The sequence below is a fragment of the Scardinius erythrophthalmus genome (genome assembly GCF_964197995.2).
Source record: "Scardinius erythrophthalmus genome assembly, chromosome: 23".
Taxonomy (NCBI): domain Eukaryota; kingdom Metazoa; phylum Chordata; class Actinopteri; order Cypriniformes; family Leuciscidae; genus Scardinius; species Scardinius erythrophthalmus.
In genome coordinates this window covers 16,477,858-16,622,036 of record NC_138243.1, presented here as the reverse complement: position 1 = coordinate 16,622,036, position 144,179 = coordinate 16,477,858, and the positions used below count along the sequence as shown (strand labels likewise).

General features: G+C 37.9%; 5 protein-coding genes across 6 annotated transcripts in view; 3 read left to right on the top strand and 2 right to left on the bottom strand.

Moving 5' to 3' along the window:
- The window catches only part of grm5a (glutamate receptor, metabotropic 5a), a gene marked incomplete at both ends in the record, with an annotated part of 32,866 nt that extends 15,831 nt beyond the window's left edge, over positions 1–17,035 (bottom strand). Inside the window, 2 exons of the mRNA XM_081354277.1 lie at positions 7,197–7,446; positions 16,351–17,035. Of these exons, the coding sequence (XP_081210403.1) occupies positions 7,197–7,446; positions 16,351–17,035 (935 nt within the window). The remainder of the gene's footprint in view (positions 1–7,196; positions 7,447–16,350) is intronic.
- A 3,470-nt stretch (positions 17,036–20,505) lies between these two features.
- kpna7 (karyopherin alpha 7 (importin alpha 8)) lies at positions 20,506–23,732 on the top strand. Of its 2 annotated transcripts, none has more exons than XM_081353709.1 (10): positions 20,506–20,760; positions 20,853–20,990; positions 21,066–21,151; positions 21,237–21,505; positions 21,674–21,756; positions 21,843–22,106; positions 22,183–22,416; positions 22,944–23,126; positions 23,227–23,373; positions 23,549–23,732. In XM_081353709.1, exons 1-10 carry the CDS (start codon positions 20,671–20,673, stop codon positions 23,636–23,638), a joined length of 1,584 nt encoding a protein of 527 aa, XP_081209835.1. In that variant the 5' UTR covers positions 20,506–20,670; the 3' UTR covers positions 23,639–23,732. The 2 variants fall into 2 exon arrangements, with proteins under 2 accessions (XP_081209835.1, XP_081209834.1); XM_081353708.1 differs by having other exon boundaries at positions 20,540–20,760; positions 21,674–21,842; positions 21,917–22,106; positions 23,549–23,687.
- A 4,451-nt stretch (positions 23,733–28,183) lies between these two features.
- On the bottom strand, positions 28,184–31,611 carry chordc1b (cysteine and histidine-rich domain (CHORD) containing 1b). The gene is made up of 11 exons (XM_081354966.1): positions 31,413–31,611; positions 30,920–30,969; positions 30,759–30,815; positions 30,456–30,613; positions 30,140–30,243; positions 29,995–30,053; positions 29,821–29,891; positions 29,195–29,300; positions 28,815–28,934; positions 28,670–28,732; positions 28,184–28,374 (listed from the first exon to the last, which is right to left on the bottom strand). Exons 1-11 carry the CDS (start codon positions 31,474–31,476, stop codon positions 28,210–28,212), a joined length of 1,017 nt encoding a protein of 338 aa, XP_081211092.1. The 5' UTR covers positions 31,477–31,611; the 3' UTR covers positions 28,184–28,209.
- A 453-nt stretch (positions 31,612–32,064) lies between these two features.
- On the top strand, positions 32,065–100,809 carry fat3b (FAT atypical cadherin 3b). Its single transcript, XM_081354965.1, has 31 exons — positions 32,065–32,177; positions 32,732–36,031; positions 49,292–49,609; positions 52,942–53,003; positions 57,374–57,688; positions 57,809–58,019; positions 58,581–58,652; positions 59,268–59,404; positions 63,628–63,903; positions 64,547–64,757; positions 64,984–69,078; positions 69,604–69,800; positions 69,981–70,134; positions 70,874–71,107; positions 71,466–71,858; positions 72,512–72,726; positions 72,974–73,111; positions 73,382–73,525; positions 74,694–74,891; positions 75,933–76,210; positions 77,505–78,046; positions 78,220–78,351; positions 78,920–79,077; positions 79,476–79,950; positions 80,041–80,194; positions 84,140–84,933; positions 87,094–87,195; positions 92,332–92,391; positions 95,542–95,580; positions 95,832–95,897; positions 98,581–100,809. Exons 2-31 carry the CDS (start codon positions 32,749–32,751, stop codon positions 99,126–99,128), a joined length of 14,001 nt encoding a protein of 4,666 aa, XP_081211091.1. The 5' UTR covers positions 32,065–32,177; positions 32,732–32,748; the 3' UTR covers positions 99,129–100,809.
- Positions 100,810–113,788: 12,979 nt separating this feature from the next.
- Positions 113,789–138,145, top strand: mtnr1bb (melatonin receptor 1Bb; the record flags this gene model as incomplete). Its single annotated transcript, XM_081355270.1, has 2 exons — positions 113,789–113,984; positions 137,298–138,145. The coding sequence occupies 2 exons, from the start codon at positions 113,789–113,791 to the stop codon at positions 138,143–138,145; spliced, it is 1,044 nt and encodes a 347-aa protein (XP_081211396.1).
- Positions 138,146–144,179: the final 6,034 nt, after the last annotated feature.

Genomic DNA, 144,179 nt, shown 5'->3' with positions numbered 1-144,179 from the left:
CACACACTTGTCGTATTTTAAAGGGTTAGTTCAACCAAAAATGAAAATTCTGTCATTAATTACTCACCCACAAATTAATTACAAACCAGTTTCGATCATCTTCGGAACACAAATGACGATCTTTTTGATAAAATATGAGAGATTTCTGTCCCTCCGTTGGCAGCTATGCAATGAACACTTTGATGCTTCAAAACGTTTATAAAGATATCGTAAAACTAATCCATATGAATTGAGTGGTATAGTAAAAATTTTCTGAAGAAACACGATCGCTTTATATGGTGACCAGATTGAATGTAGGCTTTTATTCACATATAAACATTGATCACTGAACATAAACAGAACTGCTTGACGCGTGAGAACAAACCTCATTGGTTCTTGCTGAAGCTCAAATGTGCTGCTTAACACACAAGAATGAACCTCATTGGTTCTCACACGTCAAGCTAACATGCTTGAGCTTCCGTTTATGACAACTGATGTGTGAGTTGATGAATGTTGATGAAAGCCTAAATTAAACCTGTTCATTATATATAGCGATTGTGTCTCTTCCAATGGAGGAACAGAAAGCTCTCAGATTTCATGAAAAAAGATCTTCATTTGTGTTCCAAAGATGAACGAAAGTCTTACGGGTTTGAAACGACATGAGGGTGAGCAATTAATAACAGAATTTATATTTCTGGGTGAGCTATCCCATTAAGTTTGGTGCTGTTGTCAACAGCATTTTGGTTGTTTTTTGCTATGTTTTGGCTATATCTTTGCATGAATATCAATTTCATGCATTTCAATTTGTCAAATGGCTTTAATATGTGTAGATGTGCTTTTTGTGATATTTGAGGATGGCTGCAGCAGCAGCATTCATTGAGTTAGGAAAGAAAGAAAAGATGAGGGACATTTGATCATAAGTTCGTCATCCCTTGGCTTTTGGTGAATTGAAGCCACTGAGTAGGGTTAACGAATGAAAGCCAATGAAGCAAACATGCATATGCAGGGCATTACGTGAATGAATGAAATCAGAAAGCAGCCAAGATACCAAAGAAAGAACGTGGAGATTTTGTAAAATGTCTTGAGGCACTTATCACTTTTGCAGCCACATAGAGATCAAGTAACTGGAACAGAGACACAGTGGCCAGATTCTCATTAAACCAAAAAAAAAACCCCAAAAAAACTCAACACTCGGCTACCTTCCCTGGTGTCTGACACCTCATCAAACAAACACACACACACATAAACTCGGTCATCCACTCATGCACACACAAACACACCTCACCCACGCATACACATGGACACACACACAGTCACTGGCACCCCCATAAACATGGCATCTTCTCTCAGCCCATCCAGGCTGTCTGGAATGCCCCGAGGCCCAGAATACCATGACACCATTTTCTGAAATAGATCCTCTTTAAATATTCTGAAATATAGGCCTTTACCACAGAACAAATCCCATTAAACTTCACCAAAACAAAGATTTTCCAGGCGCATGCAGGCAGTGGCGGATTTAGCAAATCGGGGGCCCAAGGCGAAGGTAGGCTATGGGCCCCTACCCATCCAATCTTTAAAAGAGAACGAAAAAAATATGTACCGACTGAATGGTGGATAGGGAGGTAAAGCTAATCTACGGGGAAGTAAAGGTTAGAGAGGAGAAAAAAACGTCCCCTTTAAACCCTGCATAGCCTACACTTCTTTACTCCTAAACAGAAACATGTTACAATGTTTACATGGTACAATTTATGGTAAGCTATGTGTTTTTTTTTTTTTTTTGCTTGGCAAATTTCACCATTTCGATTCAATTCTTGTGATTTGATTCAATATTGACTCATTTGGATAAATATTAGGTAACGTTTCACAAGACAGGCGTTACTTTTTCTCAAGAAAAAAAAAAACTATCAGCTGGTATTATTTAAGGTTAAAATAAGTAATTTACTGTAGTACACATATTTAGCCAAATACTCTCTATAGCTCTTTTTTTCTAGCCAATTAAATGGCTTTCCTGAGGTAAATGTTATGTGACGATTGTTCTCCAGCTGTTTTACCTCTTTTCGCGGTTGAAAAACACTTATTGATCGATATTATGAAAAAGGAATATACATTTCGGTAAGTTATACGGTATCTTTCAACATTGTTAATTCGTGTTTATTTACTATTAGGTAGAGATGATCAGTTCACGTGCCGCTATAGGAATCTGTCACGACACATTAAAACGGCAAAACGGTATTGTTTGAATTTCGTAATAGAATTGACAGAGCTGAATCTGAGAGCTGAGATTTTTATTAAATATCATGATTCATAAACTGCTCAGTTTTGTCTGTCGATCTCCGTGTCCTCTTTGCTTCACGATTTTTCTGTGCATTGGACGTTGTTGTTCCTGATCTGTATCCCCAACAGTAGCCATAAAAAAGTTTGTCATCTTTGGCAGCGTTCCCAAATACTTATCAGCGTCTTTTCACTTTTTTTTCTTTTATTTGAGCCGCTTGGGTAACTTCAAAACTTTAAATTTTCGCGTTTAGACTCGTCTTGCTCTGGGGATCAATTGCTCTATTTCCCAGTCCCCCGTTACTGCGTGTTGTTTATCTTTCGCGCCGCGCACTTTTTCGGACTTTTTGCTTTCCTCCCGCTTCCTCCTTTTTTCAGCACCGCTTGGGTAGCTAGCTTCGCTTCATTTTTACTCTGTCTACTACTCTGTACACTCTGTCTGTCAATCACTTCTTTTTCTCCGTCAGTTTTTTTGGCACAGCCGTGTCACATTCGCAGATGCGCAGTAAAAGTGAGATAATGGAATAGTCCAAGGTAGTGAGGCGGGGGGCCCCCTCCTGTCTTCGACACTAATGATTTATGCCATTTTTCGCAAATGGAGTTTTAGAAATATATAATTTGAAAAAAAAAAGAAAAAAATAAGTTAATAGGGCATTTTGGGGGCCCCTAGGTAGCTCGGGGCCCAAGGCAATTGCCGACCTTTGCCTAATGGTAAAGTCCGCCCCTGCATGCAGGTTGATATTATCCGATTACAAAGTTATTAAAGGAGCTGATCTCAAAACAATGGAGTTTTTTTATGATTTGAAAAACTATGGGCACTGAAAAAACGGCAAGGCAAATTATTGGATATTAAATCCGGATTAAATCAAAAATCAAAATTTCACAAAAATATTTCTTTAGAGAAGAAGAGAAAAATATTCAAAGCACATGCTTAAAAATCTTCTTTTCAAACCATTGGTGAAAATGAGAGCTAATTCTAATTATTAATAAATACTACAATAGCATATAAATAATGTTAAAATAACACTGGTATAAATTCATGTACTTTGTAGATTCAGTGTAATTAAAAATATCAGCTTCTCTCTTTTGAGGTCACCACAGTGGACCATCCACATATTTATTTTGCATATGTTTTACAATATTTAATAAAACCAATTCATTTAGCTGTTACCATTATTAGGTTGCCATTTCAGTTGCCATTTGAAGGTATGATATACAGTAATTATATATTTTTTCCCCATCATTTACATTTAGCAGAAGGTGTTCTTATCCAGTCCATTTAATGTAAACTCATCCTTAAAGGTGAAGCACTAAACAAAACTGCAAAGAATTAAGTTTTCCCAAACGCTCCCAACAGCCCCTGCATGTCTTCCATTGTTTGGATGAACTGGTAGTCCCACCCCAAAAATACACCATTGGTTGAGCCAGATATTGGTGATCCTCAATTGAACTTACCTATAGTCATCTTTGCATATAAAACTGGGATAGGATAAGGAATTTTAACTTTGAAAAAAAAGACACTTCATTTTTAATAGTCAGCGAATGCCTCAATACCAAACCGAAGAGCTCCTGAACAGAAGCAGAAATTGGAGGGATTATTCTTAGTTTAATATCTCAAAGACATAATACATTATTTCAGTCCTTAATATCCATAAGCGATTTATTAATGGAACAGCGAGAACTGAATTGGGGGTGAAGCTAAAAATAGATAATTTAGATGTCACACTCCAGGAGATTATAAATGGGAAGAATCATTTCTTACTTCATTTGACACTATGAATAGCACGTGCACATTTTTCAAGATGTCGATGCCAAGTCAAACTCTTAAAATACTCTTTTCACAGGATCTGCCATATACAATTATCTTTTTTATAAGTCATTGAATGGTAAATTAGCAATCTTTCACAAATAGCTGAAGCGTCTCTAATGTGTTTGTTAGGTAAAGTTGAAATGTAAGAGTGTTTAAGAGACAGTCTGTACTTGCTGAAACAGATACAGTGTTACAGAATTAGTTCAGTGTCACTGCACCTCTCAAGTCTTGATTACAGAGTCAATAAGCTCACTCAAGAGGAGATATTATCATTACACGAATCAAGTGCCTATCTCTAAAACAATCATAAATCACATACCTTGCTTCAGATGATTGTTCACTATAATGGTGATGATGATGGCAACATTTGTGGTGATAACAGACAGAAAGATGGGCCTTGCTTCCATGTTTTGATCCATCTTGATTTTGTCTCTCACACACACATACACAAGCAAAGAGATGCAGATGATGATCAACAGGCGTGGGTGGACATTCAAAAGGTAAACAGTCTCTTTGAGATACCAACAGAACTGCCTGATGCATGGTGTGGCCCTTTCTGACCCACAATATCTGTGGAAAAAGCACTAAATGAACAGAGGGTAACAGGCAGTGAAGAAGATACAGAAGAAAGGTGTCACCGGGGCTGGTTGGCACATGTGCTATATCTCATAACTACTATATGGTTTTGAATCAAACATCCAAATACATAAATGTATGTTTACTCTAGGACATATATTCACACATATGCATACTTTTATAAAATTGATTAATTATAACAAGTTTTTTTCGCTTTATATTATCTTTCTTTTACTTTTATATTAGCACTTTGTTTTACACATTTTTGTTCATTGAATAATTTTGTGCTTTATATTAATTTTACTTTATACATTTTTGTGGAGAAACATGGTGATGGAAAGATCGAAAGGTCTTGAATCGAAAATGGAAGATTTTTGTGTTCCCGAGAAACTTTGCGTTCGCTCACAAAATGTTTGTGTTCTCTCGAGAAACTTTGCGTTCGCTCACAAAATGTTTGCGTTCTCTCAGGAAACTTTGCGTTCGCTCACAAAATGTTTGTGTTCTCTCGGGAAACTTTGCTTTCGCTCACAAAATGTTTGTGTTCTCTCGGGAAACTTTGCTTTCGCTCACAAAATGTTTGTGTTCTCTCGGGAAACTTTGCGTTCGCTTACAAAATGTTTGCGCTCTCTCTGGAAACTTTGCATTCGCTCACTAAATGTTTGCGTTCTCTTGAGAAACTTTGCGTTCGCTCACAAAATGTTTGCGTTCTTTCGGGAAACTTTGCGTTCGCTCACAAAATGTTTGTGTTCTCTCGGGAAACTTTGCTTTCGCTCACAAAATGTTTGTGTTCTCTCGGGAAACTTTGCTTTCGCTCACAAAATGTTTGTGTTCTCTCGGGAAACTTTGCGTTCGCTTACAAAATGTTTGCGCTCTCTCTGGAAACTTTGCATTCGCTCACTAAATGTTTGCGTTCTCTCTGGAAACTTTGCGTTCGCTCACAAAATGTTTGCGTTCTCTTGAGAAACTTTGCGTTCGCTCGCAAAATGTTTGCGTTCTTTCGGGAAACTTTGCGTTCGCTCACAACATGTTTGCGTTCTCTTGAGAAACTTTGCGTTCGCTCACAAAATGTTTGCGTTCTTTCGGGAAACTTTGCGTTCGCTCACAAAATGTTTGCATTCTCTCGAGAAACTTTGCGTTTGCTCACAAAAATGTTTGCATTCTCTCGGGAAACTTTGCGTTCGCTCACAAAATGTTTGCGTTCTCTTGAGAAACTTTGCGTTCGCTCACAAAATGTTTGCGTTCTTTCGGGAAACTTTGCGTTCGCTCACAAAATGTTTGCATTCTCTCGAGAAACTTTGCGTTTGCTCACAAAAAGTTTGCGTTCTCTTGGGAAACTTTGCGTTCACTCACAAAATGTTTACATTCTCTTGGGAAAATTTGCGTTCGCTCACAAAATGTTTGCGTTCTCTCAAGAAACTTTACGTCCACTCACAAAATATTTGCGTTCTCTCGAGAAAACTCCCAAACTCTTTTGTGTTCTTTGCGAGCGAACGTGAAGTTTCTCGAGTGAACGCAAACGTTTTTGAGAGAACGCAAAAGTCCCTTTAGTGGCTCAGTAAAAAACATTAAATAGTCTGTTTTTAGTTTTGCATATATATACCCTTCAGTTCAAAAGTTTGTCAGTTTTTTTTAAATAAATTTATATTCTTATTCAGAAAGTATGCATTAATTGATCAAAAATTATTTAAGTTATTTATAATGTTATTTATATTTATAATTATTAAGTTATATATAATGCTAAGTTATTTATAATGTTACCAAAGATTTCTATTTCAAATAAATGCTGTTCATCAAATTCCATTTATCAAAGAAATCTTAAAAACAATGATCATGTTTCCACAACAAGATTAAGCAGCACAACTGTTTTCAACATTGATAATGAAAAGAAATGTTTCTTGAGCATCAAATCAGCATATTAGAATGATTTCTGAAGGATCATGTGACACTGAAGACTGGAGTAATGATGCTGAAAATTCAGCTTTGTCATCACAGAAATACATTACATTTTAAAACATTTAAATAGAAAATAGTTACTTTGAATTGTAATATTATTTCACAACATTATTGTTTTTACTGTATTTTTAACCAAATAAATGCAGCATTTGTGAGTATAAGAAAATGTACAGACCTCAAAATAGTAGTGTATTTGATATATCAAAAGCCCAAATGTAAATTAGATGGATTCTATTTTGAAAACTTATCCCATTTGATAACATGCCGCAACAAGCAGTAACAGTGGAAATGTTTAATAAGATTGGGTAGTCATTACAAAACAGAATGTAACATCCAAACACAAATCTACTCAAAAACAAATCTACTCTGAGACATTCTCTGGAGTAAAACATGTGGCAACTAGCCCTGGTCTCTCCTACGATCTTTCTCAAGTGAGTAAGCTTTTCTAATACACTTTGAGAAAAAAATAGATTTGTTTTCCAAAACTGCCGAGAGTGCTTGCCGCAGGCACAATTTCAGGAGTGTTTTCTGGCTGTTTCTTTGATAAGAAAGCATCTGTCAAGAAAATAAATCCATGTGTATAGAGAACACGTGTTTGGTTACTCACCTGCCAACCAACAGGAACTCTCCAACTAGGCGGCGGCGTCTCATGGCCATGAGGATGCCACGCACGGTCATGCCCTCGCAGAAGCACGCCACCACACGGGCTTTGGGCAGGTGGCTTCTGAGCTTATCGAGAAGACGGTCAAAACTCTGTTCTCCAGCATTGCTGTAAATCTTGTCAGAGTGGGCGATACAGATGCCCTCCTTTGCTGCCATGTCTTTGAAGGCCTCCATTCCACTCTCACCATAGTTCCCTGAAGATTGAGAAATTGAATGATAATTTATATAATTCTGTATTAGATTATATTACAGTAGTGGCCAAAAATGATGTCCAGAGGGGATATCTGTTTTTTAATGACCTACGAGTTCAATTAAACCATCAAAATGTGAGGAAAATTGGATAATTTTAAAACATTTTATATATGAGGGAGAACAAAACTAAACTTGGCTAAGGTATGTAACGGAGTAAATTATTTGGCAACCTACAGCTGTCACGTGGAGTTGAGGTGGAAGATGAAGGAAGTGAGTGAACAGATAGCTTGCCACTTAAAGATACTTTATTTAACACAACAAAACAAGGAAGAGTTATCCAAACAAGAGAAAATCCAGGCCAGAGAAAAAGGAACAGAACAAACTGTGAGCTTAAATACAAGAGATAACAAGCAACTCAACAAGAACCAGGTGTACCAATCTGTAACCATGACAACTAATGAGGGATAGGAACACAGGAAACTACAGGAAGGAAAACAAGGAAGGTAAACTAATACAGTTTTTCTCGATTGCTTAAACACATTTCTTGAAACTATGCCTCGTATTCTCAAAACTATAAACACAAATCCATAACGTCTCACCCGGTTCCCCAAACACCCTATTTTCAGGTCAAAATGAAGCTCTACTCTCAAAACCATTCACTCTTGCTGAAAAACCAAACTTTGCCCTCAGACAGGACACACAAGCCCTCAAAATCACACACACTACAACATAGGCTAGTCTAAGACACTGGTGCAATAAATTCAAAACAACATTTCCAAAACTGGTAAGTTATGTTGCTTGTGTTTCCCCCCTTACAAACCTTTTCACACGATGAACACAAAAGACACAACCAGTGGATACATTGGCACATTTTTATTCACACACACACACACACACACACATTTTTTTTCCTGTTTTACTCTCTTTTTTTACTCTTTTTTTTTTACTCTCTCTAAATTTTTTTTATATTTACTTACAGTAAGATGTGTGTGACCAACATATGACAGTAAAAGAGCACACACACAACCATATTCTAATATGGAATTCGAATTGTATTGGAATGGTAAAGAGTGTTGGGACGTAACAGGAGGGCCTCCACTCAAGGATACAATATGATGGACACGTCTAAGAATGTTCCACATATGGTTGAAATACCATCATTTTCCTAGAAAGATAACATTCTGGGAGTCAAGACTATAAAGGAGAAAGGATGCCCTCCCTTCGCTGTCACACTCTGCAGCCACACTGTCTGACTGTATGACTACTGGCCTTTTCTTGCAAGAAAATAAACCTCATCAAAGACTATTGGAAATGTTTGTCTCTTTTTCAGTGATAGAATTTTGTTTGCCACCACACCTCCCTGAAGGTTCTCGAGGCGACGGTAAAGCGACTCAAATTTGGCCTTACTTGTAGCCCAGCCTTCCTCATAGTCATACCATTGACAAAGACATGGGCAACTAGAGTGGCTTGAATTTCATCTGAGACTGCTTGTCTTCTTGTCCTTGACCTTCCTCCTCCTCATTCTTATCCCTCTTCCTTCATTTCTTTCTGGATCCATTGTTCCAAAACGCAATAAACTAATTTGGGCCCTTTTATATATCTATTGAAGGATCTGATTGATGTGTGTTCAATTTTGACTCTTAGTGTTTCCACCTGGGTAATTGTGTGCTAACTGAGCTAAAGCTGTGCTGACTTGAGTGAACAATATTGAATGCAAGTGCTTTCTAAATGACAACATGGTCTAAGCAATGAGAAATGAAGGGATTTGTGTGTAGAGTTTTGCAGTGACAGTTCAACAAATCTGACTCGTGTGTCAAAACAGGGAATAGTGTTTATAGTTTAGTAAAATGGGTGTGCTTTTTGATAAATGGCGTTATGGTTTTGAAATTTTAGTTCAAAAGCCTGGTTATAGTGTTTAAGCAATCGAGAAAATCTGTAATTAACTGGAACAAACACAGTGACAGAATAAAACCATGGATAGAAATAAAACAGAAGACAATTAAGCTAAACATGACAATAATGTGACAAATTGACTACAACATAATCAGTTATTAATATTTTGTTGCATGTGTTAATAATTTATTTGTATATCATTGCATGTTTTATTAGCACAATCTACCCAAAATTCTTGCAAAATCTGTAACGAAATTTGAATAATATATGAATAAAGGGTGAATATGTCAATTTTACTTGGCCGGACATCACTTTTTGCCATTATATTATATTATAATGTATTGTATTATATTGCATTGTTTTATATTGCATTGTTTTATATTATATTATATTATATTATATTATATTATATTATATTATATTATATTATATTATATTATATTATATTATATTATATTATATTATATTATATTATATTATTTTATATTATATTATATTAATATATAAAATGCATTTATTTATGTTGTGCTTATATTATACAAGTGTCTGGAAAATATGTTATTTATTATATTATATATAATTTTATATTAGCATTTTGATTAAACAATGATTCAATAAAATATTTATATAAAATAAGTAATTGTGTTTTTAAAAATAAAATAGCTTGAAATTGTACAGCTATAATGTAACTCTGTGACAGCAATAGATGTCACAAACATGTTGATTGGGGCACAAAACAATCTCAACCTGTCAAACTCATGCTGAAATGACTTGGTTAAAATCTTCAGGGGGAAATGAGTCATAGGTGCTACTCGCAGTTAAGAACAGCACAAGGTTTGACTGACATTCTCACATTTTATTCTCATCATTAGTTCTTCTGGTGTTTAGAAATAATATCCTACTTCTTCCTTATTACCAGAAAATGATGAATGGGCCAGTGGAGGAAAGTGTGAGATTGTTTCTCAATAGAATATTGAACACTATTTTGAGAGCTCATGGAAATGTAGATTTCTCATGAAATTACCCTTTCAAGCAGTTTGTTCTATTGAGCAAAAAAGTAATATAATGTCAGATTTACTGCAAAGACTCCAAAATAATCATCTATATTCTATAAAAGTGTCCATGTTCTGTGCTTTGCTTCCTGTATATATTTAGTAAAAAACATAAATAGATTTCACTTTTTCATGCTTAGAAAACTAATGAAAAACAGGCCATGGTGCCCCTCTTTCACAAAGCGTCAGGGGTAAACTCCCCCAATTTACATAAAAATCAGGTCACCTACTTTTGTGTGAGGAATGTTCCTAGTCTTCACGCATTTTATGAGGTGCGAATTTGATACAATTGCAGAGATGGCTTGATAAAAAGCAAACGTACAACTTAATTTCATCCCCCCCAAAAATTACTTTCACAATTTCTTCCAAATCAATGCATAAAAAAATCTTAATTATACACAAGAGTATGAGCACTGGTAATGAAGATTAAATAAAAATCAGTACATCAGCAGTGAGCGTAGTGGTTAAAGGGATAGTTCACTTTGAAAATAAATTTTGGTATGTTTTAGCTTACCTCAAGGGCATCCAAGATGTAGGTGTCTTTGTTTCTGCAGTAGTTTCAATTTGGATATTTTTAGGTCAAACCGTTCTTGTCTGTCAGTCATATAATGCAGGTCGATGGACACTGTCTCAAAACACAAGCACAGAGTCCAAATTAAAACAATTCCCCATCGTCCAAATTAAACAATTCTCCATCGTAAGTACACATTGATGGCCTAAGACACGAAACGAGCGGTTTGTGTGAGAAAACGAACAGTATTTATATCGTTTTTACCTCTTGTAACACAGCACACGTCCAAATGATCTGACGGCGCGGGCGGGTATAGACATATACACTAGATGTCGCTTGGCTATGGTTTTGTTCCAATGAACTGCGTAGCCAAGGCGACATCTAGTGTATACATCTATACCCGCCCGCGCCGTCAGATCATTTGGACGTGTGCTGTTTTCAAGAGATAGCAACGATATAAATACTGTTCGTTTTCTCACACAAACCGCTCGTTTCGTGTCTTAGGCCATCAATGTGTACTTATGATGGGGAATTATTTAATTTGGACGATGGGGAATTGTTTTAATTTGGACTGCTTGTGCTTGTGTTTTGAGACAGTGTCCATCGACCTGCATTATGACTGACAGACAAGAACGGTTTGACCTAAAAATATCCAAATTGAAACTACTGCAGAAACAAAGACACCTACATCTTGGATGCCCTTGAGGTAAGCTAAAACATATCAAAAATTAATTTCAAAGTGAACTATCCCTTTAACAGTCTGGACTTGTAACCTAAAGGTTGCAGGTTCAAAGTCACTGAGATGCCCTATCACCACTGCATCCCAAAGGAAAGCATCTAACCCCAGTTCGCTATTAGCATTCCACGCTGTGTTTGTCAAGGGGAAAACTGTCCATTGTTGTTCATCCTAACATGAAAGTTTCGAGGAACTGTACCAACTGTACAGGAACTGTACTGTTATGCAGTACATTTTAGTGTTCCCATTAATAATGTCTCAATATATTAATAATGTACATTGCCATTCAAATGCTTGGGGTGCAGCAAGATTAAATATATATATATATATATATATATATATATATATATATATATATATATATATATATATATATATATATATATATATTATTTTTTTTATTAAATTGATTAAAAGTAACAGTAGAGCCAATTATAATGTTTTGTTTTATTGTTATTAAATGCTATTTCAAATCAATGCTGTTCTTTTAAAATTTCTGTTCATAAATGAATCATGGTTTCCACAAAAATATTAAGCAGCATGACTGTTTTTGACATAAATGTTTTGAATAATAAATGTTTTTTGAGGAGCAAATTAGCATATTAGAATGATTTCTGAAATTATTTAGAATGATGTGACACTGAAGACTGGAGTAATGATGCTGAAAATTCAGCTTTGCCATCACAGGAATAAATTACATTATTACAACTGCAAATAAGTTATTTCAAATAATAATAATAATATTAGATGTAATAATATTTCACAATATTACTGTTTACTGTACTTAATAAATGCAGAAATGGTGAGCATAAGAGAATAAAGAGAGAATCTTAGCAACCCCAAACTTTTGAAAGTATAGTGTCTTGTCTGTATGATAAAATGTGAAATTGCTATTATTTTAACACTTTACCTAGCTTTAAATATTGTTTTGTAATCTTTTAACTAACAAATGCCAATTAATGACAAATTCCTCCAGGAAATTAAACAACAACAACCTTTGTGGTTTGCCTCACTATAAAAAATTCTAAAATGTTTGCTACAATTACAGAAATCAGTATGATAATATCGAAATTTGGAAAAAATAAAAACAAAACCAAGAGAATGATCTCTCAATCCCTCACTGAGCAATGACAGGTTATTTAGCACCAGCCATTCTGTTCACTTTAAAGCCATTGTGTAAATGATCATATAAGTGTGTCACCCATGTATAACTTCATGACTTTCAAATGCATCTCATCCTTCTGATGACTTAGATTTGAGAAATGCATTTCCAAATGCGCACGATTCCATCTCTAATCTCTCTCCCCAGGGAAGGACTTCTTCAAATCTTTCACTCCATTCCTCTCTGCCAGTTCTGTGAATTCATTCTCTTGCTGCGCTCAAACTTCACTAGAACCTTCTGTCTCAGATAAACATGGATATAATTAAAAAAAATCTGAGTTACATAATATCTTCCAGGCACTTCATCGATAAAGAGCAGTAATCAAGTGGTCTCAAAATCCAACTGATTGGTCATAAGAAGCGATAACAAATGTGGCTAAAATGACCTCTGCACACAGATATTGTGACGACGTCAACTGTCTCTTTCCCTCCTACAGAGAGACAGACATTGCAGACAAGACTTTAAACAGTGTGTTCACTCAAACAGGAAAATTCATTAAACGCCCACAGACAGTGAAAACAGAGCTAAAGATGTAAATGATCATCATGGTCGCCTTTCAGTTAATGATTTCTGTTTGTTCTGTGATCTGTCATGAGGCCAAAAAAAGGCCAAAACAAAAGCACAGCAGCAACACAATACGTGAGCGTGGCTATTAACCATTCATTCTGTGTACGCTGTGTGCAAACATCAAAGACACTCTTGAACATGATGAAACAATAGATAGACAAATCTGCAGGAAGGGATGATTCTGCTTGGCACATCATTTTGCACATCAATACAGTAAATCTCACTATTATGTACAAAGCTTTCATTACTGCAAAACACGTTTGTCGCAACCATCACCCGCTTTCTCAAAACCTTAAACACAAAACCAAATCTTCAAACTACATTCAGAGAACATCTGACTCCTCTGGCAAAATCAAACAATTGCCTCAAAAGCATTTTATCTGATAATGCTTACTGATCATACACACAGCGATATTATATAATATTATAAACGCTACAGATCATTCATTATACACTACATCAAAAAACTTACAGTAGAAAGGTGAACAAATTGGATACTGTATGCACTGCAAGTATAGTATAGTACTGAATATTGTATAGTAGGCCTATTGAATGTCTGTATATTCAGCACTTGCATACTGTAAAAATATAGTGACCCGACTGCAAAAGCCAAAAAGGTTAAAGAGGTGGTTGATTATGATTTCACTTTTTTTAACTCTACTTAGTGTGTAATGTTGCTGTTCGAGCATAAACAACATCTGCAAAGTTACAACGCTCAAAGTTCAAAGCAAAGGGAGACATTTTCTTTTACAGATATTGCATTTTAAGGACTAAAACGAACGGCTGGCAACGGAAATGTCATCTTTTGCCAGGCAAAGGGAAAAACCCTCTGGAATGCCAGATCAACATCCTGCTCTTTTTCGTCCTCATCCTCTTCCTCCTTGTTCACCACCTCTCACACATACTCTTCCTCCTCTCCCTCTTATATCGTTTCCATCCATTGTTTGTATAAACATTCAGTGCAACATTTGAGTCAATTTAGGCACTCTTGTATTATGTACAGTCGGTTTGGTCACATCATTAGAAACAAGTGTGAACAATTTTGAGTCGTAAACGATGACAACTGTGTTGTAGTTGCACAGTGCGAAATGTGTTTTAGTGAGTGAGAATGTGTTTAGAGTTTTGCAAAAAAAATGCAAATGGTGTCTTTACCTGAACTTGTTTAATGTTTTACAGAAAGAGTGATTTATTCATCAAATTGGTTTAGGCTATTTAGAATGTGGCTCAGAATAACGGTAACATACTTTTTAAAAGGGTTATTTTCATCTAAAACAAGGCAAACCACCTATTTTCCATTGGTGCTCAGTGATTGACAAGCTGGTTAAAAACCAGTCAAATCAAATGTGACTACAAACATATGGTCTATTTTATTAATATAGCCAACAAATGAGCCCAGAAATTACAAATGTCAAAGTATGATATAATTAAAAAAAGGAGCTACAGAATATGCAAGCAAATAAATCAACATCATGGAGCTTTTCACAGCTCCCTGTTCTGTATGTGGGTGAAAACTGTGGTGGGCTCCACATTTAACTACCTGCTGGCAATTAACACCTGTCTGTGAGATCACCAATCTTTCAGCCAATCTGCTTGATATATACAGTTTCTAATATACAGTAAAACTCAAATAAAAAGGATTAAAAGCTGTAGTGCTGGGCAACGATTAACCGTGATTAATATATGTGTGCACTGTGCATAATTATTTTGTATATATAAATAAACACACAAGCATGTATATATTTAAGAAATATTTGCATGTATATATATTTATACATAATTTATATTATATTTAAATAACACATTTTTCTTAAATATATAGGCCTACTTGCATATACATGTATTTATATATACAAAATAATTATACACATATACACATATGTGACGCTGGACCACAAAACCAGTCACATGGCTAAATTTTTTGAAATTGAGATTTATATATCTGAAAGCTGAATAAATAAGCATTCCATTGATGTATGGTTTGTTAGGATAGGACAATATTTGGCTGAGATACAACTATTGAAAATATTGAATCTGAGAGTGCAAAAAAAATCGAAACATTGAGAAAATCGCCTTTAAAGTTGTCCATTCATGTTCGCGATTGTGCTGCATTCACTCACAAATTTTTTTTTATTATATTTACGGTAGGAAATTTACAAAATATCTCCATGGAACATGATCTTTACTTAATATCCTCATGATTTTTGGCATAAAAGAAAAATCGATGATTTTGACCCATATAATGTATTGTTGGCTATTTCCACAAATATACCCGTGTGACATGTGACTGGTTTTGTGATCCAGGGTCACATATATTATGTAAATACAAACTTTTATTTTGGATTGTTGCCAGCACTACTATATAGTTATATTAAAATAAATATATAAAATTACAAGAACACCCAAAAGAATTACTAAAACTTTAACTAAAAATATGAAAACAAAACTAAATAAAAATAAAAACGAATTCAAAATATTTATAAAAACTACAATAGTATGATACTCCAAGATACAAAGTTTGACTTTGTGCAGTTTAAACGGTGTTAAATTTTTTCTAACCAAGTATAATTGAATAAAAAAAGTACTTAAAAATGATGGATCCTGACTATATGTGGCACATTCCGCATCTGAGACATACACACTTTATAAGGACTGTGATGTGTCATTTCCCTCTATGAAAAATAAAGAGATTTAGCTGTTTAGGCCTAGATAAAGGTGAACCACAACAGATAGAGTGATACATTATCACCTAAAAAAAAATCCCTCTGGAAATCTCTCACTTTGAGAATGTGGAAGATTTAGCACTTTAAATAATAGTGTTACGTGCTGGTGGAGATCTGTGTTCCTACTGGAAGACTTTTGTGAAATACTAATATGAGGACGAAAACTAAAAGAGTTTCAGTGCAGATTCAGTTCTTCTAAGAGGCACTGGAAAATCTCACGATAACCGTGGAGAAAAATGCTTCCCTAAGGAGAGAGATCACGTACCTTCAGTGTGAATGGCAGATACGTAGGTCCAGTTGTATCGTTTGACGATGTCCACCATCGCTCTGGCTTGCTGGGCGTCGGAGGGCACCACCCTCATGAAGTACTTGTACAAAGACTTATCGCTGAGATCCATACTGGTAGCCGAATACGCAATCTGGGGAATGTTGAACAGCTGAAGGAGATTCTGAACCTGGATGGCCACGGAACTGGACCCAGGCCCGATCAGCCCCACAATGGGCTTCTTCCCTTTCATGGGGGTCCCTCCATCTTCAGTTAAACACTTGGTCATGCCCTCCTCCTCCTCGGCCGAGACCAGGGTGTCACGGATAAACTCGATGCTCTGCTCCAGAGCCACGGCCGAATGCCAGCAGGAGTCTCTGATCTCGCAGCCCAGCGTGATGTTGGGTAGGATGTGTGGGTCCGCATTGATGCGGTCCAGGGTGTGCATCATGGCCTCCACCCGCTGGATGCCGTACTGCTCGCGTACGGCGCCGCACTTGCGCTCGTGAACCTTGTCGGCCGGCGGCTGATGATGGACGGAGAAGAGCGCCCCGATGATGATGTCGCCGGGGATGTGGGCCAAGACGCGTCGCTCGCTGGCCTGGGCCTTCGCTAAATTATCCGGCCGCGTAGGACCCAATCTGTCTCCGATCAGCACAAACAACAGTAAGTGTAAAATCCCCATTTCCTCGGCCCTCTCAGATCAGAGTGTAGAATGCGAGTAGGTTCCTCAGGGCATCTGAAAGAGTCACAAGAAGCAGAAATATTCAGAGCAATATCCCTAGAGATCATCAACCTCCCACTGAATCACAGAGGTGCATATTTGCGAGAGTCGTGATAAGGATGAGCTGTCGCCAGGGCAACGTCTTATTCTAAAGAGTGAGGATTTTTCTGCCTTCCTCTAAATATCTCGAGATCAGGAGGAAAACAAAGTTGAAACGCACAGGAAGAAGTTCGTGAAATGTGCTCATTCCAGTCAGATCTCAGCAATGGGATGCATCATTAACACCTGTTAGAAACAATAAGCATGCAAATCTTACAAGATGTATCGATTCAGATTCATGTATTCATAACCTCAGAGATTTTCCAAAACACTGAGACCCAGAAGATAATGATCTTATGCAGATTTGCAGCCACTGAATATTTATACTGCCTCTTTACCCTTAACCTCTTTTTCATTACTCTAAATGAATTATTAATTTGATTAAAAAGGAGTTAAATACAGAATTCCCCAGAATGATGGTTATAAGCCAGCCATTATATCATAATATATATGTATATACAGATCACATGGAGAAATACTAGGGATTTATACTATACTCTTTGTTTGCAACAGACTGATATAACCCCACTGTATGAACACAGAACCCCATGTACACTTAATCAGGTTGATTCTTCATGTTCAAAACACAGAGTTGGTATTGGGACATAGATGCACTATTTATGTTCTTCCATTACTACTGTATGTTTTGCGCTCTAACTTCAAAGGAACTACGATGCATTTTTAAACAGCCAGGACTGGACAGGATATCTTAAGTTTTCCAAAACGACAGAAAACACATAATTGTTGGGCAGACTTACAAAGTGCATTCCGTTAAATTGAATTCGTGACAAACCACCAACAGTAACTCAATAGTACAGGGAAATCCATACTGTATAGACAGTTTGCTAATGGTTGAACGGTTTCTTTTCTTTTCTTTGTTGTAGCTGTTGTACATTATTTTGTTCGTGTAATAGTTCGTTTAAAAGAGACGTTAAACATTAGCAAGATATTACTTAATTAATAGATTGATTAATTAAGGTGCTCAGACTCAAAAGTTACACGATCCAATCAGCATTCGCTGTTGTATGAGCTGTCCGTGGTGCTGAAATACATGGTGCTGATAATCCAGTGAATCTGAATCTATGTGTGGCAATGAAAATCACACTGTGGCGGAATACCACTTCATACGTTGTCAATGCCATAACACATAATCAAGAACTTACATGAAGAACTCACTAAGGAAGCACATGACCGTTCAAATCATCAGAAACATGACCATGAATTTAAGCGTGAGGCATTAGACATATATTGAAAAGTGTTAAATACCAACGCTAATGATTATGAAAACACCAGTGATAATGTAACTTACCGTTCGGTCGTTGTTTTGCTCGTGTTCTTCTCACAATCGGAGTGTCTCTGGGTGTATGAGCGCGTGCGATGCGCGTTCACTTCAGCAACAACTCTCGCGCGCGTCACGTGACATATATTTTTCTAAATATTTACATCTTGTTCTAACAGTCCATGAAGATGAAAACATACAGAAGTTACATACTCACAGTCACCTCTGTCTGTATAAGTAAAGTCTATATATATATATATATATATATATATATATATATATATATATATATATATATATATATATATTTTTTTTTTTTTTTTTGTCAGGTGATCTTTTATTTTGTATACCCATAAACTTCTCTGTTTTACAAACTATAGAGGTATTTACTGTCCATTGCAGTATTCGCTGTTTTTTAATTAAAAGTCATATTAAAAAAGCTGTAAAGGTTTAAGAATCTGGTCATTCCTTGACCGTTTTTATTAGATTTTTTTCTCTTAAATATTTCTTGCAGTGACTATAAGGACTGATGCAGAACTTTGACCACTTCCCTCAGTCATACGGGCACAGCGCCATCATCTGGTAACTCAAAAAATGATATAATTTATCATGTCAGTGCTGTTTATAACCTTTTGGTTTTACAACCCCACAACACAATCCCAACAGTTAGTCACTTTTACCATCAACACCAGACCAGAAATAACTCACAACTTACAGGGTATCATTAATATTATTCAGTTGCACACTTTTACAATGTGCTTTCCTTTCTCAGTTGCTGGCCCTAAGTTGTGGAATGGCTTACTTATGTCTATTAGATCCTCTAGCTCTGTAAACATGTTTAAAACCTTTCTCAAGACGTATTTGTTTGATGAGGTCTTTGCCACTTTGTAAGGACCATTAGGTTTGGATTAGATGCATTTGTGATGTTTGTTTATTATTGTATATATAGTATATATTTGTATATATTTATTTCTCTAATATGAGGTTTTTTTTTATCCTTATAAAATTTGTACTGCACTTTGGTACACTCTAGCGCTTTAAAAATACATTTAGATGTGATTTGATTCACTTTTAAACTAAACAATCCATACTATAAAAAAAATAAAAAAAAGACTAACCAAGTAGCTCGTTTTAATGTTTTAATTTTTTACATATTCATTTGAAGACTTGGTTGGGAATTATTGATGTAGATCACATTCAAAACTAGTCATGCTATACAGGCCTACAGAGCAATACAACCGTTAATTGTAAAATATGTAATACTTTCAAAGAATTTTTTCCAGAGCAAATCCAAGTGACACTATGAAGTTGAGGTATCAGATATTTTCTTATTAATAAAATGAAATGTATTTAAAGGTTTTATTAAAAATATATAGATGTATTTTAGGTAAAATGGATTTTACTATTTTTCATATTTGATGTACTTCAATAGAAATGGTTTATATATATATATGAAGAGTTCAGATGCAAAAACCTCTAAGTGCCATCTGAAATTTTCTTCTAGAATGATAATTTTTATCAAGCTCGTTTATTTAAGTTCAGTAATTTCATTTAAATGGCAATTAATAGGTAATTTTCATTGCCATTTAAGTGAAATTACTGAACTTAAATATACGAGCTTCATAAAAATGATAATTCTAGAAGAAAATTTCAGATGGCACTTAGAGGCTTTTGCATCTGAACTCTTCATACATATATATATATATATATGTACTGTATATATATGGCTGCAAGGGATTTTTAAGAAAGGACATTCATTCAAAAAGACAGCAGCACAAGCAGCTTTTCCGTGTCTTATATCACTATTGGCCTCTAGATGGCAATAACATACTTTTTTATTTCACAGGAACACGTTTCAAAAACTTCAAAATCATATTTTTTCTTAGGTTGTGGCATTAGTTGGTTATTGACTGACTTTTATAATTATTATACTGTAGTTGTGTGATCTAAAACGTGAAATAACATCTAATACACACCAAACAAAGGGTGAATCCTCTGATCTGAGGTGTGTCCCAAGGCTATAAATTAATATCACCTGATTCTAATTGTGCTTGTCTATTAAATGCTCTTTGCAGCTGGTTACATTTTTATTGCAGTTGAGTCTAGCGCTGAGAGATCTGTTTTGTACACAAACTCCTGCTGTCAGTTCTGTTTTAGCAGTTATTGTAACGTTTGATCTTAAAACCTCCTGTAGAAGTTTGTTAGGAGTGATTTGCCTATGGCTAGTGCATTGAGTGTCAAAATGCCTACTGAAAATCTGTCTGATAAACGCATGTCCAAGTTCAAAAATAAGGGCAAGGAGCCAACGGTGAGCTGTGCATCCATTCTGGCTATTTTTTCCACTTTCAACAGTTCTCCTTAATCTCTTGATAGATTCACTCACCCTATCTCTGCTTGCAGAAAATGCGTGACCGCAGAATTGCAGAATGTGTTGAGCTTCGAAAAGCTCAAAGGGTTGAAAGTATTCTGAAGAGGAGAAATATTTCATTGGGAAATGAGGAACCCCTGTCACCAGAGTTTAACACTGACAACGAACAGGTGTTTACTACTTCTACCTTCAATTAAAACACACGTTTTTACAATGTTTTATCTCACTGTTTTCATCTGGTTAAGGTCATATCTGCAACGATTCAAGAGATTGTTGCAAGTGTGAACGCTGACAGCCCAGAGATGCAGAGACAAGGTTGTCAAGCAGCTAGGTACAGTAACCAAATCTTATCTTGACTAGCAGTCATCTCAAATCATGTTACAGAGCATTACCAACCTTCAAATTGATCCCTACAGGAAGCTGCTTTCTCGGGAGAGGAACCCTCCCCTTAAGGAGATCGTTGAAGCAGGACTTCTGACTCGCTTTGTGGAGTTTCTAGGGAGGAACGATGACCCTATGCTGCAGTTTGAGGCTGCCTGGTCCCTTACTAATGTTGCATCTGGCACTTCTTGGCACACACAGCAAGTGGTAGAGCATGGAGCGGTACCAGCCTTCATTGCCCTGCTGGCTTCACCAATGCTGAACATCAGTGAACAGGCTGTCTGGGCTTTAGGCAACATTGCAGGTGAGGATACTTTGAACTTCAGGGGGCCTCTAAATCCTAAAAGAATATGGAGGTTGAACACTTGCACTGTAATGTTTGGTGAAACTTGGGTATTTTGTAGAAAACTGCTAGTTGTATTACTCTGAAGTTTTGGAACCATTTGCCCCAGTGTTCATTCTTCCATTTTAGGTGATGGTCCATCCTATCGAGACTCCTTGATCGACTGTGGCGTCATCCCTGCGTTGTTGGCACGACTCACACCAGATGCTCCTGTGAGTTTCTTCTGGACTCCCCACATCTCTGAAATGGCACATGTAAACAAACATGCAGAATGTAAACTACATAAAATGTTTTGCAGGTGGGATACCTTCGCAACCTTACATGGACCCTGTCGAACCTTTGTAGGAACAAGAATCCCTTCCCTCGTTTCAGTGCTGTCCAACAAATGCTCCCCTCCATAATCCAACTGCTCCACCACGGTGACAAATCCGTCCTATCTGATGCATGCTGGGCCATTTCGTACCTCACCGATGGACCCAATGAACGAATTGATGTGGTCATCAAGACAGGAATTCTTCCACGGTTGGTTGAGCTGTTGGGCTTTGAGGAACTCTCTGTGGTGGTAAGTACTCCAGTGTTTTTACCTTTTTGGTCTTGATGTTGGGCCACTTAAGAGGAGTTTCACCAATATTCTCTAGACACCAGCCCTACGGTCAATTGGGAACATTGTCAGCGGTTCAGACCTGCAGACGCAAGCGGCCATTGATGCAGGCGTGTTGAGTGCCTTGCCCCAGCTGATGCGACACCCTAAGTCCAGTGTTCAGAAGGAGGCAGCTTGGGCAGTGTCCAACATTGCAGCTGGACCCTGCCAACAGATTCAACAGCTCATCACGTGTGGATTGTTGGCTCCTCTGGTGGATCTCCTAAGGAATGTATGTCATAACTGATAACTGTCTTGCTTTTATGTTGAGTTTTCTGCCCCTGCAGAGTTGCCTATAAAACGTTCTGGCTTCAACGTGATTGCATGCTCCTAATGCTGGGCATAAAATGAGGCCAATTATACAAGTAGTCCCTCCTGAGACCCTTTGAAATGTGGTTTCATTTCCAGTTGGGAAAACTATACTGTAACATGCATTGTCAAATCTTTGAGGTAATTATATGGAAAGAGCAGACTTGTACAAGCAAATGGTTACAATGAATGTCTTGTGCAAGAACTTCTGTTTTCAATGTTTGTGGTTATATCATGATTTGACTTTGATAACAACCTTTTTGGGCTGCAGTGGTGGTCTGATTTTTGCATTAGTTTGCCAATATTTTGGGGTAAATTCTAAGTGGGATTCATAAATGGCTGTCTAATTTGGTGATAAAATGTCTTGCGTATTAAAATACAATGTACTTTTTCAGTGTTGGTTTGGCCAGTATTTGACACTTTGGGATACTCAAACTCTTTGTATTGCAGGGTGACTTCAAAACCCAGCGAGAGGCAGTATGGGCAGTGACTAACTACACAAGTGGTGGGACCGTAGACCAAGTTGTTCATCTGGTCAAGTGTGGTGCTTTAGAGGCCATCTTGAACTTGCTTCAAGTAAAAGACACCAAGACGGTCCTGGTCATCCTAGATGCTATAAATAACATTTTCTTGGTGAGTTCACTGTGTGGCTTCATAAAGAAATCTGCAAAACCCTCCAACTCCCAGTGCTTGGCATTGAGATGCTAAAATATCAACTGTGTACCTTCTGCAGGCTGCTGAGAAACTTGGTGAGGTGGATAAGCTTTGTTTGCTGGTGGAGGAGGTGGGAGGGCTGGATCGAATTGAGTTTCTTCAAAACCATGAGAACAATACTGTTTATAGAGCGGCTCAAGCTCTTATTGAGAAGTATTTCAGTGAGGTGGGTGTCGCTGAAAGTCATTTTTGTTAGCAAGTTTGTCAAATGTTTTCGTAATCCTTTTGTTTGCAAATGCACTTTGATCTGGGAAAACTAAAGACATTTTTCCATAAACCATTCACTATTTCTTTTTACCCTCTCTGACGTCTTCCCACGACGCTCTCCTTGACTCCCTCAGGATGGTGAAGATCAGTGCCTGACAACGGAAGCCACAGACACAAACTTTGTCTTTGGAGCATCTGAGGTCCAAAAAAGATTTGACTTTTGATATATCTTTTTAAAGCTTCAATTGAATAAAGGATTATTTTTGCAGCATGTTCTGGCCTATTTTTCTTGATTTGGGAGGCGGCAAGGCAGTTGGTGTTGTACAGTAGAAGTTTTCATGAAAGATCGTGCTTGCAAGGTAGCACAGTTTTAGATTTGTTTTTTTTGTAAATGCCACCAGAGCCACTTAACGTGCTAAGACATGACAAATGGCTTACAGTAAGTCTTATTTGGTGTTGGCAGTGGCTGTTAACTAGGGGTGGAATGGTACACGGAAGTCACGGTTCGGTTCAAGTTCGGTACAATGGAGGGAAAAGCAAAACAAATGTAGAGGGCAATTTTTTTTTTTTTTTGTGCATGTCTCAGGCTGTACCACCAAAGGAAAATGTCTAAAGTTTTTTTTTTTTAAATGGGTTTTATTAAAGACATAGAACCAGTTTATTTGTAGTGCATTGACAATAGATTTATATAATTAGCTTAATTAAAGACAAAGACCTTGATATGTTTGGTAATTGTACCTGAATGAATTTAAAATTAATTTGCAATATTTCAGATCAAAATATTTGTTTTCCTTAAGTTTAACACTAACTGTATTCTCATCTGAATTATAAATTTATTTCTGTATAAAGTAATACTACCATTAAAAAAAATTTGATTTTCTTTTTTAATCAATGTAGAATGTGTAACTTACTGTGTTAGGGAGACCGTTGTAGGTTACAGTTTGATAAAAGCACAATGTTGTGTTTTATTGCGAGTATACACAAATATAAGTAAACACTTTGCAGTTTGATGTCCTATGAACAAAATGACGGAGTACGTTTTTATGTTTCCACTGTTCGATCGTCCCTGCGCGCCCCCCTCCCCCCCTCTCTCTCACCCCCCCCCACCCACCCACCCATATTCCAGCATTGCAATCTTGACATCGCTACGGAGCTACAGATTAGGTGTCCCTAAAGAACCTGTGTATCTAAGGGGCTGTTTACACCTGGCCACTTCATGCGTTTTCTCAGATCGGATAGCTATCCGCATTCGAGATGGATTTGAATCCGATCGCTCAAACAACTTCAGGAGGAGGTCTGGGCCGCATTCCAGACGAAACTCATTTCGTTTCTTTACGTTTAATGATGATGACTGTGTGTTAAGCGTCTGCGATTTACTTTCACTTTGATTTGCGATAGTTTGCACATCTTACCAGGGCTGTTGCCGCTCTCTCCTATTGCGGTCTTTGATTTTGAAATTTTAGCAGATTATCAATAAAATGCAGCTCATATCTGTTGCTTTCGGCGACGTGCACTCCATTAAATCTGCATATAGCGCGGGAATTGAAGATCGGATTTAAATCCGTTTCGCAAAAACACATTTATGTGACCAGGTGTAAATGTAATCGCTTTGATAAATCAGATAGCTATCCGATCTGAGAAAACGCATGAAGTGGCCAGGTGTAAACAGCCCCTAACAGTAGTTCCGCATTACATTCATTAATTTGCACGCGAGTTTTATTTATTTTTATACCGTGTATTCTCCGTGTATATTCATGCACCGAGCCGTGACGCCCGTACCGTTTCGGTTCAATACGAATACATGTACCGTTCCACCCCTACTGTTAACCACTGTAATTTGGTTTTGTGCCATTACGGTGTAAACTAAGACCAGACACCAAGTATACACGTCTCCAGGATCACCTAAATTCATAAAATATAGATATTAACATGCTCGATAGTTTAGACAATGATTCAAATCAAACTTGAGCATCTTTTGTGTTTTTTTTGAAAAATGTACTCCCTTCCCAAAACAGATTCATCCCGTGTACAAATCCTGGACTATTGTATCAGGTGTCTTTAAATTGACAAATTGTATCTGTTTCATAGCAATTATAATTTTGAATACCAAGTAATCTTATAGAAGAGAAATGTGTGCTTTCAGCTTGACACATTAGCAAGTGTGAACTCCGAATAAACCAATATTAATGAATGCATCTTTAATGACTATTTGCTTCAGCCAGAAAAAGTGGAACGTGAAATGCTCCACTTACTAGGATTGGACACATTTTGGTCTGAATCAATATAACCTATTCAGAGTAACTGTTGGTTCTTTGTGGGAGAGCTTTCTTAAAGGGGGGGAGGGGGGGGGGGTGAAATGCTATTTCATGCATACTGAGTTTTTTACACTGGTAAAGAGTTGGATTCCCATGCTAAACATGGACAAAGTTTCAAAAACTAAGTTGTATGTTTGAAGGAGTATTTTTGTTCCAAAAATACTCCTTCCTGTTTGTCACAAGTTTCGGAAAGTTTTTTTCGAGCATGGCTCTGTCTTAGGTAAGATAGAGCGGAATTTCCTTATATGGGTCCTAAGGGCACTTCTTCGGTAAGATCGCGCGCGCGCGCACTCGTAGACTAGAGCAAGAGAGTGAAAGCAGTTCGCCATCAAAGCGCCCTGCCCGGCTTTTGGGAAGTCAATGTCACCAAAGAAGTGTTGTTTTTGGTTGCCAGGGCAAGACAACCCTGCACAGATTCCCAAAGAACCCAGCGTTAAGGAACCCGTGGATGGAGTTTGTTTTCCTGAGCATAAACGGAGTTGTGTAAGACTGTTGTTCCCTGCATTTCGACGATGATTGTTTTATAAACAAAGCCCAGATCGACGGATTTGCAGATCGTCTAATGCTTAAGGATCGAGCAGTCACAATGATAAAGGTTCGCGGTCGTGCGTTGGAACGGTGAGTAAAACTGTTGAACAAATGTCTCTGTGTGTTGTTAGCTAGGCGGGTAAGCACAGCTAAGCTTCGCCCACACGGCCCGCCCCCAGCCGCTCGTTTTTTTCCGGAAAGACTCGGTACAGCCTATCTTTGAATAGGGCTTGGGCGTCGTGACGTCATACTTGGCGTGGCGGCCATGTTGATGGCCTCGCGAATGTAAACATACAGCAAGTCGAACGAGGAGAAGCAGAGTTGGGAGAAAGAAAAAAGATGTTAAAATCCCGAAAAGGATGTGGAATTTACGGGGATACGTTAAAGTCGGCATGAAATCAAATTTGACAAATCTTCTTATATGTAATATTGTAGTGTTTATTATAAATGATTTATCTGAGTACTTCATTATTTTTTTAAAATTCATGTACCCTTATAATCTTTAATCAAATACATTACCCTTCCCTCCCCCCTCGAAACGACCTCTCTTCTCTTTCGGTCACGTGCCATGGCGAAAGGGTGCGGCCAGAGCCGATGAGGGTGCGGCTATCGAGATGCTCTCGAGGGTGAACTTGACTGATAACAGAGAATGTCTAATAAGGCTGATAACTTGACTTGACTCATCTTGGTTCGCGGGAATAATAAAATAAAATAAAAAATCCTTCATGGGAGGGTAACGGTGGGGAGTCCGGTGGAGAGAAATCCTCCACAACTGAACGTAAACTGACATTCAAATCTGCCTCGATTTTGTTTGCAACGCCAAACCTCCAACGATCCAATCAATTCCCCGAAGGACGAAATCAAGCCCCGCCCTACATTTTTTTCTAATTTCAGAAGCCGTTTTACTCGGATATGCGTCACAACAAGGAAATAATTACAATCTCAACTTCCGTTTCATGCCGACTTTAAATAGGGAAACCAGGGACCAGTAAGTTATGTGGACAAATTTTCCTGTAAAATATCCCGTATTTTAATAACTTACTATCATAACATTAATGTTAGCCCTTCCATCGGACCTGTCAGTCTCTGTACTGTTGTCCTGTTGCTACCCCCTTGCCCTTCCAGAAAAACAGATGTTTTCAAAGCATCGTTTTGCTTACTTGAAGTCAACCTTAGCGTGATATTGGCCTTTTTTTAGATAACAGCGTGGTTGTTGTGAGAGCACGATTTCACGCCAATCTGTAAGCAAAGTCACGTTAGACCTAGCTTCACAACTCGCTTAGTTAATGCTGCAGTTTTGCAGAGGGATAGCAACAGAAAGATGAATGTTGAAATCGTAATTTTTCGGGATATTTTATAGGTAAATACTAAAACGGGAAGACAGCGGGAAAAGAGCTCAAATACGTGAGAAACCCGGAAAAAACGGGAGGGTTGACAGCTACTAACTACACTTTTTTTTGCCGATTTTGTCCACATACTGGTCCCTTGCTTCCCTATTTAACGTATCTCCGTAAATTCCACATCCTTTTCGGGATTTTAACATCTTTTTTCTTTCTCCCAACTCTGCTTCTCCTCGTTGACTTGCTGTATGTTTACATTCGCGAGGCCATCAACATGGCCGCCACGCCAAGTATGACGTCACGACGCCCAAGCCCTATTAAAAATATAATAAAACAAAAGACTTTTTGGAGATATGAAGGATGCAATATTACTCTATAGGTACTCAAGATTAACAGGAGATTGAGTGAAAATGAGCATTTCACCCCCCCCTAAAAAAGAAAGAAAAAAAAAACCTCTAAACATGCTCTGTACAATAAATCTATAATTTGACCTTGGACAAAGATTTGAGAATTTACATAACATTCATGCTTCATTATGCATCAAACCATACAATCAGATAAAATGATTCCCACTCAGAGCTAAGAATGTTGGTCCTCTTACAGTCTCTTAATTTAATCATCACACTCATCCTCACTGTCAACATCTTTTTCTTTCTCTTTATCCTTTGGAGGAGGTGGAAGATCCAGCCGGGCCCATGACATTGGCTCTGCCTTCTTCAACAAAACCTCAATTTTGGTAGCCATCATGTTCACCAAACTTTTACTTGCATCGATCACCTTAGGTAAAAGCAAATAGACAATCTTAAAATTATTAAAGTCATGCTTTGTTTGTATTGTGGTGCTGAAGTTTATATGAAAGCAATGATTTGGAGTGGAAATTCCTTTAGGACCAGAACTACATGCTTTAGAATAAATATTGTGAAATTACAATACTTTTTCACATGCAGAGACAACTTTGGGAAACCTTTTTTTATTATTATTATATCCAGTAACACTATTGCCACAAAATGTATTCACTTCAAGCTTTAATTAAAAAAAGTATGATAAAAGTACTTTACAACTGAATACTCACCCCCCACAAACTGATCTGCTGTTCAAATTCTTTCTCTCCTTCAAATATAATGTGGATTTTGAGCTGCAAAAAAAATAAAATAATAATAATAGCCTTATTTGGAAGTATACAGAATTTTGCTAATAATTTTGCCTTGATGTCTTACCACAGTACTGTTCCCCTCCACCGAGCTCAGCTCTGGTATTGAATTTTTGGCATAAATTGAAATGATGACCTGACTTCCTGTTTGGTGCCAATCAAACCTGCATGGTACAACCTTTTTTCCCTGTACACACATAAAAAAAATGTCACCCTCCACTTCAAACAAGATTCACATGTAAACCTATTTAATAATTTGGTTTTCAACAAATTATGTTAATTTGAAAGTAGCATTTGGGCCTGCTAGAGCTGCACAGTGTTGTAATACTGTTTAATTGGAGTGTATGTAAAAATAGAGTATAATTGCCATCTACAAAATGCAGGGGGAAAAAATCCAATGCAAGTAATATAGTTCTTTGACATTTAAATCTCATGGTAGGCACTTACTGTATTTTTCATATTCCACTGATGCTTTCCTCGGGTACAGCCCTCCAGAGACAGAAACGTGTTGAAGTCTGAGGTTTTCCTCTTACAGCAGGTCCAATATTTCATCCTTTTATGAGGAAAGATAAAAAAAGACTTAGGGGCAGTTTACATGGCATGGTTTTCAACCAAAAACGGAAAACTTTTTATACCTTTTGGCCGTTCATTTACATGACAACTGCATTTTGGGGGCCTGAAAACGCAAACTTTTGAAATCGGGTTTCAAAGTGTACAAAACAATTACTTTTATCGTCTCCTTGTAAACAACAAAAACATGAATTTGTGAAAATGGTGACGTCATGCGCATTTCGTGTTCAGTCTATAGGCACGTAGTGTTTCTTTACAAAGTGACATCGCCAAATACTGGCCTGGCAACATAATATAGCGGTTTTAGTCGTTTTCGCGGATCCGTGTGTATGGGGATCGTTTTGACAACGTTGTCGCCTGTACGCAGAAAACGCTAAGGAAAAACAAGTACGTTGTTGTCGGGTAAACGTACCCTAAATTGCAGAATCCGCAGATATATCGGAGATTTCTACATCTACGCTTTTCTAGTAGTCATTTTCAGTTTTGATCGGATGCTAATTTACCCTTCATGGAAGATAGGTACACCAGCATGATACAAACACGTCTCGTCATCACTGGCTTGTCCGCTGAATGTCTTAAAAACAAAAGAATGAGAATCCATTGTTTATATGATGAACTAAAGAAACTTTATGTGCCATATGGTTTCTAATCGGAGAAGCAGAGAGTGCGAACAGTACCTTACTGCAGCCTCCATTCTTACAGGACGTCCCTATCTTAATTTCATCACTATCCTCCTCTATAAAACAAGAAAGAAAAGAAAATACATCAGATTAGAAGACAAATATAGACAGGAAGGGGAAAAGAGGCTCTGGCTTTTCTTACCTTTTATCTCCTGTGCATTTTCTTCAGTTATTTTTAGCTTTTCTAAAGCCTGTTTGAGCGAAGGAGAGATCTTCCGTTGCAGAATAGAGAAAGGCTCATCTGGACTACAAAAACAATTAAAAATGGATGTTTTCAGTCATTTATCCTTAAGAGGTTCTAACATCAATGTGAGTTTTGGCTGGGTGGACTGTTAATGAGAAGAACTTGTTCTCTATAGTAGATTTAATGCTGCATTACTTTATCTTCTGAACATCTGAACTAATGAGCTGGAAAATACAAATGGGGAAGACCCTGTACTTTCCAAGTGCGTTTTTACCTTGGTCGCTGAATAGACTCCAGAGGTTTTGGTGTTTGGGTGATGCATTCATCACATTTTTGCTTCACGTCATTCACGTTCTTGTCTGCAGAGAACTTTACCTCTGGTTTAACAGGCTCAGAGGGCTTCTCCTGATTATGAGGGCCTTTCGTGCAACCCTAAGAGATTCATAAATACAGACAAACATTTCAAGACTTAGCCATTTCAATATAATTAGATATTTATAATTTATATGAGCAATTACACAACTCTGTCTATGAAAATGATCATTCAGTCTCATCACAGACGAGTTGTAGCACTCACAGCAATACTGAGGAAATCTGAAAAGTCAGTTGTTCGTCTCTTGCAGCAAGACCAACCCTGGGAAGCAATGCAAGACACAATTTAATAGGTTTAACTCTGAGTAAAAGTGACATATTTTCCATAAATAGCCTAAGTAAACTGATCTTTTTGAATGTCCACACCTTTAATGCATCATGAAACACTGGCACTCCGGGGTGGTATGTGCATGAATCTATGGATAAGAAGAGATTGCTTCTGAAATGTGACGTCACAGGAATATAGTCACATGTCTATATTATGTTCACACAATGTGCAGCTTGCAGTTAGTTTGCTACTCCACCAACTGCTCAACTACAGAATTTTTCGTTAATACGTTTATATAACTCGCTTGTATTCTAGCCATCTATAAAACAATATTTAATTTACGAAGTCTGTGCTATTGATTGAACATCATTCAAACGTTAATGACCAGCTTCATTGTAGATGCTTCACTACATTAACATGCTAAATAACGTTCCAATAAAATTAATAGTTGTCCCTTTTTAGAGGCGGTCATGTTTTGTTAATAATATATGTATATGAATAAATGTTGTTAAACACAAGTGGTTTTCTTTCCAAATTTACCCTGCTATCAGTCATAGCAATGCAGCTATCGTTTGTTATCTAAAGTCTTACCATCCGAATTCTTGTCGGGGTCAAAACGTTGTCCACATCCTTTATTATAACACAGTACAGACATAATGTTTGACAAAAATGCAAAAGTATGTTGTACAACGTGGTCAAAAGGGAATGGTCCGAAGTCTTTACTAGCTAGCTGCTGCTGCTTCCCGTCGTGAGGTCCCTTCCGGAATCTTTCGTGGATTTCCGTAACTTGTCGTTCAGAGCTTCGGCTCCAATCGTGTATTTTCGGAATATTTCGGAACTGGAATTACGGGATGAGTGGGAGATGAAATGCACCGCCTAACGGAGTTTAAATAAAAAACACAGACAAGGCTGTGCATGAAAACGAACCTTGTTCAGTACTAGGCTATTTCACTCCGTCACATGAAATTATTGTTTTTGTTCATTTTGTTGCATACCATGAACATGTTATTTTTATATTAAAATAACAATAAATACGTTTTAGCGATATTTTAAAGAACATTAATTGTTGTGTGCGCTCTATGTAGCGTAAACACATTATTCTAATTATCTAATGTTTGTATTAGATAATGTTTAGATCCAATGGGACAGCAGCAACAACACCAACTCCCGTTTCGTTTGCGCATTCACGGTATAACGTGCGCTCGTGAGCGCGCTTTAGGAGGTGCGCGCTCCACTGATTACAGTCTACTGTGAGTGGCAGTGAGTCCTGTATGGCAAAGAAGTGAAGGATGTAGTTTCACAGAGCGGGCTCCTGGATGTTTGTAGCGAAGAGATTTCTTTCTCACTAAGCCAGAGGTAAGAGCTCATTCACATATTTTTTTATGCACTACATCGGAGAATAAGACTGCCCGCTCTCGGTAACAAACATATTTTACGACTCCACAGCGTTGAAAGTTTCCTTTGATTACAACCGTATTTTGAATGGAGAGTCGTGCGTGCATCTGAGAGGATATTTGTTTGACATGATCAAAGTTATTCACTTTAAATGCAATACAAATATAATGTCAAACTGTAGTTGTGTAATTTAGCAACATTTTCTCTTGTTGCACATTTCTTTCAAGACTGTTTTAATATTATTTACTGTGAGTGTGTTTCACATTTGTTTTGGATGATTAATCGTCATGTGTGCTCTTCGTTGCTATTATAAATCTTGCAGTGAGATTAGGCTACCATTTAACTCCAATGAGAACAGGGTCAGGTATTTATTATCATAATTTTTGTCCAAATAATTGAATCCAAACCAAGGGCTTCTGAATAAGTAACTGCCATCACATTTATTTGAGCATTAGGGATATGTCTTGATGAGATAAATGCCCTAGATTGAAATGGTTTATTTCTCTTATTTGCAGGGTAACTGGATGATGGCATGGCTATAAACAGCTGCCCAGGGGGCAGTATGAGGATCTGCCTCACCAGTTTCTTCTTATTGCTCCTTTACCTGCTTCTTTGTTTGGGGCAACTGCAGGAGCGAGGGTCCTCCTCCTTTCAGTTTACCGCCTCCATCTACAATGCCACCATTTATGAGAACTCTGCAGCGCGGTCATACATTAGGACTGAGGTTAAAATGGGGATTGCTCTATCTGAGTTGGGCCCTTTGGACATCAAATATTTAATTGAATCTGGAGACGATGAGGGTCTGTTTCAGGCTGAGGAATTTGTGCTGGGGGACTTTTGCTTTCTCCGCATACGGACTAACGGTGGGAGTGCTGCCATCCTAAACCGCGAAGTGCAGGATAATTATACATTAACAGTTAGGGCAACCGGCAAAGGCATGCTGGAGGCTTCTGTGATAGTTAATGTGCAAATTATGGATATGAACGACCTACGACCTTTGTTCTCTCCCACTTCTTATGCCATTGATATTCCAGAAAGTACTCCGTTGGGAGCAAGTGTGGCTCAGGTGACCGCCACTGACGCAGACATCGGCTCCAATGGCGAGTTTTACTATTTCTTCAAAGATGATGTGGAGGAGTTTGCTGTCCACCCAACCAGTGGGGTGGTATCACTCACAGCCAAGCCTAATGCAGATAGCAACCGCAGATTTGCCCTTGAAGTTTTAGCAGTGGATCGTGGAATGAAGGTTTATGGGAACAGTGGTATTAGCAGTACAGCCAAACTAGTGATCAGTGTTGTGCGTATCAATGAGTTTGCACCAGCGCTGAAAGCAATTGCACTTTACCCTGAAATATCAGACAAAGAGCCAGTATACGCCATTGTTACTGTTGAAGATTTGGACGAGGGACCCAATGGAGAAATTGAGTGGGTTGCAATTATTGCAGGTGATCCGCAGGAGCAGTTTGTCCTTGACAGAGCTCCTCTTGGAAATGAGTACAAGCTGAAGATGTCTGAAACGGTCAACTGGGATAAATTTCCTTACGGTTGCAATCTCACTTTTCAAGCCAAAGACAGAGGCACACCACCAAGGTTTTCCAACACTCAGACTATTCAGCTCTTGGTGAAAAAACCACAGTCTGTGAAGGTGAATTTTGAAAAGAAGATTTACAAAACCTCAATTATCGAGATTGCACCACCAGGGACCATAATAGAGACTGTGAGGATATCTCCAAGACCGCCGGTCATCAGTTACGCCCTAAGCCTGACCTCAGATTCTATTTATTTTATCATTAATCCACTCACTGGTGTCATCTCAACAGCGCAAGAGTTTACCACATTAAGCCAGGAGCTCCTTGAGTTGAAAGTGATGGAGATAGTGAGTGGCGTGACGGCAAAGGTGCAAATTACGGTTGAGGATGCTAACAACAACTCCCCAATGTTTACAAGCACGTCTTACGATGTTTCTGTCAATGAGAGCATCCCCATTGGCACTGTCATTCTCACTGTATCAGCGGTGGATGATGATAAAGGTGACAATGGGTGCATAACATACAGCATAGCCAGCCTTCAGCCCCTCCCGTTCATCATCAACCACAATACAGGAGAGCTGACAACATCCAAAGAACTGGATTTTGAATCATCTTTGGAGACATACGTGTTCGCCGTCAGAGCCTCAGACTGGGGCTCGCCTTATAGACGAGAAAGTGAAGTCAATGTCACGGTACAAGTGTTGAACATTAATGACAACCAACCCCTTTTTGAGCGCTTGTCATGTAAAGGTACGATAGGGCGTGATTTTCCTGTGGGCCAGACGATCATCACCATGTCTGCCATTGATATTGATGAGCTTGGGCTGGTTAAATATGAGATTATGTCTGGAAATGAGCAAGATGTCTTCAGTCTAAACCCAGACTCTGGGATGTTGTCATTAAGAAGACCCCTCACTGCAAAAATTGTAAAGAACGAACAGTTCACCTTGATAATAGTTGCGTCAGATTCCGAGCTGCTTTCCGAACCCACCTTTGTAAATATATCATTGGTCAGAGGCAGAATGGCAGCAAAGAGTTTTAATTGTCAAGACACAAAAGTTGCACAAAAGTTAGCTGAGAAACTTTTGAAAAGAGCCTCCGCCATTAGCAAATCCAAAGTGGATGAAGGCTACACAGATCTGTTCTCTGTCAACAGACAAACGCCTCAGTTTGAATCCTTTCCATCAGATATTGTAGTTCGAGAGGACATGCCTGTGGGAGCCAGTGTACTTCAAGTGAACACGAATGATGGTGACACTGGCTTCAATGGTCGTGTCCTGCATGTCATATCAGATGGGAACGTCGACAGCTGCTTCAATATTGACATGGAAAGTGGCCTAATTTACATTTATCAGCCGCTGGACCGTGAGCGATCAGATCGGTACCTCCTTAACATAACTGTATATGACTTGGGCCTTCCACAGAAATCCAGCTGGAGATTGCTGAGAGTTAACATTGATGATGTGAATGATAACAGCCCAAAATTCTCCCTCAAGAGCTATACCGCCTTTGTACCAGAGAACGCAGCCTTCGGCACAGAAGTGATCCAGGTCACAGCCTCAGATGCTGATCTCGGTCTGAACAGTGAAATCTCATACACCTTGTTAACAAACACCCCTATGTTTGCCATTAACAGTGAGACCGGCTCTGTTTATGTGTCTAGTCAGTTGGACAGGGAGTCCATCTCAGATTTCACCCTCAAAATTCAGGCTAGAGATAAGGCAGAAAGAGGGAATCAGATGTTCTCTGAGACAACCCTGAGAGTGTACCTCGAGGATATAAATGACTGTGCCCCTATGTTTATTCCCAGGAGTTACAGTTGCCGTGTGTTGGAGGACATTCCTATAGGTGCAGTTATAGCTTGGCTGCAAACGCAAGACCCAGACATTGGATCTGGTGGATGGGTGAAATACTCCTTGTCCAATGACTTCAATGGGACATTTAAGATCCATGCTGAAAGTGGCGCCATTAAGGTGGCCAAGGACCTGGACTATGAGAAGCAACAATTCTACAATCTCTCAGTGGTTGCTGAGGACTTGGGTTTTCCTGTGAAACTTCGATCTGAGTCTTATCTTGAAGTGGAAGTCATTGATGTCAATGAGAACCTCAATGAGCCATACTTCTCAGAATTTGCAGTGAGGGGAACTGTGAAGGAGAACTCTCGTCATGGAACAAGTGTCCTCCAGGTGACTGCTCAAGATGATGACAAGGGCAGAGATGGAGTGATCAGATACTCTATCAAAACTAGAAGTGGTCTTGGAAGGTTCTCCATTGATGATGAAACAGGTATCTATAATTTTATTCTTTATGTGCTTTTTGGTTGTGTTGTCTACCATGTTTTATCTCTTTTGATGACTAACCAGTCCTGAGTCGATGCTTGCATAATAAAACAAAACCTGTGAACATGGTTGTGAATTTATGCCCTAACATTTTACTGCAGTGTGCTGACTGAATGGTATTAAAAGGTCAATGTGACGTTATTTGTCTTGGCAATGAATTTGTGCTCTGAGTCTACAATTGCCTCTGAAATTTGCTGCCACTGGAGCAATAAAGGTAGGACTTAACCTCTGTGTGGTTTGAATCAGTGTTCTTCTGTGATTTCTAACACGGTCTGTGTTTCAAAATCTTTTATGTGAGATCTGATATTTGCAATATTGAAGAAGAAAAACTGCTCAGTTACTTGCACAACTTGTTGTGTGGTGCCTGCTTCACTATTAATTACAACTAATGACTATTGATTAGAGAACTACAACGGGCAGTGGGATGTAACTGTGGTTCCCCATTCACATGTCAGCTAATTAGGCTGAGCCTGTTAATCAGGCCCCTGTTTAAAGTAAGCGAGTGGTGCACAATTGTGCCAGAACCTCAAATGAGCATGGATTTTCCACAGAGAATTGAATGCCCTACCAGCAGCAAAAGACAAGTTGTAGGGGAAGCGGATACATGAGAACAAGAGTTGTCTTTTATCTTCAAAGTAAAACTTCTGGGACAAGGAAGGACAGTGGCATTGGCTCAGCACACCTGCCACATATCCGCCTACCAACATTTATTTAGCTGCCATGTTGCATGGTGTGTTATGAGTCCTTGACATTGTCACTAGATGTTTAAGATGATTGAAAATGGGCAGTTCATGCAATACACTTCCAAATGAGCAGAAATCAAACCCACTTGATCTTGGTCGCCAGACGAGATGTGTCGTGTTGAAGTTCATAGTTTGTATGTTGAGTGATTCCGATTTAGGAAGTCTCTTTGCGCAGATGCGAAAGTGAACTAAAAAGGCTGGTGGGATTTATGAAGGCCTTATCGGCAGAGCACTCTGCTGCTTTGAGCAGGCATTGGTATTCCTGCCCACACTTTGGGAAATAAATCAGAGTGCACTCTCACTCAGACGCCTGTCGAGAAACAAGTTCAGCTCTAATTTGCCTCTGAGATTTGGCCTCTTTTTCTCCAGAGTCAGGTTATGTCAAAATCTCTTAGACACCTGCGCAAAGGACCGATTGTGCTGCACATCCCCAAACACTGCACAAGACTGAAGTATTCTGTTTAGCTTTTTGAAAGATAACATATTTTTGGAGCGTATGGGAGTTGAGGATCTTTACCACAAGCCCACTTCCTCTTACAGACTTCTTGAACTTTGATTGTAATTCAGGGGAGATATCAAGGGTTTTCCTTTTAATGCCTGCTTGGCATACAAAGGAAACGTCTCTCTCACCGTAACAAAGATGCAAATCTTTGAATGAGAGGGAAAGGGAAAAGATTTATGTTGAAAGAGAAAAATGCTTTTTCAGCATGTTTAGTTGCGATGCTTGTGAACTCCTGATAATTGAAGATACCTTACATGAAAAGAAATGCACTTGATCTTGTTTGTAGGCATTAAGGATGACTTGATGGCTAAGTTCTGCCTGATTATGTTCTAAATTCTGACAAGTTATGAATATTTTATTGTTTACATCTTAAAATATGAACTATATTTTTTTTCAGGGAATTTGAAATTAAAATGGTGACAGCAAATGGTATGAATAATATGAAATTTCATCAAGGCTACCATCTTATTTGCAGCAAAACATCTGCTATCAAAATAAATAGCATGTGCGTCAATTTTTGCATAGCAATAGCATTGTTTTGCATTTGAAATTATTATTTCTGTAATTTGCGAGTACTAGCTATAGAGGATAATTAGGACCTCTTTAATACATAATCATCCTTTTAAGTCTGTTAGTTGAAGGACACGGCAGCGATTTTCTGCCTTCTAGCTCCATATGCAGCCCTTGATGTTTATAATACACACCTGTTGGTTTACTTTCATGAATAATGATGAATGCTAAAAGCAATGGCTTGTAAAGCAAAAGAAGCAGATGGATTTAGTGCTGTTTTCAATGACATGATATGTGGTTTGAGATTCACAATCAGCTGAAAGTCAATTGCATCGTGTCAAATCATTTGCATTGCTCTAGTCGCTTTTGCGACAGCAAATTAGCATCTCGTGTTCAAATGTTTTACAAAATCAGGCACTTAGTGTAAATCTGTGTCTCTTTAATTTGAGCTGGGACAGGCCTTGTGTTTTGTTGAATTTCTGATCCTCAGCATCAGAACCTGTGGGAATCCATCAAAACATTCTCAGCATCAAAGCTAGAGTCTTTGAATCAAAACTCTGGAAAATATGTCTGAGTCTATAGAGTGCTGATCCAGACAGCACTGAAACTTTGTGTCTTTTTTTTATGCCATCTGTCATATTTCTGACTCGACTGATGTTGTTTAACAGTGTATGAATGTATAGAAGCAGAGCGCTGTATACGCGTGAGCATTATTTGCTTGTGTGACATAAATTTTACAGCAGTTTGGCTGAAAGGTTTTTGAACATGATAAAAGTGTGGAATGTGAAATGATATCATATCAATGAACTTTCCACACTGTCACTCACTGAGGTTAAATAGTTATCTCATGTCAAGGGTTTTGTGAATACTTAAAAGCAAATTTCAAATACGTTTTTAACATCTTCGCAAATTTCAAAGGTTGTTTACTCCTAGAAAACGCTAGCTATTTTAGGACTATATGTTTCCTATATTCCCTGAGTTGCAAGACGTGGATGTAATAAGATGAATTTCAGGCTGAACTGCACCCCAATTTACTTGTATTGCAGTAACAAATCTAGCATGCTTAAAGGAAGAAACGGCTCATTAGTGAACCTTCTCTCCATCTATCAATTTAACTTTAGCTGGAAACATCTAGATGAATTGGCACATTTTTCATTCTTCTGTCTGGGATTAAATAGCTCAAAATGCTTATTTAAGTGTTGACTTTTGCTTATGACAACTTGTCATAAACAAATCTTTTAGCTTGGTAACCTGAGGGTTGTTCCATAAAGGCCGCTTAGAAAAGCGGGGATTAAACTCCAACACCTGACTTGAATTAACCAAACAAATAAGTTGAGGCTAAAGCGATTTCATAAGGTAATTAAAGTTCACGCAATCCCACTAATTTGATCCAGGTTTATATGGTCTAGATAATTGTGTGTGCAAGTGTTTCTTAAGCAGCCCTAGAGGTCGATCGCAGATCAAATCGATCCATCATCAAACAGCATATATTTTGTGCTGTTTTATGCGTTTGAGACAGGGTGTTTTCCTCAGTGCAAAACTTACATTTCACAGGTATATTCTCCATCCGTAAATGTTAGAAAGTCGTGCAAATATTTCCGTTTTGCTGCTAAACTTCACATTGAACGAGCGCTGCTGCACGCATGCTCGCCAAATAGGAGTGCAATAATTCTGATTAAAATATACATTTTGCTTGGAAAATTAATATGGGATATTTTATAACACCAGAAATATCTTCTAACTATAATAATTTATATTTTGGATGTTGGATAATTTGCGGTGAACTTAGCTCATTGCACTCATATTTTATTCTTGTAAAATAATAATAATAAAAATGAACAAGTAATTCAGGGAAGAACTTTTTCAAGAAACCAAATATAATTAAAGCTGCAAGCAGCATTTAGCGGGGTTCAAGCATTTAGGGTCTTTAAGCACATAAGGCAGTTTAGTGAGTTGTCTGAGTTTTTGTTTAGGATTTACAGGCTTTTGAGTGTTTTTTGCCATACCCATTTTCTAAATGATCCTGTTATGGCTACCCAATGGGTAAAGTTAAAGTTTTTTATATAATTAATAATCTAGAGCTTCCAGAGAATTGTACTGCACTGGTATATTTCCGATCGGGCGAAAACCTAGGACTAGTTTGCAAAAGTAGGTTTTTAACATAATCGCAAGTATTTAATGAACAAATTGATTGACAGTAGTAGTTCTTGAGGCAAAGTTGTTCAGTATGAGGAGATCTATCAAATGATATGCATCACGTGATTACATAGCCGTAAAACCTGTTAGCGTCAACTAGTGGCTGATTTTTCAAAATTCTTACAGACCTCTAGGGCCACGAATCGAACATGCCCACCGAGTTTCGTTCTGATCGGCCTCCGTTAAGAGTAAACTAACAGCTTTGAATTAAAATGGTGAGGTATCCTGTTGTAAACATCAACCATGCCTGTTGACAGTTCTCTTTTGTGGGAAGGGAATGAAAAGTTCTCAAATCCGCAGCACAGCCTCAGACATAACATTTATATCCATGATCTGCCATTTTCACTATTGTCCTTGCTTGCTTCTTCACAATACCTGCAGATCTTCTGATGATTCGGCTGTGCAGGTCCACATTAACACTGCCTGGCCTAGAACATGGACTGGAAAATGCAAATTTGGGGGGTATAAATATTAATGATCCTGACTCCAACGTCACAGTCGGTGTTATGGTGGGATTCACTCATTTTTCAGCGGTCTTTTGCAAACAAGAGATTTACACATGAAGGAGGAAACAATGGTGTTTGAGGCTCACGGTATGTCAGTTCCATGTCCAGAACTCTTATCATTCAACTATGCCAAGATAAATACAGTTTTCAATTGTATGGCACCTTTAAAATAGATGATTAGTAATATAATGCTTACTTGGAGTCTGAAATGGCTTTAACAAAAGAAGAAAAATATTCTTAGATTTCTGTTCATTCTAATCATGTACAAATAAAGTAGCACAATAAGATTACATTTATTTGAATGCATTAGTGAGTGTGTGATTGTGCTGTGTGTGCAGCGTGTCAATACTAAAAGTGAAGGTTTAGTTGATATCTTTGGTGATAATATCTGTAGTAATCATAAAAAAACAATTAAGAAATAAAGAATTAAAATTACAAATAATATTCTATTAAGATATGAGTTACAATAACATGATTTGCAATAGTAATAATATCAATAATATATGCACAATACACACAGATTAGACTATCAGGTCTGTGTTTTACAAAAACATTAGTATTGCAGCCAATGTGAGTCTGTGGGATTTATAAACAGACAAAATATTATTTGAAATGTTATTTTAATGATTTTATTAAGTTTAAACAATATTTCAAATGGAAAATATTGAAAAATTTCAAAAAAAAATGAAAAATAATATTTTAGTGAGCAGAATGAACCAATGAGTGTTCTTCTTCTGGTGGTTAAAATGTAAATGAAAACAATAATACTTAAACAATAATACTTAATACACTAACCATGCTTGAACACACACATGCACACACATTTTGTTGTAGATGTAGATATTTAAAATAAAAGATAGGTAACAAAATGATAATTGCAAATCTCCTCTGTATAATACCATTTTCAGATTTCAAATTAATTACTGAGAGGCAGAATTGTTCAAACTGAGAACTCAGTAAAAATGAAGTGATAAACTTTGACAAAACATGACTGTGTTATAATAGGTGATTTTCATGCAAGTAATTTTATATAGTCCAAAAACTAATGCAAAAGCACAGATGAAAATATTTTATTAAGTAGAATGTCCTGCTTCCATAGTAGAAGACCACTAATTGACTCACTTTCATTTGAAAGACTTTTTTATCCACCAGTAAAACAAAGCAGTTTCTCCATGTTCTTTCCATTAAGCATGCTTACACACACAGACACACACACAGACACAAACACATCCACACACACACACACACACACACACACACACACACACACACACACACACACACACACACACACACACACACACACACACACACACACACACACACAAAGACAAATATGTTTTCAATGTTTTTAGGATGTGATATTGTGAAAATATCTTCATCTCCTCATCTTGAACAACTTTGCCTCAAGAATCACTAATGTCAATCAAACCGTTCATAATCATAATAAAAAAATAAAATATATACAAATATCATAATAAAAAAAAAAACATCATAATAAAAAAGATTGCTTCTTAAAGCATTTGTTTATTTCCCAATACTGAAGCGAATTAAAAGATCATGCGTAATCCTGCTGCTCCCTCTAGTGGACAACAGTGGTATTATAGCTTACATTTTACAGTTGAAGTGTTTGAATGAATGAATGGGAATTTGTTTTTTTACTTATATCTCAGGAACCAAAAGGCGAAAAATTCTGAAACTCAGAGCATAGATAGTGCTTGAGGAGCCCTGTTGAATGAGACCATCAAGGTGTTTTTGGGCGATTGGGGCTGGGAGTTATGACTGTTATAAGGCATATCTGTTCGGGCTATTATCTCTGGAATGCCCAGGGCAAATAACACCACATTTGAATCGAAGCTAGCCAAGGACGCGCCCTTTCCAACGAGCTCTCACACAATGTTCGGGGTGGTCTGGGTCGGGAGTAATGGCCGTTCAAAATCGGGGGTCCCGCGGATTCGCGATGCGCGGGGGGCGCGCTCCCGAGGCCCGCGACGACACGTTTCGATCAAGAGCCCGGAGAGGTCCTCACCATCAAAATTTGAGCGCGCAACGACTTTCCGTTTTCGAGTTATGAATGAATTTGTATTCGGGGGCGTGGCTTAAATGCCGTTATACTTTCGTTTCATTTCATTCATTTACTTTCGTCCATTTCCATATCTCAGTGTAACACAATTGTCAATAGTAATACTCAATAGATGAGTTTTGACAAAATGTGATTGTAAATGTTAAAATAATGATTTTATAAAGTCTAAATATGAATTTTATAACAATATTAGGGAGTAGTATGATGAAATGACAGCAGGGGGCAGTAAAATACCACTTATTGGCTTAATATGTCATTATATTCATATAAAATCACCTTTTGAAGAAGTTAAACTTTTTTTCTGATAATTATTGATCTAGAGAGTTCAGAGAATTGTGCTGCACTGGTTTTGAACATTATGATATGAACATTATATGATAAAAGATAGAAGACACCATTTACAGCAAATACAGGCAATTTACCATAGGAAATATATGGTTTTAAAGCGTTTTAACAGTTATAGCGCCAACTATGGTCCGCTCTCCATAAAATTTTCCATGCTTCTTAAGCAGGTTATGACACATATGCTCATCAATTTTCGTGAAGTTCTGAGTTTTCGTTTAGGATTTATAGGCTTTTGAGTGCATTTTACCACGCCCATTTTCTAAATGACCCTGTTAGCCATGCGAAAAATGCAAAAGTTCAACTTTTTTTTGATAATTATTGACCTAGAGAGTCCATAGAATTGTCCTAGACTGGTTTGGTTCCGATCGGGCGAAAAACCTAGGACTAGTTCGCAAAAGTAGGTTTTTAACATAATTACGAATATTTAATGAACGGTTTGATTGACAGCAATGGTTCTTGAGGCAAAGTTGTTCAACAAGAGGAGATCTATCAAATGGTATCCATTTTGTGACAATAAGTGTAACACCACGTGATTACAGAGCCATAAATCTCGTTAGCGCCAACTAGTGGCCGATTTCTTTCAAAACTCTTACAGACCTCTAGGGCCATGAGTAGAACATGCCCACCGAGTTTCGTTCCGATCGGCCTCCGTTAACCTTGTCTAATAGGTGCTCAAACTTCATTGGCCGATGGCGGCCATGTTTTTTTAGATACGCCAATGTCCTCATACACATACATGACACCTTGGACCAAGACACGGCATACCAATTTTCAAGTCAATCGGACTAACGGTCAGGTGGTTAAAGCCTGTTTTATGTTTTTTTCATATTATAGCGCCACCATGTGGCAAATCGCCGCGATTTTTTTACTGTTACCTCATATTGAGGTCATACATATGTGTACCGAGTTTGGTGAAGATACCTCATTTACTTCTGGAGTTATAGCCATTTTAGTAAAATAGGCCCCTCCCACAACGTACGTTTTGGCGCCCCTTAGCGTCCGTGAATCGAAATTTCGACTTTTTTTCGATAATTATTGATCTTCAGTTTCTAGAGAACATTTCTGCACTGGTTTGGTTCCGATCGGGTGAAAAACCAGGGACTAGTTCGCAAAAGTAGGTTTTTGACAAAATTCAAAATGGCGGAAAATCTATCATGGCGGAAATGAAATCGGAGATATACGTTTTGTTCGTCAGGCGTCCAGCTTTCCAATGATATAAGACACTTGAGTCTACGACATACGGTCTAGGAGTTCTGAGCAGTTTCGCGCTTTTGGTTGCTATAGCGCCACCTATGGGCCAATCGGGGTCATAATTTGATAACCTCTCCTCGATTTTTGTACTACCATCTGGCAAAGTTTCAAGGTTCCAGCTCTTACGGTTTGGGCTGCACGATGCGTTTTACGGCAGAAGAAAAATAATAATAAAAATCAGGACAATTACAATAGGGTTTCAGCACTTCGTGCTTGAACCCCTAATAAAGATACAAAATGGGTATATGACCTATGCTATTTAATAAAGATGAGTTATACTTATTTAGAATGCTGAGCATTACAGCTTTAACAGCAATAAAAAAAAAAAAAAAATTGGAGAAAGCAAGAATACCCAGTTTTAAATGATTGGTTAGATTTAGTTTATGCACCATGGAGAGGATAGCATGAAATTAAGAGCAAAAGTATACATTTTGAAAAGATATGGGCATATCTAAAATCATATTCTATAAAAGAATTTTCTATAAAATAAAGGAATACATATTTCATGAATTATCATTTTTATAAACACCCCCCCCCCACCCTTCTAATTCTCGTTATTTATTTTATTTATTTACTTATTTAATATTGTTATTATTTGATATTAAAATAATATTACTTGAATAACTTATTAGGAATTACACTCACCTAAAGGATTATTAGGAACACCTGTTCAATTTCTCATTAATGCAATTATCTAATCAACCAATCACATGGCAGTTGCTTCAATGCATTTAGGGGTGTGGTCCTGGTCAAGACAATCTCCTGAACTCCAAACTGAATGTCAGAATGGGAAAGAAAGGTGATTTAAGCAATTTTGAGCGTGGCATGGTTGTTGGTGCCAGACGGGCCGGTCTGAGTATTTCACAATCTCCTCAGTTACTGGGATTTTCACGCACAACCATTTCCAGGGTTTACAAAGAATGGTGTGAAAAGGGAAAAACATCCAATATGCGGCAGTCCTGTGGGCGAAAATGCCTTGTTGATGCTAGAGGTCAGAGGAGAATGGGCCGACTGATTCAAGCTGATAGAAGAGCAACTTTGACTGAAATAACCACTCGTTACATCCGATGTATGCAGCAAAGCATTTGTGAAGCCACAACACGCACAACCTTGAGGCGGATGGGCTACAACAGCAGAAGACCCCACCGGGTACCACTCATCTCCACTACAAATAGGAAAAAGAGGCTACAGTTTGCATGAGCACACCAAAATTGGACAGTTGAAGACTGGATAAATGTTGCCTGGTCTGATGGGTCTCGATTTCTGTTGAGACATTCAGATGGTAGAGTCAGAATTTGGCGTAAACAGAATGAGAACATGGATCCATCAGGCCTTGTTACCACTGTGCAGGCTGGTGGTGGTGGTGGTGTAATGGTGTGGGGGATGTTTTCTTGGCACAGTTTAGGCCCCTTAGTGCCAATTGGGCATCGTTTAAATGCCACGGCCTACCTGAGCATTGTTTCTGACCATGTCCATCCCTTTATGACCACCATGTACCCATCCTCTGATGGCTACTTCCAGCAGGATAATGCACCATGTCACAAAGCTTGAATCATTTCAAATTAGTTTCTTTAACATGACAATTAATTCACTGTACTAAAATGTCCCCCACAGTCACCAGATCTTAACCCAATAGAGCATCTTTGGGATGTGGTGGAACGGGAGCTTCGTGCCCTGGATGTGCATCCCACAAATCTCCATCAACTGCAAGATGCTATCCTATCAATATGGGCCAACATTTCTAAAGAATGCTTTCAGCACCTTGTTGAATCAATGCCACGTAGAATTAAGGCAGTTCTGAAGGCGAAAGGGGGTCAAACACAGTATTTGTATGGTGTTCCTAATAATCCTTTAGGTGAGTGTATGTGTCATTATAAGAGTTTGATATAAATATATGAATGTTTAATTTTTATTAATATTTATTTATATATATATATATTTTTTTGTCTTTTATTCCTTTTTTCTCCGCTCCGCGTCTTGCCTAACAATGCCCCTTAGCTGTTCTAAATCCATTGTAAAACACGGCTTTGCGGGGCTTATTGCTTAATTTTAAACCTAAAAGTAGGCCTAAGTGTATTTTTATGTATTTATGTATTATGTATTTTTAACAACTTTAACATAAACATTTTATGTACAATATAATTGAACACGTTTGTATGTCTATATTGTCTCATTTATCATTGTAGATGTATACTGTATATTTATTTTTGGACGTGTAGTGGTTGATAAAGTAATAAAATAATGGTATGAGAGAGTGTCAGTGGTAATATCATTGTGTTCCTGATGGTCAGTGTTAGAGGAACGGTGTAACAACTCAGGCTTAGCCTGACAGTTAGCCTGGACCAGGTTAGTTTCCCAGCATACGTTGCCAGAGTAACTGAGTTTGAACTATTTTAAGTTTGCTTTATGAAACAGAATAAACCTACAATCTGACTAACCAAAATAAGCCTGGCTTGTATTCTAATATTGTTTTATGGAACAACCCTCTGCTGCAGATGTTACAGGGCTTGTCCTAAAAGTCTTTATATACATTATGTATGTCCTAAAAAGTTTTAATAATTTATTTCTGATGGTTTTGATTAGTCAACGGACTGAAGGGTGAATAAAAGGTTAATTTCAATTATTATTTTTACATGTAAATTATTAGAATATCTGGGACTCCATGCAGACATAATATATTAGGCAGAATTTGGAGTTGCATAACACACCCCTCTTACTATTTCTGGTATATGCTATGCTTTACTAAATTCAGGATGGGCTTAATTTATGACTCTCGTAAAATCTGCATGCAAACATGCAGAAATCATGATACAAGTTTTTCTTTTTCTTTTGTAAAATCAACTTAGATTCGCTGATGTTTTTCAGACACCATACTATTTTGAGTTTCTATTGATCCATACTATTTTGAGTTTCTATTGATTAAACCAATCTCTTTCTTTGTATTAACTCAAATGTTTAGTTTCAATGAACTCAATTTTAAGGCAACAAGTTTGCTTACTTTTTAAAGTTAAACCAACAATAATTTTTAATAAAACTGTTTTAAACTTGTTTTGAGAATGGCACACATTTCAGTACTCCAATATTGATATTTTGCATGAGATCTATTTTTTTTCTCGCACACACAAATATGCAAATTGTATGAAGTTATTAGTGAATGAGTCCAAAGTACTTTTTAAGATAATGTTCGTCTGCTCCATCTATATTTTATGTGGTCTTTTTCTCTGTTTAAAAGGTTGACTGAGAAGTTTTATAAGGGGAACTGGCTTTGTTTTCTTTGAAGGTGTGTATTGTGAATATAGCAGATTTCCTTTAGGCATACTGACCTGTCGCACTGTGTTAGCTCACTGACAAACCATTCAGTCAGCTTCAGATGTCCCTGTATCCTTTGTGTCTTTGTCCCCTTGGGTGTCCTACTTTTAAATGCTTTTAAGGTTTTAGTAAGTATATCAGGGACCTACTTGCTGTGTGAGTTCTGCTATTTTTCCAGCTCCCAGTGACTGTGAGGGTCAGAATCCCCTCGGCTGAATCACTTTGCGCATGAGTGGTTTTGTTCTGTGCCATGGTTGACCAATCGACTCATCGCATTGCATAGCACAGCCATGAAATGGGTCATTCTGTCAGTGATGCCCCTTCCTATCAGTGATCGTATTTTCATGTGCCCGTGATGCAATGTCGAAGTGCTCCTAATCATAGAATGGCAGAGCCAGCACTTTGGTCAGGAGTGATTAGATGTGCTATGCTGAAGACCTGAAGGTCATACAGTCTCTGAGTGGAGCGGTTGTACCCTGCGGTGGGATTCCCAGCCCATCTAAAGTTAGTGGTATGTCCAAGATGTCAGTTTGGATTGGACACCACCAGCCTCAAATCTGTCTCCTCAGCAAGCATGTCCCCTACAAAGTGTAACTGCATTACACCTAAAGTGTAAACAGACTGACACAATGTTATATAGAGAAGACCAGTAAATGACTTTATAAATTTTCTTTACACCTGCATACCTTAAAATCTAGGCTATTGAACTTTTTTGTAATTGCCCTGGAAAAAGAAACTCGCATTGATTTTTTTCCCCTTTTTTTTTTATAAAGAAACAAACAAACAAAACCCTTAAAATCGTATGTTTTACATTATATAAAAGGGCCTGTGAATTGATTAAAAAAAATATTTATTAAATTACAGCTAAATTAGGGAAATTAGTCAATTACATATATCAATATTTGCTGAGAAATTCTGAGGATAATTTAAAGCGTTGATAATTAAACATCTAAAGCACTTTTTTTTGAATGAATCACTAAATTAACACATTAAATTGAAAGCCCTTATATACTGCATAAATAATTTACATTTTTAATCTACAGGAAATTAAATTAAAGGAACTGCATTCACACAACATGGAGAAAGACTGTAAATCATAGTTACTGTCATACCTTTATGCTAGCCCCAGTGACCCTGATACCAGTGATTTCTGTGTAGCTCATTGCCAAATTGAATAATTTATTGCAGATACTTTTATATGCATCTAATATTTTCACAATTTAGTTGTAGGCAATGGACTGTAGTAAGAGAATGAAGCTCTTGCCAAATAAAAAAAAAAAAAAATCTCTGAATTGCTTTAGGTTGGTCTCAGGTATCGTTGACAGTTGAGTAAATTTCCCCAGAGAAAATCTGAAGAGAAATTACACTTTTAGGCAGAACACACCACACCAGCTCTGGAATTGAAACACTCTGCTGAACTGACTTTGGTTTCTGGGAGTGCCTCTAAAAACATTAATCTTTCAGTCTGACTCTAATCTCCTCAAAATGTTGGGCACATTACAGTTTAATAAAGTTTGACACCAAAGTTTGACTCATGGTAGGGTCGGATGCTTTTGATATGTAGCTGAATCACAAACCAAGTTATGGATAGCTTGAAAAATAAGTGAATGTTCCCAGCTCACTCAGGCTAGAGTACTGATAGCAGTTGATGTGCCATAAAAAGAATTTGTCATAAAAGCTCAAAAAACTGTGTGAAGTAGTTCTTGTTGAATTCATAAAAAAGGTGATCGATATTAAATATGTTTTTCCACTGTTCTTACAGGAATGATTTACACCACTGGCACCCTAGATTGCGAGACTCAGGATTCCTACTGGCTAACGGTATATGCGACAGACCGAGGTGTGGTGCCGCTCTCTGCCTCTATTGAGGTGTTTATCCAGGTGGAGGATGTGAATGATAATGCACCTTTGACCTCTGAATCCATCTACCACCCGTACGTCATGGAGAACTCTCCCAAAGATGTGCCTGTTGTCCGTATCCAAGCCCGGGACCCTGACGTTTCCGCTTCAGATAGCCGTCTCATGTATCGCATCACTGCCGGAAATCCTCAGAACTTCTTTTCCATAGATTCCAACACAGGTAAGGTAGATTCCATGGATTCCAACACAGGTTTTTTCCCTATGAAGAAACGAACAAAAAAAAATCCCATAAATTCGTATACTTTTCATTGTATAACTGGGGCTTCAAATTGACTCAATTTTAATTAAATGAATTATAGCTAAATTAAGTACATTAATCGCAGTTAATTGCATATATCAATGTTTGCAGAGAATCATATATCATTAGAATCATTATTTATAATATATACATTAATTATTTATTGTTTATTTGAAGTAATCACTAAATTAACACATTTAGTAATTAAGTGATCTATACAATTATCCTGCATATTATGCAAATTACATTTTATGTAATTTACATTTTTATTATAGAAATAAAAAATAGTAATATTTGTAAGATTATACTGCATAAATGTGCCATTTAATTTTTTTTAAATATAAACATAAAAATGTTGTATATTTGTTACAGCAAAAAAACTGTAATATTATGAAATATTATCATTTTAAAAAATGGTTTTAATCAGCATCATTAATCCAGTCTTTAGTGTAACATGATCCTTCAGAAATCATTCTAATATGCTGATTTGACTCACTTATTATCAATGTTGGAAACAGTTGTGCTGCTTAATATTTTTTTGGAACCTGTGATACTTTTTAGGATTCTTTAATGAATACAAAGTTTAAAAGAACAGCATTTATTCAAAATAGAAATCTTTTCTAACAATATAAATCTTTACTATCACTTTTTTTAATCAATTTAACACATCCTTACTAAATAAAAGTATTAATTTCTTTCAAAAAATAAAAAAAATAAAAATAATTACGGACCCCAAACTTTTGAAAGGTAGTGTATATTGTTACAATTTTTTTTTATTTTAAATACATGTGTTTTTTTGCTTGTTTTGATTTTTACATTTTATTCATCAAAGAATCCTGAAAATATTAAGCAGCACAACTGTTTCCAACATTGATAATATATCAGCATATTAGAATGATTTCTGAAGGATCTTGTGACACTGAAGACTGGAGTAATGATGCTGAAAATTCAGTTTTGCATCACAGAAATAAATTAAATTTAAATTGTAATAATATTTCACAATATTGCATTTTTTTCTGTATTTTTGGTCAAATAAATGCAGGCTTGATGAGCATAAAAGACTTCGTTCAAAAAAATGTTTTTTTTTTTTTTTTAACTTTTGACCAACACATACACGTGTGTATGCATTTATACATGCATGTATGTATGTATATCCGATTTACCTTTTATCTCATTTGCATTTTTAATCTACAGGAAATACTGCATGAAAAAAATCATTTGTTTCCTTCTGAATTTGCAAAAAAGAAACTTTGATCATATTTTCCTTTGAAATTTCATTACAGTGTCCACCAGTCCAAACCTCCTATTGCTTTCACAGATCCTTTCACAAGTACTACCAAACAAACTGAGCAAGCACAGGCTGTAATCTGCTTCAGTGTCAGAACATTCTAGTGTGAAGAGTTAACACACATGCAGAGTTCTTATCCCGTGGCGTGCTGGGTGCATTCTGCACTGCCGATTACACCCCGGTGCTGCTTTCCTTGTCATTTAAGAAGTGAGTCATGGGAGCTTATGTATGCAGCAGTAGTCGGTGAATTAATTAAACAAGGTTTGGTGCCAGCAGGAAAGCTTTTCATTCTACTATCGGCAAATCCCTTCAAGGCAGCATGTGGCAGCACATATTTACACTGGAATACTAGGTTTAAGCTCAATAAATCTAACTCAATATATATAATGAGATGTGAGTGAGTGTGTGCATGCATTGATATGTGGAGAGGAGAGAAGAAATGCTGTATTTCTCCATGACATACACTCTTTATGAAAGCGGGCCTTTGGACCAGTATGAGTGTTCAAGGATGAAATATACAAAGAAAAAAAAAACCTGGAAGGGAATGAAATTATAGTTGAATTAACCCAAAGGTATCAAACCCTTGAGTGTTTTATAGTTTGCCTCTGGACTGCAGTCATAGATTCTACTTTAGCTTCAGCCACTGCTGGGAAAAGCCGTTGTAATTGCTCCCCACTTATCTAGCTCTCTTTTTGTGATTGCCTGTTGAACTCAGCTTAAGTGTTCAGATAAATTGCATTGTGAGCTCTTTTATAAAAACAAATGTGCTGTGACTAAGCCAGCAACCAATTACTGCACCCTGAAAATAGACAGTGCATGTTTGATTATTAGTTAGAGCGCTTGCCTCTAATAGTCATATCTTTTACAATTTCTTTTAGTTACAAATGCCCTGCCAAGAATATCTTTACAGTATATTTAAATGGGAGGCTTAAGAGTAAAAATCATTTGCTCTTTCCTCACAGCCACTGGTTCCTCAACGTCTCTGTGAGTTCATAGCTTCTCTAATTTCTCTAATTGAGTCTCTCTGGATGGCACACATTAGGGAATACTGTGGATTCCAGCAGTGCGATTCAACCTGTGCCATCAGGAGTTCTTTGTTGCCATGGCTATTTCACTGAGAATCATTGGCTCAGAAATCATGTGCAATAGATTTATTTTAAGTAAAAATGGTGGCAGTGTTCTTTAAAATGCTGAAATTTGCAATACATTTGCGCATGGGTTATATATATTTTAATTTATCACTTTGTTCTGTGGAACACAAAAAAAGACATTCTCAGTAAATGGAGACTGAAGCTCTCGAGCTTCAAAAAGGATGAAAAAGCACATTGAAAAAAAAGTATTGAAGTTATCCATTCAGCTGATGTGTGCTACTGTATATTCCAAGCTCTGGATGTGAAACAGACTGAAAGTTAAGTTTTTGTACATTCTTCAAAATTTCAGAGTTTTTTTGATTCACAGAAGAAGGAAAGTCACACAGGCTTTGTACTATATGAGGGTGGGTAAATAAGCCCTCTTTTCTGCAGCTTGTCAATATGTCCACACAGCAGGAATTGTTGTCAAACCCATAGACCCACTTAAAATTATTTACCTTCAGACTCCATCAGATGTCTTGTGCCTTAAGGAAGCATTCATATTCAGGAATGTCTTCCTGCTCTCAATCTCTGCTGCTCTGTCTGTACTGAAGTGTTTTTAAAGCCTAGTTACAGCCACCGGGGTTGGGAAAATAATGCATTCACGAGATGCCATCTGTGGGTTTTACGTTAGACGCTTGTCTCTTGAGCTGCTTTTTTCCCCCTGAAATAAACAAACAATGTTGTGTGAATTTATGCACCCTTTCTGACATGTTATTAATCATTGTCGAGTGGAGCGGCTCTCCTCGTTGATCGTTGCAGCCCTTACATCGCACAATTGTCATGAAAGTCATTGTTTATTCAGTTTTGTCATTTAAAAAAAAAATGTTTTTCAGGACTCATCACTACCACATCAAGGAAACTGGATAGAGAGCAACAAGAACAGCACTTCCTAGAGGTACTGTATACATTTCCCATCTGACTGTACCTTAAAGAAGTAAAAATTCAAAAATAAAAAACTTTTTAATGCTGCGTTCTATTCAAACTTAAAATATGGGATGTTCCTACTTGATATTGGCATTTTAATGTATCTTAAAATGTAATTTATTACATTTTTAAGCAATGATGCTGAAAAGCTGAATTTTCAACATCACTACTCCAGTCTTTAGCGTCACATGATCCTTCAGAAATCATTATAACATGCTGATTTGCTGCTCAAGAAACATTTCTTATTATTACCAATGATGAAAACAGTTGTGCTGCTTAATATTTTGTTTAATAAATAGAAAGTAAATAATAAAAAAAACAGTGTTTATTTTATCATCAATCAAATTGTAGAGCATATCGCTTTTTTTAAGGATGGCAGTTGATTTGCAGGTCTAATAGAGATGATGATTTACTGTGTTTTAGACACCTGGCTCTAAGCGTTTGATAAACAGGATTTATTGACTGGTATTATATGAACTTTTACTCTCTGATGCATTTTAGTTCATTAAAAGGAAATGTTTATCCTTAACTGTTGTACCATCTCCCTGGGTGTCGCTTTGTTTGTATGCTTTCATACACACACCTCTGAAAAATCAGATACTTCCAAGTTGGAGGTCTGACTTCAAATGCTTTTTTGAAAGTACAGAACTGACAGAAGTTACAAATTCCAACTTTCTGTTTCTGAGTTGAATGGAACACTGCATTACTCAGAACATTACTCATTCCAGAACTCATGCAGTTATCAAATTTTTAGTTTGTGAGCTCCAATTGAGGGAAAGGTTTTAGTGGGAATTCACTGAAATAGTGATAATAGCAATCTAGCGCACATCATACTACTTTTATTATATTTTGCTGTGTTTTTTTGTGTGTGTGTGTGTGTGTGTGTGTGTGTGTGTGTGTGTGTGTGTGTGTGTGTGTGTGTGTGTGTGTGTGTGTGTGTGTGTGTGTGTGTGTGTGTGTGTGTGTGTGAGAGCTGCCATGAACTATCATTGTATGTAAAAGAGGATTATGTCTATTCATTAAAATGTCTTCTTTTTATACTGAACAAGTATATAAGAACATACAGGTTTAGAATTACATGACTGCTAGACAATTAAAAATAACTTTCCTTTTAGGAGCAAAACCTGCAGTTTGTCATTGATTCTCAAGGGCAGTTTTATCAGTTCATGAAATGTTAAAATCGTGTACTGAAACTGTGATAGAACTGCAGAGAAATTTAAAATGATTACTTTTCTTTTTTTATTATATTTTTTATGTTTTTTTTTTTTTTTTTACAATAACACAACAGTGGTACTGGTATCTCATAACAGCACGTACAGCCAAATATTAGCTTACAATCTTTGGATGTACATGTTCATACATATGCATATAAAATCATAACAAAAATAGAAATAATACTTAAAATACAACAGGGCATATCTGAGTAAATAAAAACCAGAGACATTTTATAGACCAAAAAAAAAAAACATTAAAAGGATACATTAGTCACTGAGCATCTTCAAGAAAGTTCCACAGAGAATCACTGAGCATCTTCAAGAAAGTTCCACAGAGAAGACCAAGTGCGTCAGAAAACATCAGATCTTTTATGCAGATCATATGCTAGTTTCTCTAGAAGTAGAAGAATAGCGGCATGACTCATCCACATATTGACTGAGGGTATCTGAGGAGTTGACCATAGTAGTAATATACATTTTCTTGCTAAATATAAACAAAAATTCAGTACACTTTCTTTGTCACCATCAAGGCACAGACCAGCTTTACAGTTCAGAAGATCTACACTTGGAGACAATGCAAACATCTTTCCAGTAATCTTTTGAATAATTTTTTTTTGGATCTCCTTCCAGTAACCTTTAATTTTATCACAATCCCAAAACACATGCATCGCTGTATCAGTGTCTGCCCTGCATTTGAAACATAATTGAGAATAATTGGGGAACATTTTATGAAGGTGAACTGGAGTTAGATAAGTCCTGTGAATAAATTTATAATTTTGTTTGTGGGCCAAAATTGAAAGTCCTTTTCCCATATCACCCTCAAAGAGTCAAAAGTTGAAGTACAAACATTAGACAGCAATGTATATAACTCAGAGATCTTCTTCTTAGTAAATGAAGAGAAAAGCTGCTTTTCCATTTCAGTAAGATTAAATCGTATATTGCCTTCTTTTAAGTGTGACTCTAAAAAGTGCCGTAATTGAAGAAATTGATAAAAATCATTACGGTTAGATTCCTGCCTTAATGACTGAAATGACCTCAATTGACCATTATCAAATAAATGACCAAACTCCAACACTCCTCTCAACCTCCAGGTCAGAAGACCAGTATTCTGTATGGGTGGGGGAAGATCAGGATTGAGTGCGATATAGGAGACTTGAGAGACAGCTTATTTGAAATAGCTAGATATTTCTTAACATCCTTCCAGTCCAAAAGAGTATTAGTCACAGTGAAAATATTAGTCAGAGATTAAATTTTTTGTATATTATGAATAAATGGCAAAGAGTAACAGTCTAGGAAAGCATCTTGAAGATTCAATCCCAGTCCAGCGTGAATCGGATCTATTAAGAAACCAATTTAACACGTGTTTAACTTGTGCAGACCAAAAATATAAATGAAAATTGGGGAGCGAAACCCCACATAATTCCCTTGGTTTCATCAAAACCGAAAGTTTGATTCTGAGTTTTTTATGATTCCAAACATACCTTGAAACCGAAGAATTAATCTTTTTAAAAAAAATCCGTAGCATGGCAAGTTTTGGAACAGAAAGTTCAATATATTGTTCAATATTCATTCTTATAACATTAATCCTGCCAAGAAAAGAATTTGGAAGCGTCGACCAATCTGATGGGTTCTGATTAATTTTTGTAATTAACTGGGGATAGTTGGCTTTAAACAAATATTTAAATCCAGAACGTGCTAAATGAAAGGGGGAATTTGAAACGGCTTCGCAGGGAGCATGCATATACAGAGCTTGAGATTTGTCCAAATTAATCTTATATCCTGAAAAATTACTGTATTTTTCAATTACAGCAAGAATTGCATCAGTAGAGGTCTCAGGATATTTAAGAGAGCAGAACATCGTCTGCATATACGATGTTCCTCTAGTCTGGACCTTTTGTGTATGTTAACAGCCAGTGGTTCAATAACCAAAGAGAATAGCAATGGCGAGAGTGGGCAGCCTTGACGACAGCCTCTGCTTACTGAAAATCTGTCAGACAACACTTTGTTAACTAGTGTTAACTTGAGCCATAGGATTAGAATATAAAAGTTTAAATGATTAATTTCCAATAGCTTCAAGTATTTTATTGATAATGATATACACACTGTCTTATTTATTTATCTATTTTAGGAACACATTTGTCTGTTGAACAAAATAGAGAGATGCTACCAGTGTCCTATTGAATTCATTGGAATATAAGGGGGAAGCAGTTGTAGTATCGAGTGAGGACTGGGTTTAAGGCAATGATGTTTCCATGTGATTTTTTCTTATAAAAATAAGGTGCAGTAGAGCAAACGTCTAGTCTACACCTGCATTATGAGTGACAGAAAGGATAAAGCCAGTGTATACTGACCAAGGACTCTTATTTAAATCCAAAACACGTGCAGATGTGCAAATTTTCATACAGTCTGGTGAGCAGCCCTTAAATTACTGATCCGGCAATGAGGGCAGTACAGTAGCGCTGATCAATGGGATGGGTGTGGCTCCCCGTGATCCCTGCTCTACATGGACAGAGTGGAATAAGGGCCATTGATTTCTATGTTCGCTAAATGATGATTCACTCTGCAGAAGGCTTCTAGTTTCAAAGTTCATATCTTACATCTAGCGCCTCAAGGTGCCTGCTTTGTGAGAGCAGCCCTGGCATCAGCGTCTCCAGTGTGTCAGCGCTGACTGTGGAGGGTCCCCATTAAAGATTTAGTCCATAGAGGCTTTCATGATCTGCTGCTTGTGAGTTTGCAGTGGTGTAATTTGCCCCTTGGCTCTTTTTGTGTCCAGTCTCTGATCAAGTTCTGGCAATATCCAGTGGAGCTCTATGTAGAAGAGTGAGATCAATTGCGTTCTTTTCTGAAGAATGCGCCTGAGTTTATCTTTTTTTCTATTTTATTTGAAAATAGATTTTGAGTAGAGGTTTTATTTTTTTATTTTTATTTTTTATGTATAGCCTTTTTATGAGCCTTTTGCTGCTCAAGAAACGTTTCATGAATGCATGAAGAGAAAATGAGTGAACGTACCCATTAAAAACTGTACATGCAGCTACCTTGACCTGTTAAAATTGGCACTGAAGTTAAAACTAACTTTATGTTCACAAACTGCATTTTCATCATAATTTGTTTATATTTGTTTATCTAGGTTACAGTTATGGATGGAGGAGGGACCTTTAGGCAGTCCACTGTCTGGGTGATAGTGCATGTTCAGGATGAGAATGACAATACGCCTGAATTCAAAGAGTCGGTGTACCGCATCATCCTTCTGGAGCGGGACCGCAACAAACGCGGTGACCCTGTCTACAGAGTCTTCGCCCATGATCGAGATGAAGGGTCCAATGCAGATCTCACATACAGCATTGTGGATGGAAATGATGATGGCAAGTTCATTATCGATGCTAAGACAGCCATGGTGTCTTCCAGGAAGATGGTCACGGCTGGCGGCTTTGATATTCTCACGGTAAGGTACCAGACAGATGGGTATTTCAGTTCACAAAAAAGTTACTTTTTTTTTATATGCAGCTTTAGCAGCATAAAGTTTTCAGCCTTTTCTACTTCATATTTTCTATGCCCTCCTCAGATAAAAGCCATTGACAATGGGACCCCTCAGAAGTGGTCGACCACCCGTTTGCATGTAGAATGGATTCGGAAGCCTGTGCCTTCGCCACTGGCCTTGCGATTTGCCGCAGCCGTTTACAACTTCACAGTGGGGGAAAACGCCAAAGTGTATGAATCAGTTGGAGAGGTCTCAGTTTGGCAGACAGCAACTCCTTTATGGTTCGACATCATTGGTGAGCATCAATAATGCAGCAGTTCCAGTCATAAATTAAGTCGGGTTGCAAACTTTAATGTCCGTGATATTACTGATGTTAATGTCTGCTTAGGATGAATCGCTTGTGTTGTTGCATTCCTCAGTTGCTTCGGATAAAACCGTGCTGATGAATAAATGTAAATGTAATTTAAAGGAGTATACCTATATGGTAAGCAATGCTGACAATAATTTACTCCATTTGCTCGTTGCTTACAACTCTTCTACATATTTATCATTTGCACCTATATTTTCTGCTCATAGTTGGACAACAGAAGATGCATGTATGGTAAAGTTAAAACTAAACTATGCAAAGAGGGTCATTTTGATTTAAACCCTCTCAGTATTTAGGATTTTGCTGAGCATTGCAGATGTAGTACCACGATGGGGGCATTGCTTGTGTTATTTAGTTGGAAAACTCCCAAATGAATAAGCGTTTAAAAAGTCATTTTTGAATGTGTTTAGCTTAATATGAGCTCTTGACATCCATGTCAATTTTTTGTTTTCTTTTTCTTTCCCTTCATCTGGATCTGTCTCTGAGAAGGTGGAAGGACGTCACGGGAGATGTTTTATATCCCACAGAGCTCCTGTGGTGGAAACTGTTCATCTGACAGCGGTAGGCTAACTGTCAGTATTTTGTAGTTATTTTCTTGAGCGTGAAGGTTTGGCTAGTTTATCTGATACTTTTAGATACTCGCTTTAAAAACTCCATTTGCCGCAGGACAAACGTGAAGCTCTCAATCCTGTAAACACTTTGAGTGCTGAGATTCCTTCCAGACTTGGGTCTTCTGATCTCATTTAAGTGCATTGGAAATTGAGTGGAATTGGAACAGATGCATGCAATGAATACTAAAGATGCTCAGAAAGTTTGCCCTTATCCGTCAGAATGGACCTGAATTAATGATTTGAGAATCTGCCGGGAAGAGGCTTGTACCTGACACAGATGTTTGTGGGAGTCGAAGATAAGAGACCCGAGGCTGATGGGAAAGATCCCAACATAAAGCGGGTTATGTTTCGAATGCTGTGAAACTTTGATGAATCGCTGTGAAACATAAAAAATGTATTTTTCACAGAAGAGCAAAACTGCATGACAGTTTGACTGGTAGAGTTCACCTTTGATGCTTTTCTGCTAAACCTTTACCTCTTCGTTGGATAAATAAATGCATGCAATGTATTTTCCATCACTTTTAATTTTTCAGGTCATGCTAACTGTGATTTCTTGGTGTAATAGGAAACTATGATGGTCCATTTGATATTCAGAGAGGGATGGGGACCATAGTAATAGCCAGACCTCTAGATGCAGAGACACAATCACTATACAACATGACGGTACAGGTGACAGATGGGACCAACACAGCCACTACACAGGTATATTTTTAGTTGTATAAACATCTTGGGAACTTTTTCTAACAGAATCAAGACTGCTAACTTCTCAAGAAACTAGCAAAAATACTATTCCTGGTAGCTGTGGTTGAAATATCCAAGAGAGAAACATCTCTAAGATGTTAAGCAGTGTGCCAACTTTTATCTAATTTTATCAACGTGAGTTTGCTGTGTGAAAGAGATATCTATATAATCTTCACTGAAGATGTCTTCAGATATGCCAAGGGCTGCTGAGTATTTCAGTGTCCCAGAAACCCACATCTTATTGTCATTCTAGCATGTGCATTTTCTATTTCTTATTATGAAACGGATAGTTCCGGTCCTTGAATCTGATTGGTTGAGCCGCGTTCGGAGCCGTTGTAAATTACTCAACAAACATACACCTGTGACCGCATTATATTAGTATTACTGCACAACTGCCGTTTGTGATTCTTTGTTGCTGTGTGTGTTGCTTAGCAACCTCTTTGGAACTAAATTGTTTGGCGGAGAAATAAATGTGTTGTTTATTTTATGAATAAAATAAATATTAAAATTTATATTTTTATGGAGTAACCATTTTATAAAAGCAATAAGCCCTTTGAAGTTGTGTTTTACAGTGAATTTAGAACAGCTAACAACGCATGTTCACTGTAAAACGTACTCGGTTACCTAATGTAACCTCGGTTCTCTCTAGAAGAGGGAACGAGTATTGTGTAAGTTGCTTACGCTATGGGGAAAGTCTTCTTTCTTCGAGATCTGAAGCCAAAAATTATCCTTAATTTTGTATTCATTGTCAACGCAGTGCGGCAGCCGGCAGACCAAGGCAGGCTGTATAAGCGTGCTCATTGGCTGCTCGGCGCAAACTGCTTAAGCCTATCAGTGAGCCTCGTGAAACCACACCCTTCTAACCGTCAAGATGGGTGTGGCCAGTGTGTATATAACGAGGGCTCACAGGCTGAATATCTGGTTTTCGTAGTTTGAAGCGCAAAAGCTGGTGCGACACGGCAGGTTACGCAATACTCGTTCCCTCTTCTAGAGAGAACCGAGGTTACATTAGGTAACTGAGTACGTTCTCTTACGAGAGGTTCTCTCGTATTGCGTAAGTTGCTTATGCTACGGGAAACCCTTGTCAACGCCGTGCGCGCCGAGCATCCAGCACATGAATCCCAGGGAGACCGGGGAAAAACATTCTGCTGGAACAGGTGGCCGGTCGGAGAGACGGGCCAACACAGTACAAAGCACTTCACTCAGTGTATAAAATAGAGCGGCGCGGCCGGTCTATAAGTATATATCAGTGCAAAACAGTGGGGCCGGCAGCGCGAGCCCACACAGTACATAAGCACACATTAGGGTAAGAAAAGAGCGACATCATCAGTCTTTTACGAAGATAATAACCCCCCGCGCAACAGAGTGGAAGACGGGCGGCCAGCAGCGCGGGCCAGCACCGGTAAACAGCGCGTAACGGGGAATGAGAAACAGAGCGGCCCAACCGGTCTGAGCATAAAACACTTCACCCTAAGTACCATACCAGAAATATCGCCAGCATGTGAACGTAGTCTGCACATAAGCGACTGGGCAGAGCATACATGTCACTTATACTTACAGCAATTTAGCCTGTAAGGCGGGAACTTCCAGGTTATAAAACCTCACGAATGTCGATGGGGAGGCCCAGCCCGCCACCATACAAATATCGTGGATAGAAATTTCACTGGACCAGGCCCACGAAGAGGCCATGCCTCTAGTAGAGTGTGCTCTGATACCCAGAGGGCACTGCAGGTGTTTGGAGGCATAAGCTGCTGCAATCATGTCCACTATCCACCTGGACAGGCTCTGTTTCGAGGCGGCGAGATCCTTGGTGCGTCCGCCGAAGGAAACAAAGAGCTGCTCGGAACGCCTGAAAGCGGCGGAGCGCGTAATGTAAACTTCGTGATAAAAAACTCGAGATAACTTTGCGGTGGGACACTCCCCGCTGGTACCAGTTGGCCGCTAACCAGGGCTTCAGTGCTGAAACGCAGCTCTGAGTCATTCTGATCCGAATGCCGCCGGAAGCCCAGGCTCTGTGAGGCACTCGGGCATTCAGCCAGCGTTGTAGCGGGCGCATACGTAACAGACCCAGCTGCTGCAGCTGAAGCCATACAACCCAGCATCCTCTGAAATGTCTTGAGAGGTGCGGTGCTGCCCGGCTGGAAGGAGGGCGGCCAGGTGTCGAATGCAGCGCGCGCGCTGTGTCGACAGGCGGGCCGTCATTGCCACAGTGTCCAGATCCAAACCCAGAAAAGAGGTTGATTGACTGGGCACTAATGAGCTCTTGGTACAGTTGACCGTGAGCCCCAGGCTGTCCAGGTGGCTTAGAAGCACTGTTCTGTGGGCGATGAGTTCGGCCTTTGACTGTGCTAGAATTAGCCAATCGTCCAAGTAGTTCAGAATTCGCATTCCCCGACCCCTCAGGGGAGCGAGAGCAGTGTCCATGCACTTCGTAAATGTACGGGGTGCCAACGACAGGCCGAAAGGCAGGACGGTGTACTGATATACCTGACCGTCGAAGGCAAATCTCAAGAATGGCCTGTGACGGGGTATTATCTGGATCTGAAAGTACGCGTCTTTTAGATCGAGAGATATAAACCAGTCCCTCGGGCGAATTTGCGCGAGAATTTGTTAATTTTTAACCGTTTGCTTGCAGGCGTGCGTGTATTTATAACAGGCTCGTATACTGCGATATGAACAATTCCAGTCGCCTGAACTTAAGAGGGGACTGAGAAATGTATGAGAAATGGATGTAGGTCCGGCCACAGCGGGACGAAAACACTCTGTTCTCCTTTTCGCCGGTGAGTGACGCGTGAGGACGGAGTAGCTTTCTTGTAATGTAAAGAGAGCTCCAAGACCGTTCGCTTCTGCCATCCCTTGTGAGCGGCGCAGTTTGAAAAATCGTCATTTTGCGTCATTGTAGGAGGAAGTGTAAGAGGGGGGGATTTCTGTTGAGACTACAAGCACTAGTTCCTCATGTTTCCCAGGGGGCGGGACCCGCTCACGCTACAGACCTATTACAGATCAGTGGGTGGGACTTTACGCTCTGAAACTGAAAGCAATATCCTCCATCTTGTTTGAAGCTAAGCTAACAGGCGCTGTGGAGACAGATGTAAAGTTATGACAATAGCGGAGGAGAGTGCTCAATATGATATAGACTAGAGGAAGAGGATTTCCGAAGTCTGATGCTTGAATCAGGTGTTTGTGGCTACCTTTACAAGCCGCATTATAGCGAAGAGCAGCCGAGGCAGAAGACCTGCCTGCCGCGGACGAGGAGCCCGGACTGGCTCGGGTTAGGGCGGACCGGTGGCGCCGGTGATCTCACTATGCAGCTACGAACCGCTATGAACACAGAGATAGAGTCCGTCTGCGGCAAAGAATTTCAACGATGACAATTTCTCCTGGACGAAATCTCTGAATCAGACGAGGACACGGACGTTTGTGTTGTGAACAAGTTTCCTAGTTTCGCACCGCATATGTTCTGACTGAACATCCAGGTACCATGCAATAATTCACCTTTTCGAAAGAAATACAAACGAGGAGTAATACACTAATGAGTTCGCCAACTAACTAGACATTTTGTGTGAATGTGAAATTAATTTCAAGCTCTGGTGGTAGCTAGACTTGTAGACGGAAGAGTGATTTCTCTTATAGGCAGATATGCGCTTTCTGGATTAGTGGGAGTGGCTTGCGGAGCTGTGCAATATGGTGCATTGTGGGAGTTGTTGTCTTTCATACAAATGCGTCCTGAAGTTATTTTTTGTCTTTTCTCGGTCACAAAGGCACCAAATTCAAAATTTCTTTTACATTTCGACTACATATATGACCCACTTTAAATAAAAAGCAATGTTCAAATGGGTGAAATGCCCCTTTAAGCAGTTGCCGCCGAGCAGCCAATGAGCACGCTTATACAGCCTGCCTTGGTCTGCCGGCTGCTGCACTGCGTTGACAATGAATACAAAATTAAGGATAATTTTTGGCTTCAGATCTCGAAGAAAGAAGACTTTCCCCGTAGCGTAAGCAACTTACGCAATACGAGAGAACCTCTCATAAGAGAACACGACTTTGCGGGGCTTATTGCTTTACTTAAGCTGTTTTGACATCAGTGCATATTGCAACGGTGTAGATTATTTATAGGGATCTGTTTAAATTAGATGAATTTCTATGTGAAAAGCTAAAAATGACTCTGTCCCCTGTATCTACAGGTTTACATAAAGGTTTTGGACAGCAATGACAACACTCCCATTTTCTCTGAGCGTACTTATGAAGTCTCGGTGTCTGAGGATACACCAGCCGACACTGAGGTCTTGCGCGTCCGGGCCAGGGACAAGGATGAACGGGCAAAGTTGAGCTACTCCATCCATGGCAGCGTTGATCCAGCAAGCATGCGGATGTTTCGGATCAATCCTGGTACTGGTGTCATGTACACAGCAGATCGACTGGACTATGAGGTCCGCACTCAACACATCCTTACTATTATGGTAAGAAACAAAATTTCTATAATACAACTGAACTGAGGTTGCAATATATTGATATATTAGTTGATATGTGAAATGGCATGTTTTAGATTTGAAATCACTTATGACATACAGTGGGGTCCAAAGGTCTGAGATCACTAGTATAAATGCCTCACTATTTGCATTTTTCCTAAGAATTATAAATATTTTTTTAAATAATACTTTAATATAATATTTAAATTATATTACCATTAATTGATAAATAATAGACAAATAAAAAAATTAACAGGATTTTCTTGGACAATATTTCCTCCTTTGCTGAGATGGTGGAATGGACTCCACAAGTGTGTGTAAAACCTGATGTATGTTATACAGCATGATTCAAAAAATATTTAAATGTTCATAACATTCAAAATTAGAAATGTTCTATTTGTTTCCTGGTTTTAGTACAGTATTTTAAAGTGTTTTAAATTATCAGAAATAAAGCTCAGCATACCAAATTTTATATTTTGAGTGCATTTTTAACTGTTCCTTTCTGTCTTTTTTATTCCTTTTTTTTCTCATTTTGCTTGTTTCTTCACAAATCTTTTCCATGCAAAAACTATTAGTTTTTCTCCTCAGCTCTGTCACCCTGTGTTTCCTCCTTTTTTTCCTTTTCTTTTTTTAGGTTAAAGATCAAGAATTTCCCTATTACAGAGATCTGGCACGTATTATTGTGACTTTGGAGGATGCCAATGACCAGCCACCCTTTTTTACTCGCACTATGTATGATAGTACGGTGTTTGAGTCGGCCCCACCAGGAACGTCAGCTTTGCAGGTGATCGCACTAGACAGAGACTCAGGGAGAAACGGGGAGATAGTTTACTCAATTGATGCAGGTAAACACCATGTTCTCTGCTCTTGAATTTATTACGCTCCCTGATAAGATTTCCATTGTTCAGCTGTTTTGAGTAACTGATTGTCTATGCTGCTGAGTGTGATGCATTAGCTCATTTCTTTTAACATGTCATGCATCTTAAGATTTATCTTTGATATATCCTTTACCTGAAATTACACTTTTCTTGATGAACTGACAGGCATGTGTCATTTTATTTTCTTTCTCAGGCAACACTGGTGGCTTATTTGGAATAGATCCACTATCTGGCATAATTTCAGTAGCCAGAGAGCTGGACCTTACAACTGTGGGTTTTTATACCCTTACTGTGAGAGCCACAGATGGAGGTACACCAGCATTAAGTAGCACCACCGCTGCTAGGATCGCCATCTCTCTGTCTGATTTCTCCAGTCCAAAGTTTGCCCAACAAGAATACCAGGCTGAGATTACGGAGAATGTTGCTGTCGGGACTTTTGTCTTAATGGTCTGTGCAATTAGTCGATCCATACTGATTTATGACATTAAACAAGGGAATGATGAAAGGAGGTTTAAAATAAATCGTTACACAGGTGTCATCACAACACAAAGGGATTTAGACTTTGAGATGACCTCCTCATATATGTTGGCCATTCAAGCTGTCAACATGGCTGGGATTGCCTCCACTGTCACTGTCTGCATCCAGGTTGTTGATGAAAATGATAATCCTCCAGTTTTCCAGGAGCTCACATATAAAGGGACCATCAGTGAGGCAGCCCCTATCAATAGTGTGGTGATGAGTGAGGATGGAAAGCCCTTGGTAATTGAAGCCACAGATGCTGACAAGAATCACAATGCCCTCCTGGTCTTCCAGATTGTGGAGGACACAGCTAAATTGTTCTTTACTGTGGACTCGGGAACAGGCTCAGTCAGAACTATAGCCCAGCTGGACTATGAAACATTCAGTGCTTTTTATTTTTCTGTTAATGTGCGGGACAGTGGCAGGCCTCAGCTAACAGCTGAGAAGCCAGCCAAGGTCCTAATCACAGTTGCGAACGTCAATGACTCTCCCCCTCAGTTCTCACAAGAAGCTTATGACACTGTGTTGCTTCTTCCAACATATGCTGGGGTTGAGGTTCTGAGAGTAGAAGCCACTGATCCAGACATGTCCACTGATCTGATGTATTCTTTGGCTGATAGCAACTTGGAGCACTTCGAAATAGATCCATCATCGGGTGTCCTCACGGTCAAAAACAAAAAACTCTCCAAAGACCGTTATCGTTTCAATGTCAAAGTGTCAGATGGGCGGTACTTTTGCACAGCACTTGTGACAGTGTTGGTCAGGGAGGCTATGGACAGTGGTCTCCTTTTCAGTCAAACCTCTTACTCCTCCTCTGTACTGGAGAATAGTGTGAACATTACCACAGTGAGCATTATAAATGCTGTAGGAAACCGCTTAAATGAACCACTAAAGTACACACTTTTGAATTCAGGGACACGCTTTACAATTCGTCCCACATCAGGGGTTATTCAAACCACAGGAGTCCTTTTCGATCGAGAACAACAGGAACTATATGAGCTGGTAGTAGAAGTGAGTAGAGAATACGACCAGCTGCGAGTTGCTAGAGTAACCGTCAGAGTAGAAGTTGAGGATGTTAACGACAATGCTCCTGAGTTTCAAGGCCTTCCATATTATGCTGCTGTGCAGGTTGATGCAGAACCTGGCTCACCCATTTTCCAGGTGTCCGCGACAGATTTGGACAAAGGGATAAATGGAGCTGTGTATTATGAGCTTAAGGAGGACCATCCACAATTTGAAGTGAACAAGCTCACTGGGGAACTTACTCTTAAAAGGGCCTTTGATGCAGACTTGTCCAATGTTGAATATCCACTTGTCGTCCTTGCACGTGATGCAGGCTACCCCTCCTTGTTCACTGTTGTTGAGCTTCCAGTTACAGTTGTGAACAAGGCCATGCCTGTGTTTGACAAGTCTTTTTATGGCGTATCAGTTAGAGAGGACATTGCAGTGTCCACTCCCGTTTTATGCATAAATGCCACCAGTCCAGAGGGCCAAAACATTATATATACTATTGTGGAAGGGGATCCCTCCTTTCAATTTGACATTGGCTTTGACAGTGGTGTGATTAATGTCATATATCCTTTAGACTATGAGACCACACCCTACTACAGGCTAACCGTCAGGTCTATGGACACTCTCACTGGAGCCAGATCCGAAGTAGATGTGGACATAGTTGTGGTGGATGTAAATGACAATGCCCCTGCATTTCTCAATGCCTCATACACCACCACTTTGTCAGAAAACTCAATGATCGGTTCTAGCGTGATACAACTCTTGGCAACAGACAAAGACTCTGACAAAAACAATGTGATTAACTATCAGATCCTCTCTGATGGATTTAACAGCACAGACTACTTCCTCATTGACAGCACACGTGGACTTGTGTTAACGGGCCGTCTTTTGGACTATGAACTTACACCAAGCTTCAGTTTTATCGTTAGGGCAACAGACAATGGTTCCCCATCCCAGAGCAGTGAAGTCACTGTCACCGTCTTGGTGACTGACGTTAATGACAACCCACCGTCCTTCAGCCAACCACTTTATGAAGCTTTTGTGAGCGAACTGGCTCCCAGAGGGCACATTGTGACATGTGTCCAGGCTTCTGATGCAGACAGCTCAGATGCTGAGAGATTGAGGTACAGCATACTCTCTGGAGATGAGAAAATGAGCTTCATAATAGACTCCCAGACAGGTGTCATTTCCTTGTCCAGCCAACGGAGACAGGGGATGCGGACAGCGTACAACCTCAATGTGTCTGTATCAGATGGGGTGTTCACCAACACTGCACAGGTGAACATTCAAGTCATGGGGGTTAACCTTTACAGCCCTGTCTTTAGTCAACGGTTCTACTTGGCAGAGGTCCGCGAGAATGCCCCTGCAGGTACTAGAGTCATTCAGGTGCGTGCCACAGATGAGGACTCAGGGATTTTTGGTCAGATCATGTTTTCTTTTATCAATGACCTTGGAAAGACTCAGTTTTACATTGGAGCTGATGGCCTAATAACGACAGCTCAGAAACTGGACAGAGAGAACCCAGTGAACCGAGACATTGTGCTAACTGTAATGGCACTTGATGGTGGGGGAAGAGCTTCCTTCTGCACCGTTAGGGTAATTCTTGCTGACGAGAATGATAATGCTCCACGTTTTAGGGCTATGGAGTATAGAGTTAGCATAAAGGCTAACATGCCAATGGGATCGCTGGTGACTCAGATCCAGGCTCAGGACCCAGATTCCGGCGACAATGGCAGAGTTAGCTACTCGCTGTACAGTGAGGCAAGGCTTCCTCTAGTAGATGTGCTGGAGATTGAGCCTGACAGTGGCTGGATGGTCACAAAGGGAAGCATGGCACATCTCAGAGGAACGGTCCTCTCCTTTTTTGTCAAAGCTACTGATGGCGGGATCCCAGCCAAACATTCCCTTGTGTCTGCATTTATTCATGTCTTACCACCTGATGCAAATGTGCCCTCCTTCACCCAGCCCCAGTACTCTTACACAGTCCCAGAGGACACACCTGTTGGAACAGCCTTGGGATCAGTGTATTTAAGTCCTGGTCAGACTGCCTTATTTTCTGTGGTAAATGGAGAGACTGGGGAGAGTAACCAGGGTGGGACATTTTTGGTCGAGAGAGAAACTGGACTTCTAAGGCTTGTTGGCCCCCTTGACTATGAACTCATCAACATTTACCGTTTCAAAGTTGCTGCCACCATGAGGCAGGCGCTGGTTGAATCTATGTCTGTAGTAGATGTAGAAGTGAAGGTGCTAGATGTGAATGACAACAAACCATTATTCGGAACCAGTTCTTATGTGGCCATGGTTATGGAGGGCATGCCTAGGGGTACACGGGTTATCCAGGTACGAGCACTTGACCCTGATTGGGGCTCTAACGGACAGGTTAATTACAGCCTTGGCCCGACCCTAAACCAAGAGCAGGACAAAGCAAGTGGATCTAAATCTGTCTCCGGTGCTATGTTTGTTATTGACAGCAAGACTGGTTGGATCACTACTCTCGGTGACCTGGACCATGAGATGTGCCCATCTTACACCTTCAACGTGGTGGCATCTGATCTGGGTGAAGGTGTTCCACTATCCTCAACAGCTGTAGTGACTGTTGCAATAGCAGACGTCAATGACAACCCCCCTACCTTCGAGAGGGAGTACTACAGAGGTGCTGTGCGAGAGAGTGACCCACTGGGGGAGGTGGTTTCAGTGCTGAGCACTCGTGATGGGGATAGCTCTGATCAGAATCGGCTTGTCAGCTTCCATATCACAGGTGCGTATTAAAGTAGGCCACTGGAGGATGATTTATGGCTCTCGGAGGCTCTCCGGGAAAGATAATCACATTGAAAGGGTTTAATTTAATGAACTAAGTGTGCAAAAGCTATATGAGTAAAGAGCCATCTGCTTTATGTGTCACATTACTTTGTTTAAAGACCATCTGGGGATGTGAACAGATTGTTAGATTTAAGATCAGTTTATTGTTTTCAATAACTTGGGATACTTTATATACCCTCTCCAAAAGTGTCCCTAAGTGTTTCGGTTCACTTAGCATGCTCTTAGACTTATTTTGATGGGTGTATGCACAAATTTTTATTTGATGTGTTCAGTATAGTTTATGAAATATTATGTTTGTTTTATTTCAATTAAAGAACAATAATACATTACAGCATATAAACATTGTTATGTGTTTATGGAAATTAAATATATGATAGTTTGGTTTCTGTGCAAGCCATCACAGAGTTTTACAAATCTTCCTTGCTCATTTATCTCAATTCTGTGGCCATTCTTTTTGACTCAGGAGGAAACCCCAAGGGGGTGTTTGGGCTGGCTCCTGTTCAGGGGGAGTGGAAGGTCTTCGTGAAACGGCCTTTGGACAGAGAGGAGCAGGATCAATACCTGCTCAATATCACAGCCAGTGACGGCCTGTTTGTAACCCGCATAGGCGTAGAGGTCACTGTCATGGATGCCAATGACAACAGCCCCATCTGCAATCAGGTCTGAGCAATTGATTTAGGCTGGCATTTGTCATCTCATACAGCCCAAGTTAACAACTACCTTGTTTAATGCCTGAATACTGATGTAAATTAAGTATTTTTACACACATGTATTTTGTCGAATTCAGGTGATGGTGCATTATCAATACACTATAATAGTTTTTCATCATTATTTTTTTAGGCTCAATATGAGGCCTCGTTTCCAGAAGATGTGGCTATTAATACTGTTATTCTGACAATTGGAGCAACAGACTTGGACACGGGTGTCAATGCAGAAGTTCAGTACTCTCTGTTTGGCATTGGAGTTGAAGAGTTTTACATGGATGCAAATACTGGTATTTCTGTACAAACTTCTTTCACATTTGCTTTTACACTATTGTCTTAAGGCTTGAATACACTACATGATTTTTGCCTTGGTTTGCACTGGAGGAGTCAACACTAGTTGCATAAAGTCAGAGCATGTCTGCAGATTTTGTGCAGTCGGAGTTGACAGGTTTCACAAAAAGTCTTCTTTTTTTTTTTTTTTTTTTTTTTGCCTCAGACTGATTCCTTCCAGTCTGATGATATCAAACATGTTTGACATTTGCCATTTGTCTCTTAGCAACAATGTGCAGGTTTATGCATGATTTTGTGTTCAAAGTGATTTGAGAAGTCTGGTAGTATGTGATCCTGTGTCATTGAGTGAATACTGTCCGTTTGTTGAAAATATTTTCAAATTCAGCAAGTGTATGATGCTGTTCAGATTTTAAAAGTTGTGAACTGCATTCCAGCCTTTAAACTATTTTAAGTAATTGGTTACAATACAATTAATACAATTTTGCCTGCTATCCCAGATTGCTTGGAAGTTTAAAGCATCTTTAGATAGACAGCATTGATTTAGTAATTATTTCATTGACGTCATTAGGCTTGATTGAATGAAACATTTATGAGACACAAAAATATTTAGCACCGCCATCCATCATTTACAGTATCTTTTATTCATCTCACTGAAGTTTTTACTTAATGCAACTCTGGCACATGGTTCTGAGATCCATCCTGTGAGGCTTTTCTTATGTCTCTCTCTTTTTGTGCCAGGTGAACTGAAGACGGCCTCTCTGTTGGACCGGGAGAGAACTGCAGGTTATAAGTTGGTAGCGCAGGCTACAGATGGAGGAGGGCTGTTCTGTCGCTCTGAAATTTTTCTGACCATTCTGGACGTTAATGATAATGCACCATCATTTGACTTCACACGGTTCATGGCGAGTGTATATGAGAGCGCGGCGCCCAAGGCCTTGATCACACGCCTTCAGGCTAATGATCCAGATGAAGGTGTGTATTTCACACATGTAACATTTAGGTTCAACTTTATATGAATATATAAGTGGCCTTGTGACTGATCACCATCTCTTTTTTCCAAACCATTTCAACCCTCTTTTGCCTTCACCATTTTATTTGAAATAGTCCTACGGTTTGATTTTGAAAACTGAAAACATAAGCTCATAAAACTCTCGCAATAATTAACAAATAACAAAATCGTGTTTAAAATTGTTTTAGATGAGGTACAGCATATCACATTGCAAGCCCTTATATTTAGCAAATGATCCTTTTTTGGATCATTAAAGATTAATCTCTTGAGGGAAACATTATCATTGCATGTTTGATGGAGTTTTTTTATGCCTTCTCCCAGGTCTGAACAGGAAAATTGTGTACACACTTGTTGACTCTGCTGATGGTATGTTCTCCACTGACCCATCCTCTGGTGTGGTGATCCTGGAAAAGTCTCTGGACAGAGAGAGGCAAGACTTGTATTCGATCAGGATCAAGGCTACTGACCGAGCAGGGGCCGATGGCTCGCTTTCCACCCAGGTGGACCTCACCATCGTGGTTCTGGACGTGAACGACAACCCACCTGTGTTTCAAAAGCAAGACTACGCGGCCACAGTGCCTGAAGATGTTACTGTAGGAACAGAAGTGCTGCGCGTCTTTGCCACGAGTGGTGATATTGGAGTGAATGCAGAAATCTACTTTAGATTCTTGTCTGGAAATGAGCTGGGAAAGTTTTCCATTGATGAATCAACAGGCAAGGCGGGGAGACGGACGTTTTCTGCACATAAAACAATTATTTCTGGTTTTGCAGTTTTTAGTTCGATTTCTTTCAAGAGCTTACTTGTAACTAACACAGACAAAGGCTTATTGTCAGGTCATTTATATTTCCTTTCTTCATGAATCATTGAGAGAAATGTAAGAAAGTCTATTGACTCTAGACAGGACATTATGATTTGACAAATTGTGTCTGTTAAAACAGCACAATATAAGTGCAGCGATTGGGAAAATTAGTTATGAATGCTCCACAAAATTCTAATAATCGTGCTTAACATGCAGAAAACATGGGAACAGTGACTGAGAGCGCTCTTTGTCTCTTAAAAAGATGTAGGCAGTCAGTGGAAACCCTGAAATATAACAACATTTTTATAGTTATATCACTTCCCATCCATTCAGTTTTGACAAAAGAATAATGTGCTTTAGTTTAAACCTGTGCTTTAAGAGAATTAAGCTCTTAAAGGCACAAGGAAGTACAGTACTTTCTTTTGGCTATTGTCAGTGTAAGCTAAACGTTCTGGCTTTTCTTGCATCCAAAGGAGCTTTTGTATTGAAAGTTATGTAAATGTGGCGTTTATAATATGCATTTAAATTAATTGGCTTTGCTCTGACTCATATCTCGTATGATTCCAGGCATCATTTCTGTGGTGGACGATCTTGACTATGAACTCTGCAAGGACTTTTTCCTAAATGTCGAGGCCTTTGATGGCGGATCGCCTCCCTTGACGGCCAGGACCATAGTGACCATAGAGCTACTGGACGTCAATGACAACTCGCCTTCATTCAGCGAGGACATTTACAATGTTCTGATCAGCGAGGACGTAGCCATCGGAGAGACCGTCACAAGGGTAAAGTTCTCTCATTAGTCGAGCCACTTCATTGGCATTTAATTAGCCACAGACATAATTTCAATTTCACAGCTAGCATATAATTAAGCTTATTGCTCGCATAAATCCCCTTAATGAATTACGCTAGTTATTCATTTGTACTGTGTACTTGAGCTATAATATAATTTATCGTAAGAGGGTGTAATTTGCTTCATGATCCATATAAATTCAGGGATTTTTGGCTTTTTATCTTGTTTGTTATGTGCAGCTGTTTGCAGAGGACCTGGACAGTCAGATCAATGGGCGAATAACTTATTCCATTCTGAAAGGGGACCGTGACAACCAGTTTTGGATCGACCCTGTCACTGGGCTTCTGAAAGTTAACAAGGCACTGGACAGAGAGACGGTTAGTCCTTGGAATGAGCTCGGGTACTTTGGCTAATGAATCTTGACATCTCTTCAAGACACTCTCCTGAGACATTGCATGATTTCGGCCAATTATGTTTAAATCAGCCGTAAAGTCTTTAATTAGGCAAATGTAGTATTGAAACTGAGGCTTTTGTGTGACTATGGGTGAGCGGACAGTCTTGTTCTTCTAAAAAAGACATTTAATAAGAGTTGAGTCATTCTAAACTGTTTTTGCCTGACATTTATCCTCTTGTCTCACTTGTACAAGGTCTCAAGCTACTCATTGTCTGTGCAAGCGTTTGACAGCGGGTCACCTGCCAAGTCAACCACTGTGAATGTCAATATCGAGATTGCTGATGTGAACGACAACCCGCCGATCTTCTCTCCCGCTAATGCTTCAGCTGTGATTCAGGTGTGAGCCACAGTCTTAACTCTTTTATTTGCAGCAATAGACATTGTCGCATACATACAATAGATGCTTTCATTCTTTTGAAAGAAGTGTCTTATTCTCACCAAAGCTGGATTTATTTGATCAGTAATACAGTAAGAACTGTAATATTGTGAAATATTATAACAATTTAAAATAACAATTTTCTATTTTAATATATTTAAAAATGTCATTTATTCATGTGATGACAAAACTGAATTTTCAGAAGCCATTACTGCAGTCTTCAGTGTGTACAATATCCTTCAGAAATCATTCTAATGTTGATTGGTTATTATCAGTGTTAAAAAAATTGTGATGCTTAATATTTTTTGTGGAAAAATTACAAGATTTGCAGGATTCTTTGATGAATATAAAGGTACAAAGAACACAGTTTGTCTTTACTGTCACTTTTGATCAATTTAATGGCCTTGCTGAATAAAAGTATTAATTTCTTAAAAAAAAAAAAAAAAACTGACCCCAAGCTTTTGATTGGTAGTGCATGTTGGTCAATGTTGCAGACAGTTTATGACTATTATGTCTAATATTGCTCTGTAATATTGCTTCATATATATGGAAAATATTAAAAATTCTTCTTTGCTTTTATTGTTTATAAGATTTTTTTTTTTTTTTTGCCGTATTTTATATAATGCTCTTAACATTTAGCATTTATTTGGTTGAAATGAAGGGTCCTCTAACAAAAACAATCAGCCTTTCAAGCCATTTCAGAGCAAATACATAAATATTTATGTTAGAAGGCAGAAAAAAAATGAGATAAAGTATAAAATTTCGGCAGAAAACTCATCTCCCCATGGAAATGATTTGTACGGCTTGTTGAGGAGAGGTGTGCTATGTCTTATGATCTACTTCCTCAATGATAAAGTGTCTTAAGAAATCCCCTAGAAAGGAGCTACCTGAGCCATATCTATGGACTAGATGGAATATTATGTAACTTTAGGTTTGGCGTTCTTGACAAGGTCTAGGATGTAAACAACCTAGTAATTACCTAAGACACACTTGCTAAGTCGTACCAATCACCCACAGCACACTAGCATTGAAGACTTTTGAATGGTCAAGCACCACTCACATTCTCTTCAGGAATTTTTCAAATTGAGACCTTATTTCTGCTTTTTTTTTTTTTTTTTTTTTATTCAAGTTGAACAAGCCTGCAGGAACTACAATCCTCACACTGTCAGTTTCTGACAAGGACTCCTCTAGAAATGGTGCACCTTTTGAGTTTCGCATCGTGTCTGGAAATGAGGGCAATGCCTTCAGTTTGGACCAGAATGGAGAATTACGGACAAGTCGAGTGTTTGGTCCAGATGCAACGCGGGAGTATACGCTTGAGCTACAGGTTAGTACAACTCCAGAAAACAGCTCAAAAAAGTAAAATGTCTGTTAAAGTCAACATGAAACAGAAGTTGGGATAGATGGTTTCCTATTGTGATGTATAACCGAGTGAAACGGCTTCTCGAGCAAGACATTTTTTTGAGTGGGACTTGAATTTGTTCTTGAATTGATTGGATGGTTGTGGTTTGCTATTGCTGTGATGTCATGTGAGTGACAGGTTGTCCCGCCCTCACGGCAGTAAACATCATCAGAGAAGAGATGTCGCTGCACGAGTGAGGGGAAGTTATTTTGATTAAAGATTATGAGGGCACATGAATTTAAAAAAAAAGATGTGCACAGATAAATAATTTATAATAAGTACTTTAATATTCCATTAAAAAAAAGAAAAAGATTTGTCCATTTTAATTTCATTGCGACTTTAAAAGTGAGTTCAGAATGACAAGTCACGTGGGTGTTTCTTCAACTATGAGCACTTTTGACAAATTTAAACACTTTTCTGGAATGACTTTTCTAAGGTTAATTTCATAACTCATTTTATATATTCTATATAATGAATTATAAATAATTTAACAAAAAATACCACTTTTTAGATTATTTGACCCAATTATAATTTTATTAGGAATGACACACAATAACAATATTTTCTTCACAAGGGTCTGTGTACCTTCTGGTAATTTGATTTTCTACTTAAAAAGAAATGAAGAGAAATGAGAAATGGTTTGATTTATTTATTTATTTTCCTTTTGTTCAAGAAACGGAAAAATTAAAATGAAGCTAGATTTTATTCATGGGTAAAAAAAAGAGAGATTATGGAAATCAAACCGTTTCTCATGTCTCTTTATTTCTTTTTAAGCAGAAAATCAAATTAACAGAAGGTTCACGGACACACAAGTGATATTTACCTTGATTTTTAATATAAAACATAAAAGTGTCTGTAGATAAAGAAACACTTATGTAGCTGCAGTGACGTTTCTAAGGGATTGAATACAGTTCTTTAGTTTAAAGCTTTAGAATTGTACAATGTGTTTTTGTCCTTGTCAACAAGGTGCGTGACTCTGGGAAGCCTCGTCTGTCTTCCACATCCTTTGTGTTTGTGCGTGTCATCGGAGACAGCCTCTTCAAACCTGTGGCCTTCCCACTGGAAATCAACATTGTCATGGCAGCAGATGTGTTTCCTGGCGGGATTATAGGGAAGATCTATGCCACAGACCGAGACGAGAATGATGTACTCTCTTTCAGTCAAAGACCACAAACTAAGAGCCTTTTCAAAATCAACAGACAGGACGGGAAGATTGTGGCACAAAATGGCCTGGAGCCTGGAAGGTAAATTAAATGCAACCTTAATTCGAAACAACGTTAAGTCAAGTGTGTATTTCTTCAACAATGGGCACTTGTGACCTTGTTTACCTTGATATAAAAATATACTCTCACTAGTTTGTTTTATTTAAAGTTTAAATAGTCCTGCATGTCCTCAAACATGACTAGCTAATGCAAATCATACAGCTTTATTGCTAGCATTTATGAAGACAGTTAATTAATAATTAATACTTTTCTGGCTTGTTGCATTATTTCACAAAATTACAGCTTGATTATAAATGAAGAAAATAATTCGGTGTAAAAATCTATTTTTTCTATTGGGGGATCTGTTGGTGCAAAATTGTCGAATGTGGTGGAAATGACAGCTGTGGCACTGTCAATAATTGTGTAATTCGATGTAACGTAGATAATTTTCACATTGAAAAGTTGAAAAGTTTATTTCACTCTTTGTTTACAATTTTTTTAAAGTAATAATACATTTTCCAGGACAAGCATAAAACAAGCAAATCTAGACATTTAAAAAAATGTTGCATTGTAAATAGTTTCTCAGACTATTTGTGAACTTATAGAACCAAATTAAATTTAGTTTAAATAAATAAACCGATTAAAAGTGCCGGTAGTTAAAGAAACACCTATTAAAATAAATGGCTTGAATCTCTCTTTCTTCGGTGCAATAAATTGGTTAATTAGCAGATTCAGATATAAACTGAAATCATAATATTATTGGATAATCAATGTATATTTCTACATGTTTTTGTGCTTGTGAAACTGCAAATTTGCTTCATAATAAACAGGAACCAGTGTTATTTTAAGTTTTATTTTAAATATATATATATATATATTGCTGTTTGGGTTTAATTCTTTCTTCTTCTTTTTTTACAGTTTTAGTTTTTATATATTTCCAGTTAATAATTTTAGTGCCTAAACTTACATTTATTTCAGTTTATTGCCAATGCAACATTTCTAATTTTCATTTTTGAACTAATATTTCTATTATATTTTATTTCAGCTTTATTTCAACTAACAGAAATGTTTTTAATAGTGTCGGAGCCACTAGCCTCATGGGCAGCGCTTCATGCGACCCGATTTCGAGTCCTAGCCCATGGTCCTTTTCCGACCCCCCCCCCACACACCCTTACTTCACTTCCTGTCCTCTCTCAAAACTGTACTGTATCTGTATCCGAACAAAGCCAAAAAGGCCAGAAATAAATCTTTAAAAAGAGAAAGAAATGTTTTTTTATTAGTTTGTTTTAGATTTTTGATAATGTTTGTATCTGTAACCCCATGTGCTTTCTCCCAGGTACTCCCTAAACGCTACTGTCAGTGATGGGCGGTTTTCTGTAACAGTGGCTGTTAGTGTCCAGGTGGAGCAAGCCACAGATGAGATGGTGCAGAATGCAGTGACTCTGCGTTTCCAAGACCTGACCCCTGAGGATTTTGTGGGTGTTTACATGGAAGACCTGAAGAAGGTTCTCCGTAGCTCACTGGTTGGTGATGGGACGGGTGTTATCGACGGGCCAGACCCCCTCCACATCTTGGGAGTGCAGCCAATGAGTCGCTCCGGTCAGCTGGAGGTGCTTCTTGCCATGGAGACTCCGGATGGGGGTTTTGTGGGCCCAGGGGAACTGGCTCTCAAGCTGGAAGAGGCGAAGGGTTTACTAAAGGGAGCGCTGCGGGTGGTCAACATCCTGGATCAGAGCTGCTCAGGGGAGCTTGAGTGCGAGGAGAGAGTCTGTGAGCTCACCCTCACTCTCGATCCCATCGGCCTGGTCACCTACACCACCTCCAGAGTGGGCTTTGTGTCGCCACGCTTCAGCAGCAAAGAGATGTGCACATGCCTGGGTTAGAGCTCTGCTGGAGTCTCCAATGATAAAACGGGCTAAACTAATTCAAATATTTATTCTAGGATGCATTTCATAGTATGCATTATTTATCCTGGTAGATTAAATTCCAGCAGTGGCTTGAGTCGCAGAATATCCATTTGCTTGCTTTCTTACTTTTTGTGCCCATTGCAGGAGGAATTTGTCCATCTTCTCTAGAGCTTTGCGATGGCCAAACGTGTCCGTCAGACATGCAGTGTGTGCGCAGCAGCCCCACAGCGCCCTCTCTCTGTCAGTGTCTGCCTGACACACTCGACAAATGCGCAGGTTAGACTCAAATATGTTTTCACACTGCTCATTTTTAAACTCTGGCTTAAGGCCACTTTTGACCCTGGCTAAAGCAGCATTTCATACAGTATTTCGAAAAGGGGGTTAGCAACACTTTTAACATGTAGAATGTAACCGTGAGTTGTGAGCTGGGAAGTGTTTGTCACGTGTTTAGTTAGCAGCATATAGGCTATAGGAAGTAGTTAAAATATTAGATAGATTAATAGGAGATTGATGTGTTATCTATCTATCTATCTATCTATCTATCTATCTATCTATCTATCTATCTATCTATCTATCTATCTATCTATCTACCTGTATAAATAATAATAATAAATTAATAAATTATATATATATTTTTTTTTTTTGAGCCCCTTTAGCAGTTTAATTTCCTTTCAAATAACATCTCTCTCTTGTGGGATATCCTATGGGTGTGTCAAACATATATTTAAGTTACATTTTTAGTGTACATTGTTGAGGTCAAACACTTCTATATCTTTTGTGAAAAAAGATTTTTTTGTGTGATGCTTTTACTTGGACTGATTGATTTCTATGCCTGTGCTGGTAGGCCAGACATCTTTGAGTTTTGCAGGAAACAGTTACATCAAATACAGAGTGACGGACAGTGATAAGTGTGGAGACATGAAGCTAGGCTTGAGAATCAGAACGCTGCAGAGCCAAGGAGTCATCATGTACACACGCGCTGACCCCTGCACACTTCTCAAGGTAAGATGTGAATACACACACACACACACACACACACACACACACACACACACACACACACACACACACACACACACACACACTATATTTATCAATGCATTTCTTGTAGAAAACCTAAAATTCTCAGGACAGCAGCATGTGTCCAAATTTTAATCTTAACCGTTCTATTTCATCAGAAACGATCTGTAAACAGGGCTTTAAGTGTAAAATACCGAACTTGTCCTTTAAGCACATTTTTCCCCCACATTTTACTGTAATGCAAAAATCAACATTGCTTGGCAAAGGGAGCAATGAAAGACTCATCACTCATTAATCATCTTCATAGGTGCAAAAACTTAATTTGGAATTGTCCGATTGTGTTTGCTCTAGTGAGTGGTTGTGTGTCTGTGTTTGTTCAGATAGAGGAAGGGCGTCTGTGGTTTCAGATGGACTGTGACAACAGACTGGACAGCTTGGGCATCTCCGGTCGTCCGATCAATGACGGGTCCTGGCACACCGTGACCCTGGAACTCACCAGTAACTACACTCTCCTTTCTCTGGACGACAGCTATGTGGAGCGCCGGCGTTCTGCACGGGCCCCTGTCCTCATCTGGCCCCTGGCTGCAGACGGAACGCTATTCTTCGGGGCTCAAGTGTTGAACAGACCAGTGGGCAGAGGAGGGCAGAGGCCCCCACGGGCTCAAGGCGGCTTCCAAGGGTGCCTCGGGTCCGTCATGCTCAACGGGAATGAACTCCCTTTACAAAATAAGAGGAGCCGGTACGCAGAGGTAGCCGGGCTGAGTGACGTGAAGCTAGGATGTGTTTTATTTCCTGATCCGTGCCTCGGAGGGCCGTGCCAGAATGGAGCTTCTTGTGCAAAGCTGCCCTCTGGTGGTGAGAAATAGAAAGCGCGTATAACTCTCAATAGAGTTATTCAGATTAGCTTGACTTCTAAGTCTTGGTTCTTACTGCGTTTGTCCTCAGATTTCTCCTGCAGCTGCCTGCCACAGTTCACGGGGTCTCGGTGTGAGGTGGAGGTGTCACCCTGCGTGCCCTCACCTTGTCAGAACGGGGGTGATTGTAAGGCTGTGGGGAACACCTTCCTCTGCGGCTGCTTCAAAGGCTTCACAGGACTCATGTAAGACATTTTATTTCACCATGTACTGTTTGTGATTTGTAACCATTGACCAATAATCTTGCGTACATTTCAGACCTTTTCAAATTGTCACACCACAGACAGTTAATACCAAATATATAGTGAAAATAGTCCTTAGTCCTCATATTTATAAATATTTACATGTTTTAAATATATTTTAATGTAATAATGCATATTATTTTATTGGAGTAACCCAATAGATCAGGTCAGCCATTTTGAACTATATAATACATTGAACTATATATTTTTTAAGAGGTTATATATTATGTGTCCAATACAATAAAACCACCTAGTGAGTGAGATAAGTCTTTTAAATCTTTCTAAAATACTGAAAACTTCATTTTTGGTTTAATTTTAAAAACACGATTGGTAGACAATAACATTTTAAGAATAATATACAGTGTGTATATATGTGACCCTGGACCACAAAACCAGTCATAAGTCGCACGGGTATATTTGTGGCAATAGCCAACAAAACATTGTATGGGTCAAAATTATCGATTTTTATTTTGTGCCAAAAATCATTAGGATATTAAGTAAAGATCATGATCCATGAAGATATTTTGTACATTTCCTACATTAAACATACCAAAAATTAACTTTTGTGAGTGGATGCAGCAAAATCGGCAAAATAAATGGACAACTTTAAAGGCGTTTTTCTCAATATTTAGATTTTTTTGCACCCTCAGATTCAAGATTTTCAAATAGTTGTATCTCGGACAAATATTGTCCTACCCTAACAAACCATACATCAATGGAAAGCTTATTTATTCAGCTTTCAGATTATGTGTAAAACTGGTTTTGTGGTCCAGGGTCACACACACACACATATATATATATATTAATATGTTATTAATGTCTACCAATCATGTTTTAATCACCAAATACAATATGTATTAATATAGTACATGTACATAATATAGTATTTAAAACATAATATATATAATTGATAAAATCTGAAAGTCTGTGGACTTTTTTTTTCCATGATTGGTAAACATTAAAAGCTATTCTGTTTTATTTTTAAAGTCTTTTGTCTTTTTTTCTTTTGACAATCAAAAACATAATTACAATTTTGCTAATAATATATATATATATTTTTGTTAAATTGCTTTTAGTTAGAATTCTTTGGACGTAATATTTATGTTTATCTCGAAACAAAAGTAAAATTGTGTTTCTTCTGAAATAATGTTTGATAAGAATCCCTTGCATTTGAGCAGAATTGTGTTGTAGAGAGCATGTAACCAGCAGCTCACTTTAATTACACTCTTCTGAAAGTCATTATCCTTAGTGTTCACCTTCTGTTTTCCATCTGAGACCTCGACTACTGGTTCAATAAATGCGTGACACTGTAAAATGGGTATGTTGTTCATTTGTTTTAATTAGACCTTTATCACTAATTACTAAAATCATTTAATAAATAAAGAACAGATTTTAGAGCAATCCATCACAGAAATCCCATTAAGGCTTATCTAATTTCTTTGTGCTATGATAATTATTTATTTATTTTTTTCAATATGAGATGAATTGGAGTTATTTCTCCACTAGATGATGCTGTTGTTTCTTTAAGCAAACCTAAACCTACACCTGAACAAAACTGACTGAGAAAAATTGGATACTGTGACCTGTGCCTTTTTCCTTAATGACCTTTTATATTGTGGAGAGAAAGTAATAAAAACCTAATTGCTTTTATATAACTACTATATAACTACTTTCTCTGCATTTCCAGCTGTGTCATTGTTACGCAATTCAAACAACCCTCTCATTATGTTCTCTTATGCTCACTTGAGAAAATCGTTAAAATTTCTTGCACTTAGAGTACAAGTTAAAAGGTCTCTGAACAGCAGATTATCACATATTTGCTGTTTGCAGCACAGTTGGGAATTCGAGTTCTGCTAAATGTAAAAATGTATGAATCTTTAAAGGCAGCAAAAAAACCTCTCTCTTTCTCTCTGCTTCTGAGAACCAATCAGATAATGAGAGAAACACTAATGCTATGTTCAGAATAGCATAGTAGTTATTATTCATGCTGTTTATAGTAAGTATAGTGTGTGAAGTAAGTATAGTATATTTGTATAGTGTGCAATGTATGGAAATTTTCTGTATAGACAAATTACCAACACTACCGTTGAAAGATTGAGTTCAGTAAGTAAAAAAAAAAAAGAAATTAACACTTTTATCTGAATTCAATTCACGTTTATTTGTATAGCGTTTTTCACAATACATATCGTTTCAAAGCAGCTTTACAGAAAATGCATGTGTCTATTACAATTTAAAGTGATTTGTTATCAGAGGTGACTGTGTCAAAACTAATGTCCATATGTCAGAAATGTACAGCTCTAAGACAATACAAATCATGCAGTTAGCTGACATCATTTATTAAGGCAGAAACAATGAGCACATTAAAGTAATTATTACAAGTTGTGAACAATGGTTACAATCCAATAGAAATTGAGCATTGGTGCATGCAGGTTCAGAGATTGCATCATCTGATGAATTGCCTTCCTTATGATGTGGACTTAGTATTAGTGACTTAGATATCCTAGGCACTACCAAAAGTCCAGAGTTTTGTAATATTTAAGAGCATGATGGATAGTAAGGTCATAGAAGGTCAGTTAAATACACAGGAGCTAAACCATTTAGGGCCTTATAGGTCAGTAGCACTACTTTGGAATTGAAACAGAGCCAGTGTAGAGATAATAAAATTGGTGTTATATAATCATATTTTCTTGACCTGGTAAGAACTCTAGCTGCTGCATTTTGGACTAATTGTAGCTTGTTTATTGAGGATGCAGGACAACCAGCTAATAATGCATTACAGTAATCTAGTCTAGAGGTCATGAATGCATGAAACTACATTTTCTGCAACAGAAGCAGATGTTCATGTTCCGTAGCTTAGCTGTGTTTCTGAGGTGGAAGAAAGCTGTTTTTATAATATATATCGAAAGACAAGTGCTGTCTAATATATCACCCAGGTCTTAAACTGTAGAGGATGAAGTAACAGTACATCCCTCCAAATGCAAATTGTACTCTTAAGAGCTTCTGTGTTCAGGTTTTTGGTCCAATAAGTAATACCCTTGTCTTATCTGAATTTAATAGAATATCTTTAACACACTCCTTCAACTTGGATAATTTGTAGATTTCATTTGGTTGTGATGAAATATATAACTGAGTATCAGCAGCGTCATCATGGATCCATGTTTTCTTATAATATTACCAATTGGCAGCATATATATTGAAAATAACAGAGGGCCTAACACAGATCCTTGTGGCACTCCATAATTTACTGACACTATTGTAGATTTTTCCCTGTTTAAATAGACAAAATTGTAACGGTCTGATGAACTAAACCAACTTAAGGCCTGTCCCTGAATACCAGTGTAATTTTGTTGTCGATCTAAGAGTATGTTATAATCTATTGTGTTGAACGCAGCACTAAGATCAAGTAAAACTTGTATTGAGATACAGCATTGGTTAGATGCTAGAAGTAAATCATTTGTAATTGAGTGTAGTTGCTGTGCTATGTATTAAAGTGTTCCAAAAGTTAAAGATATTTATGTTACAAAAAAAAATCAGTTTAAAATAAATGCTGTTCTTTTGAATAATCAAAAAATCCTGAGAAAAAATTTATCCCGATTTACAGAAAAATATTAAGCAGCACAACTGTTTTCAACACTGATCATAATACAGGTTTCTTGAGCACCAAATATTAGGGATACAGATCATGTGACAATGAAGACTGGAGTAATGATGCTAAAAATTCACTCTGAAAGCTCTCACTGCATAAGTAAATGATGAGATCATTTTCATTTTTGGATAGAGTATCCCTTTAATATATAGTATGCAGTATATACTGCACAGTATAGAGTAAATAGGCTGTTGGGAATTAAATACTAGCTTTCTAACACAAATAAATCCTTCTGTCCACAGATGCGACGAGGATGTGAACGAATGTGAGAGGGAGGAGTGTGAGAACGGAGGGGCTTGTGTGAACACATTTGGAGCCTTCTACTGTAACTGCACCGTGGGCTTCGAGGGTCAGTTCTGCGGGCAGCCGTCTCTGGACGGCCCAGACACTCAGGCTGAGGCGCTGTCATACGTCGGACCGGGAGAGATCATCGGCATCGGCGTGTTGCTCTTCGTGGTGCTAGTTCTGCTGACCCTGCTGGCCGTATTCCGTAAAAAAGTTTTCCGGAAGGATTGGAGCCGAGGGGAGGCGGTGGGCATCTCCACAGAGACCAACTACATGCTGCAGAAGATGGGCATGGGATCCGAGGGCATTGAGTTCAAAGCCGTCCGGGTCAGTGGCGAGTGTCGTGCCAGCCTCTACCGAAACGACAGCGCAGGAGGGCCGCCCCAGGTCATGGTGCGCCCCACGGCTTACACGCTTCCCTGCTGCCAGGGAATCCCTCGAGTGGAAACAGAGAAGGCAGAAGGAGGGCTGGCCACCCTCTCCTGCCCTCCCCAGATGAGCACCTTCCAGGTGGATCCGCCGCACATCCTCGGGATGCCACGGAGAGGTGTGGCCGTCTGCAGCGTGGCGCCCAATCTTCCCTCATCCATGTCCCCAAACCCATCCGAACGCAGTCCTATACGCAAACCACCGTGGGAAGAGGACGAGGAGGACGAAGATGAAGACAACATTATGGAGCATCGAGTCCAAGCTCTTGAGTGGGAAGACAGGGGTTATCAGGCGAACGGAGGGGAAGCGTACAGAACTGAGGGTAACGGAGTGGCGCACACACACACCACTCGTCTCAGATCAAACAAACGTTGACAGAACTGCAGCCAGAGCGATTTCAGCGTGACTCCATAATTCCCCATGGTCAATTAAATGCCAGCCTTTGTGTGGATGAGATTATACATATGCACCCTGGTCTCCATTTGTAAAATCCGTCGTACAATAATGTGTGATGGAGTGCAATTACCTTAGAGATAACATGAGGCTTTCACACAAAAGGAGGTAGTGAAGCATTTAGAGTCTCTCTGCATGATTCAAACAGAAACATCCACATGATAAATGCTGTGCATAATGCTTTAATTACCAATGAGATACATTAGTGGCCAAAAGTGATGGCAGGAGGAGATATTTGTTTTTAATGACCCTACAAGTTTAATGAAATCATCAGAATATGAGGAAAATATTTCCTGTTTTGCAACTATTTTAAATATGAAGGAAGAACAAAACACTAAACTTGTTAAGGTGTTTATCTGGCAAAATTATTTGGCAAAGAAAGGCATACTACAGCTACAGTTTTTATTTTACTATGCGAAAAAAGCATAGAAAAACAAAATGCTCACAGGAAAAAGCATATTATGACTACAACATAATCAGTTATCAATATTTCCTTGGTTCTCTCGTGTTTGTTAATTTTTTTTTTTTTTTTTTTTTGCCTGTGCCTGGCCAAGAATTGTCCACACAGTTTGACAAATAATCGTTGACAAATTTTTAATAATATGTGAATAAAGTGTGAATATGTTAATTTTTCAAGGCCTTGCATCACTTTTGGCCATTTCTGTATGAAAAATAACTGGGTTTTAATCAAATCTCCTTTCTATGATTTCGTATTTAGCGAATTTTCAAATTGGCTCCATCTTGAAAATTGATCAGGGACTCATAAATTGTTTCAAAACAAACCAGTTTATAGTAATCAGAACCATCTGCCATGCTGTAGCACCCAGCAGGAGCCGTGCTGTAGAAATAGGCCAACAGGAGCCTTTTTTCCCTCATAAATTATTTAACAGTCTGGCCATGCAGGTAGGCAGCTAGTACATGTGTGAGGGCGACTATTACACTTCCGCTTGTGTAACTGTGTTACATGCGTCCACAGATTTTCTCTGGGCATTGTGTTCTAAATTGAATGATCTTGGTCTTGTTAGTGTTTTCTTCAAGCAGAAACTCATTTGTCACGAACTGTTTGCTAGCTTTAGCAGTGTGTTGTCTGGGATGAATATAGGACGGACATTATTGCTCTTTCACTTTAGCAGATTTGAAAGATTTGCATGCCGTAGACTGAGAGCATTAAGCTTTCAATGCCGTTTCATTAGTGCATATGTGCATGTCTGATTTTGGATATTAGATGTCTGTTTGGTGAATGCAAATGGGCCTGTAGTTTAGACTTGACATGGCAATATTCACTGGCCCTACCACAAAAATATTTTAGCAGTGGTATTTTTATTTTTATTCTTTTCAAAGTTCAAAGTGATAGTAAAGACATTTATGTTATATGATGTTCATCTTTCTATTGATCAAAGAATCCTGACAAAAAAAAAAAAAAAAAAAAATATATATATATATATATATATATATATATATATATATATATATATATATATATATATATATATATATTAAGCAGCACAACTGTTTTCAACATTAATGATAATATGAAATATTTCTTGAGCACCAAATCAGCATATTAGAATGATTTCTGAAGGATCATGTGACACTGAAGACTGGAGTAATGATGCTGAAAATTCAGCTTTAACATCACAGGAATGCATAACATTTTAAAATATATTACAATAAAAAAAATATTATTTTAATTAGTAATACTACTTCACAATAAAAAACATTCCAATACTTTTTGTATTTTTTTATATTTAAATTTCTTTCCAAAAATAAAGATTTAAACAATTTTGTACAGCTATAATATTACTGTATGACAGCTATAAATTCATAAACACTCTTTAGCTGGAAAATTATGACCAAGACATTGACAGCAACTCTCTCGATGGCCCTCGACCATTGCTATTGTTGATCCCTGTTGCATGTACTGTTGTTATGACTGTTTTTGCATGTATTGTGTGAATGTATAGCACAAATGCACGTATTTGCATGTGTATGGATCTGTATAAAGATCTGCTGTTGTACTCTTCTGCAGAAGCTGGAAATGCAGCAGAGGTCGTCGCCTGCCTCTCCGACAGCAGCACCAGCGAGGCACACTCCCTCAGGTCTTTCCAGTCTGATTCCTGCGATGACAGTGGTGAGCTTTTCTCATGCATCGCGAGGTCCAAAGTTCTTAACATACCCTCCAAACAACCTCCAAAAAAAAAACTTCCACTCTTCAAAGAACTTTTGAAGTTTATCTCGCCACTCTGGAAAAGTTCAGCAAATGTTTTTAAAAGGTGGACTGTTGCTTTAGGGCATTTTTTCCTATTAGGCTTTAATCATTCAGTTAGCACTGTAACCATCAAAATATTAGGCTCTAGAATATACTGTACGTTTCACAGTCCAAATCCCACATGATCCTACAAAAATCATTAGGGCAAGACCGAAGCTTCTGAATAAACCACATAGTAATTTAGATAACATAATTAATGAACCCTTTGCGTTGATGTTTCCTCACTGTTTGTTACATAAGCTTTGTCTTTGTAATGTAATATTTGTAATGATTTGAGACAGGCAAAGAAGCAGGCTGGGAAGCGGATCCACCTGCAGGTTTAGATTGATTAAAGTGCGAACACAATGTAACAAAGTGAATCAAATGAAAACACGGAATAGGAGGAAACACACTAAACCAGAGAATGTCTATTCAACGACTGACAGAGAACAAGTGAAACAAGGGGCTATATATATACACAGGCAGACGAGCTTAACAAGATACACTGCAAAAAATACTTTTCTTACTTAGTATTTTTGTCTGGTTTCCAGTCCAAATATCTAAAAATTCTTAAATCAAGATGCATTTACTAGATAAGCATGTATTGATATTAAGATATTATGTATTGTTTTCTGCTTAAAACAAGCAAAATTATCTGTCCATGGGGTAAGAAAAATAATCTTAATTCAAACAGAAACAAGATTATTTTTCTTACCCCATGGACAGATAATTTTGCTTGGTTAAAGCAAAAACTTTATTTTGATTTATTTTCCCAGAAAACAAGACATAATATCTTATGGTATTTTACTACATGCATTTTGTTATAAGAATTTTTTTTATATTTGGACTGGAAACAAGACAAAAATACTAAGAAAAGCATTTTTTGCAGTGTAGACCTACAAAGAACTGCAAAACATGGAGCAAGACAGGAAATAACACAATTTTTATAACATAAAAACATGATGTGAAGAGACTCTGGCGTAGAAAACACATGACAGGAAGGTACAGAAAGCACAGGACTGCTGACCATCAGAAGGTGACTGTGATGGTCCAAGGAGGACCCACTTATTCAACAACTGACTGAGAACAAGTGAAACAAGGGGCTATACTGTTGCCAAGCCAAGTTATGTACTCATTCTCATTTCATTCTGAACCCATGTGACTTTATTTTTTCAGTGGAACAACAAAGAAGTTTAGCAGAATGTCCAAGCTGCTCTCTTCAATGCAATGAAAGTCAAACTCTAATAGGAGAAAAACACACCACAAAAGACTCATAAAGCCACAGTCACACTAGACTTAGAGCACACAAAATTCTACGGACACTGCGACGGCCACTTTGTGGCAGTCTTTTTAAAAAACATAAATTCAACATACACTCACCTAAAGAATTATTAGGAACACCATACTAATACTGTGTTTGACCCCCTTTCGCCTTCAGAACTGCCTTAACCCTCTGGGGTCTGGGCTGTTTTTGGGGCCCTTGAGATATTCTGACATGCCCTGACATTTGTGCTTTTTTCAGTTGCATATAAACATTTTAATGGCAAAGGTGTAAATTCACTCTATAAAGCACAAACAGGGCTACCATAATATGTGAGCCACGTGTATGTACATGTTTTCATTTTTGAGAGAATAATGTTTATGCATGGTTATTGAAAAAACTAAGGCCACAAAACACATAGTAAATATGTGTCAATAAGACTTTTGACTAATGGATGTCCTCGCCTAGAGTTTTTTCTTCAAAATTATGTGAAAATAGTCTTGCTTTATCGTTCACATAAAACCATAAATTGATTTAAATTGATGTAAAACAGGTTTTGCTTGGAAAGCCAATATGCAAGGGGGGCGTGAACGAGGAGTGGTTTACACCTTAGAATACAATGTCCCACCCACTCTGCATAATTAGCCATTCATTCAGGTGTGAAACTGACTGAGCCACAATGCAAGGACAAAAGATATATTTAGAAGAAGACTTATATTGACCATTTAAGATTTTGCTTACATCTATCTTGTAAATATGTTTTGCTATTAAATGTTGTCTTTCATATTTCGCCTGACTGTAAAGTTGTTTTCATGAAATATTAGGGCATATAAATGTTAATTTTCAGTTTAATACGTTGCTTATACAAATAGCCTACATTTTATTTCAACATATTTCAGTCGATTTTTACTCATCTCAGTATAGCAATACAGTTTGCTAAAACATCATCATTCATTCACACACGCAATTTAAATTTAAACTGTCTTTGCCAGCTGTGGTAAACAGCGCGCATCTCTGCCATTTATTTATTCATAAACAGAAACCCACGTGAAGAAATTTACGTGAGAAGGAAAAAACTTACTAGTATTCCTCAGCTCGCTCCTCGATATACCCGCACTTCTGAGGGACATTTTCCATTATTATTATTCCTCACAGCGCTGCAAGACGGTGTAAACAAGTAATGATCTGAATAAACTTGTGTGTTTTCTCGAGCTGATATGTGGGCGTTCACAGGATTGCGCTTGGATTGCCTCAGCCATTTGCGTTTGAATAGCGTGCGCTCTCCATGGGTGGAGTCACATTACATCTGAATCAGCTGTAATTAGCTCGACTGGAATCGCTCTCTTTTAATACAGATTTCACAAGATGAGAATATTTGTTTTTTATATAAATTACTTCATTTAAAAGAAGAGAATTCAAGCTTCATGCGTCTGTATGCCTGTTTGACTGAGTATTCGCTTAGTTATTGTTCATTTTCGGACGCGTTTCAGAATGGACTACACTGGCAGAGAGAAGGCAGAACTCGCCTCGTGTTTATTTTTCTTTATTTGGCAAAAAGCACAACACTTTGTTTTTATTGTGAGTATACACAAAAATAATACACATTTAACAGAATCGATTGATGTATGAAACTTGTTTTGTAAAATCAAAGTCAAAAGAGTATTTCGGGTCTCAATTCAACTCATAAGGAAAAAAGCGAGCAGATCACGCCGGCGTGATTGCCGACCTCTGAGGGTTAATTCTACTTGGCATTGATTCAACAAGGTGCTGAAAGCATTCTTTAGAAATGTTGGCCCATATTGATTGGATAGCATCTTGCAGTTGATGGAGATTTGTGGGATGCACATCCAGGGCACGAAGCTCCCGTTCCATCACATCCCAAAGATGCTCTATTGGGTTGAGATCTGGTGACTGTGGGGGCCATTTTAGTAGAGTGAACTCATTGTCATGTTCAAGAAACCAATTTGAAATGATTCGAGCTTTGTGACATGGTGCATTATCCTGCTGGAAGTAGCCATCAGAGGATGGGTACATGGTGGTCATAAAGGGATGGAAATGGTCAGAAACAATGCTCAGGTAGGCCGTGGCATTTAAACAATGCCCAATTGGCTCTAAGGGGCCTAAAGTGTGCCAAGAAAACATCCCCCACACCATTACACCACCACCACCAGCCTGCACAGTGGATCCATGTTCTCATTCTGTTTACGCCAAATTCTGACTCTACCATCTGAATGTCTCAACAGAAATCGAGACTCATCAGACCAGGCAACATTTTTCCAGTCTTCAACTGTTCAATTTTGGTGAGCTCGTGCAAATTGTAGCCTCTTTTTCCTAGTTGTAGTGGAGATGAGTGGTACCCGGTGGGGTCTTCTGCTGTTGTAGCCCATCCGCCTCAAGGTTGTGCGTGTTGTGGCTTCACAAATGCTTTGCTGCATACCTCGGTTGTAACGAGTGGTTATTTCAGTCAAAGTTGCTCTTCTATCAGCTTGAATCAGTCGGCCCATTCTCCTCTGACCTCTAGCATCAACAAGGCATTTTCGCCCACAGGACTGCCGCATACTGGATGTTTTTCCCTTTTCACACCATTCTTTGTAACCCTAGAAATGGCTGTGCGTGAAAATCCCAGTAACTGAGCAGATTGTGAAATACTCAGACCGGCCCTTCTGGCAGCAACAACCATGCCACGCTCAAAATTGCTTAAATCACCTTTCTTTCCCATTCTAACATTCAGTTTGGAGTTCAGGAGATTGTCTTGACCAGGACCACACCCCTAAATGCATTGAAGCAACTGCCATGTGATTGGTTGATTAGATAATTGCATTAATGAGAAATTGAACAGGTGTTCCTAATAATCCTTTAGGTGAGTGTATAACAAAAAACAATTAAAAAATAAAACATACAATCTACTCCACTTTACTGAAAAAAGTTTGTATTTATTTAATTAAGCTAAGAGGGCATGCCGTGACGTATCGATCACGTAATATGAATTCGGAGGTTAGAGTTTACCAAACTCGAACTTTAGAACCCAGCGGAATCCGAAACTTCTTTGCATGAGCTTGCATTTCCGGTGTCCCGCATTCGCATGCATTTGAATGCAAGTCAATGGAACGAAAAGTGTAGTTTGACTGAATAGTCAGTAAACCTCAAGCACTATATTACAAGTCTTCTAAAGCTATACGATAGCTTTTAGTGAGGGATAGACTGATAGTTAAGTCAACTTTGGGTCACTTCCTATATCTATATACCTAAATGACCTGATTAAATGCAACATTACCACATTAACCTATGCATACAGTACATTCTCACGCAACCATCCGTAATATTATAACCTAATATTAGGCAGAAGTTACAGATTATTCCATTCACCTAATTAAGATGACTTGCATTGTCTGATCTTTCCAAAAGGAAATCATGAGGATTAGTGATAACCGTACCCTGCTTTAACAAAGTGACAGCCTGAATAGGTCAGAGCAGTAATTACAATCCATCTGCCTTTGAAATGCTCTCCAAAAGCGATTGCTATTATGACTCAGTAGTGTATTATCAGTTCTGCTGTACAAAATAGATGTCAGACTGACACATCAGAGGTCCACTTGCTTTTGTTTAGCTGATTTCATGACGCTGGAGGATTACAAACAAGACAAAGTGATTTATATAAATGCTTATGTAAGGTTTTTATTGAATGTTGGATGTTGGTTTGATGTGCTTGATCATTTATTCAATTGTTGCCTGACATTTTACACCTGTTAATTTCCTAGCTTCCATCGTGACAGTGATACGACTGGTAAATAATGCAGTGGACACCATTGAAAATGAAGGTATGACTCAATTTTCATATTACTGAATGAATGTTTATTCTTTATTTTTCTGTTTTAAATATTATTTTCAGCATAGCGCTGAAACCCAATTGTAATTGTTAGGATTTTCAAAGTTCAACATTCTGCCCTAAAAGTGATCGGGAAGAACCTACCGTAAGTTGTAGAGACGCCCCTGTCAGCCTGTAGGTGGTGCTACAGCGATCAAAAATATGAAATCACCCATAACTTAAACCATTAAGGTCCCGATATACTTAAAGCGAAATCGAAGAACGAACTGATTTCTATCAAAATCAGGCCAAAACGAAGTTCGAAAACAGCTTGCCAAAGCAAACTTTCCGGAAAAGATAGCCCTGGCTGGTAAACACCTTTGTAGAGTACCACCATTGGTCCATGGTGATTGCGTAATAGGTAGGTGTGCGCGGAGGCTCCGCCTTCTTCCACGTGGAAATCTTTTCCACATCATTTCTCCTGTTCAGTCCATCGAGGTCAGACGTCCTCAACCTCAAGTGAAAACATAAACACACTGGAGAGTCGGTTAGTAGAAAATTATAATGTACTTCTGATGAAACGAGACACTGACACGGTTTTTCATGTTTATTACGGTAAAGCTGCTTTATTTTAAGCAATCTTTTGTATAAAGTGCTATATAAATAAACGTGACATGACTTTACTAGAGTAACGAATTGCAGAGCTCGTGCAAACAAACATATCCACGTTGCTGTGATCAGATGCTTTTCTTATACTTAAATTCTCGCTGTTTTCTCCAGTTTGTTTTGTTTATTTTGTTATTGAGAAAGCAAAGCGCACAGCACTTATCCATTTAAACGCCACTCTTAGCAACATGGGCGGCGTCAGATGTTCGACAACAGGATATCGCTACTATTTCGAACTTTGTTTTACCCCTAAATGAAGAACAAAAAAAGAACTTCGCCGTGAGTATATCGAGGCCTTTAGTCGCAGGGTCAAAGTGAACAAAACTATTGTGTCTCGGATCTTCGCCCTGACGAATTCTGGTATTTTTGAACCTACTTTTGTAAACTAGTAGGTTTTTTCACCCGACTGGAACCAAATTCCAGTCTGATTGTCAAAAATTGTCAAAAAAAAAAAAAAAAAAGTCGTCTGTGACGGGACGAAATTTTCGAAGTGGGCTTTTACTAAAACTTAACTTGTTTTTTGCCCAAAGGATTTAAAAAAAATATTATTTATTTTTCTGTTTAAATATTATTTAATTAATTATTGATATACTATTTTAAACTAATTATTTATATATAAAATTAAAATTATTGTTTGTTCTGTTTGAGTATGATTTCATTTTTAGTAAAAATATTTAGTAATAATTTAAAAAATATAATAATGTACATATTATTAATGGATACAGTAACATCATCATTACAAAATAAATCCAACAAGTGATCAGGACCTTGATTTTCCTGCTTATTAAATGGCTACTAGGCAAATAAAACATTTTCACCACAAATCAATATTTCATGTCCATTTATTTATTTATTATATGAGAAGAATGAGGGCACAGAGCTATGCGGGAGACATCCAGCGCTGCTAGGAAATCGGTTGCCTGGATACAGCGGTCAATCACACAGTTTAGCATCATTATAGAAAAAAAACTGACCACAGAATGCTGCAATTGAGAGAAAGTATTGAGCTGTAGAGTAATATTTTATGTTATCCTGTTTAAATATTATAGGGATCGAAAACCATGCTGCATGAAAAGGTAAAGGTAAAATCCCAGAGCGAAGTGTCCAATCATGCGGGAGTTCAGTCCACACCGGCGAAAGTGGGATTAAATCTGTTAATTAAACTGCACAACTCTAGACTTGTATAAAACCAGGGTTTAGACTTGCTCTCTAATCACTCACATAATCCAGTTGCAGTGAAAACCTGAACTATTGAACTACCCTTCAGTTACTGAAGAACAGTATCCCTATCCTCTGTGGCAGTGACCTGGTTTTGAAGCACACCAGAACCAGTCTCTAATTAAACCTGCCCTAGCCCAAAGCTGTTTCCAATCAGTGCAAAAACAAGCTGTTTGCTTGAAAGTCTCACACACTATGGTAATTCATGCTGTCTGAGGAGTTCGCAGCTCCACCTTACTTCTCAGAGGTCTGGATGAAAGTGGACTGTTTTTGTTGGTTATGCTAAACAGCACAGTTTGATTTCACCAAGTAGGACATGCTCCTGGTTTAAAGACTTTTGTGGGACTTGAATCAGCATTCTTTTACTTTGAAAGTGTAAACTTTCAGTTGTTACCTTGAGAAGATACTTTCTATTGTTAAATTACATTGCTGTAACCTAATGTAATCAGATTCATTTAATTTTGTTAATAATATTATATACTATTATATTATTAATTAATATAAGTTTCAGGTATATTTTAAATTAATATATGTAATACAGTTTTATTTATATTTTACAAATATTCATATTTTTAATATTGTTGTAATATTAAAGTCCCCCTGTAGTCGATCATTTTATCCTTTAAAACTCATCTTTGAACACCAAAATTACATATTTAAGCTTTTTTCCTCATGCCTTAAAATAGCTTGAATGTAACTCTACACCCTTGCCTCATTTAGTAAAGGTGGTTCTATGAATATGCAAATTAGCCCCGCCTCCACTCACTCACACCAGCTCAGAGATCCACTCTGTGACGATCACATGTTGACGTGATTGGTTACAATCACTAGTTATTAGGGGTGTAACGGTACACAGAAGTCACAGTTCAGTTCGTACCACAATTTTGGGGTCACGGTTCGATACTAGTTCGGTACAACAGGAAAAATCAACAAATTCCCAATGCTAGGTTTCTTTTTATTTATTTTGAACAGACAGTAACTTGCAAATTACAGTTTGTTCCCCCTAGCAGCATTTAGTCCCTTAGTTGGTACTGTACAGTACAGCGTCCTTAAGTGTATTAAGCACAAATCCAGGACACTCGTATTTCATCACTGGACTGTAGTGAGACTTCCACCACACAAATCTCCATAATGCCAAATGAATTTGTCTCATTATAACAGCAGAAACAATGTACCGTTACACCCCTACTAGTTATCTATTGCTAAAATCTGATTGGTTTAGACCAGGCCAGGCCAGCTAGAATGTTGATTTAGTCACATTTTCCTCTTCTTCTAACAGTTGCAGGTCTGGGTGATGTGCAGCCTCACAGTACCACCTGTGAGTCCACTTTATGTTTGCTTTTATTGTTTCATTTTACTTTACTAATATCTGTCCCTTTGTTTCACATGGTCATGCATATTTATAAACCTTTACATGCACCTCATATTAGAACATTCCATCTTCAAATATTTCATCAAGCATAAACAAGTCGATTGTTCTGTCTGTTTTTATTTTATTTTATTTGGCTGTTTGTTGTTTATTTGTTTTCATCTCATAACTCATCAAAACACATGTATGTCTTTTCACAGCAAGCCCACACCTCCACTGTGAGGATAGGATGTGCCTGAAATTCGTCAAAAAGTATTTTATGAATTGTAAGAGCGTTTACTGTACTAAACAAGATAGCTCTTATCTAAAATGCATCTTGTGTCTTTAAATATAATCAAGGAAATCAAAGTGGAAAATAAATCAGAGAATTTTCACAGAACATTTTTTTGTACATTTTGTGTGTGTGTGTGTGTGTATGTATACAGTGCTATGCATAAGTTTAGACACCCATGCTAAAGTTGACTAAAAAGAGGAATAAAAAATCATCTTTTGGAAATTGAACTTAATGCCTTAATTAAAAAAATTAGGAAAAATCCAACCTTTAAGGACACCAATTTTCTTTGTGAATGAATAATGTGTCATAAATAAATAAATTTTCTTCCTTAAAATACAGGGTGCATAAGTCTGGACACTCCTATGTTAAATTCCCATAGATGCCAATCTCTAGGTATGGTGAAGGCTATGTGATGATGTGGGGCTATTTTAATTCCAGAGGCCAAGGGAACTTTATCAGGATGCATAGTATCCTGGATCCATGAAGTAACTGGCCTTTAAAAATAAAAATCTGCCTGCCTCTATGGGAATTTAACATAGGGGTGTCCAAACTTATGCACCCTGTATTTTAAGGAAGAACATTTATTTATTTACGATACATTATTCATTCACAAAGAAAATTGGTGTCCTTAAAGGTTATATATATATACTACAATATATACTACAATATATACAGTGAGGAAAATAAGTATTTGAACACCCTGCTATTTTGCAAGTTCTCCCACTTAGAAATCATGGAGGGGTCTGAAATTGTCATCGTAGGTGCATGTCCACTGTGAGAGACATAATCAAAAAAAAAAATCCAGAAATCACAATGTATGATTTTTTAACTATTTATTTGTATGATACAGCTGCAAATAAGTATTTGAACACCAGAGAAAATCAATGTTCATATTTGGTACAGTAGCCTTTGTTTGCAATTACAGAGGTCAAACATTTTCCTGTAGTTTTTCACCAGGTTTGCACACACTGCAGGAGGGATTTTGGCCCACTCCTCCACACAGATCTTCTCTAGATCAGTCAGGTTTCTGGGCTGTCGCTGAGAAACACAGAGTTTGAGCTCCCTCCAAAGATTCTCTATTGGGTTTGGGTCTAGAGACTGGCTAGGCCACGCCAGAACCTTGATATGCTTCTTACAGAGCCACTCCTTGGTTATCCTGGCTGTGTGCTTCGGGTCATTAAGACCCAGCCTCGACCCATCTTCAATGCTCTAACTGAGGGAAGGAGGTTGTTCCCCAAAATCTCGCAATACATGGCCCCAGTCATCCTCTCCTTAATACAGTGCAGTCGCCCTGTCCCATGTGCAGAAAAACACCCCCAAAGCATGATGCTACCACCCCCATGCTTCACAGTAGGGATGGTGTTCTTGGGATGGTACTCATCATTCTTCTTCCTCCAAACAAGTTTAGTGGAATTATGACCAAAAAGTTATATTTTGGTCTCATCTGACCACATGACTTTCTCCCATGAACATCCAAATGGTCATTGGCAAACTTAAGACGGGCCTTGACATGTGCTGGTTTAAGCAGGGGAACCTTCCGTGCCATGCATGATTTCAAACCATGACGTCTTAGTGTATTACCAACAGTAACCTTGGAAACGGTGGTCCCAGCTCTTTTCAGGTCATTGACCAGCTCCTCCCATGTAGTTCTGGGCTGATTTCTCACCTTTCTTAGGATCATTGAGACCCCACGAGGTGAGATCTTGCATGGAGCCCCAGTCCGAGGGAGATTGACAGTCATGTTTAGCTTCTTCCATTTTCTAATGATTGCTCCAACAGTGGACCTTTTTTCACCAAGCTGCTTGGCAATTTCCCCGTAGCCCTTTCCAGCCTTGTGGAGGTGTACAATTTTGTCTCTAGTGTCTTTGGACAGCTCTTTGGTCTTGGCCATGTTAGTAGTTGGATTCTTACTGATTGTATGGGGTGGACAGGTGTCTTTATGCAGCTAATGACCTCAAACAGGTGCATCTAATTTAGGATAATAAATGGAGTGGAAGTGGACATTTTAAAGGCAGACTAACAGGTGTTTGAGGGTCAGAATTCTAACTGATAGACAGGTGTTCAAATACTTATTTGCAGCTGTATCATACAAATAAATAGTTAAAAAATCATATATTGTGATTTCTGGATTTTTTTTTAGATTATGTCTCTCACAGTGGACATGCACCTACGATGACAATTTCAGACCGCTCTCTGATTTCCAAGTGGGAGAACTTGCAAAATAGCAGGGTGTTCAAATACTTATTTTCCTCACTGTATATATATATATATATATATATATATATATATATATATATATATATATATATATATATATATATATATATATATATATATATATATATTACAATATTTATATACTATAAATAACTGTTTTCAATTTTAAAATGTAATTTATTCCTGTGGTGGCAAAGCTAAATTTTACTTCAGTCTAACCCCAAACTTTTGAACAGTAGTGTAGATTATTATTATTTGTCGTAGTATCTGTAGTAGTAATAATAATAATTATTATTATAATGATTGTTGTTGGTTGTTATTATTTATAATTAATAATTAATATTATTATTAATATTGAAGACTTGTGTAAAGATTGCAAAATGTGCAACATTCATAAAGTTACGTCTAATGAAATGAAAGTCCTCTGCACTTTTTGATATTCTGCATGTGTTTTCCAGCCTACCAATGGCAAACGACAGAGTGGCTCGACACGTGTCTCCCAGGCTTGGAATCACCGCCTCGAGACCAGACCCCTACACCACCACCCCCACCCCTTCCTGCTCCCCCACCTCCCCTGACCCCTACACGGTTATGTGGGACCCCTGCCCGCCTGGGCGGCAGCGTTCGGTTGGACGGCAGCACCCTATCGCTGCAAACTGGCTACCCGTTACGACGATACCAGGGCCAGAGAGATTTCCGCTCGTCTCAAACCCTGGATGTCAACAACTCGCCTGTTTATGAAGAATACCGCGGCCCGGATCACTACGACATCGCCTCTACCGTTCACCCGCTGGATTTTAGCGAGGGCCGATCCACACCTGAACAATACCTGCTCTCTTACCCTCCTCTACTGGCCTGGGAGGAACGCCCGCATGTCTGGGAGGACACACACCCCTTCGGAAGCCAGCAGGAGATCGACAGACCAGGCAGAATTTCTCTCCGGGCCCAACGTTTGCGTAGACAGAGCCCAAAGACATCTTTGTCCGGCATGAGAGAGTATTACTGACCATTGACAAACAAGTCCTTAATTAATCTGGATGCTTGTGTTCATGCAACTGAGGACTCGTCCTGAAGATGTGTGCTGATCTCTTTGGAATAAAAACATTTGGACTCTCACAGCCTCAATCATACTGTACACTAGTGACCATTCTTCATGCACCTTACTAAAGGGTTAGTTCAACAAAAAATTAGAATTCTGTCATCATTTACTCGCCTTCATGAAGTTCCAAAACTGTATGACTTTCTTCTGAGGAACATGAAAAAGAAGATTTTTTTAAAAATGTTTCAACTGTTTCTCTTCTTTTTTTGATCTTCTTTTGTGTTCCTCTGAAGAAAGCTAGTCATAGAGGTTTGGAATGACATGAAGGTGAGTAAATTGTCATTTTAAGGGTGAACTATCACTGTAACTAGGTGTGTGTGAGAACATGCATAGTTTTTACCATCTACTTTCTCATCAGCGCATCTGAGAAGCAGAGTGATACTATGTGTTTGTGTAGGTGCTACTGTGTTTATTGATAAACCACAGGTTTTATTAATGAAATCCATGTACAGCAGTGTTTCTCAACCAGGGGTCCAACAAACTCTGTGCTCCGCATAAGGATGGGCAGATCTTCTGAGTAGATATCCAAGTGTATCCTTGGACCGGCAATGTTTTGCTATCAAAACAGTCTGATGGAGAAAGGAAACCTGTTTTATTCCATGGACTGCAAAAGCCGTGGAGAAAAACAAGTCAGTTTAATTACATTTTTGTCGACGCTTCAGGGTTTGTAAGCATCTAGTAATTTGTGCATATTCCAGGACAGAAAGCGCACAGGTGTGTTTCACATAAATAAAGAGCTATTTATGTATTCACGTGCTCTCTTTATGTCTCGTCAGTAATGCATGACAACTACATATGAATCACTCATCACACATCTGGCGTTTCATGGTGTTTTGCTGTTTATGCTGCTGTTTTTGTGATTTTTATTTAGTTTAGGATCACAAAACTGTCATGCTGGTATGCTTAACATCTGTGTTTATTGATTAATGCATATAGTATAAAGACTTATGAAGCATACAGACTTTATGAACAAGAAAAGGTTGTATTTATAAAGCGACTTTCTCATCAAGGTGGCTTTAATTTACTTATTTTTTTATCGTTTAGTCTACCTGGCTACAAATGGGAATGTATGTTTTTTTCACCTGATGCCTCGTTGTATCTCATTCCCAGTAGCAACTGCCCATATAATATATGCAGTATAAAAATCAGACTGGGAATCTAGACACATGATTTTTCAGGGTAGTTTTCTTGGTCCATGACAAAAAAAAATTGTTTTTGTCCTTGAAAAATGTTTTATTTTTAATACCTCATTTTAGTGAGTACAAATAGACTTATGGAATAATTATTATTAATATTATTATTGTTGTTTTATAGCGCCTTTGTAGAGTCCAGGGTCATTTCACAAAGCATGATGTTACTAATGTTTTATGTTAACTATTTTATTTTATTTGTTTTATATTAAGTTTGTTTAAACCAGAGAATATTTTATTAAATCAATAAATCAGATTATTGTAATGGTTTTCAGGAAGACCCTGTGGGTCAGAGGGTTCTGATGGTCTGTATTGTGTTCATACATGTTGATGTTGTCTATTTAATGTGTAGAACTCATCTTATATGTTTGAATAAAATCCTATTCATTGTCCAGTGTAAAATAAAATAAAAGAACAACTACCATATGCGTCATCTATATATTGATTTAACAAAGATTGCTGGATATGTCACAATAGTAAAGCAGTTTCAGCACAACTGCACATCATATAATCTTTTCATAGAGATACGAATAAATCGTGTTTATGTAATTTCCTCTAAGAAAGAAAACTTGAAAAACTGAAAAACTTTGAACTCTCATTTCCTTTATGCAAATCTATGTGATTTACAAATGATGACAATTTTTACTCCTGCTAAAATCTTCCTGATTGACATTTAATTTAGACTGAAGTTATCATCATATGCACACATAATGAACTAAAACAAACGTTCGCACAAGCCAATCTTTCCTGTGCTAGACAGAAAGCCACAGCAGTACAATTGCAGACAACAGCTTTATACAAAATGTGCCTTTTTTGTAGTTACAGTACATTATTGTTGTTACATCAACAAGTGCACAAAAGGCACTCCTGTTGAATGCAAATAATTTAAGACTCTGTAGAATTTCAAAGTGCATTATTTCTCCTTTTGCAGAAACAACTATACAGAAGACAACACAATCCAATTGCATGATCCAAAGCTTGTTTACGGGCAAGGTTCCAGGAATTCAGCTTATATGATCGAAACATAATGACACTTTTATCTCTGGGCCTTTTCTCTGTTGTATGGGGACGTACGCCGGTTTCATCAGAGAGGTCTTGTAAACATCCTGCGTTCTGTGCTTTTATGCTCTGGGTGTATCATTAGGCATGACCACTTTGTCTTTTCAGATTTGAAAGTGTGTGTTTCAGATGTGCAGTGAAAATTACAGAGTTTTGTACATTGTAAAAACGGGTTAAATGGCCAGTTGAGTGTGCATTTCCTCTATGGTGCTTTCAACACACTCTGATTGCAGTTTGAAACTATTTTACGTTTTGTCGAATTGGTGAATAATTCGTATGAATTTGTATAATCTCATTCATAAGTTTTCATACAACCTGCCTACGCCTCATTAGCTATGGTTCCATAAATCTATTTTTCCGCAAATTTTGGGATACCGCATAAAAAAAAAGCGCTGGATGGAATCGCTAAGATGCGCTGCGCATAAATTCTAAAAATGTGCATTAAAAAACACATTTTTTTATTCAATAAGAAGACATGCACATAAACTCTAATGAAAACACATTTACCGAAAAATTCCTCGTTGCGCGACAAAAAAATAATCATGTGACTGCTTTGACGGATCATGTGATCAGAAAAATGTTTGGATGGACGACGAGGTCCGAATTAAACATCTTTTTTTTTTTTAAAGAAGTGACTTTTTTGTGACAATTCACGATTCTTGATGGAAAACATCAAAGAAACATGCAGATTTTCCAAATAGTTCAAGCGGAGATGATCCTTAAAGGTTACGATGACCAATGAAAATCTAAGATAACATAACAGCATTTATTGTTTCATCTTTATAAATAATAAAAGTCATGATGTCAGAGAAAATGTTCTAGTTCCAATTTCCCAGGAAGTGATTTTTCCCCCTCTTGAACACATGGGATGGAAACAGTGTTTTATTTGCAAATGTTTTATGCAATATTCCAATTTAGCAAATTAAATTTGCAACTTTGAATGGACACATAGCTTTGATTTTACAGTGGCTCCAAATTCATACGAAATTGTCACCTCATAAAATAATTTACGTTTTCTTATGAGATCAGGTTGGATACTTTTGTCTGTCAAAAAGAGTAAAATGAAAAATGTACATGCACAATAACGTCCCAAAATTGCTTAATTAAAATGTGAAGTGTTTCATTTGCACCTCTTTACAATATCAATATTTTCCATTGTCTATTTTGTGAGTGAAGCAATTTCACTGATTTCCAAAATGATGTCAATGAAATTCCACCACAGAAGACTGATGGGTAATGCCAGAACAAAACAGAAGTGGATCTGCAAGGTCAAATCGCCATAATCTCACAGTCGACTTCCACTGAATCAAACGTGCGATGCTGAATGCAAGGAGGATCATTTAAGAGGAAATGAAACTAGTCGTAATCCCTTTGAATTAATACTGGTGTTTACATCTAAAAGTATACTGAACAATGGGGAATCCACACTCCGTGAGCACCATTTCCTTTGACTTTTAAAACAAGTGAGAGCCAGCCGCTCAACTGACAGAAAGACGGCTGGTTATATAAGGGGATGGGGGAGAGATGCTGGATTATCGTTCCCCTGTTTCTGCTCGGAGACATGAGAGAGTTAAGGGTGATTATACCCACACAGTCTACTGAATAATACCCAGATTAGACACACTAACCAGGCTTCATCTCCACGCAAAACATCTGCCTTTGCCTCATGACAGACACACACACTCGCGCTCTGGCACTGTGGATGTTAAACACACCACTTTGGAACAGATGCCCGTACGTCACAAGCTTATAACACCACGCGCCAGAGAAAGAGACATACAGACAACAGAGCCATGTTTACAGAGCTCTCAGTTGTGCCAAATTCCCTCTTTTTGTCTTTTGCTGATGCATGTAGAGAAGATTTCTCTGACAGTTTAAGTAGGGAAATTGTCAGTTTTTATGAGTGGATAATTGGGAAAAGTTTCCTCTACCCTACATTTCAGACGTCAACGACAAAACTTAAGAAACTAAAAAATCCCCATGTAGTCAATCATTTCATTCCTTAAAAACGTATACAGTATTTGATCACCAAAATGACATATATACCGGGATAACCTGGCTTCTCTTGAGACTCCCCTGTTTCGCAGCAGTTAATGATATGTTAAAGCCCGCCCCCCTCGTGACGTGATTGGTTATGAGGTCGTAAGAAACACTGGTGATTTCAAACTGAGTCTTTGGTTCACTGCAGTTTTAAAGGACAAAATACTCAGCAATGGTGTTGACTTATGAATTTGCACATGGTTTGTCTTAAAGCATATTAAAAACACCACAAAGACATATAAAAAACATTACAGGGGGTCTTTAAGACAAGGTTAATGAGGGTGAGAATATAGAAACGAAAGACTTTGGAAGTGAACTAAAAAGTTTCTCATAGTTCTTTGGCTGCATTACAATGATATCCTAATTCTTTATAGTGTTTGAAATGGTTTTGAGAGAGGCACACTTGTCTTTTTTTGCTCATCCAAAAAATAGCTTCAAACAAAGCCACAGAAAAATCAACTGTTGCATCTCCGAGCAACACACAGCGGTGTTCCTGAAAAAAATCGATGTTTTGAACGAATCATTTGATTCAATGATTTAATGACTCACTCATATAGACAATCAGTTGTTTAGTTCCTGAAAGAATCAGTGTTTAAATGAATTGGCTGCATTATTGATTCAATGACATGCTTATAAAAACAGCCAAATGTCATACATACTGTAAACCTATACCTGACATCTCAAGAGTAAACAAACATAAACTCTATGTATAAGATAATGTGTATGATAATGAATATGTAACAAGCTACAATGTCAGTCATTTTGCTCTCAGGCTGGGAATCTGCAATCGCTTTGCCGAGTCACAAAACTCATTGTTACATAACATTTATATTAGTTTCAAAGTAGAATCAGACCACAGAGAAAAGAATAAGTGCACCTTGTCGAAATAAAGAGTTCACTGGATTAGGGCACGCTTGAGGGTAGTTTAGAGTTTGTTCTTTGTTTTGCACTGTCTGTTGAAACTGAACTTGTCTGATAGACTTTTAGCTTGGAGCCATGTTCCAGCTTGTAAATAACTTCAGCAATCCAAACCGATCCTCTTTGAATCAATAAAATACTGCTCCAAATGAGACTCCATTGAGTCCTTAAATCACCAAAGCAAAGTACATGGTAATTACCTAATCCAGAATCATATTTGCATTAGACTACTGATTGTTTTATGCTTATTTTATTACTAACTACCATACGAACAGCCAGCGGTGTTGCACACAAGTTGGCAAAATGTGTCTAATAAAGCACAGTCCTGTTTTATTTACACATCCACTTGTTTGTTGGAAATTGTGGATCAAATCTGAATAGCAACCCATTTAGTTTCACAAAGCAATTGTCCTGACTTTCTCTTCGAGGCTGAGTTTGGGTTCCAGATTCATACTGCAAAACATAACTGCATGGCAATGATTTTGAGTCTGACACCAATTTCCTATTTTTCCTCCTAAATCTGCCTATTTACTCAGCCTGTCTATAAATAAGTGGCAGGTTATTAGTGTCACTCAGATTTCCTACAAGTTTCTGTTTACTGCAGAGGCTGTAAGCGCAAGGAACATGAGGGTCAAGATCTGAATTCAGTTTGAACACTTTGGCTCTGTTCCAAAACATGGTGAACTGCCTTGCTTTCTACTGCATCCTAGCTGAAATGGGACCTCATAAGGCACTAATTTTGGACATACTGTGGAACATAAAAATGTACAGTTTATTGACGTTAGAGGAACTTTTTTTGAAAGGTATAATGTTCCTCAAACGTTCTTTCAACTTAATTTTGACTTAAAATTCAACAGTCTAGGAACGTTGATTGGTAACATTCCATTTCCTGAATGTTAATAGAATGTTATTGAAAGGTGAGTATGATGTTCCTGAAACATTCTTTCAATCAGTCAAACACCTGCTGTGAACAAGCACTGAAAGAAAGAGTAATAAGAACACAAACTACAACTTGATTCAGACACAGCCTTGAACTGAAGATAAAAGACATCTGATTAAACAACTCCACAAACAGCATTACCAGCTTCACTTATTACTAACCAGACTGACTTTATTTCTGTTACATCTACAGTAGATCTTATTGAGAATTAACAGAGGTTTAGATGTTGATGTCTTATTGAAAATGTTTGGTTTGAGGTCACCATCATAGTGATCAGTGTTTGCTTTAGTTGGGCTCTTGACCCTTGACTTTCATGAAGTTTGTGTTTTATCAGTAATCGCAGATGTTTATGGAGAACATTTCTGCATTGATAAAGCAGATCATCAAGTCTATTGGCTAATAAAGTGGTAAAGCAATTAAACAACTGCTTTTACTGTATTTTCTTCTCACTTTTGGAATTTTAACATTATTTGAGAAGAAAGTAATAAACTCAAAAGATGTGATAAAAATAATTTGTAACACTGAAACAATTTGTCCAAAACTATTGAAGACTAACACATTTAGACATCAGCACTCGTCATACAACCCTCAACAATGGTGACAATCAAAAAATGATTAATATGCAGAATTTATTCATGCCGCAATACATGCTGGGAGCAATGAATGTGTTTTGTATGCTGGCATGAAGAATGTCATCATTGTTGTGTTTCATATGCTGATTGCTGTATAAATGACACAAACATGTTTTAAAGAGAAAGTTAACAATGACAGTGTCATATATACACACTCCCAGAAATCAACATTCAACATCTGAAACAATGTTGATACAAATGATCTTTTACACATTTGTTGAGTTTTATATTTACTAATAATGTTAATTCCTTAAGTCATCAATTAAAGCAAACACTGATCTCCATGATGGAGACAAAACATTTTCAATAAGACATCAACATCTAAACCTCTGTTAACTCTCAATAAGATCTACTGTAGACGTAACAGAAATAAAGTCAATCTGGTAAGTAATAAGTGAAGCTGGTAATGCTGTTAGTGGAGTTGTTTAATCAGATGTCTTTTATCTTCAGTTCAAGGCTGTGTCTGAATCAAGTTGTAGTTTGTGTTCTTATTACTCTTTTTTCAGTGCTTGTTCACAGCAGGTGTTTGACTGATTAAAAGAATGTTTCATCATACTCACCTTTCAATAACATTCTATTAACATTCAGGAAACATTTTTATGTTCTTGGAATGTTACCAATCAGCGTTCCTAGAATGTTGAATATTAAGTCAAAATTAAGTTGAAAGACCGTTTGAGGAACATTATACCTTTTAAAAAACATTCCTCTAACGTATAGCAAAACTGGACATTTTTATGTTCCCAGAACCAACACTGAATATTTGGAGAACGTTCTTATAACAAAAGTCTAGCTGGGGATGCACATACATTTAATGAATGAATTTATGTCTTTATTTATTAACTTATGTGTATTCATAATCAAATCTTAATCAATCATAATAAAAATGTCTCTTGCTTTGTCCACCTTTCTTTAATTAAGCTTGTTCTGGTGCATTGTGGGATTGCTTTCTCAGTTACTGTAATACATTTTAAACAGCCTTAGCATGGGGAAACGTCTTCAAATGCTGTCGTAGGTGGTTCACTAGGGTTTGGAAAAGACTTTTTTTTTTTATTTTATTTCTGTAAATGGGATCACAGCCCATGTTCTCTGTTCTTTAGTTTAAGTCTTCAACAGATAGCAGTCTCTCTCATTAAACTGATCTCCTGCAGTGCTGGAGATCCATGAGCCAGAGTGATTCAGCTTGAGTTTAATCATCCCTATTTTCCAGTGCATTTCCTCAGTCTCTAGGAGTTCCGCTTATAAACAATTGATGATTATACTGAAAAAAAAATGTAGTGCAGCCAACCTTTGGGATTTATGGGATAAAATTCTTAATTAATACATTACAATGTGAAAAAAAAAAGACTCCAACAGATGCTTGTGGTGAGATTAAAAGGCATGACACTGTTGCAGAACACAGCAAAACCATAATCGCTTCAAATGTTATGCCTGCTATCGTGTGTAAGAGCTGCCTTACGTTCTCCTTTTTAACAGCTTCTCAAGACTGAAATATAGAGCACAGTTCAGACATAACTCCTCTACTCTTCCAGTTTTACCACATTTTCTTTGAATATACCACTTGCCAAAATGTCTCAGTTCAGATTCTTTATGCTACTTTGTAGTGGGAATGAGGAAATTTACCCTGAGGATATTTTCGACAGACCCGAGTGTCCATGGTGAGAAGACTTAGATCAATGCAGTAATTACGCATGCTTCCATCCAGTATTAGTGAAGTCATTAAAAACAGAGGGAAATTACATTCTTGTGCTTTTTCAGACTGTCATGCCTGTCAGTCATAGTCTAATATATTCATAATTAAACGAGTATGATTTGACCTAAAGATGTCTCAAATGGCAGCTGCTCGGCAGGAAGAAAACAATCTGGAGGCTGCCAGTTTTCTTGGAGCATTTGTCATGTGACTGATGACTGTTAAAAACAGATGAAAATATGTACTGACAAAATATATTTTGTTAAAGCATGCATGATTACTTGTGATTTGAATGGCTCTGGAAAAGTTATTTGCCGTCCTAACTGTGTAATTCCGTTATCTACCAGCAGGGTGATTTGACTCTGTGACCTTGCAGCGCCAGAAATAAGCAACTTCCTCAAAGTCCATATTTAGAGAGCCTCTGAGCAGTGATTTTACGCATGCAAGACCAAATCTTATATAATTAAGGATATGAGGAAATACCAAAATCTCAAAAACTGCTAGCCAAACTCATGTTCAAATAACTTATTTCAAATCAGCACCATAATCTGACAAATCTGTTACATGCAGACTACTAAACAGGCAATTAAAAGTTTATTTTAAAGAAAAAAGTATTCATACCATCTAACTATGGGTGCAGATACTTATGTTTGATACGGCAGCCAGCTTACGTATAGTGGCCCATTAAAATGGCCACTAAAGGGGCATCTATGTATATGTACACTCACCTAAATGATTATTAGGAACACCATACTAATACTGTGTTTGACCCCATTTCGCCTTCAGAACTGCCTTAAGTCTACGTGGCATTGATTCAACAAGGTGCTGAAAGCATTCTTTAGAAATGTTGGCCCATATTGATAGGATAGCCTCTTTTTCCTATTTGTAGTGGAGATGAGTGGTACCCGGTGGGGTCTTCTGCTGTTGTAGCCCATCTGCCTCAAGGTTGTGCGTGTTGTAGCTTCACAAATGCTTTGCTGCATACATCGGATGTAACGAGTGGTTATTTCAGTCAAAGTTGCTCTTCTATCAGCTTGAATCAGTCGGCCCATTCTCCTCTGACCTCTAGCATCAGCAAGGCATTTTCGCCCACAGGACTGCCGCATACTGGATGTTTTTCCCTTTTCACACCATTCTTTGTAAACCCTAGAAATGGTTGTGCGTGAAAATCCCAGTAACTGAGGAGATTGTGAAATACTCAGACCGGCCTGTCTGGCACCAACAACCATGCCACGCTCAAAATTGCTTAAATCACCTTTCTTTCCCATTCTGACATTCAGTTTGGAGTTCAGGAGATTGTCTTGACCAGGACCACACCCCTAAATGCATTGAAGCAACTGCCATGTGATTGGTTGATTATATAATTACATTAATGAGAAATTGAACAGGTGTTCCTAATAATCCTTTAGGTGAGTGTATATATATATATATATATATATATATATATTAGTGGTGGGCCGTTATCGGCGTTAACGCGCTGCTTTAACGCGAGACTCTTATCGCGCGATAAAAAAAATATCGCCGTTAATCTATTCCCCAAGTTGGGTTGGGAGATGGCTCTACTACACAATCTATGATGACGCAATCTACCCGCGGCCGCGAGGTAAACCCGGCTGCAACGCATATTCGTCGTCATCTTAAGTAAACACGGCTGAAAGTGAAAGCTGCAACATCCATTATTTGGACTTAGTTCGGATTTAAGCCGTCCGACAAACAGCAGCAAACTATCCGAGTGTGTGGGGTAACGGTTCGGTAAGTTAACACACGACTAATCCGTTCTACCACCTCAAATTCAAAACGAAACATGATATCACTGAATACCAGCGCGCGCGTCTTATTTTCATTCCAATATATCTTAGTGGTGTAACGTTAACACATAATCTCTGTCTACGCCCGATTTTAAGAATCGTTGTTGTGTTTCTTTTTAACTGAAAAGACATCAGTTAGACAATATTATAACTTTAAATTTGGGGTTTCATAAGCTCAAAGCTATAATAAACATTAGACCTACTTAAGATCTCTGCAGCTAGTGTACTTAAATTTTATTTATCTGCAAAATTATGTTGTATACTTACAGTTTTGCACAATATATGTTCTCAAAACTACATATACCCTTTAAAAAAAATAAATTTAGCAGTTGTTTAGCAGGGTCTGTGTAACCTGTTCTGAAATGGTTTTATATATAATAATATATATATATAATAAATATAATAATATACTAATATATATTATAATATACTGTATATCGTTATCGCAAGAGGCTGCTCGCCCATCCCTAATTGATAGCCTATAGTAGTTGATAATAACATAGGCCTATGTTGTCTACGGACGGTAACAGTACAGAAGTAACCTTTTACAGTCTATGAGTAGAACAGCTTTCTCAAGCAGTTTGTGATGCATTTTGGAAACAGGAGATGAGCCCCTGGTCTAATGCGCCACCTGGCTTGAGAAACCCGTTCTCAAAGACTTAGCCTACTTTTATAGTCATTATTTGGGTAGCACACATATTCTGAATGCCTTCGGCAGAATTCAAATGAGCCATTTTAATTTAGATTAATCTAGATTAATTTCAAAATTAATCTAGATTAATCTAGATTAAAATTTTTTATCTATGCCCACCTATATATATATATATATATGGTCTTCAAACCCACTTGAATACTTGAGTCAAACACAGGAAACACATCATGTAAGTAGACAAGGGCTGCATCCGAAATCGAATACTTCCCTAGGCTGTATGTGACAACAATAGTATGTCCGAATTCACAGTGATCGTAAAAGCATAAGGCAAACAGTTCCCTGATGACCTACTTCTTCCAGTGAGATTCTGAAGTGCGCATACAATGGACACTTTACTAACCCATGAGACCATGGGAGAGGATTTGTGAATGGTAGTGAAGTGAATACAGGGCAACACAGTCTCAGGGCAATTCGACTTTCAATTCAACTTTATGCTTCAGCGTACGGCATACTGACGGTTAGGTTTGGGGGTGAGGTTCAGGGTGATGACAAAAGGACTGATGCAAGATGGCGGACTCACCGACATGTCTGGAGTGGTCGAATGTGGAATCTACGTATACATATCTATGGTGAAGAACACAAGTGTGTGTACTTTTGATTACCTGATGGATGTAACACATGACAGGTCACATTTCAATGGCAACATGATGAATGTAGTATGTCCGAATTACATTACACACATTCATACTAGAACATACTTTTTTAGTAACACAAGTACTTATTCGAAATAATTACCTACTCAAGAGAGTATGCGATTTCGGACTCAGCGAAGTGTTCAAGTGCAAAGACTATTTCAACAGCCGAATATGAGCGCTATAATTCATATTGCACATTTAAGGTAAGCTTTTATAAACTTCCAATGTACACTGCAGTCTCTGGGCCCACTGTTTTAATTATTCATAAAAGATGAATCACTGTTTGATCATCTGGGATATTGGTATGGAGACAAAGGCTTTTGGCATCTGATTTAGACCCAGAAACGGGGACGTGTGATGTCAGACTTAGGACGCCGACTAAGACAGACCTACAGTCATTGGTGGTAGCAAGTTGATGGAAAGAGTGTCCAAGATATTCAGAAATTTTAAGAAAACTTTAAGAAATTTAAGAAAATTTTAAGAAATTTAAGAAAAAGAGGTCCACCCAGAACCTCACCCCCAAACCAGTCAATATGCCGTACACTGTTGGCATCTGTATATAGTAATTTCAATGTGTGTGAATACAGTGAATAACATTAATTGAATGCTAAAGCAGTTTCACATAGTGCATAAAAAAACATACATTACACAATTTTCTGGCTTTCCAAGGTGTTCTGGATGTTTTCATGCACACAACACTGGGGAAGTAGAGTAAGGTTGGATATTTTAAAATCAAAGGAACTGAAAGAAATCGAATTCCATGATGATGAAAGCAGCGTTTTTTGTTGGTGACATTGGTTGCAGAGGCAGCTCTTGAGAACCAATTAGAAACATTATTACTAATTATTTAAGTGACCTTAGGCGGGTAGAATAACATAACCTTTGCAGGTGGGCTCAGAATTGAGCTGGTGGGAGGATTAAAATGTAAAGATTTTATGATTCATCGTTATAGCAGTCATGTCAAGTATTTGTCAACTGCTCCTCAGTTGACTTCTTCACTTAATGGTAAAAATACGTTGTCACTGGCCAATGAAATCTGAGTAAAAAAGCCTCTGGTGTTTGGATTTAAAAAATCATTATATTGCTATAATTAATTACCCAAATGAACATGTCTGGAGCAATCAATGCTTTTGTGTGTGAGTTTTAAAAATGTCAGTATATTTAAAAAGAAACATTGATTAGTTGTACTTTTTTTCCTTACTTAACATTTTATAATAAATAAGCAATTTAATAAATAATCAATAAGAAATTTTTTCTAGCTCCCAGTAGCAACAATTTTTTCCTTTTAACCGCCTAATGATGACACTGAGAGTAAATGCACCCGGTGCTGCTGTTGCTACATTTAAGAATGTAACTTTCACCCGTATGGACTACAGGTAAAAACGCGTGCTGTGATTCGCTTTGTTACATTTTCTGCTTACCTAATCATAACTGTAACTTATTTTTTGTGCTATTCATTTTAAAATGTGCTGTCCATGCAGTCACTTTAAAAAAGGTATGGTTTATTTTGCACTTTTTTCATGTACCCTATGAATAAATGCATTTGAACCATTTTCTTTACACTTTCACGCAAAATCAATATACCCATTTTGGGGGTCTTTTTTCAGAGTTGCAAGAAAAAAAGTCAGAATTGCAAGATATATATTCGCAATTGTGAGAAAAAGTCAGATTTGCAAGATATAAACTCACAATTGTGTTATTAAGTCAGAATTAGTCAGAATTGCGAGTTTATATCTTGCAAATTCTGAGAAAAAATCTGAATTGCGGAAAAAAAGTCAGATTTGTGAGATAAAAAGTCGCAAATTTGAATATACTTACATCAATGTGGAAAAGGACTTTCATCATATAAAACAAAAAAGATTATATCAAAATTATTAAGTAATTTTAACTGTCTACGGACAGTTTTGCTTCAGTAAAACCTTGTTTTTCAGGTGGGTTGAGCTATAATCAGTAATCTTAAAGTATATTCACTTCAACAAACTCAGTCATTGTAGATGTTACCACATTAAGCAAAAATTTCTAAGTTGAACTGACTAAAATTTTTTTCGGTGACCTCAGTTGTCTTTTTTGACATCCTTTGGGTGGTTAAACATTGGCACTCTGACCTAGGTAGCCTATATTTTTACGCATGTCAATTTAGGTGCTATTTATATAGTTGTAAACAATGTAAAAAGTATCCGGTTTTGATTCCGTCATGTTTTTGACGAATAGCCTAAAACCAATTTATATGTCACCACAAAAAGTACATTTTGGTTACCTGAAACACTTTTATATTTAAAATAACACATAACCACCACAGCCAGCCTTGTTGCCTGAGACCGTAAGTGAGTTTTTGGAGGCGAGCAGTTCTGGAGCACATGAGTTGTTATGACAACTCCCGCGCAAATAAGAGATGCGCGTGGTTTGCCTCAGTTCGGAGCGCGAGCCAATCATCTAGCCAGCTTCTCCTCTGATCACGAGCTGGATTTACAATTCCGAGCAGCTGCTTTAAAAAATAACTTGGAGCGAACGAAACGGTCGCCATGGGGCAACACGGCGCCAAGGCGGTCGGATTCCGTAGTAGTTTTAAGGTGAGGGAGAAGCAAGGTGAACATTCGCGCTAGACAAAAAACTGAACTACAAGACAGAAATGAGTTTGAGGTGCTGAGAAGATGTTGAGACGGACTCTATCTCGTATTTCTGGAGAGAGGAATGAGGGACGCGCGGATCTAACACAGGCGACACAGATTCATGGCTCAACTGTTCCCAACTTCTGTTGAAAGACAGATGAAATGACTCGCTTTTTACAAGTATGGGAAATACCAATACAAAGAAAAGATACTATATATTCACATATGTACTCTTTTACTTTAATAGGCGCGGTCCGTTCTGAAGTTTTTCTTTTTACTTCCTCAGGTTCCGTGAACAACTTTACTAACCAAACCTCGGAGAACAAGTTGTTCCGGGATGCCAGAAAATATCGCCTTTCTGACGAACAGCACAGAATTGGGGCACGTCGGTCGCGCGTTGGGTTCGAGCGCGCGCCCCGCCTGGGCAATAGCGGTGCTGGCCAGCGTGCTGATCTTCACCACTGTGGTGGATGTTCTGGGTAACCTGTTAGTCATCATTTCGGTGTTCAGGAATCGGAAACTGAGAAATGCTGGTGAGCTTTAATTCATCTCTATGTGCTATACACTCGTGCGTGCGCTCTTCATTGATAAAGCGCTTCACAGACGCCATTGAATGGTGATACAGTGAATGAATAATGTACTAAATGACTTGTTTCCCCTTTACTTGACTCCAGTCTTCTTTGACATGCTGCCTTTAATTATACATGGTGAAAAAACGTGCTTCTACTCTCTGAGATGCTCGTCTGTGTTTTAGGGTTTTAAGTTAGTAAAATGTAAACCATTTACACATAACTATTTACCTAATTTACTAACATCAGAGTGTTTATATAGTGTTAGTGAAGAATTACATTATAGTGGTAAAAAAAAAAGGCTTGAAAACATCTTATGTAACCATACCCAAACATCAAAAGTCTATTAAAAAGTCAGCTTCTTTTGGAAGTAGACAGCTAAAAGTTTGTTTTAATTAAAAGGCAACATTTTAGCACTGAATGTGCTCATGCATAAAGAAATTGAGGCTTCCAGCAACCATATCAATATTTTTGTCACTCATAAGTTCTTCACAGTTTTGGGGAGAAACACCTTGTTTCAGCATTTTTAAGTCTGAGCTTAAGGCAGAGTTAAGAACACCTCACCTTGACCATGGCATGAAAAATTTACAGCAGCTTATCACTCTCAGCAGTTTGGGCTTCAAAGACTTATGACTGTAGTTAAGTCGTAGTTGGATGAGTACATCCGTGAAAAATCTGGCACCCTTCTGAGCCTTGTTAGACCTTTTATTTAATTGTAAATGGATGCGTTTGATGTTTTTAAATTGATGTTAAATCTAATTATCCACTCGAATGACCCCCTAACACATGAACAAATTGTGTTTTCACACATAATCCTGTTTAAAAAATGTTTTAGGGGAGCAGTTGAACAATTGAACGAGTCAAACTGCTGCTGGACTTGTGATGTATGACACAGAGGGATTCAGAAGAGAGACAGATTTAAGCTCTTTCAGTGCCTTTGACAATGTGTGTATGTGAGTGTTTGTGGGATCGTTCCACACACCACTGCGCCAATGGTCTTAACCATTTTAATCACAAATCACTGGTCAGGAAATTAGCAAGAATTACAAATACTGTAGATAAAGTAACTTAGCACAGAATAGCTCGTGTTGTTCCACTCAATGTTAATGGCTTACAACAGTTCATGAGTAGTTAGTAGTAGTAAATGTCACCCAGTTCATTTGAATTTAATGTGAGACCAAGTTTTACTAGGGTCCAAATCTGGACACTGACCAGGCTAAAACATGAGCCTGATAGACTTGTTCTCAAGCCACTTCTTGGTTGTCTTTGCAATTTCATTGCAAGAGCATTGTCTTGTTAAAAAATATCATCTGATCATTCCTCAGATAACAACTTTTCATTTGTGGGAAGCAAGCCATTCTGCAATATTCTCCTCTACTCCAAAGCATTGAATGGCTTTTCACAGTGTAGTTGTCCGCACACAATGACACTCTTCCCCCATGCTTCACTGTGGTAGAGATTTATTATTATATTTCTCAGCAGATTTTCGAAGACACCGCTCTGGAGCATCACCAACTCGTGGCCAAAACATAATTCTGTGTTTGATGCTTTACAAAGACAGCAATGCCTTTTTAAGTATTTTTTAAAATTTGGCTGATTTGCTGACCAATAATTTATCGTTGAGACAATTAAAAGCTTAGTGTTTAGCCTTTTTTTTTTTTTTTTTTGCCCAGGAGTGTTAGCGTGGAGAGCACTCACACAAAAGCTCGCTTCAAAGCTCATGCTTTTTCGCATTGAACAAGAGCCAGACCTTTCTGCTTCAAAGGCGCACTAGCAGTCTTATATCACCCTCTGTCTGATAGACACTTCTGACTATCTCTGCCTTCCACCTCCAGAGCTATTCAAGCACATGGAGGTGGCATCACCAACTCATTAGATTGAGTATGAATGCTGTCAGATTTTTGCCGCTGTCTTCGCACCTCTCGCCTGAGTGGATCTTCTCTGAAGGAGGAGAATTTGTTTCTTCATCTTTCAGCCTTTTGTCATTACCAGGGCCAATCAGGCATCTCACACAAGTAATAACACTGTCACTAACACCCAAAGAGGCATTAAAACACCCCAAAATGCTGCACGGTGAAAACTGAATCTTTAGTGGATCATGTGTGAACTAACAACAAGGGCAAGGAGCTGAGCAACATTGGAAACTGAAAGCCTTATTCTCTAGAAGTGTCTAATGGTATGTTTCCAGAAACCTGTGAGCAGATTCACCTTAATCACCCCATATGAAGCATGGAGATAAAAGATTCATGACTGGTAAAAAACTTTTACGATAAGCAAGCACATTCTAATGAGAGGACGGGTGTAAAAGAGACTGTATAAAAAGACTCTTTCTCTTTCTCTCCATGTGTTTCGCTTGGGATGTAGATTCCCATGCTTTATTAATCAGACTTCCATGTCGAGTTCACATTCAGGGTTACTCGTACAGCTGTCATTTGAAGGCACATGGCGACAAGGGCTTCTGGAGTATTTCTGTCCATTGGCCCCTCTCTCTTGCTCTGTCCCCTGTGAAGTTATGTAATCGTGTTTCTAGAAAGGGGGGTGAGTGCCAAGTGAAGTCAGATTCCTGGCAGTCCCCTGCTCTGCCACATGAGTATGGATGTTACAGTAGTCAGCATGACCGTCAACACATGTTTGTGAGCATTGAGGTATGTGTGTGGTGAAGCCACAGGACACCATGAAAATGAGACAGACTGAGTGTTTCTGTGCTGTGATTGGGGAAGTGTAGTCTTATCATTTTAGCTTGAAGTCAGACAAAATAAGACTTTAGGCTTGACATGAAGCCAAGACTTTGGAGAAGATTAGAGATCGCTAAATGACTGTGACTGGTATGACGTTAGCTGTAAGTTTTAATTAAGTCAGAGATCTGAGGTTCAGATTCATATTGGGACTTAAAGGGATAGAAAACTGTCAACATTTACTCACCCTGACATTGTTTAAATTTTTTATGTTTTTGAAAATATCTCTTAAGTCTGCAATTTGTAAAATTGTAACCATTCATAATAACGGTTTGTATTTTAATATATTTAAAAAATGTAATTTATTCCTGTGACGCAAAGCTGAATTTCAGCATCATTACTCCGGTCTTCAGTGTCATATGATCTTTCAGAAATCATTCTTATAGCTGATTTGCTGCTCAAGAATAATTTATTTTTATTAGCATGGTTAAATAATGATAATATTAACTTTTCTGTGTAACCCTGATACATTTTCCAGAATTTTCTGGATTGAATTGAAAAGTAAAAAAAAAAAAAAAAAAAAAATTGTTTTATAACCGTGTAAAATGTTATTGTCATTTGATCAATTTAATACACCCTCGCTGAATAATATAATTTCTTTAAAAAAAATTATATTTAATGTGATTGCGATTGTGCACTGTGTCTGTATGTGTGTGTTATATTTGTATATATATATATATATATATATATATATATATATATATATATATATATATACAGTATATATATTTTTTTTTTTCAGAAGGATTTTTTCTTTTACAACATAAGGATGAATGATTTTCATTTCTGGGTGAACTATTCCTTTAAGGAATCTTTAGAGATATATTGTGTTTGGTTCTTGTTTGTGTTCGGAGGGAAGTTTGTGCATTCATGCTTATTCCTCGGCCACAGGGCTATGCATGATTAAACCTAAATCGGGTCAGTGTCCATCCGCAGAGTTGTCAAAGCCTCTCAGCATCTGTGGTGCTTCTCGTATAAGGTGTATTTCTGCTCTCTCTCTCTCTCTCTCTCTCTCTCTCTCTCTCTCTCTCTCTCTCTGAATGTGTGGGATTTTGAATTTCTCCTTGATTTTCTCATCTCAGCTTTTCAGCCTTGGCGAGGGTGTAGTATAACTGAACTGCTGTCCTCATTGCCTGCCTCTGAAACTCAGAAGGGTGTTCATGTCCTGAACAAGTGTTGAAACACCTCTGCCTGTCACGCGAACAGAAACACACGCAGGGAGACCAAAGAAATCAACACCAATAACAAAGCGGATGGGTCTTTGTTTGTCTGACATTTAGAAACTCAAAAAGAAGCGGGAACTAGAGGAAGAACAGAGCCTTTCAAAGAAAGACTGCCGTTCTTACAAATCCAAATCCCTTTTATATCTGTTTTGAACTCTTTGTGCATTTAGGACCCTTGGGCAATTCTGTTAGAAGGTGGGTTTGGACTGGAGAGCTGTGAATTGGAGGGATTGCAGGCCAAAGACTGTCTGAACAGCGTTCAGAGAGGGAGCGAGCAGCCCACCTGCTGTTATTTAGTGCCTGGAGACCCTCCTCACAGGGCAGTAAAACTGTTTCTAGAAGCTACAAAGTTTTATGTGGCTAGGGTCTACTCTGAGGCAAGCAACAGATAGATTTTTTAGGCACTTTAAAGACATTCAATACCAAGGATTTTAAACACAAGGCCTTTAGGACCGTAATGTAGCAGATGATTTTCTGCGCTTTTTGTTGTGTGTTCCTTTGAGCGATAACCTCAGGTCTATGGTAAGAAGTCAACCTTGCTTTTGTCCTAATATTTTCAAAATAGTAGGCTCTTTCTTGTTATACAATACTTTTTCAACTTTATATCTATGAAAATAAACTTTTCAAGGTCAGGCATTTAAGCATATCTTATTTACACAGCAGTAATAAAATGAACAGGATGACTAAAAGCTAATAAAAGGTAGTACATTTCGATATTTTTTTGCCCATGGCTCTTTTGAAATTTTGATAATATCATACAAAATTTCTTGGATTGTTTTAAAGATAAAACAACAAATACAACATAATGTTACATAATCCATTGCTATTGTTATTTAACTGCATTTATGCGTCAATTCCTGAACGATGTCATTATAGTTAAAGGAATTTAATGAAGTATTATCAAGATGGAAAAGGAATTATACTGGTAATATAAAACGATTAGTCAAAACACTATTCTCAAGAATTGTTTTTTTTTTTTTTTTTTGGCTTAAATCAATTCAATTAGAGAATGGAAACACTGCAAAAAAGGATTTTCTTAAGTATTTTTGTCTTGTTTTCCAGTATAAATATATAGCCTAAACATTATTAAATCAACACAATGACTTAAGATATTAAGTCTTGTTTTATGAAAGAATCATCAAAATTAAGTTTAATAAGATTATTTTTCTGAACCCACATTGGCAGATATTTCTTCTTTTCAGCATAAACTCACATATTATGATCAAATTTTTAATAAACAAGACTTAATATTGTCACGGTGCTGCGTGGGGCAAATTCAAAGGAGTTCACAAAGACGAAGAGATCCAAACAATAGTGGTTTATTCCAGATGATGAAGGTACACGCGCGCACACACAAGGTAACACATATAATTACCGACACAGAGATGTATAAAGTACTAGAGACCCAGACTTGAGTAAAAGTACAAGTGCTCTATCAAAAAAGTGACTTGAGTAGAAGTTGAAGTGCTCTTTAAGCAAAATACTTAAGTAGAAGTACTAAAGTATTCAACATTTTTTGTACTTAAGTATTGCAAGTAGTTTATTTAAAAAATTACTACTCAAGTACTGAAAGTAAAAGTACAAGTATTGTGTTATGAAGTTATTAAAGAAAAGAGTCAAAAGTTTGAACATCATATTGTTTATATTATTTCAAATGTTTAGGACACAATTAATTTGGCTGAGGCAGCAGTACAAGGACATGAATGTTCAAGAACACCTTAACACACTGAGCTTAACTCTTTGTAAACAAAAACAGATCAAATATGTCCCTTCCCCCTCTAAAGCATCCCTCTCTTCTCTTCCCTGCTTGTGCCTTTTTCTCTACAGCTTATTGTGTATTTACCAGCATGTAACTACGATCTCTGGGAGCTTTGTTTATGTCAGGGAGTTCCTGGAATGGCTCTTCTTCATGTGTTCCATATATGGTCTAATGTGCATAGGGCGCCCTCTGGCTGCCAGTATGGACTGAAAACACAGTAGGCTACATCAGAGTATCCAGCGCTCATAATGATTACATCGGCCCATTTTGGTTATAATAATTTAAATAAATATTATTCCTCTCTATAGAAATCTAACGTAAACCTATGAAATCTATCAATCTATCAAAATCTGCACATTTTTGAGCTAAAAGCCCTGAGGGACGTTGTTTGGTCAAGCGCTTTCATGATGACCGCACATGAGTTTTTTTTTTTTTTCCTGAATGGGTGCGGCTAACGCTCATAATTCATATTAAAGGTATCGACTATTTTTTCCTGATATATAACTGACATAAATTAAGACATAACTGTCCCTATAAGTTTCTCAGAATAAAATAGTGCTCAAATACTGAAACTTGAGTCTTATATCATTTTAATGATGTATAGTTTGTCAAGGTAATAACATTACATATAATAGTAGCCTAACTTTAAACTATTTAAACAAGGAACGATTCAGTTCATCGGCGTCCTCATGACAGCTAACAGTTACGCACTTCAATCTATTTGAATTGTCTTTCACTCCGACAAATGAAAACATGGACTAGTAGGGCCAGGAGTGGTCTCCTTCCTCACCGCCACGATCACTCGAAGTTCTGGTTCTTCCATCTCGAAACAAATTAACAAAGCTCAAGTGTTCTCACTGGAGGCAGGCAGCAGAGCGAAAGGCAGAACGGGAGCACGCGCGGCGGTCTTCTTGATCGTATGATTCGCTGGGCTAGCTTCATCAAACCTGGTGACAGAGCCATCTACCACTCTGGCAGTGATAATGTGGGTTTGGAATGATTCGTAACATTTTTATAATTGTAACGAGTAACGATGCAGCACATAAAAAAAGTATCGGAGTAAAAGTATTACACTCGCCGAAAATATGGACTTAAGTAAAAGTGGAAGTAGGAGAAAAAAATAATACTCTAGAAAAGTACAGATACAGCCTTTTAGTACTTAAGTACAGTAGTGAAGTAGTTCTACTTCGTTACTATACATCTCTGTACCGACAGAGCACTGAACAGAACAGGGAGACTTTATAAGGGAAATAATGAGGGAGAACGTAATCAGGGAGAACAGAAACAGGTTAAATAGTCAAGATACACATTGAGGGCAAATGAACTGAACCAGACATGACAGTAACTGAGAAAAGACATAAAAGCTTATAACCGTTACAGTACATCCCCCTCCCTGAAGACATGTCCTCCCGGAGGGGGGGGGGGGGGGGGGGGGGGTTCAGGAGGAGGATGAAGAGCAGGTGAAGGGCAGACAGAAAGCATGAGGGACCAGGGCGGAGCCGGCTGTGCAGGTGGCCAGGGCGGAGACGATGGAGGGAGGAGCCATGGTGGAGGCAGGGCTGACGACTCCAGGGGGCCGACTGACGATGCGGAGCAGGTGGGAGAGGAGACCAGGGTGGAGCCGGAGAACCGACGAGCCCAGGCAACGCAGAGGATTCTGGCTCGGGGACAGACTCCGGTTCGGAGACAGACTCAGGCTCGTGTACAGAAGACTCATGCTTGGGGACAGAAGACTCAGGCTCGGCAGGACTGACGTGAACAGTCTCTGGCTCGGCAGGACTGACGTGAACGGTCTCTGGCTCGGCAGGACTGACGTGAACAGTCTCTGGCTCGGCAGGACTGACGTGAACGGTCTCTGGCTCGGCAGGACTGACGTGAACGGCCTCTGGCTCGGCAGGACTGACGTGAACGGTCTCTGGCTCGGCAGGACTGACGTGAACGGCCTCTGGCTCGGCAGGACTGACGTGAACGGTCTCTGGCTCGGCTGGACTGATGTGAACAGCCTCTGGCTCGGCAGGACTGACGTGAACAGTCTCTGGCTCGGCAGGACTGATGTGAACAGCCTCTGGCTCGGCAGGACTGACGTGAACAGCCTCTGGCTCGGCAGGACTGACGTGAACAGTCTCTGGCTCGGCAGGACTGACGTGAACAGTCTCTGGCTCGGCAGGACTGACGTGAACAGTCTCTGGCTCGGCAGGACTGACGTGAACAGTCTCTGGCTCGGCAGGACTGACGTGAACAGCCTCTGGCTCGGCTGGACTGACGTGAACAGCCTCTGGCTCGGCAGGACTGACGTGAACAGTCTCTGGCTCGGCAGGACTGACGTGAACGGTCTCTGGCTCGGCAGGACTGACGTGAACAGTCTCTGGCTCGGCAGGACTGACGTGAACGGTCTCTGGCTCGGCAGGACTGACGTGAACGGCCTCTGGCTCGGCAGGACTGACGTGAACGGTCTCTGGCTCGGCAGGACTGACGTGAACGGCCTCTGGCTCGGCAGGACTGACGTGAACGGTCTCTGGCTCGGCTGGACTGATGTGAACAGCCTCTGGCTCGGCAGGACTGACGTGAACAGTCTCTGGCTCGGCAGGACTGATGTGAACAGCCTCTGGCTCGGCAGGACTGACGTGAACAGCCTCTGGCTCGGCAGGACTGACGTGAACAGCCTCTGGCTCGGCAGGACTGACGTGAACGGCCTCTGGCTCGGCAGGACTGACGTGAACGGTCTCTGGCTCGGCAGGACTGACGTGAACAGTCTCTGGCTCGGCAGGACTGACGTGAACAGTCTCTGGCTCGGCTGGACTGACGTGAACAGCCTCTGGCTCGGCAGGACTGACGTGAACAGTCTCTGGCTCGGCAGGACTGACGTGAACGGTCTCTGGCTCGGCAGGACTGACGTGAACAGTCTCTGGCTCGGCAGGACTGACGTGAACAGTCTCTGGCTCGGCTGGACTGATGTGAACAGCCTCTGGCTCGGCAGGACTGACGTGAACTGACGTGCAGCTTAACAGGTTAAAAGCAAACAGTTATTTGAAATTGCAATAATATTTCACAATGTTACTTTTAAAACTATTTTTGATTTAATTAAAAAAAAATAGATTAACGGACTTCTTTCGAAAACATTAAAACAATATCCTACTGACCTTTTGAACAATACTGTATGATAGGGACACAAAAGTGTACTTCATAACATGAATGACCCAGTAAATGTTAAGTGATTTTGTCTATTACATCCCCTGTGCTTGCATCTCCCTTACTGAATGTGGCTTGTTTTTTCAAGAGGTTTTAGAAGATCATATAATTATATTCAATCTACTATTTTATTTCCAGTCTTTCCCTCACTGATGTACCAGCAAATGTCATTGCCCAGGGAGAAATTTGAAATTTAACGGGTAGAAAAAGAAATCTCTACCAAACGGTTTACCAAACAGCTCTACTGCAGGTTCAAATAAGAGACAGAGTTTCGGCTTCGCTTTCATGTTTACTTGATAGGTTCACAGCAGTAACTGTTTGTCTCTGCCAGTCTGTTCTCAAGATGGCAGCCTCTTTTAAACTTTTTGAAAGATTCTTGGATTTGAATGCATGATATTTGATATTTTCAAATATTTGTCCACCCTTTCTGTCTCCGTCCGATTTAACAGACACAGCCCTGATACTCACTGGACCATGATATTGTTGTCTCAGGATGTATCATTCAGCAGACACTTTAAACTAAAGGTCTTGCAGTTGGATTGTTGCAATGACAGTAATTTGGTGTCACTTGTGATCTTGCGTGTGGATTTTTTGTTTTGTTTTGTTTTTTGGAAATACCAAACAAATGCACAAATAATAAAGCATGTTAAATTAAACAAAACTAAACTGATGGTGAAGGGTTTCACAGCTTTGCAAACTTTACTTTTCTATCTAGGCAAATGCTGTTTCCATGCTGCATGCTGACATTACCTTGGCATGAGATAAAACAGCAAAATGATCTTCAAACCCATCCTTCCCGATTTCACAAACCAGAGACCCGGCAAAAAAAAGAAAGTGCTGCATGTCAAGATTTTCGAGATCCATTTATGCATGCGTACATTGGGGCATGATGTGATCACTTTACTTTAATGAAATCCATCATTCTACCCCCTACAACCAGAGATAATAATGCAAAGCTCTTGACTAAATCATTTGATCATTGGGAATTGTGGGCTGAGGCTCACAATCTGAATTTTGTGAACCCCAAGTTTGATCTGATCAAAGATTGCATGCCTAAAGCATTTTAAACCCTTTAAAGCTTTACTTTACATCAGCATGAAATAAAAACCCACACTCTTCAGAAAAAAAGAAAAATTACGCAAACCCACCACACACGTATATCTTCACCACAGCCGGAGAAATGAACCTCTGTGTCGTTTATTCTGTAGTTTGCAGTTACATAACATAATCTGAGACATTTTATTTACATTACTCCATGACTCATCTGATTCACTTTGAAGGAGTCAAAGGTCAACATGTTGACATTTTGACAGGCCTTCAACGAGGATATTGTTTTTTTGTGGCTGTTCCAAGGGCTGAATGATGTAATAGTGTTTGGCTGGAAGGAACAGAGGTTCAGAGTGGGCTGTCTGAACACAGGGTGGATTGTAGAGAAGGAGCCGGTGTGGTTTGATATAAGTGGTACTGTAGTCTTTTTCAATTTGTGTTGGCAGAATGACGTGAAACTCAGGCAGCAGTTATACTTTGAGAGGAAAACTACAAATTCCAGAGCAGGAAGAGCAATAATTTGAATGTGACGAGAGCCTCTTTGTGTAGTACATAATTTGTGTATATGTTATTTAATGGATATTATACAGATGGTTTAGATGGTTATCGCAAAGTAAACCTGAAAAGGGTGATCAGGTGTGAGTTTATTTTGGGCACAATGGCTTACTGAAAAATATCCTGGTTATTTTACGACCAATTAACACTTTGACAAAATTTGACGTCATTTATGACTCAACGCTTCCCCGCCATTGATGTAAGTTTCCGGCTTTCCATGTTTTCACTGTTATACGGTAGGGGGTGCTGTTAAGCATCTTTGAAAATAGTTAAGAATCTCCAGATCCAAAATCAAGCGAAGCAGCAGCAGAAACCAGCAGTAGAAGCATTGCATACCTTTGTAAACTAACCTGATCATCAGACATTAAACAGCATATAAATCAAAACTTCCTATTGTTACCGAATGAAATGTCGACCCAGGAAGAGGGAACGACTGTGAAGCTTTGGGGGTGTTGATGAATTCGATCTACTCCATCTAAGTTTTAATTTTTGTTCTGAATCCGATCTGGACGGAGTGGACGATCTGGACAAAAAAAAACGCAATCTTCTCACACTGTAAAAAAGTAGTAACCTGCAATTTTTACGTTCAAGAGCAATTTCTACCCTTAAATTTAGTTTTGTTGGTGTAACCTATCTAACTTAACATATTTAGGTTGATTCAGTAATTTAGTAATAGTTCATGTTCAAGCGTATCCACGTTTGTTGTGTTTTGTTTAAAAGCAGAGACCCTGTTCTTTCTTTTCATCTATTGTATGTTCAGATATATGTATACAACAAAATATTCTGGGGGCCATGAATGTTTGGTGAAAATCATCAAAAATGCTGTCGCTGGCAACGTTTAGCGGAGAAATTGTTAATAAAATGAAATGACATGACATGAAATAAAAGTAGGTGTAATTATTGAATAATAGTTCATTTTAATAATCGGTCATGAAATAAGCAGGTTCATTTTCAGTAAGCTACTTGTATTCAAATCATCAGTTTATTTAACTGCTAATGAAATAAGATGATGATGGTTGTATAAAGATAATACTATAGTAACAGCATCATAGAGCCCCCTCAGGACATTGGGATTCTTTGGTATAGTGAGGAGAGCTGTTTGAAGTGCAGTGGCCATGGCTCAAGGGCACAACAGTAGTGCTTGTCATTTGGTTCTACTGAGAGTGCATGTTTTCCGGCTACCAATTAAGATTAGCCCTTGGTGTTCTATTTGGGCCTCAGTCCAGTTTTTCATCATTCCTAGTTCACATACCCCCAAAGACTGGACCCCTGCCACAATTTGCAATCCGTAAAAATACAACAAAAAACATGTCACCGTCCTCATCTACATATCCCAAAATGATTTCCATATTTTACCTAGTGTGAAATGACCTTGTGAATACATCACTCCAAAGGAACAGAAAAGTTGTTCCTCAGTAATTTGCCTTGACCAAGTCCTTCATCCTGCTGCGTGTTATAATGGATGGATAAAAAATGTAACTGCTGGACTGAGTATAATTTCCAACTAGGTTAATATTGATAAGGACTTTAACCTTTCATCGAGGTTTATACACATTTAATGGTACACTGAAAGCAGTGGGTAATGTATTGCACATGCCTATGACATATGAGAGCTGTAAGTAACCCAGGTTTGAATTTGGTCTGCATAATGCCTGATGTTGCTGCCTATTTCCTCTAATGATAAACACACACACAGACATATATACGGTTGGGTAGTGATGTTACTACTCAGGATTGGTCACTTGTCTGTTGCATGGCTGCCATTTCTCTGTAGCTGGCCAAGTGCGCCATTTGAGCGAAGTTAACAATAAAATAAATATCTGATCATCCTTCATAACGCAGTCGCTATATATCTTATATTGTATGTAAACTCGTTCATTACCAAGGCAATGACTGACGCATTTGTATTACATTACAAGAGCTCTGTTATCAGCCCCACAGTGGAAAATGACTATTCGTAAATGCTGGTCTGGTTCGGCATGTTTTAATACGTTTCTAGCATGATTTAACACATTGCTAACATGTTTTAGCATGTTGCTGGGATGTTTCTAATATAAATTAGCACACTGCTAGCATGTTTTAGCTTTCTCAAGCCAACAAAATAATTTAGTCGCTGTCATTATCATTGTGTCAACACCAATATTCTGAATTCATTCGCAGTAACATTTTCTCATTTCATTTTTTTTTTACTTGGTGCCTAATCATATGCAGAGGTTGCATGTGGTATCAGCTTTTATCAATTATGAGTAACAGCGCAGATGCTGTGCTAATGAGCACATAAATGAGGCTGCATGTGAAGTTCCTCAAGGTCATCCTCCTCCATAAGTAATTACACTTCTTGAACTCAAGTGGAATTGAGCTCAGAGTGAACCGTAAGCCTTTTTCAGCAAAAACAGGAGATGTTCAATTTCCTCTAATTACACATGGATCACCTTTCACTCTCTGAAAGAAGGTTTGATTTTGAGCATAATCATTCATATTTAGGTCTTTCTTTTGGGTTTATTAAGAGGAAGATGAAACATGTCAGAGCACAAATCAATCCTGGTCACATTTTTCTTCCTTCCAATAGCTTACTTTCTTATGTAATAAAGAAAAGTTCTGGGGTTATATATATAGATGTTACCGTCAAACTCTGTTACCAAGGTAGAGTAACAATGTTGATAGTATGTAAAAGAGATTACAAACAATACTACAAATAAATTAGTTTTTTTGTTAAAAGTAAAAAAATAAAAATAAATAAAAATGAAGTAACTTCTGTTTGGCAAACACCAAATTATTAAAATTGAATATATTTTCAATAAGATACTGGAAAGAATTTTTGTTAGCGAACAGTTTTTTTCCATAAGTTTTTGAAATGCAAAATGTATCTCCAATTATATAATCCCTATATTAAAAAAAAAAGAAGCTTTTATTCAGCAAGGATACATTGAAATACAAGACTGTGTTTCTTTTTAAATGTCTGTTCTTGAAAGAACCCCCCCAGAATTTTTTTTTTTTTTCACAAAACAGCTATTTTAAATAAATATTAGTGTTTTTGATCAAATAAATGGAGTCTGGGTGAGCAAAAGAGACTTGAAAGAATTTTTTTAATTGTTGTGTATATATGGCATTTCATATGAATGCATTTTTCAGTTTATTTAAACGTACTCCTTCTCGCTAGTTGTTTGTGTTGTTAACTTGAAATGAAAGCTATGTAAATGTGAATTGTCTTCATTCGCACTGTGACATGGCTGGAGTTTGGTTTCAGCACCATGGACAGTGCAATGAAATACTTCAAGCCTAAATACTTAACTCAGGAAGCTGTCTGAAAAACAAATAGGATTTGCATGGATCAGTCTGAAAGGACTGCGTGGATTGATTTGGCTTCTTTTTTTGTCTATTCTCTCTAGCTATATTTACTGACCTTTTGGTTTTTCCAAGGGGTTAATTTTATTATTACATTAATGATTAAAACCCTAAAAAATTATAAATAATACAGGGAATTATTCATACTATTAACTCAATCTCTTTTAAAGGAAATATTAAATAGCCATTTATGAGGGATGCACTACTGCCCTGTATTGGCTCTGTTTCCCTTTTATTCTGTTGATTTGTGTGGTCATTCATTCCCTAGAGTTCCTGTACCTGTCTGGATGAACTGCTTGGACACAATAAAGGAATTCCTCAAAGGCATTGGTTAGAAATGTCAGGGTCAAGATTTAATATTGCTCTTGGCATGGCTTCCCAAAATCTTTTTGCAAAGGTTGTCCAGATCCTTAAGGAAAAGCAAATAAGGCCACCAGTCTTGTGGGCATGTTGAAGCAGCAGTGTCTGCATCTCTTACAGCTGTAGCTCTTCTTTTCTATGCTTAAAGTCTTTGACAGGTGAGCAGGGCATGCATGTATCATTTTATACTGTACTCTGAGGGTTTCATAACCCTGTCTGACCCTACTCAAGTGCTTTTATAATGAGCCTTATAGACATAAGAACCCTTTCCTTCTGTTCTGTCTCCACAACTTTTCCCCAGATTCCTGTCATTTCCTATTTGGAAAAGTTACAGTGTGAAAGAAAACCTGACAAAGACATTTACGTTTACATTACGTTCAAAACTGCTACTTTTCAGGACATGGTAAAAAAGACCAAAGACCAGATTCAAAGTTGAATGTGACATTCATATGCCATTCAGTTAGAGTTCCCAAAGTCCTGGAAAACCTGGATTAATCAGCTAATTTTTTTTTAAATCCTTTTCATTAAGATTTTCATTTTTTTTTTTTTTTTTTTTGTTATGCTCAGATAAAAAAAATAATAATTCATCAGCTATCAGAAATGAAAAAGTCATGGAAAATCATGAAAATGTATTTGTCAAAAGTGTAGAAAGGTGTGAATGTGGAAAGGTGTATGAACATCTTGTATCATTTCTTTGTACTCTTACTTTAAATAGACATTCATGTCACGTGCACATATTCACATCAGACTAGATTGCTGTGTCTCGCTCTGTCACACACACACACATACATAGTACACCATTAATCAAACACATTACTCATTTATCTTCTCTTGTATATGTTGTACATATTTTGATAAAAGTATATACATAAAGAAATATGAATATAAACAGGAGCTTTTAATATGACCAAAGGCATTATTAATATAAAAATACTAAGGCATTCATTCACATGCCCTTTTGTAAGAGGATTAGCCTATATAGCGATTTTATACCATGTATGAAGTTAAAACATTAACTGGCTTTATATTTTATTTTATGTTACTCACAGGTCGGTTTATATGTGGACACATAAATGGCATTTATAGCAGCTGAGTCTCGTTGTGTATTATTTCATGGTACATTCATCTACAGAGCAGCAATATGACCTTGAATGTGCTTCATCTCAGGTTGAATTATAGTGGCTGCATGGGGATAAAAGTCTAAAGAAAAGAGAAGAAAGCGCTGAGATGAAAGGTTGGGCTCAGGTAGGTCAGGGTAATTGTGTTTATCATTTTGCTAGTTTTATCCTGTGAACAAAGCTAAGAATAGGAAGTAGCTGAAAAGAGAAAAGTTAGTGTGTCATTTCAACATGAGAGGCTGAAACAGTTTTGGGGTTCTTGGATCATTTTTAAAGGCCACAGCAATGAACAGAAGAGAATATTGGGTTATGATCTCTATAATGTCATGCTGAGAAGTGCCAGGAATGATTTTTGGCATTTGCTGAAAAGGATGGGGGGAAAAACAGCTTCTCCTCCGTGTCAATTTTTTTTTTTTTTTTTTTGGTTTGTATACGCTTTGCTACTGCTGGTATCTGACAAAATCCATGTCAAATGCTTTGCATCGCTTTCGACAAAAAAAAATCTGATTAATGGGGGTTCTTATGTTTATGGCCCTCACGTTTCTTCCAGAGTCTTAGGGCAGGGAGGGAGAGAGACACTGACTGAATGTTAAAATGGTCTGGAGGTCGAAAAAGCTGTAGGCAATGAGGGGAAATGTGTGCCTGATTAAAGCTCTTCACCACTCATGACTTTGATACAATTATTTATTATTCTTTTAAAGGTGAATCTCATGAAACTCGGCAAGAATATGTCCAGATCACATTTTACTCCAAAAAAAAAAGGAAATAAATAAATAAATAAAAAGCAATCTGTGCATAAAGAAAATTAGCATGATTAAGCATGATTATTATAATTAAGCACATATTCCCCACAGCAGGAACATGCACACATAGACATCAAAGGGGGCTTGAGCACCGGCCCTTTTTCTTCCCTTTTTCTGAGGGTCTTTTATAAAAATAAATGAATATACACAGCTTTTTGTCAAACTAATATGTTTATTGAATAAAAATCGAAACATCAGGTCGGGAGACTTTGTCATGCTCGGATGCCTTCACTCTCTCTCCGCGCACAGACAGGCAGCATTCCCTCCCAGCTCCTATCCCAGTTGTGCTTTTCTTGGCGTGTGTGGAGGTGAGTGGTGATGAACAAAAGACTAAGCTACCAGTGCCTCGACTTGCAGCGAATTAGCCAAAATACCAATATAGTTATTTGTGTCTTGCTAACATGCATCACTCATGAGCTACTAGCTAATGTAATAAGTTAGCTAAAGGTTTAGCTAAGGTAGGGCCCTATGATTTCCGTGATGTGGAAAACGCGGACAGAATCGTGGAATACAGTCATAAAAACGGAATTTGGCTGATCGCGATATAGACTAGTGTCTGTGACTATTAAACCGCAAAAAGACTATTTAAATATGGATCCTGCATGTTCTGCTTGTCTCTGTGAATGAATGGTGTAGACGCGTGGTTTCATTACCACACACACACACATGCGTCAGCCTCTGCTGCCTCACTGTATGAGGACATGAATGCATGAACTTCATCTCCAGAGCCGCTCTGAGAGTCACTTCACGAGCATTTCACCGTTTCATTTGAGAAAAACTTCACATCACAAACACAGAAACTCAAAGGTCTTCACGGGAACCTGTCAAAAGTTCGTATTAATTTGAAATTGTAACAGAAATATGCTATATTACTGTTGTACAGTGAGTACCTCCAGGATTTTACTATTTTTTTGTGTGATTTTTGCGATCAAAATGACTGATTTTGTGGTGGTAATTTTTATATTTTATAATTAGGACATTACATTTACCATAATAGTATTATGTCAGATGCACAATAGTCATACATGACACAAATCACAAACAAATTGCATAAAGCTTGTTTATTTTGGTCTAATCAAATTCTCATCAAATTAACTTTTAAAACAACCTATGGGCAATTTTTCTACCTGACCTATGTAAATATTAACGCAACATCTGTATCCACGTAAAAATGCATTGAAACTTTAATTAAACTAGAGATATTTCAATTGGGTGATTATAATTTAATGTTTTGTGAGGTCTTTTTCATTTTTTGTGATTATTTTGCAGTTAAATTAGGAATTATGCAGGATCGCAAAAAAATGCGTCATTTTGTTGATTTTGCGTTGTATTCAGCGATCGCGGAATCGCGAAAAACTGGAGGGACTGTACAGTAGAATTTAGCTACGTCTGAATGTAATAATAACACTAATAATAATAAAAACATATTATTAAAACTTTGTTTTAATTATTGTTTAATTTAATTTAATTTAATATGATTAAAAAAGTCAATTAAATTATTGTTTTATGCCTTCATTTGATTGCCAGAAAAAATAAAATACACAACACAGAATTTTGTAAGAAATTAAAATTTATTTAAATTATTAAATTGGGTTACACTTTATTTCGATAGTCCACTTTAGACATTCTACTAACTATAAGTAACTTTTCAACTACATGTCAACTAACTCTCATTAGAGTATTAGTAGGCTGTAATAGACAGTCAATAGACTGGTAGGTTAAGTTTAGATGTTAGGATTCGGGTTAAGAGAATAAGTTGACTTGTAGTTGCCAAGTAACTTATAGTCAGTAGAATGTCTGTTAGGGGACCAACAAAACAGAGTGTTAGCAAATATTAAGCAGACAGTCTACTAATACTCTAATGACAGATAGTTGACATGTAGTTGCAAAGTTACTTATAGTTAGTAGAATGTCTAAAGTGGACTATCGAAATAAAGTGTTACCATAAATTGTTGTTTTATGAATTCAATTAATTAGATATGCTTTGTGATTATTCAAATAATTAATTAAACCATTCAAATGAAATCCAGAAAACTTAAAACAGAAAACACAGAATTTGGTCAAAATAAATCGGAATTTGAGAAAAACATAAAATAAAACAATATCATAGGACCCTAAACATGTCATTTTTGTTAAACTGTATACGTTTGTTAAATTGTATAACTTAAATGACTTCAATTAATTTATTAAAATTATTTTAACTATTAAAATGGAGTAAAATGGAAAAAATAAAACGGCTTTCATAGGGCCCTATACTTGTCACAGAGTCAACACCATCTACACCAGACCCACTCGATCAGCCTCACCCAAATTCTAATTCATCAAACCTGTCACCATCACAGTATTTAAGCAGTGAGTCACTCACCACACCATCACTGTCTGGTCTTGTTGATCACTACCGCTCAACTTACCCGACTACCTGTTCTGCTCACCTGTTGAGATCCCTGTTCTTCAGCCCAGCTTCACCATCATCAGTCACCATGGTCCGCCATGCACCTGCAAAAGACAAAGAAAGTCATTCAACCAAACCTCTCAGTGTAAGCGTACCTGTTTCTCCTGCTCGTTCTCTTCTTCCTGTAAATAAACAATCAGTGTGTTTGCATTACCTGTGTTTTCTCCTTCTGTCCGCTGACACTTATAAGGCAATATATCACGGCCATGGCCATACAAGCTAATGCACTACAGGTGAAAGCAGTAAAATTTGGGTCATCACAATAATAATGTCATCACAATCGCCACATTGATATTCAAATTAGGTGCAAACTAATCACAATGTGCTAATTTGCATAGATTTGGCAAGGGACTGCAGGTGAATAAGATAAACAAAATAACTAAAGCATATCACCACAGAAATTCTCCAGTTAAAGATTTGCATCAAGAGTCTTTTCCCCTGAAATGTTATGTTTAAATATGCAGATTGGCTTGTTTTGGTTACAAATTATTAGTGAAACTATGTCCCTCTAATTGGTGCAGCCAGTTATTCTAAATATATATTTGAAACTAGTGGCATAGAAAAATGGTTTCCTTTACTGTTGCCTGCTCTTGTGATAAACCTAGTGGATATACTAAAGAAGACCATGGTCTCTGTGAACTGATTTTTTTTTATTTATATATATATAGAAATCGGTTGAGTATGAAACAATTGTGTGAATTACAATAAATTGGTAAGGAAGTCAGAGTTGTTTCAATATATTTAACATTTTGTTAATTTTTATATATATATATATATATATATATATATATATATATATATATATATAATTATGAGAAGTGCCCTTTTTTCCACTTGAGTCCCTGCCCCAAAGTTATCTTTACTGTAAGACAAATCTTATTCTCACTACAGAATTGTATTTAAACTACTCATGTATGCTGTGTTTATGTGAGTAGATGTTATTAGTATTATGTATTGATTTAAAGTATATAAATAAATAATTGTATAAGTTAAAATTAATTTGTATATAAATAAATAATATAACAACAAATAAAATAAAAAAAGATCTGACACATTATGGTAATGCGTCAACTGGGGAAATGTTATTTTTATTTGTCATGAAAATAATATCATGATGCACAAAAATCTTATTGATCCTAACATTAATTAGTAAATGTATTTTACTAAAAAATACATCTGTTAATCTCTTGGTAAAATGTGACCTTGCATGTGTTTGTAAGATTCTTCTTTCCACTTCTTTCCACTTTTATTATTCTACCTGGGAAATCGCTTTCTGAAAATGATACCTCAAGCATGCATCTGAAGCAAATGTGTGTGTACGCAGGTATTTGCCACCAGTAAAATGGAATAAAGGGCTAAGATGACTCAGTCAGCTGTTTCTATGCATACAGTAATCTGTAAATGATGACTGTTTAACATAAGAAAGTGAGTAAATGGATTGTTCGTTTTAACGCAGCAGACCATGGATGAGATGAATATGAGAGGGCAGAGTGCATTGTTTTAGAGAGCGATGTGTTCTCTGCTGTCACACTGTAATCAAAGGCTTCACACTCCCTGGAGATCCTGCTTTTGAAGTTGATGTGATTCAGCCTTTCTCTTTCCTTTTCTCTCAGTAGCTTTGTTATTCTTGATTCTTGTTTCCTCTCTCATTTATTCTCTGGTTCTCAACTTGTCATTCACATGAGTTTACCCCTATATTCAATTTTAGTGCCACCACACAGGCTTAGAGGGGCAAAGGCGGGAAACGGTGCATCAAAAGTGACGTGTGTACCGCGAAATAGTCAACATAAATCTACTTACATAAACGCATGAAATGATTCTCATGTACAGCTCACAAAGTGCTAGTTGCCATGAAAACAGAAAAATTTGGCTTAAAAACTAAAAAGCGTAGTGTCAATGGGGGAGACTGGGGATGGTTGCAACACTTTTTGCATTTCTCTCACTCAGACACTATTTGGACTAGACCAACCAAATTTGCATATATTAAACTTGCATCTGTCTGCTAATTACCCATACCATTTAAAGATGATTACATATGACACATCGGTCACAGTATTTATTTGAATGGAAGAAGCCATATGTTGCAACTGACCCCAACCCAGGGGACAGTTGCAACACAATCAGGGACGGTTGCAACATGTTAAAAATACCTTAAATTTCACTAATTAACTTTAGCGTTTTGTTTCAATGAGCATAGAATTCTGAAAATATTAACTGTTTACTATAATATTATAGTATTACTTATTTATACAATAATATTATTGTATTATTTATTTATTTAGTCATATTTATCAAATAACAGTTATTGAGTTTTGTTTGTTTATGTGTAGATCATAGGCTTACAGTGTGCAGGTGTTACAGATGCTATTCAATCTCTCCATATTTCAGTGTCAGACAGGAAGAAATTAACAATTGCAATGCAACAAACTTTTATTAAAGGGGTCATATTATGTAATTTTTGCACAAGCTAATATGATTCTTTAGGGTCTAAATTAAAAGTTTGTAATTAACTTTAATTAAAAATTCTCATTAGTATTGTAAGAAAACACTAATTTTTCTGTTTTCAGCACGCCGTTTAAGTGCATGTGTCTTTAAATGATAATGAGCTTTGCTCACCCCGCCCCTCTGTTCTGTGCGCACACCATTTGTAACACAATAACACAATAACCATAACGCGTTGTTCATTATAAACATGGGATTATGAATTATATTGAGAACGTCATACATAGAAAACATGCCGTAATGTACCCTGAGTGTAAAAATATCATGAAGCGTGCAAGCGATTTGCAAATATTAATATAAAAATTTATTTAAAGGTCAATAAAACGTTACACTCACTTCAGTTCTTCTGGAGGTGCAGCAGGAACACGAATAGTTGGTACCGATCCTTTTTTCAGGAGCTGCTTCTTAGCAAAACCAGCTTTTTACTGACCTCGTTGTAAAGTAGTCTGGTGAAATGATTCGCGCAAACATGAAAGCATTGACATTGATCGTGGGGATTATTCCCCAAAACTTAGCCACTGCGTCTTCAGCTATATGGATTTAGGAACATCAAAATGACTGCTGTGTTCGTTATTACACCCAAGAACAGAACACCACAATCACTTAGACACCATTCTACTCATAGACAGTGCTCCAGCGTATCAACAATGAACGCGCCTGATTGACAGCTCGCTCATGAGGGCGGGTCTGTGTTGAAACGCTGCTGTCAATCAACCATCGTGGGAGGGGCGTCGATTTTGTGACGTCACAAAATCGAACGGCTTGATTTGAGATGGGAGGAAACATATAAGAAGATTTAAAAAAAAAAAACACTGGATGGATTTTTATCATTTTATGATGGTTGTGTACAGGCACTGCCAACACACATTTCAGTACAATCAACTTGTAAAAGTGCATGTGCCATTATATGACCCCTTTAATGCTCGTGGCTTGGGGACGCCTTATCGAGAGAGTGGGGTGCCTCTTTAAAAAGCTAGTGAACCAGTCAACACCAGACATACTGGTCTCACTCCACTTTGGGGGAAAGTTGCAGTTGTAGTGAAAGGCTAGTTGAAAGGCAAACATTCAACTAAAATGTAGATAGTAAATTTTGTCTATTTCTCTCTCTCTTCCCCCTCTCTCTCTCTCTCTTATATAGGCTACATAATTCTCTTGTTAAAATTTGTTTTTCTCGCATATTTATCTTACCTCTTTGGGATTTAACCCATAGTATAAGTCAGCTGCCCTTTTTAAATAGTCTCTGAGGCTCCTCTCTTGGTCCTCTGAGAACACTTTTCTGCTGGTCCAGTACCCTGCTCTCAGTGACCTATCCAATCCCTCGCCTGTAAGTTTCGGAATTAGGTGGTGTGACACATGGCAAAGTCCTTGGCCACTGCCCTGACATGTGCAGTATGAGTGTCATCACTCTAGCATGTTTCTGATTGGAGGAATAAGACTTGTTGCAACTGTCCCCAGTCCCCCCTACTACCGTTCAAATGTTTGGGTTTTGTCTTCGAAAGTAGTTTCTTATGCTCACCAAGGCTGCATGCATTTGATCAGAAATACAGTGTTTTTTTTTTTATTGTGAAATATTATTACAATTTAAAATAGCTGTTTTCTATTTTAATATGTTTTAAAATGAAATGTATTCATGTGATGGCAAATCTGAATTTTCAGCATCATTACTCCAGTCTTCTGTGTCACATGATCCTTCAGAAATCATTCTAATCTGCTGATTTGTTGCTTAATTAAACAGATTTTTTCTTCCAGGATTCTTTGATGAATAGAAGTTTCAAAATAGCATAATTTATTTGAATTAGAAATCTTTTGTAACATTATAAATGTCTTTACTGTTACTTTTGATCCATTTAATGCACCCTTGTTGAATAATAATAAAAAAACATCTTACCGACCCCAAACCTCAAATGACTCTTCAAGATGATAATCGGTTTAGTCATATCTACACAATTCTACAGTAAATATAAATAATAATATATATATATATATATATATATATATATATATATATATATATATATATATATATATTAATTATTTGTTTAATTCATGTGAAAGCTAATTTTTTACCTGGTTAAAATCATGGTTTTTATGTTTGATTGACATAAAATTGATCTGGCAACAGTATCAAATTGTGCTGGTAAAAACACGATTATTAACAAGCCCTCTTTCTCTTGCTCTCTTTCGCTCAGGCAACGTGTTTGTTGTCAGTCTGGCCTTCGCTGACCTGGTGGTGGCTTTCTATCCGTACCCGCTGGTGTTGTACGCGATCTTCCACGACGGCTGGTCTCTGGGGGAAACCCAGTGTAAAGTCAGCGGCTTCCTAATGGGCCTGAGCGTGATCGGCTCCGTTTTCAACATCACCGGCATCGCCATCAACCGGTACTGCTACATCTGTCACAGTTTTGTCTACGGGCGTCTCTACAGCTACCGGAACACGCTGCTCTTAGTGGCCCTTATCTGGGCGCTCACTGTGCTGGCCATTCTTCCAAACTTCTTCGTGGGGTCGCTGAGTTACGACCCCCGCGTTTACTCCTGCACCTTCACGCAGACTGCCAGCAGCTCCTACACTGTGGTCGTGGTGGTGGTTCACTTCCTGGTGCCCATCGGCGTGGTGACCTTCTGCTACCTGAGGATTTGGGTTCTGGTGATCCAGGTGAGGCGGAAGGTGAAGAGCGAGGAGCGCTCCAGGGTGAGGCCCAGCGACCTGCGCAACTTCGTCACCATGTTCGTGGTGTTTGTTTTGTTCGCGATCTGCTGGGCTCCGCTCAACCTCATCGGACTGGTGGTGGCCATCGACCCAGAGGTCATGGCTCCGCGTGTTCCAGAGTGGCTCTTTGTGGTCAGCTACTTTATGGCCTATTTCAACAGTTGCCTCAACGCCATCATTTACGGACTCCTCAATCGGAACTTCCGAAAGGAGTACGTGCGGATCATGACGTCGATGTGGATTCCTCGGAGGTTTGTGACTGAGACCTCCAGGGCCGGCACAGATGGGATAAGGAGCAAACCCTCGCCGGCCATCAATAACAACGAGTGACTTTTGTTTTCAGCCAATCACTGTTCAAAGAAAACCGTCATGGATGCATGAAGCAAATTTATACACTTGGAACTGTGAACACTTGACTTTTTTAATGCTACAAAACCATTATACACAACTCAGGGTGCTTGTTATATTTTTGATGTTGTGATCCATTCCAAAACACTGTTATTAAGGAATATTTAACTCACAATTTCTATTCAAATTAAGTACCTTTTAAATCCATGTATATATGGACTATTTATTGAAGACATTTTGTACAATTTTGTGGGTCTGTTGTATATATGTTGTATAAATCAGTATGCTTCACATATTTATCAATTCAGAAATTCTGCCTTACACTTGAACTTTCACAAGAAATACGAAAAAATGCTTTTATTCAAGGTGCCAAACGTTAATACATTGACGGCAAGTATCTGATATACCAAATCCGTTTGTCTTATCGAACCAGATGATATTCTGAGAGCATCCTAATTTAAATGTAACATCAACAGCTCTTTAATGAGCGAAGAGCTTCCAGCACAGCAAGATAAAGCACAAACTTCAAAAAAAGCACCTCATGTGGATTCCACAAAGAGAAATTTAGCTTTTTCAAAATGAACGATGACAGCGTGCGGTCAGTCAGTCTTCAGTTTCAATTTGTGTTCACCTCTTATCTGTCAAACATTAAATGTCATTCATGACTTTGGGGTTATTACTTTGCCAGGAAACGTGCATGACTGTGAAACCGTATATTTCTTCTACAAATGATCTGGGAGCGAAACGCTCCCGGAATTTCAATTAAAAGAAGGGTAAAAAGGGAAAGTATTAGTCGAATGTATTACTGTTGTTCTCTGTGCTTGTTTTTTACTTGATTTTACAATGTGCGTTTTAATCCTCCCGACATTACGAGACGTTCCATGCAGTGGGATTGTGCTGTGTGAGAACATGCTCTTCCATTGACCTCAATAAAAGAAAGGAACCAAACTGATGAAAGCCAAGTCTATCTGTGTTTGCGCAACCTCTCTCTGGTATGAATGGGCTGTGAAGGGATTATATGGAGAGATTGGGATGAGCTTGCTCCTTATGGCCACATCTGCACAGGGAATTATGGGGGATGTGTGGCTGGCATCCCAGCAGATGGAGGACTGAAGTGGTTGATAACATAAACACTTGGCCAAGTTGAGAGCGATCTTGTCATCAAATTGCTGAATGCATTATCCGGAGGGGTTTCAGGGAGGGAATCAGTTTGAAAACCGTAGCTGAGATTCAATGGGAGTAGACAAGCCTTTGGAATATAGAATTAGTCAAGAAAGTAAATGTCATTGACAATTTCAGGCTATTTTGCAAGCAACTCATAATTTAAAGTAGTTAACTCACAGTGAAGCTACTCTTTTGAAAAAGTACATGTTAGTTACCTACACTAAGTTAACCACACAGGTTCAGTGGGGTTCAATATATAAGGGCTCAATTTTAAAGAACCCTTTAAGCCAAAAATGTTCTACATAAGGAGAAATGATTGCATAATTCTTTGATGTTTACCTGGTAATTTCATTATTTTCTAGTGATAAAATATTTACGATAAAAAATGTTTAATTAATACAATTTATTTCAAGTAAAAACAATTAATTAAACCAAAATTGATTGATTAATTCAAATTAAATCCATAAAATAATACCATGATGGGAACCCCTAAAAGGTTTGATATATCAAGCGCCTGACAAAACCCTTTAAGGCAGTGGTTTTCAACCAGGAGCCCAGGGAGAAAAAAAATTGTGAGTAAGGGGGACATATAAATATTATTGTGGACAATGGGGGTCCTTGTACATACTGTAGTAACATTTACTAGTAGTAGCTAAATAATTAGAAAGTTACTTAAGGGTTACTCAATATCTATTTTTATACATAACTATCAAATTATGTAACTGCAGAGCCATAATTTTAGGCACAAAAACAGTTAGGGTTGTTAGATGAATAATCATAATTAGAGTGACAATCTAATTTTTTATTTAAAATTAATATTTTTATTTAGCAATTAAGCTGATCAAAGTGAAATTAAAGATACACATACAGTACATGCTGTTCTTTTGAACTTTCTTTTCTTTAAAGAATCCTGAAAAATTTCTCACGGTTTCCACAAAAATAGTAAGCAGCACAACTGTTTTTGAACATTGATAATAAGAAATGTTTTTTTAACAGCAAATCAGCATATTAGAATGATTTCTGAAGGATCATGTGACCTTGAAGACTGGAGTAATGATGCTGAAAATTCAGATTTGCCATAAAATAGAAAATAAATACTTTAAATTGTAATACTATTTCACAATATAACCTTTTGACAAATTTATAAATGCAAATAAATGCAGCCTTTGTGAGCATAAGAGAGTTCTTTAAATAACCTCTTACTGACCTCAAACTTTTGAACGGTAGTGTATATAGATAGATAAACATTATTATACAGTACAGTTACACATTCAAAAAAGAAAAATTATTGGAAAGTGGTGAAAGAAAATAGAGAAGATGGTTCCTTGTCTGGGTCAGAACTGGTTTTGAGACGTTTGAGAATGAAGTTGGGGTTTGATTTTGCAGCCGTGGGTCAATCAGAGCGCTGAGAGACTCTGAACTTGAGTTTCTCTCTTATCGCCTTACAGCGATCTTGCTTTACACAGCGACTTGAAAAACCTGCCAAAGATAACAAAAACAAGCTAACACAACTATCCACACAAACATACACACTGAAAGCACTACATCCAAAACATAAAAATAAAACAATTATGCGGCAAAAAATACTCAAATTAGTAGTTCATGGTAATTGAGTGTGTTGATTCATAAACCATCAAGCTTTGAGTTCTATAATAGTATAATGGCAATAGTATAATGTGCTGTGTGACGATCCAAGGGTCTGTGGTGCTTTGTTTTGTCCAGTAGGTGTCTCTGGGTAACACTTTTGTGTCTTTAGGTTAATTGATGTCGCAGGTGTGGAGAATTGGTTGATTAACCATGCTGCTTATAAGATGCTGGCTTTCTCACCCTCGGGAAGGAAAAAGATTGGGGCTTGGTCTTTGCTGGTCTCGCTGTTTGGTGGACATGCTGACTTTCTCACACTCTCCAGTCCAAGGCTTGATGTGGTTGTTTTTGTGTTTGTAGATTTTTGTCTTTTACTTTAAATGTAGTTATGTCTGTTCTTTCTAATTAAATTACTTATTTGTACAAATTTGATTATGTGTTTGGCCTATGAAGGTAAAACAGTAGCAAAACTCGAGAGCATGTAAATGTGAATTTGAGAACTTGTACAATAAATATTCGTACTTGTACATGAACATTTACACTCACAGCTCCAATGTGAAAACCTGTAAAATAAAAATCTGAAGTTGAATGTTGAAATTTGCACTCGCAAACAATAGTCACAAACCTGTATTCTGAATCTGAAGCTGCAGACAAGTAGACACAAATGTGTAAAATGCCATTCACAGAAATACAACGACAGACACAAACTTGTAATATATATTTTGCGTTTAATCTTACGTTCACATTCGCGGTACTTCCTCAATTAAGCACTTGCAGCTTCTCAAATCTGTCACTGCAATTTCAAATTTCGCGCCTTGACTTTTGCTACTCTTTTCGCGACATATCAGGTGCAAAACTAACTTGTGCACTTGAAACTCAGAGGCGGTGAGAGGGAAAGGGGGGCGGGAGAAGGGGGGGTCAAAGGAGCCGTTTTATTGGTTGGCACCTAGCCAATGAAATGGGAGTTCGATGATGTCACGAAACCCGCGTGCACTGAAACACTAACATGGCTTAATGCATTAGACTGATATTAAAATAAATAAACGAAATTATCAAACTCAGTAGGCACAATGCTAATGCATACTACAGAAAAGCAGATGAGCACAGAATATGACGTAAAACATATGACGTATGCCATATATATATATGCCCTATATATGGTATATATACCATATAGACTGTAAAAGAGTTTTGTGTGTCCAACAGTTAGGCTAGGGTGAATATTTAAAACATTTACATTTTTCCAAAGCGACTTACATTGCATATTAAGGTATACATTTTACATTCTTATCAGATAATTTAGGTGCATTTTCATATTGCAATGGAATTGGCACACACACACACACACACACACACACACACACACACACACACACACACATATATATATATATGTATATATATATATATATATATATATATATATATATATATATATATATATGAAGAGTTCAGATGCAAAAGCCTCTAAATGCCATTTGAAATTTTCTTATAGAATGATCATTTTTATCAAGCTTGTATATTTAAGTTCAGTAATTTCACTTAAATGATAATTAATAGGTAATCTTCACTGCCATTTAAGTGAAATTATTGAATTTAAATATATGAGCATCTGAACTCTTCATTTATATATATATATATATATATATATATATATATATATATATATATATATATATATATATATATAAGCAAATGTGTGTTCAGTGCAAATAAACTTGCTGCCTAGTGTTTTATTAATAAAGTAACAAATTATGTGTTTTTTTTATTGTTTTTAATTTTTATTTTATAACTGTTAGTCCATTAAGCCTCATTAAGCGTTTTCTTGGGTTTCGAGGAAAACGTACAATTAAACGCGTTGCGTTCATATTCTGTGCTCAATTTTTTTCTGTATAGGCTATGCTTTATGGTGTTTCCTGTTTGGTCTTTTAATACCACTGTCTCAATTAAACGCGTTGCGTTCATATTCTGTTCATTGGTGAGGCATCGACCAATAAAATGACTTCATTCCGACCCCAGCCCCGCCCCCGACTCTGCTCTCGCAAGTCTGCATTTACAAGTGCACGAGTGAGTTTTGCTACAGGCATATCGCAAAAAGAGTAGCAAAAGTCAAAGCGCTAGGATTTGAAGTTGTACTGCCAGATATGAGAGGTTGTGAGTGCCGACTTGTGGTTGTACAACGAAACTGAACTAAAGCACAAAGATAAATGTGTAGTACACAATTGTGCCTGTCATTTTGTTTATGTAAATGACACTTTACACATTTGTAACTATTAATCTGCAACTTCGAATTCAAAACACAGGTGTTCTGAGTATTGTCTGTGTGTGCAAATCGATAGATGCAGCTTTTCACATCAGAGCTGCAAGTATAAATTTCAACTTACAAATACAAATATTAATTTTACAAGTTCTCACATTCAAATTAGCAAGCTCTCGAGTTTTGCTACTGTTTTACCTTCATATTGGCCTCCCCATTCATGTTGCTGCTCCTTGAGCCAAGGGGTTGTAGCAGCTGCTTTTTGTGCATGTTCATCTTGCTCTTTGGTTTATCACACATTTGGTATATATCATAATGAAAGTAAATATTATAACAATGCAATTTAAGCCTCAAAGCACAGCGTGAAGTGAAAGAACTAAATGGTTCTCTCAGCAGATAAAATTGCCCTGTGGGAAAATGATCATACTACAAGCACAAATAATTTACCTTTGCTCATCCTTTCATCTCTCAAACACACGTGAACACTTAACCACACTCATACGGGAAACATCATTTCAAAACATGTATGCAACACACTTAAAGGCCCCAGAGACTGGTAAACACTTTGAACATGCATACATATGCTTTCTTACAACACTTTGCATATAAATCAATGTATGCAGATGCACGTGAAGACTGAGGGCATATGAAAACTAATAAAATGCATGGGATTTTGGGAGAGCAATCACGGATCGGGTGAGTTATTGCCATCTGTTTGAGCTTAATCATATTGTATCTCTGAGAAAAGCCCATGACCCTTGGTCTTGCACTCTGAATGCTCTCTGTGTGCTGTAAACAAAAAAATGTACATATTTTTTACAAATAATAATAATAAAAAAGATGTTTTATGGAGGGGGTTAAACAGACATATAATTTTCTGGTATGCAACATGTTTACAATGTATTGTGTTGCTTTTATAACACACCTTAAAATGTCCATTACTGTATTGTTTAAATGAAAGTATTGTTGAATGAAAAATTAAGTACACACGCTTAAAAAACAGCCATAGTT

Excerpts from the sequence above, each read along its gene's own strand:
- kpna7 (XM_081353708.1), top strand. The coding sequence starts at position 20,671 with ATGGCTAGTGCATTGAGTGTCAAAATGCCTACTGAAAATCTGTCTGAT. Across the intron at positions 21,152-21,236 it reads CAAGGTTGTCAAGCAGCTAG|GAAGCTGCTTTCTCGGGAGA; the intron begins GTACAGTAACCA and ends TGATCCCTACAG. Across the intron at positions 23,374-23,548 it reads TTGAGAAGTATTTCAGTGAG|GATGGTGAAGATCAGTGCCT; the intron begins GTGGGTGTCGCT and ends TGACTCCCTCAG.
- chordc1b (XM_081354966.1), bottom strand. The coding sequence starts at position 31,476 with ATGTCTGTACTGTGTTATAATAAAGGATGTGGACAACGTTTTGACCCC. Across the intron at positions 30,816-30,919 it reads TGTTTCATGATGCATTAAAG|GGTTGGTCTTGCTGCAAGAG; the intron begins GTGTGGACATTC and ends ATTGCTTCCCAG. Across the intron at positions 30,054-30,139 it reads AAATGCACAGGAGATAAAAG|AGGAGGATAGTGATGAAATT; the intron begins GTAAGAAAAGCC and ends CTTGTTTTATAG.
- fat3b (XM_081354965.1), top strand. The coding sequence starts at position 32,749 with ATGGCTATAAACAGCTGCCCAGGGGGCAGTATGAGGATCTGCCTCACC. Across the intron at positions 58,020-58,580 it reads TTTATGGTTCGACATCATTG|GTGGAAGGACGTCACGGGAG; the intron begins GTGAGCATCAAT and ends GTCTCTGAGAAG. Across the intron at positions 71,859-72,511 it reads TTCCATTGATGAATCAACAG|GCATCATTTCTGTGGTGGAC; the intron begins GCAAGGCGGGGA and ends GTATGATTCCAG.